The following is a 144,179-nucleotide window of genomic DNA, read 5'->3' as shown; positions in this document are numbered from 1 at the left end:
CTCACTTCATATACAAAAATGAATTCTGGATTAATCAAAGATTAAATTGAATCATAAAATTTCTAAAAGAAGATGTGGGTGAATATTTTATAAATGCAATGACAAGATTTAAACCTGATCTGAAAACCAGAATCAAAAGGGAAAAACAGTAAGTTTTACAACACAAAAATTAAAATCTTCTGAATGGCAGTATAAGCATGGTTGAAAGGCAAATCACAGGCTAAAAACAGATCTTTTTAACATACGTAATGGATAAAGAGTTAACATATGTAACATAAAAAGAGCTTTTAAAATTAAAATGAAAAAGACAAATGATCTAACAAATAAATCTGCAGAAGACATGATCGGACAATTTACACAGGAAGAAATATAAATAGCCAATAAATACATGAAAAGATATTCAACCTCACTAGTTATCAAAGAAATGCAAATTACACCATGGTAAATGTTTTTTCATTTATCAGATTGGCAAAGGTTAAAAGATTAACAAAACCTCAAATTGGCAAGATACACAAAGCAGGTGGCACTCTTGTGCACTTTTGGTAGGAGTACCCATTATTGAGACTTTTCTGGAGGGCAGTCTGGCAATATGTAATCAAAGTCTTAAATATGTGTACCTTGTTACCCCACAATTTCTTTCCTAAGAACTTTCCTAAAGAAGAAATTGGAAAAATTTGCAAAGATAGGTTAACAGAAGCGTTCACTGATGCACTGTAAACCACTTAAATGTTCACCTACTTAAATGTGGACTAGTTATGCAATTAGGATACATTGGTAACATACAGTGGAATACTAATGCAGCCTTTAAAAACTTTGCTGTGAAAACAATCTAAAGGTATAAAACTTAGGGAAATGCCTATATTCTACCATTGGTTTAAAAAGGAAAAAAGTTAGCAACTATTCCGAAAGATGTAATATAGTGATTTTTAAAAACTCCTAGAATTGTTTCCACCTTGGTATGGAGAGTGACACAAATGGCTATAGGGACCAACTAATCCCACCAATATCCAAATTCAAAGAGAGAGAGAGAGAGAGAGAGAGAGAGAGAGAGAGAGAGAGAAAGGAAAGAAGGAAGGAAGGAAGGAAGGAAATGAAGGTATACAATTGTGTTAAATTACATGCATATTTGAACAAAAATGACTGGAAGAGTATTTACTAAAATGGTAATGATGTTTATCTTTGAGTACTGGGACTTGGGAGAATCTTTACCTTTTTCTTTGTATTCTTTCAGTTTTTCAGCTTCTTACAATAAACACATTTTTATCATTAGGGGGAAAAAAGAAGCTATTTTCATTTTTAAAACTTCCACAGGAAGAGGAAGGATTTTTTTAATCTGATGGGCATGTGTTTCTGGAATAAAATCAACAGCAGAGAGTAGGAGGGAGAGATTTGGAGAACATAAATAAGGGGTTGCTCCTGAGAGCAGAGGCATCTGAGAAAAAAAGGACTTCACGCAGTGTTGAGGGTCTAGTGGAGGTTGATAATCTTTAGTTCATCTGCTCAGCTATGTGATTGCCTCCACCAATCCTGAACCCACAAGGCAAAGTATGGAGATGTCTGGATTCCTCTGGGTTGAGGGACAGTAGTACTCTGGAGTATTGCCTACAGAAGTGAGGGTATTTGCAAGAGGTAATGGTAAGAAATTCAGGAATTAAAGCGGGAAAGTGATCCAGCAAAGATTGGAGGAAAGTGACAGAAAGAGAGAAAATGTATGTGGGCAGGGGAAGAGTGAATTCACGAGGATTCACGAGGATTCACGAGGTCAAGAAATTGTGGCTGTGGGATTATTTGAGCAAGTGAGCTTGGGGAAGCTTGGGAAGTTGCAAAGAACTTGAATTAGTGATTTCAGACATGTACATTCTTACAAGCCTGGGGTGTGACCATGTGACTAAGTAGGTGAGGTGTAATTGATTGAACTAAGTCACAGAACCACTCTCTCCATCACCTATTATAACACTCTCAGCCACACACCTCTTGCCCATCAGTTGCAGGCTCTGGAATTAATGGCCTTCAGGACTCTGAGTGGAATCTATCTTTCCTGCCTTATTTTTGCACTTCACCCCTTCCAAGTCCTAGGCTCTAGGCAAACTTAATCATACACTTTCCCATTTTCTTGCCTTTGCACACAAGGCCCCCTCTTCCTGAAATGCTCCCCCCTTTCTGAAACTACACTTTACCTATCCTTTAGGCCCAGCTTAAAAGCCTTGACCTCCATGAAAAACTTCCCAGAAGTCCCTTGTAATTCTCATAGCACTTCATGCATACTTCTTAGAACACATTCTTTCCTACTTTATGTCTTTATATATATTTGAGCCAATTTTATCTGACTTCTTGAGATTAAGATTAGACCACACCGAAAGCAATTATCTACTCCATCTTCAAGCATAGCGCCCTATAGAGATTATTCATTGTGTTAAATGCCTAAATGTTTCTTTTTTTTTTTTAAGAAAGGGAAGGGAGGGAGAGAGAGAGAGAGAGAGAGAGAGAGAGAAACATCAATGTGCGGTTGCTGGGGTTTATGGCCTGCAACCCAGGCATGTACCCTGGCTGGGAATCGAACCTGGGACACTTTGGTTCCCAGGCCGCGCTCAATCCACTGAGCTATGCCAGCCAGGGCTTAAATGTTTCCAAAGTGTTGTGTATATATAATTATTTTGGGTGGTTCACAACCAAACATTTAACAATTGGATATTTCTTTTAATGTGTAGTAGGAAAATACTTTGTTTTCCATTTATTTTATTAGTAAAATGTTTTGTTTTTAAAATGAATTCATTTGCCGTAGCTGGTGTGGCTCAGTGGATTGAGTGCCAACCTGCAGACTGCAAACAAAGTGGCCAGTTCGATTCCCAGTCAGGGCACATGCCTGGGTTGTGAGCCAGGTTCCCAGTTGGGGGCGTGTGAGAGGCAACCAAGTGATGTATCTCTCACATATCAATGTTTCCCTCCTTCTCATTCTCTCTGCCTTCCCCCTCTCTAAAAAATAAATAAAATAATAAAATAAAATAAAATAATAAAATAAATTAAATAAATTAAAATAAAATAAAATAAAATTTAAAAATAAAATAAAAGTGCATTTAAGCCCTGGCTGGTGTAGCTCAGTGGTGGATTGAGCATGGGCTTGCGAACCAAAAGGTGGCCAGTTTGGTTCCCAGCCCTAGGGCACATGCCTGGGTTGCAGGCCAGGTCCCCTGTGGGGGGTGTGCCAGAGGCAACCACACTGATATTTGTCTCCCTCTCTTTCTCCTTCCCTTCCCCTGTAAATAAATAATTAAAAAAATAAATAAGTGCATTTAAGCTAAACAAAAAATAGTTTAAAAATAGTGCAGGAATTACCCACACAGAATTCATGAAGGTGGTATTAACCTGTGTGAGGCCTGGCAAGCACTGCACTAGATGAAAAAAAAAAAGACTAGAGAAGCAAATCTATATAGAACTACTCCCTCCTTCACAAATGGTTTATTTAAACAGTAGTACCAGGTTTTAGCTGCTCTCTCCTTTGATAATCTTTAAGCGTATAAATACAAGAATTGCCCAGCTTTAAAAACAAAAAACCCTCAACTTCCTCCAGCTGTTGCCCTGAAATGCTCGGTTAAAATCCACGTCCACGTCCTCACCGTCTACTCCACCCACTCGAATATGGCTCCCACCCCCACCATCTGACCAAAACTGCTCTTGAAATGATCCATTACCTACTGACAAAACCAATGAGCCCTTTACTGTCCTATCTTATGTAACGTGGCTCTCCAGGCAGCACTGGGCATTGACTGTATCTGCAAAGTTTTCCTCCTTGGACTTCCACGTCACTGTCTCTTCACCCATTCCTTCTCCATCTCCTGCCGAGTCCTCCTTCTCTATCCCTTCATATTCCCCAATTTTACTCTTGTGATGATTATAAAAGGAATGAAAATATAAGAAAGTTGAAAAGGTGCAGAAGAGAAAACGGAGGTTAAGTTTGTCTATTTTTCGCAGGAAAAAAAAGAGTGAACACATCCTCTTTTGTTCTTCCACACAAATGTTTTGTACCTTGGAGTTTTGATTACATTTTGTTGTTTCTAGTTAAGTGTGTCTTTCAGATCTCTCCATATTACCTCTTTGCACATATGAAGTCCTTTTAGTTTTTTTAAAAGCTGTATAAATATTCCAATGAATCAATGTATTGTAAGTTGTTTAACTACTTCCTTGATGATGTCCATTAGGTAGCTTCCAAGTTTTATGTGATTATAACATTGCAGTAGATACCGATATTGAGGGTTTTTTTTTTTAAGATTTTATTTTCAGAGGGGGGAAGGGAGAGAAACATCAATGTGATTGCCTCACACGCCCCCTACTGGGGACCTGGCCTGCAACCCAGGCTTGTACCCTGACTGGGAATCAAACCAGAGACCTTTTGCTTTGCAGTCTGGTGCTCAATCCACTGAATCACACCAGCCAGGGCCCGATGTTGAGGTTTTTTTTCAAGTCCTATACATGGAATTGACAGATCAAAAGTAATGTTTTTAATTCTTGGGTCATCAAATTACTCTCCACAAGTTGTCAGAATGTGTATCCCCATCATGCATAAGCCTGTCTGTTCACCCTCACTTTTGCCCATGCCTACTTTGAAATTTGTTTTACCAGTTTGTGAAGACCTGAGATCTCAGTCACTCTGATTTGCATTTCTTGAATGTGTGAAGTTGAGTATTTTTCTTACACTTGTTGGCGTTTCATATTCTTTTCCTGAAAACTATTTTACATCCTTTACCCCCTTTTGCTGGCAGATATTCATTTCTTTCTTCCTGATTTGTGAGTGCTTTGTATAAAAGAAATTATGTAATTTGTACTACAATTTATTTCGTTTTGCCCCAAGGCAGGCCCTCACACATCTTCTGTCACATACATTACATACATATACATCATCTGAGTTGATGACTCCAAAACCTAACTCTAACCCAGACTGGCTCCAAGTTCCAACGGGTGATTATATATCTTCACCAATATGAAGTTAAACTCATGTGTGTTTGTGAAGTCGGCGAATACGGAACTAAATTCATCTTCCCCCAAATTCGCTCTTCCTGCTCTTCCTGCCCTGGCTTGAATAACTCACTGGATTGAACGTAGGTCTGCAAACCAAAGCGTCACGGGTTTGATTTCCAATCAGGGCACATGCCTGGGTTGCAGGCCAGGTCCCCAGTAAGGGGCGCGCAAGAGGAAACCACACATTGATATTTCTTTTTCCTTTCCCTTTCTCCCTTTCCCTCCCTCTAAAAATAAAAAATCTTTTTAAAAAGTTACAAATATGCTCTTCCTCTTATGCTCTCTATCTTGGCTAATAATTTAATCACCCAGAAATCTTCTTAATCACCCATTTCTTACTGTGTACATGCAACTGATCCAAAACCCTGAAATACTTTGCCCAAATGACTGCAGCACTCTCCTAACTAAGGACTACTGGGCAATGTCACACTGGTTAAAGTGCACAAGCTGCAGCCAGATAGAACTGGGGTTTGTATCCTGGCCCTGACCATTCCATGTTATGTGATCTAAAACATATCTTACCCACAACCTGTTCCCTCGACTGTAAAAGATAATTATCATGACATCATGCTGTAGTGCCCAATTATCATGCTTCACAGGGTTATTACAAGAACTAAGTGAGATTATATGTATAATATCAGGCATATAATACTCAATAAACGGTAGCTATTATTTCACAGCTCTAGCTTCCTCCACTCTTCCAATCCATCCTCTCTGCAGCCAGACTAAGAAATCCAACCATCCCCTTGCTTGGGATCCTTCAGTGACTCCTCCCTTTACACACACACACACCACACACACCCCTTTTCAAAATAATTCCTTAGTAGGGTATACAAGGCCATTCACATGGTCTGTTACTGTTCACCACAACCCTATACGTGCCACTCTTCAACCACAGTAAGCTATATGCTATATCCTCAAGTACAATATGATTTTTAAAAATATCCTTACCCAAGGATATGTTCCAATTGATTTCAGAGAGAAACATTAATGTGACAGAGAAATATCGGATTGGTCACCTCCCATACTAGTCCTGAGCAGGGATTGAACCCACAACCTAGGTCTGTGCCCTGCCTGGGGATTGAACCAGCAACCTTTTGGTATATGGGAGGGACTATGCTCCAACCAACTCAGACACCCAACTAGGGTAAAACAATGTGCTTTTTCACACTTCCATGGTTTAGGGCACACTTTTCGCTGACAAAGAAGCCCTCCCCCCTCGGTCTACTTCATAAACGTGGATTCAAGATTCAGCTCAAGCATGTCCTTTGTGCTTTTGCAGCACTCAGCACTTATCTCTGCTCTGGTATAAATCATACTGTGTCCTGTTGACCTGCTTGTTTCTCACACTGAACTGTGAATTCCTTGAGGCCAGGGGTATTTTATTCACCCTTATATTCCCAGCACGGGCCCTAGTTATTCTGTAGGAGCGTGGCGTGTTTGTTGAATAGAACGAGTGTTTGGTCTGAGCAGAACTCTGACCTCTCCACTCCCTTACTACTTCTGTAGCAATCCGTGTCTATACACATTTGCAATCCTTTACCAACCCCTACCCATTGTCCACTTTTCCCAGCGGTGCCAAACCCCCAGCCAAAATTTCCGTTGCTCAAGCAGGCACAGGAGCCTGGGACTGGTCCAACTAGAAGGGATAAAACAAAAGATAGTCATCTCCCCGTGGGTCCTGACAAATGCTAGTGCTGAGATTAGAGTCCACCCCAAACCCCGGAGATAAGTGTTGGTCTGTTACTTATTCAGAACCTTACCTGTGGTATAGCAAGGGGAAAACACATGTCAAGGTCATTCCTTTAAAGTGTGACTAGACTGGAAGGCAGCTTACACCACTCTCCTCAAACCCTGATCCAACAAGAAACACACGCAGGCAAGGCACAACAGATACTTATGTGGTGACTGGAGCAAACAAAGTACACTCATCTGGAGCTTTCCACACTGAACAGGCTTCACATCATCTCTAGCAAGCAAAAAAAAAACAAGACATAGTTTCTTTTCCTAGATCCTTTTAATATTCTTGAAAAGCCAATAAGCAGCTACAGGTGCAATGAAAAAGTAGACAAGTTACAAAAAGGAGAAGAGAAACAGCAAAGACACATCCTTCACTCTAAGAAGCAGAGCTCTATTAATAGTGTTCCCCCACCAACACCCTATTGGAGGCCTAGCTCCTGAGTGGTCAGGAGTTCCCTCCATTATTATGTAGGGACACCAGACAGCATTCAGGTACCGCTGAGATCAAAGTCTACAGTTCGGGTCCTAGACTTGAGTGGGGGCTCGTCACTCTTAATCTGTTCCAGGCTGTGCTGGATTCCATAGCCGAAGTAGATAGCAAACCCTAGTGTGGAAAGGCAACTGTGAGGTAAAGAAATAGTGACCTGTGAAGGCTTAATAGGTACCCTGTATGAGACCAAGAGGAAAAGGAGTTGGGATGGGATACCCAAGAGGCCTATTTTTCCCAAGTGGATACCTACCAATCGCCATCCAGACTCCAAATCGAGCCCAGGTGCCAGCTGTCATCTTCATCATGAGATAAATGTTCACAAAGATGCTCATCAGTGGGAGAAAAGGCAAAGCAGGTACCTGGGAACAAAGCAAAATCTTTTTCTTTTTTTTTGTGCACACCACTAGGTGACCTAGAAAGAGATCCCTAATCTACTCAGGCCAGGAGTGGGAGAGTTCAACTCCTACCCAACTGTGTATTTCAGTGCCCACTCATTTAGGGCTATAAGAACACTCAGAATTTGCCCTGGCTGGTGTGGCTCAGTGGACTGAATGCCAGTCTGAGAACCAAAATGTTGCTGGTTTGATTCTCAGTCAGGACACATGTCTGGGTTGCGGGCCAGGTCCCCAGCAGGGGGGCGTGTGAGAGGCAACCGCATGATGATGTTTCTCTTCCTTTCTTCCTCCCCTTCCCCTCTCTCTAAAAATAAGTAAATAGAATCTTTAAAAAAAAGGAATATTCAGAATTTGAGAAAATGGAACTGGAAAGTAACTAAGGAGGAGGGTCAAAGAAGGAGTCTTTGCTCGAGCTATCCCCTGTAGCTTTCCTTTCTTGCCCAATTAAAGAATGCCTATGAACCTTATTAGGCTACAAGGTACCTAAAGTCTATTTTCTTTCAAGACGTGTTGGTAGGGGTAAAGAGAGAGGTCATTTACCTTAAAGTGAAGGGGAGTGGAGCTCTGTGGTTGTCTCCAGATGACCCCAGTGATCCCAATAATGAGCAGCAGCAGCAGCACGACCGCTGCGATCCACACCGGATCTCCAGAAAACAGCGGAACTGACCACTGGGCCAACACCAGGCAAAGGACACTCAGCAACATAGCTTCAAGAGTCAAGGTGGGAAACATCAAAACCAACTCTTGCGACCAACACATGAAGACATTAGGCACCCCATTCCAAGACGAGTCACCCTCTCTCTCTAGTTCTTCCTCAGCCAATGCCACACACTCTTCTCCCTACATCATGCTAACCCCAGCTGCCCTCCCCCCTTCCAGAGGAAAATCCCACTGCTCACCTAGCAGTGAGGAACAAACATAGACAACTTGGCCTGAGAGTGGAGTAGGGGTGGAGTGGTGCGGACAAAATAGTGCCTCTAAGGTCAGCCTTTGGGTTTCATGTGTCGTCTCCTCCTGCAACTCCATTTCATCTTCCTCAATCCTTGTCTCCTGTCCAGGCTGATACCTGAGGCAAGGGAAAGAAGAACAGATCTTGACCATTTTAAGACCTCTCAGGCAGCTTAACCTTCCCAAGTCACCATGAAGGGCAGCTCTTTTTGACAGGTGGGGTTAGGGTTCTCCATATTCCTCAAGGAGAGTCAGGGTAATGAAGGCAGAGGAAGGAGGAGGAGCAGATCCTGGTCACTGTCCCTCCGAGACTAAGAACCCAAATCGCAGTATGTGGAGGAAGGGAATCTCACCTGAGAATGAGAACACAGATAGACACCAGAGAGTAAGCAAGCAGGGTCCCAATCGACATCAGGTCCACGAGATCGGCGAGCTCAAAGAGGAATGCCATTAATGCTGAAATGGATGGGAAGAAACCAAAAACATGAGAAAAGGGAAGGGCAAAGTTAAGGGAGTTGGTGAAACAACTAGGGGAAAGGCAAAAAAACGATTTTTCACCTGCAATAATGCCAGAGACTGCAGTGGCTACAATGGGGGTGCGTGTGCCGCTGTGGATCCGGGCAAGGAAACGGAACAGGAGGCCATCTTCCGCCATCGCGTAGATCACCCGAGGCATGGGAAACATAGAGCCCAAGAGGCTGGAGAGAAGAAGGTCCAGAGTGGCATGAGTTGGCTGCCATTTCTCTCCCCAAGCCTGTGAGGTTAAGGAGTCTCCACCTTCTCCTCACGGCCCTTTTAAGGGGTATTCTGTAGTACTGAATGCTATAACCTGAAACTGACAGCAGGGGACGACACACATTTGACACTGACCTGGTAGAAAGGGCACAGAGGGATCCAATAGCCACAACATAGCGGGCAGGGGCCCATCCAACATGGAGAAATGCCTCAGGCAAGGGACTCTCAGGTTGAAGCTGATAGTAAGGCATCATTAGCGTGAGCGCCGAAGAAACACCAAAATATGCCAAAAAGCAGACGGACAGTGAGATCACAATGCCCAGGGGGATGGAACGCTCGGGATTCTTGGCCTCTTCCCCTGCAGGAAGGGGCACAATGTTCTAAGTCAGTAAAGCAGGCTCACTCCTCCACTTCCCCCAATCTGCAGGCAGCTTGAGCACACACTGTGCCCCAGCCCCAGCCCCAGACGGAAGGGAATGGCCCCGTTACCAGTGGTAGCAATGCAGTCGAAACCAACAAAGGCATAAAAACAGGTAGCCGCTCCACGGAGAATCCCCTCGATGCCAAAAGGCACAAATCCTCCAGTGCCCAGAGGACCTAAGCTAAAGTAGAAAGGATGGAAAATATAAGGGTGTCCAACCAACTCTGTACCTTTTCCCTGATGCCAAACTACTTAGGTCTGCAAGGTCTAGGCTCCCATTCCTCCCACTCCCAACCCAGAATCCCTTAGCATGGATGCCCCCTGCTCCCCCTATCATGTTCCCAGCTCTGCATCTCCGGAGGGTGAAATCTCCTAACCTGCGAGTATCATTGAGTCCACTTATGGTAAATTCGTAGTCCTCTTCTGTGAGCTTCCAGTTGTGCAGGTCCCCCTTAATGAAGCCAGAGATGATGACGAAACCAAGAACCAAAAGGTTCACCACTGTAAACACTTTGGTAACGAAGGCCGACTCACTAGCCCCCAGAGCCAGCAATCCTGGGGGAAAGAAGCATTCGGAATTCTCTAAGAAAGTCCTCAGTCCACATTTTGTTCCCTCTCCTCTAGGTGCAGACTGTTCCTTCCCAGCATTTTTTCAGACCATTCTCACCTGCGCCCAAGCCCTTCTCAGCTCTAGTCCCTCCTAGCCCCACCCCCATCATTGTCCCCTTCCTTGGCCCTCACCAGTGAGCAACAACACAAGGCCCAAAGCAAAAAAGTCTGGATAGTCTGCGAGGACATGGGGAAAATGCAGTGAGATGGTCCCCTGCAGCGTCTGAGAGATGCGGTTCCCGATCAGGTTGTCAAAAGCTAAGCTCCAGGCCCGGGCCACACTGGCAGTACCTGGTGGAGCAGAGAGAAACATGAGGTCAAGTTTCCTCCCCCCTCCCCGCCCTCCCCCATAGCAGTCCCATAAGAATCCTTGCTGTTCTCACCTACAGTTACTTTTTAAAAACCAAAACTAGTCAATCTAAGAAAACCAGGTGAAAGGTTAAGTAGAACGCACAATTTCTCCACACCTTGAACCCTCCCAGCCCACTAGCAACCACACACATTTAGGGTATTCCTGTGAGTGACTTCGCCATTCCACCCAGACTTCCTGACTCGAAAGCCCCTTCATTGGCTGTGCGGTTTCCTCCCTGCCCCAACATCTCACCGATGACATACGAGAGGATGAGGTTCCAGCCAGTGGTGAAGGCCCAGAGTTCACCCACAGTGACATAGCTGTAGAGATATGCAGAACCAGACCGGGGAACCCGGGCACCAAACTCTGCATAGCACAGCCCAGCCAACACAGAAGAAAGAGCGGCCACCAAAAAGCAGATCACAATGGATGGTCCTGCTTTATCTTTGGCCACCTCGCCAGCCAGGACATACACGCCTGCACCCAATGTGCTGCCCACACCCAGGGCCACTAAATCCAGAGTGCTCAGGCATCTGGAAAGGCGAGTCTCAGCCATGTCTGGCTCCAGTGTACGTCTGCGTGTCAGCTTATGACCAAATCTGCGAAGTTTCTGCAATGGCATTCTAGCTGAGATTGAAGAGGATGCTAGGATCTGGTGAAAAACAAGACAAAAGCTCTTAAGTAGGGCTCAATGTCCCCAGGCTTTAGGAATGAATTACAATAGCCACTCACCAAGCACCGGTGCTGGGGCGCGGCGGGGGGCGGGGGGGGCGGGGGGGGATGGGGCGAAGGCTATCGAAGAAACAAAGGCAAGTCACTTCTCTATTCCTCAGTTTCCTCCCACACAGGTGGAATAATAAGACCTCACAGGTCTTTGGAAGGGCTAATTTCAGAAAAGGCATATGAAAGCCCCTTATACTAAGTACAGTGGCCTGGCACCTTGTAGATGCTCCTCAACATTAGCCTCCTATTTCTCTGGTGGGGAAACTATGGGGTTTATCCTAGACCCCAACCCAGGAACCATGGAGCTCAATATGTCTGTCTCCTGCCCTGTAGATTCTTGGGAATTAAACAGACCTTGACTCAGGAGGGGCAGCAACTCGGGGAAGAAGCTCAATACCTATGATCCTTCTCCGTGCTCGCCCCCAGGGCTAGCCAATAGGTGTGGTTCCTACACAGCCCGGAGGGAGGAGGAAATGACCAGGACTGCATATCAAAAGTGAGCAGAGCCTCAATCCATCCCTCCTAACCAAGCCCACACCGCGGAACTGCGTGGCCATGGCTCAGGGGAGTAAGCAAATGTTCCCCCATTTCCTCCCGCCCGGCTAGGTTGACCAGCAAGCATCAACAGTGGGGCGGGGCTTCCACATCTAATGACTTGGAGATGCGCCTTGAGAGGGGTTCATGGGGAGCCCGAAATTGCTCACACCAGAGAGAAGGGGCTCCGTTCTAGGCCCCCCGACTCACCTCCCAAATTCTTATGCCCTCATCTAGAAATGGTCTGGGGCTGAGGTGGAGATGGGAGCTTTGGCTCCCGGGGCCGGGGTCTCGCCAGCAACAGGTCACAGCCGCGTTGATGCAACTGCAAGCCTCGGTTGCAGAGAATCCTAGGTATACCCGGACCCTCTCCGTCCCCCTCCGACGCACGTGTCTGCCCCCCGACAAGGCTTACCAGGGAGTGGTTAGTCTTGGGTTGGCTTCAGCGAGGCTGAGTTAAGCTGAGTTGGTTTGGAGATGCCGACTTCGCTTGCTCAGGCTTCAAAGCTGCTGCTTGGGGTCGTTGCGCGCCAAGCGCCCCTTATATACACCCAGAGGCGGGGCCGGTAACGTCATGGAATCCCGCCCCCAACCCTCCTCCCTACACACAACACACACACACGCACGCACACACACTCCTCCGCTATGCAAAAGGGATTGCGTGGGGCCTGAGACTGTTTCCCACTTGCAAACAGCAAGACTAGCAGGGCCAGGAGAGAGGAATGGGGGAGGGCAGCCTTTCCTCCTCGCTTACCTCCAAGCAGGACAATGAGAGGCTTCCAGGGCAGAGACCCCCTGGGGTTTTCTACCTTTGTGCCTTGATAGTCGGAGTCAGCGGTTGGCGGGGTGGGGGAGGGGATAGAGGTGGAGAGGAAACCACACCGCAGTCTCTCCCTCTCACCAACTCTCTCTCCCTCGGTCTTCCTTAGCTCTAGTTTCTACACGAGGTTTCTGCACCCCTAATTTTTTTTCCAAGGATCAGATTATGGACAGCCAGCTGACACCGACCCCTCAGCTCTCACCCTTAATGTATAGTTGGCATACAATATGTGGGTGTTTTTAACAGTCAGCAAGAGAATGGAAGATGATGTTTTCAACCACCACCTGTATGCATAGCTAATCCTATCTAGGTTTCTAGGTCCCAGTCTCGCCATAGTGTATCTCCAGCTACCTCTAAAATGTTAAACTCTTAAGTATGAAGTTCTAACAATATTAAAATATTGGAGGAAGGAGAGAACTCATTTAATTCCATTTTACTGGTGAGTAAGCTGAGGCTCAGAGGCATGACTTGCTTGACATCACACTCTAAGTATTTGATCATGACCACCCTGATGAAACCTGGCGGGCTAACGTCAATGCCTGCGTCAGAAAAGTGCCATACCTTCTTCAAATGCGGGAGAGCAGGAGGTGTGGCCACAGGCAAAGCCAAACAGGCAGAAGCAGTAGCATGGAGGCAGGCCCTTTTAGGCTAGGAGTTTCTGGAACACAGAAGAGGAGCTGAAGAATCAAAAAAATGATCACACCTGGTGTCACACTCATATCAGTTCTTAGTCAGAATGGAGCCACAAGGGTTGTGAAGGAGTGCTTCTCCCCCAGCAAAACATCTCAGGGGGGTAAGGATACACCCGAGTATCCTTGTTTCCTTTAAAGAATCCATTATGGAGGGGGAAGGGGATAATGAGGGGGGAAGCAGGGAGGGATTTTAGGAACAAGTACAAAGGACACATGGACAAAACCAAGGAGGGGTGAAAACAGGGGAGGGAGGTGAGGATGGCTGGGGTGGGGGGGGGGAGTGGTGAGGGGGGAAAGGCAGATAACTGTACTTGAACAATAATAAAATAAAAAATAAAAATAATCCATTATGAATGTCACCCATGAAATTGATCCAAAATCTAAATCATCTTCAAATTAATTGGTATTTTCAGCTACCTACAACTCCTTTTTGGCATTCCTCAAATATTTACTGAGCACTGACTCTGTGTCTAACAGCTGGTGTAACAGTGAAGAGACTCCAAAGGAAACATAAAATAAAATCCTTGCTCTCCTACTCTTCAAAATTTAGCTAGGGCAAGAAAACACACAGAGTATCATTGAAAACAGTATTACCAGCACATAGTGGTTAGGAGTGCAGTATTTGGAGGTCCACCTAGGTTAAAGTCCCGGCTCAGCCACTGTGGCCTGGAGCAAATTTTACAACATCTCTGAGCTTCAGTTTCTGGATATAATATTCACATTTCACAAGGTTGTTGTGATGCTTGATGAGATTGTGAAGTCAATTTTTCCTGCTTGGCACATGGGAAGTATTCAAGAAAAACTTTGCTCATATTCAGAATAATAGATTTGTATACGTGACGAGGATTTGGTTGCTTAAAGTAGGTGATTGACTCAATTATGACATAAATTGACAAACTGAATTCTTCATTTTTATTATCAAACAACTTAGCAGTAATGCAAGCTTGCAGAAAAGTAACCCATAATTCCTAACAAACCAACGGTCTTTGTCTATATATATGTATGTATATACAGGGGTTGGCAAAAGTAGGTCTACAGTTGGAAAACAAATAAATAATACAGTAATTGATAAATAACATGAGAATAAACTCTGTGTTTTGCATACTCACAACTGCAAATCTACTTTTGCCCATCCCTGTACAGCATATATTAAATTATCATGTAATTGTACAGTCTCCTTCTTTCACAATCAAATATTTTCTCAAATTACTGTTAGAATGTATTAAAGATAAAAAAAGGTTGTTCAGTTTAAAAATGTAAATGTTGCTCTGGTCTGTGTGGCTCAGTTAGCTGAAGCATCATCCTGTACACTGAAAGGTCTCAGCTTTGATTACCGGTCAGGGCACATACCTATGTTGCAGGTTCAATCCCTAGTCAGGGAACCTATAAGAGGCAACAAATAGATGTTTCTCTCTCACATGGATGTCTCACTCTCCCCTTCCTCTCTTACTAAAAGCAATGAAAAAAAAATTTCCTCACATGTGGAATAAATAAATACATAAGTAAATAAATGTTTAATTATTCTGCAAAAATAAAATCAGTAGAACAAATGTATATGAACAATCAAAAAATAAAAATAAAATCATTCATACGTTCATAGCGAAAATTTTAAAAGGCAAGGAAAGCTGTTCTCTATAAAAGAATACCAGCTAATAAATCTACAAGAAATGCTAGAATTAGGCCCTGGCTGGTGTAGCTCAGTGGATTGAGCGCGGGCTGGGAACCAAAGTGTCCCAGGTTCGATTCCCAGCCAGGGTACATTCCTGGGTTGCAGGCCATAACCCCCAGCAACCGCACATTGATGTTTCTCTCTCTCTCTCTCTCTCTCTCTCTCTCTCCCTCCCTCCCTTCCCTCTCTAAAAATAAATAAAAATCTTTAAAAAAAAAGAAATGCTAGAATTAGAAAATCACCATCTTGTACTCACCAAAGTAACTGATAACTGATTGAGACAAGGGTAATCAATAGATAAAGTGTTGGGAAACAGGACATTCACATGATCTCAAAGTACCCCCCAGTTACATATTAATTACAAAGGGAAAGGAACTTATATTAGTTTTCTATTTCTGCCATAACAAATTACTACAAACTTACCAGCTTAAAACACCACAAATTTATTATTACACAGTTTGTATGAGTCAGACGTGTGGCACCACATGGCTGAATTCTTTGCTCAGAGTTTCACGTGGATAAAATAAAAGTATCTGCATTCCTTTTCATTTATTTTTTGTAATTTTTTTAATTTATTGATTTCAGAGAGAAAGAAAGACATCGATTTGTTGCTCTACTTATTTATACATTCATTGGTTGATTCCTATATGTGTCCTGATGGGGAATCTAACCCACAACCTTGGCGTATCTGGGGCAATGCCCTAAGCAATTGAGCTACCCAACCAGGGATGCATTTCTTTTTAGATGTGCTGGGAAAGAATCTACTTCCAAACTAATTCAAGTTGTTGTCAGAATTTAGTTCCATGCAGTTGGAGGACTGAAGTCCCCATTTCCTTAACATGTGGTCTCCTTCTGCTTTGACTCTCTCTGACTCCCCCTCTAATACTTTTAAGGATTCATGTGACCACATTGGACTCACTGAGATAATCCAAGACAATCTTCCTGTTTTAAGAATTGGTAAATTTCATAATATCTGCCAAGTCCTTTTTGCCATGTAATGTAACACATTCGCGGGGAGAGAAGGGTGTAGGGATGAAAATTCTGCCTAAAACATCATGTTTACAGTAAAGAGATCTGGGGGGAACCACCTTAGCCAAATGACCAAATTTGGCGTCACAAATAATGGGACAAACTGACATTATGTGCTCTACTTGTGATATAATAAGAAGCACATATTCTCCGTGACATATTTTTGTCAAAAATGTTTAACCTAAATCTAGTGAGGAAGAAATGATCAGAAAAATCCAGATTGTGAGACACCCTACAAGACAAACAACAACTAGCCAGAAATCTGCAAATGTCTTGAAAGACAAAAGAAAAAAAATTAGGAGAACTATTTTAGATCAATGGAGACTAAAGAGGCATTGTAAAGTGCACAGTCTTCAATCGGAACTTTGAAATAAAAAATAACAGCTATAAAAGACATTATTGGGGGCTATTGAGGAAATTTGAATGTGTGTTAGATGATAATACAATATGGACCACCCACATTGCATCAGTATTAATTTCTTGTGTGTGCGATAATGGTATTGAGGCTACATAGGAGAATGTCCTTGTTCTTAGCAGATACATGCTGAGTATTTAGGGATGAAGAGTCAGGAACTCACAAATTGTTCAGCATAAATAATGTGTGTGCATGTACAGAGACAGAAAGCAAACGTGGCAAATGCTGGAAATCAGCGAATTTAAGTGAACATATATGGGTATTCATTATACTACTCAAATTATCCATAGGTTTGAATTTTTTAATTAAAAGTTTAATACTGATCAGCCTTTTGGAGATGTAAAGTAAAGCATAGGAAATATAGTCAATAATATTGTAATAACGATGGATGGTGCCAGGCGGGTACTTGAAATATTGGGGGGAACATTTTGTCAAGTACATGATTGTTTAACTGCTATCCTGTACATCTAAAACTAATACAAAATAATGTTGAATGCAAACTGTAATTGAAAAACAAATTTTTTAGCCCTGACTGGTGTGGCTCAGTAGATTGACCACTGGCCTGTGAACAAAAGAGTCACTGGTTCGATTCCCAGTCAGGGCACATGCCTGGGATGCAGGCCAGGCCCCCAGTTGGGGCACATGACAGGCAATCACACAGTGATGTTTCTCTCCCTCTCTTTCTTCCTCCCTTCCCTTCTCTCTAAAAGTAAATAAATAAAATCTTTTTAAAAAATAAAAATTTTTTTCTAAATCACAAAAAAGTCATCAGCATTTTGTATGATATTTCACTTTTTCTACATCACTAATCCATTTGGAATTCACTTTGGCATATGAAATATGATCTATATTACATATGTATATAGAAATGGGTATTATATGGCATTATATATATTATATCAATATATGACATATATAATATATAAGTAATTTGAACCCTTAGAATACAAATCAGTCAGCCCAATAGAATGTATTAGTCACTTTTTTCTTGACTGATGATGCCTACTCTATCATATAGTAAATTCTTAAATATACTAGCATATAGTTCTGGATTTTCTATTTTTCAATGAATTTATATCCACTTTCATGTCAGCACATTAAATTTAGTTTTACTTTAAAAATTATGGCCCTGGCTGGCGTAGCTCAGTGGATTGAGCACAGGCTGCGAACCAAAGTGTTGCAGGTTCGATTCCCAGTCAGGGCACATGCCTGGGTTGCAGGCCATGACCCCCAGCAACTGCACATTGATGTTTCTCTCTCTCTCTCTCTCTCTCTCCCCCTCCCTTCCCTCTCTAAAAACAAAAATAAATAAATAAATAAAATCTTTAAAAAAATTATGAAAGCAAACCATGTTCACAAAAAAGTCAAAGCCCACTTCTATCCAGTGTGATACCCCCACTGTTAAGTATCTTTTGCTTTCTTTCAGACTCTATGCCTATACAAGAAAAAATATGTATAATGTAAGCACATACATCTTTTTAAAAAGATTTTTATTTATTTATTTTTAAAGAGAAGGCAAGGGAGGGGGAAAGAGTGGGAGAGAAACATCGATCAGCTACCTGATGTATGTGCCCAGGGCACTGAATCCACAACCCAGGCAAGTGTCCAGACTGGGAGTCAGACCAAGGACCCCTCCCCTGCCTCGTGAGACAACTCCCAACCAACTAAGCCACACTGGTCAGGGCAACACATACATTTTTTAAAAAATACAAATATGTTTACACTGCGCTTTTTTTCTTCTTCTTACTCTTTTTTTTTTAAGATTTTATTTATTTATTTTTTAGAGAGGTAAGGGAGGGAGAAAGAGAGAGAGAGAAACATCAATGTGCGGTTGCTGGGGGTCATGGCCTGCAACCCAGGCACGTACCCTGACTGGGAATCGAACCTGCGACACTTTGGTTCGCAGCCCATGCTCAATCCACTGAGCTACGCCAGCCAGGTTTTTATTAAAATATATTTTGGACTGCTTGCCAGGTCAGGACCATGGACCCCCATTCATTCTTTTAAATGGCCTGTGGTGTTCCACAGAATGGATGGCCCACAATTTCACCAGTGTCCTATTTAAGCACCTTTATGCAGTTTCTAGTTTCTTTTCCCAGCACATTTAAAAGCATTGGAGCTTTACCATATTTTAACATTTGTTAAGGCAAGCCTTGCTCCTTTTAGAAAGTAGTACTCCAAGCAGTTTATTTTTCAAAGTGGAAGTCATTTTCCAGTCACTTCTGCTGTGATGTTTGTTTTGAAAATGAGAATTGGTTCCAAAGCAATGGATACATCAGGCAACAATTAGAGCAGAATGTAGATTTTACCTTTCCTTACGTACAATTTCATCTGTGGGAGACAGAAAACAGATGCAGAAAACCACCCATTTAAAGCAAGCCATACAGCAATACACCTTACAAACACGTGCATACACTGCAAACAGCTACCAGCTACATCAGCTCACGGGGTGTGTTATGAGTCACACTCATCCACATCTGCTGTTACAACTTTAGTAACATTCTCACCACCACTTTACAACAATTCACAAGCTAAAGCCATTCAATGCCCACTTCCACAAGCAAACTTTAGGTCTATTGCAAGATAAAATGTCCTATTTAATGTAGTGCTCGTATATTTCTTTTCGTTTAACACATGTAAAACTGTGATAACGTTTTTTATTAACAGCCCATCTTTTCTTGTCACGAAGAGATTTTTAGTGTTGTGTCTCTGCAATAGTTTGATTTATAGGAAATATGTAGTCATTCAAATAACGTAGGTGTGTGTGTGTGTGTGTGCGTGTATACTTGGTCTACCAGGATTCCTTGCTCACAGCTTCCAAAATCCTTGGAATTTCTCAAGTCTTGAGTGATAAAGGTATCTTTTGTTATGTTAACAATGTGACAGTTGGAAAGAGCCTAAGCTTGGGGGCTGGTTGCCAATGGAGCCCACTATGTGATTAAAGGATTGAAACTTCCAATACCACCCCCCACCTCCTCTGGTGAGAGGAGATGGGCGAGAGCTTGAATCAATCTGCCAATGGCCAATGTTTTAATCAATTGTGACTTTGTAATGAAGCTTCTGTAAAAAATAAATAAATAAATAAATAATTAATTAAAAACGACAGCCCTGACTAGTGTAGCTCAGTGGATTGAGCACGGGCTGCGAACCAAAGTGTCGCAGGTTCGATTCCCAGTCAGGGTACGTGCCTGGGTTGCAGGCCATGACCCCCAGCAACCACACATTGATGTTTCTCTCTCTCTTTCTCCCTCCCTTCCCCTCTCTCTCTAAATAAATAAACAAAATATTTTAAAATAATAATAATTAATAAAGATATTGATTTAAGCCCTGGCTGGCGTAGCTCAGTGGATTGAGCGCGGGCTGGGAACCAAAGTGTCACAGGTTTGATTCCCAGTCAGGGTACATGCCTGGGTTGCAGGCCATGACCTCCAGCAACCGCACATTGATGTCTCTCTATCTCCCTCCCTTCCCTCTCTAAAAATAAATAAATAAAATCTTTAAAAAAAAGATATTGATTTAAAAAATAAAGAAATAAATAAAATTTTTGAAAAAATGACAGGCTGCAGAGAGCTTTGGGGTTGGTGAACACGTGGGGATGTGGGGAGAGTGGTGGCTGGAGAGGGTGTGGAAGCTCTGTATCCCATCCCACATACCTTGCCCTATGCACCTCTTCTATCTGGCTGTCCCTGAGTTAGCCTTTTCTTTTTTTTTACAGCAAACTGGGGATCTAACCCTGTTTCTCAGAGTTCTATGAGCCCCTCTAGCAAATTAATCAAAAACAAGGAGGGAGTTTTGGGGAAGTGTTGTTTATAAGGAGTCGGTCCGAAGTGCAGGTGTCAACCCAGATTAGCAACTGGCATTCTGAGTTGCAGGGGGTCGTTGGAACCTCCAATCTATACCCCTTGGTGAGAAGCACAGTTAAGAAGAGCTTCGGCTGGACGCTGATGTCTGAAGCGTGTGGGGGTGGCATGGGGGGAAGGGCAGCCTTGTAAGTCTGAGCCCTTAACCTGTGGGATCTGATGCTATCTCCAAGTAAACAGGGTCAATGTCCAACTCTGTAGAGAATCTTATAGGAGCCACACAGAGGAGACACCTGGGAGCAAGATCTCAAGCGGCTGAGATAAATGCTTCCAAGAACAACAGTTTGCAGTTCCTTTCATACATTTGAGATTAAGGAGGGAAGGTAAGGAAGATTACAAGAAGATGAGAGAAAACAAGGCAGGGATCAGATTACAGGTTAGTTAGGATTTTGTGCTTTCTTGAGGCTGTTTGCTTTAGAGGAGGGGTGTGAAAGGGGGCATTTCAAAAGCACGTTAACCTAGATGCACAGAGACAATGGAAGGGGCTTGCTTAAGGCAAAGATAAGCCTTTTAGAAAAGAAGTTCTAGTCCTGCGGTATAACTACCCACCCTGACCTTCACAGGTAGGAATTTACATTCAGCTCACCCTGTGAGGTTAGTTTCCATAAAACCCCCTTTTTTTCTGTCCACAACAGTGTCACATTGAATTGAGTTCTTGGACACCCTGCTGGTGACCAAGAATGGCTTGTTGGTGTGGGAACTCTCAATCAAGTCGGAACTGAATCTCAAAACACAATTTTAGCCCCTAACCCCATCTTACACATAAGCCATGTGGCTTTTATTGCACAATTTTGCATAGCTGGGTGATTTTTAGAAATGCATATGTTGCTTATAGCAAAAATAACAGTATTGAATTGCAAGAAGAATTTTGTTGAGGTTCGGAAGAGAATCACAATTAATCAATTCATTTTAAAATGTGGACAAAAAAGGGGTTCTATGGAAAGTAACCTCACAGGGTGATCTGATAGTAAATTCCTACCTGGGCAGGTCAGGGTGGGTAGTCATGCCCAAGGCCTATAACTTCTTCATTGAAAGGTTTTAAACCAGCCCTGTCCAACATTCTTGTGCATCTAGGTTAACACACCTTTAAAACGCCAGAAGTAATACCCTTGGTAGGGGGTACTAATCCACAAGAAAGCACACAATCTTGTTAGCTATCCTGGAATCCAATCCTTGCCTTGCTTTCTCCCACATCCGTCTGTCTAGTCTTCCTTATGTACCCTCCTTAATCTCAAATGAATAGAGAAGCTGCAAAACTGTTATTCTCTGGAGCATTTGAGGTCTTGCTTCCTGGCATGTCGGTTTGTTGCAAATAAACACTTATAAAAATTTTCTGCAGCTTTGGACATTTCTTAGGTCAACAAAAACTAATATTGTTTTTTAAAAAGATTTTATTTCTTTATTTTTAGAGAGGGGGAAGGGAGGGAGAAACAGAGGGAGAGAAAAATTGGATCTGTTAACTCTCGCACGTGTGGGCCAGGGCCCACAACCCAGGCATGTGACCTGACTGGGTATCGAACTGGTGACCTTTTGGCTTGTGGGACAACTTCCAACCCACTGAGCCACACTGGTCAGGGCATAACCTAATATTCTTAATATTTCATTTTTCTATCCAGAAACAGAAGATGTCTCTTTATTAAAGGCATTTTATATTTCTCAATTAAGTTTTGGAATTTTTCTTAGGTCATATATATATCTCTCTCTCTCTCACTGAGTTTATTTAAAATATTTCTTATTATCATGCATAGGAAATCCTTTATTGTATTTTTAACTGGTTATTTATGATGTACAAGATTGCTACTGATTTTTGTATATTTCCCTTATCTGAGGAATGCTTAGGCATATGACCACCTCATCTGCAAGTAATATTTTTGTCTCTTTTCAAATATTTATTTATTTATTTATTATTTTTACAAAGGAAAGAGAAAGAGAGGGAGAGAAACATCCGTGTGTGGTTGCCTTGTGCATGCATGCCCCTTACTGGGAAACTGGTCTGCATCCCAGGCATGTGCCCTGACTGGGAATTGAACCAGAGACCCCTTTGGTTCACAGGCCAGTCCTCAACCCACTGAGTCACCCCAGCCAGGGCTCTTTTCAAATGTTAATTTTCTTATTTCTGTTTCAAATCTTATTTCACTAGCCAGAACACCCAAGACCATATTAAATAATAATGACAATAACAGGCATCCTTATTTTATTTTCAATTTAAAAGGGACTAAGTATGGAGACTGTGATTTGGGATCCTTTTTACCACATTAAGAAAATGTCCTATTTCTATTTTTAAAAACTCTTTTATTAGAAATGTATGTTACAATATTGTTTCACATAAGCTGTTTTCTTTTATTTTCCATTCTCTTTTTGTTTGTCTTGACATTAACCACAGCATTCCAAACCTCTAAGCTTTTGCCCATGCTGTGTCTCTTATCTGAAATGCCCATCCTTTCTCAGCTTCAAAATGCCAACGCATGTTTTAAGACTGTATTACACAGCTTTATTACAAGTGACAGAAATCTTATAAAACTAGTATAAGCAAAAAAAAAAAAAGGAATATTTTGGTTCATATAACTGGGAAGTGCAAGAAAAGATCTCACTTTAAGAGCCAGGCTCAAACTATGTCATCAGGGCTATGTCTCTGCACGCCCTGTTTCTCTCTGCTTATCTCCTGCCACAGGTTCTCTTCATATGGCAACTTGTGAGAATGTGTGTGCATAGGTTCTTGTGAGAACCTATGTGTGTGTGTGTATATATATAATATCTTTACAACTGTGATTTAAAGAAAGACCCTCAAGATCCCAGTGTCTTTGTCCATATATCAATTTCTTTTTTAAAATTTTTTAAAAAATATTTATTTATTTTTAGAGAGAGGGGAAGGAAGGGAGAAAGAGAGGGAGCCCCGGGACCCTTTGGTTCACAGGCCGGCACTCAATCCATTGAGCCACACCAGCCAGGGCCATATAGTAATTTCATATGATCACTCTGGTCCTACTTAAGACCTGTCCACCCCAGAGTTATGGGTGCCATGAATGGTCAAGCATGGATCATGTGCCCGCCGCTGCACTCAGGGGTAGAGTGCAACTCTTATGCACCATCCCTAGAGAACTGTGTATGTCAGAGGGGGCAGGTACCCACAGGTCAGAGCAGGCAGATGTCTGCTGTTAGAGAGTGAACCTCTTTTCTCTTTCTAAGTCTCCTCACTACTCTCTAGGAAGAAAATTGAGTAACTTGATTATGAGAGGAGGCACTAAGAATATACGGCTCGGGTCTTACTGGGTCCCCATTTACGAAGCCACCCTGCCTGCAGAGAGGGTGCAGTCTAATCTGCACTCTGTGAGGGTCATGTAGGTTGCTTAGCTAGGTTCAGTCCCTCTAATCCAGGGTAGAGGGCATTTAAAACGCCAACTTGGCCACAAAGCTAAAACTATGTCTACTCAACAGCCTCTTCAGGAAAAACGCTGATATTTTGATCTCCATTTCCTTACCTCCTATGCCTTATTTCTGAATTGGTTAGAAATTATGAAGAGGGAAAAGCCAACATTTTCTACCGACTCCTTAAAACCTTAACGTCCACCACAAAGTGTGGTCTCAAATATCACTTCAGAGAAGCCTTCCTCCTATTCCTCAAATAGAGTTCATCTCTTGTTCTTCTGTTTATACATGCAACACAGTACTTCTTACATAAAAGAACAATTGCGTTCCCATTTTTTTTGTTGTTTTCCCCTCTAGGCAGGCCTTCACAAATGTAGAGACTATTTTATTCCTCTTCTAACCCCAGCACTTAGTATTTTGCTAAGTTGCTGATCTTCATGAGGAAAAAAAAAAAGCTCACTCTTTGTTTCATTATTTCTATTTTTCTCACAGAATACCAGCTTTCTGGTAACCTCAAACACTATAATATGATTAAGTGATTTTGTTTTCTTTACATCGGTTACATTCCAGATGTGAGGATTAGTCCCGGTCCCCTCCATTGGCTCTGAGAATTACTCTGTGCTCTTCCTTACATTAGGAAAGATATTCAGGTTTCCTTGATAAAAACTTGAGGGATGGCCTTGTCTCATAATTAATATACAATACTTCATCTTGAATCTATTCCTAACTGTTGGCGGTTCACTGTCCCGAAGCAGGAAATAAGCACGGGTATAGATTTGAGAAACAGGAGCTGGCAACAATCCCCCACCCTGTGAACTGTATTTAGACTATCGCGCTTGTGACTCAGGTGCTCAGGCTCCATTGCTTTATGCTCTGAGAGAGTCTCCGTGATATTGTGATTTGTAAGAAGAAATATATATATTTGATCTTCGCTTTTTTTTCTGGCACAGAGCTTCAAAAATTCTTGGAATTTCTGAAGTGATAAGACCGATAAAGGTGTCTTTGTTATGTTAATGAGATGACTTTTGGATCTCACCTAAGCACGGGGATTGGTTGCCAGGAGAACCATGTGTTTAGAAGGTTGGAATTTTCCATCCTACCCTTTGACCGATGGGGAGAGGAAGGGGTTGAGGGTTAAAGGTAACTCAATCAGCAACTGCCGGTCATTTAATCAATCACACCTATCTAGTGAAGCCACCATAAAAACCCGAAACAACAGGTTTTAAATAGCTTTCAGATTAGTGAACATGTGGAGATTTGGGGGAGAGCAGCACACTTGGCCAGGGGCATGTGAGCACCATGCCCTTTCTTTGTCATGCCCTGTGCGTCTCTTCCATCTGGCTATCCCTGAGTTACAGCCCTTTATAATAAACCAGTGATCTAGTAAGTAAAATGTTTTTCTGAGTTCTGTAATCCACTCCAGCAAATTGATTGAACTCAAGGAGAGGGTTGCTGGAACCTCCATTGTAGGGCTGGTAGGTCAGAAGCACAGGTGACTGATTCCCTGGACTTGGAATTAGTGTCTGAAATGGCATAGCGGGGCAGTCTTGTATGACTGGGCCTGTGAGATCTGATGCCATCTCCAGATAGATAGTGTCACAATAGTGTTGAACAGCTGGTGGCCAAGAATTGCTTGGTGATGTGGGGACAATCCCACACACATTATAATTGGGTGCAGAATAATAGTATGGAATTATATGTACCTGTCAACCACAGGTAGGTCAGGGAAAGGGCCACTGTAAATTTCAATGGACATAGGAAGGTCTATGATCTATGCTCATAACCCTATTCCGAAGTGAGAAAATACGGCCAAAACTCACCTCAAAAGGGACTTGAATTTTTCATTGAGACCTCAATCATATTTTCCTTAGACATCTGCTTAAGTCTCCTGATGTATTTCCTGTTATTTGATCACCTTTTCTTCTTTTTAAAAGATTTTATTTATTTTTAGAGAGAGGGGAAAGGAAGGAGAAAGAGAGGGAGAGAAACATCAATGTGTGGTTGCCTCTTGCGCGCCCCTTACGGAGGACTGGTCTGCAGCCCAGGCATGTGCCCTAGACTGGGAATTGAACCAGTGGCCCTTTGGTTCGTAGCCCACATTCAATCCACTGAGCTACATCCGCCTGGGCAGAAGGTAAGATTTTTTAAAAAGATTTTATTATTTATTTATTTTTAGAGAGAAGGGAAGTGAGGGAGAGAGGGAAAGAGACATCAATGTGTGGTTGTCTCCCACGCGTCCCCTACTGGGGACCTGGCCCACAACCCAGGCATATGTCATAACTGGGAATCAGACCAGTAACTCTGGTTCACAGGCAGGAGCTCAATCCACTGAGCCACACCAGCCTGGGCAGAAGGTAAGATTTAATGGTAATATATATATTTAAAAAGTCATATATTCAGCCCTGACTGGTGTGGCTTACAGTAAGTTGGGTGTTGTCCTGAAAACCAAAAGGTCTCCAACACATGCCTGGCTTGTAAGCCAGAGCCAGGTCCCTTGGGGGCATGCAAGAGGCAACCGCTCAATGTTTCTCGTTCTCTTTCTCCCTCCCTTTTCCTTTCTCTAAAAATAAATAAATAAAATCTTTTTCAAAAAGTCTTTTTCAATTCAGTTTAAAAAGCTGATCTCAAAGGTATAATATGGACTGAACTAACTTAAAATGATATGAAGTACATCTGGAAGTATGCTATTCACTGATAACAAGCGCTAAAAGGGTCAACAATTGAAGTGTATTAGTTTTCTATGGCTGTGTAACGAATTACCACAAGCTTAGCAACTTAAAACAATTCCAGTTATTATCTCATAGTTTCTGTGGGTCAGAAGTCCCAGCACGTATTAGCTAGGTCCTCTGCTTGGAATCTCACCAGGCTAAACTCAAATAAAGGCCAAGGTTTGACCTTTCATTTAGAGTTCAGGACGCACTTCCAAGGTTGCATACTTGTTGGCAGAGTGCAGTTTCCTGGTTGTAGGACTGAGACTCAGCTCCTAAGAGGCCCTCAGCAGCTCTCTGCCACGTAGTCTTCTACACAGGCCGTTTATCGCATAGTAGTTTGCTTCTTCATGGCTAGCAGGAGAGTTTCTCTCACTACAGTCTGTTGAGATACAGTCTTACATCAACTAACGTAATCATGAGAGTAATACACCATTACCTTTGCTATAGAGTATGGGTTGCGAGTAAGTCACAGATTCTACTGTGCTCAAGGAGGGAATTGTACAGGATGTGATAAACTGGGGATCATTGTAGGGTATGTCTACCACAGCAAGACAGGTGCTAAATATGATCAGAGAAGTACAGTATCTGTATTGTTCATTCAAACAACATTACAGGTGGCCTACAATGGGCAAGGAACTATGTTAGGCATACAAAGGTGATACAGATATGAAGAAAACATCATCCCTATCCTTGAAGACAAACAGGTGACTATCTAGAAATACATAAGTTGGATTCATAGATAAGTTGGATCTTACACCAAAATAAATTCCATGTGGAAAAAATTTAAATATAAAAATGAAACCATAATTAATGGTATTAGGAAGAAGAATGGAATTTTTAATTATCTCAGAGTAGGGAGGTGTGATGTCCTTCTAAGTATGACTCAAACCTAGAAGTCATGTAAGAAAACAGGGATAAATTTGGTCACATAAAAATAAATTCTAGCCCTGGCTGGCGTGGCTCACTGGATTGAGCTCTGGCTGAACCAAAGGGTTACCAGTTCGATTCCCAGTCAGGGCTCATGTCTAGGTTGCAGGCCAGGTTCCCAAGTGGCAGCACATGAGAGGCAACCACACATTGATGTTTCTCTCCCTCACTTTCTCCCTGCACTCCCCTCTGTCTAAAAATAATAAATAAAATAAAATCTTAAAAAATAAGTTCTAAATGACAAAATCCAAAAAAAATTAAAATCACAGAACATACTGAAGGAAATAATTTTCAATTCATATGGCAAAGGTCTAATTTTAATAATAAAGAACACCGACAATTCAATAAGAAAAAGACCATCATCCCAATGTTAAGATGAATGAAAGATATAAATAGAGCACAGGAAAAGGATGCTCATAAGCATATGAATGGTTCTTAATTTCACTCATAGCATGAAAAGTATGAATTAAAACTGCATTTAAGGCCCTGGCTGGCGTAGCTCAGTGGATTGAGCTCGGGCTGTGAACCACGGCATCGCAGGTTCGATTCCCAGCCAGGGTACATGCCTGGGTTGCAGGCTATAACCCCCAGCAACCGCACATTGATGTTTCTCTCTATCTCCCTTCCTTCCCTCTCTAAAAATAAAAATAAATAAAATCTTTTTAAAAAACTACATTTAAGATCATTATAGAATTGTATACTTGAAACTTATACATTGGTACCTTGGTACTCACCATCAGTTCATTCTGGAACTCCTGATAAGTGCTGAAACTGACAAGTCCTGAGCAAGCACTGAGCATTGAAATTTTTGCTCATCAAAATGCAGTGAGTACAGGGTTTGACAAGTTCTGAAGTTGACAAGTACCAAGGTATGACTGTATATGGTATTAATCAATGTCACCCCAATACATTTAATAAAAAAGAAAAAGAATTCAAAGTTTAGCCTCGAGATTATGTACTGAAGTCAATATATCTTTATTTTAGTCATTTATTGATTTAGTGCAAAATGTTTCCATTGAAAATTCAAGAGCCCTGATCTTTTTAGCAGTGATCCATAGAAAATGCTAGGGACTTTTGCTGTTCTGTCTGTCTGAACTTATTGCTCTTTTTAAAAAAGAAATATTGTAAAAAATTTTATCTTTCAATTACAGTGGACGTTCACTATCAGTTTCAAGTGTATAATGTCATGGTTAGACATTTATATAACTTACAAAGAATCTCCCCAATAAGTCTCATATTATGTAATACCTCACATAGTTATTACAATATTCTTTTTTAAAAGATTTTACTTATTCATTCCTAGAGAGAAGGAAAGGGAGGGAGAAAGATAGGGAAAGAAACATTGATGTGTGACAGAAACATCAATTGGTTGCTTCTCTCATGTCCTCAGCTGGGGGCCTGGCCCACAATCCAGGTGTGTGCCCTGACTGGAAATCAAACCAGCATCCCTTTGGTTTGCATGCCAGTGCTCAACCCACTGAGTCACACTGGTGAGGGCTCATGTCAATCATTTTTGACCTATGAAGTTTCTGTTGAGAAATCAACTGACAGTCTTATGGAAGTTCCCTTATAAATAACTAACTGCTTTCGTCTTGCTGTCATTTAAGATTCTCTCTTTGTCATAACCTTTGACATTTTAATTATGACGTATCTTGGTGCGGGCCTCTGAGTTGGTCTGTGATTCCTAGATTTGTATGACTATTTCCCTTGCCAAGCATGGAAGTTTTCAGTCTTTACTTTTTAAAAAATAAGTTTTCAATTATTTTCTCTCTTCTCCTCCTGGTACTCCTATGATGTGAATGTTATTACGCTTGATGTTGTCCCAGAGGTCCCTCAATCTATCTTCATTTATTGACTTTTCTTTTTGCTGTTCTGATTGGGTGTTTTCTGCCTCCTTGTCTTCCACATCACTGATGTGATCCACTCCTTCATCTAATCTGCTATTGATTCCAACTAGTGTAGTCCTCCTTTTGGTTAACATACACTTCATTTCTGTCTGCTTCTTTTTATGGTCTCTATTTCCTTTTTTATGTTTCCTGTCTCTCTGTTGAAGTTCTCACTGAGTTCATCCATTCTTCCCTAAAGTTCATTGAGCCTCTTTGTAACTAGTGTATTCCTCATTTTGGTTAATATACACTTCATTTCTGTCTGCTTCTTTTTATGGTCTCTATTTCCTTTTTTATGTTTCCTGTCTCTCTGTTGAAGTTCTCACTGAGTTCATCCATTCTTCCCTAAAGTTCATTGTGCCTCTTTGTAACTAGTGTAGTCCTCATTTTGGTTAATATACACTTCATTTCTGTCTGCTTCTTTTTATGGTCTCTATTTCCTTTTTTATGTTTCCTGTCTCTCTGTTGAAGTTCTCACTGAGTTCATCCATTCTTCCCTAGAGCTCATTGAGCCTCTTTGTAACTAGTGTTTTGAACTCCCCATTTGGTAGATTGTTTGCCTCTATTTTGCTTAGTTCTTTTTCTGGGGTTTTGTCCTATTTTTACATTTAGACACGTTTATTTGTCTCCTCATTTTGGCTGCTTCTGTATATTTCTTTCTGTGTATTGGGTAGATTTTCTATGTCTCCCAGTCTTGGCTGGGTGGCCTTCTGTAGTAGGTGTTCTGTGGGGGCTAGTGGTGCAGTCTTCTGGGTCACCTGACTGGGTGTTCCAGAGATACCCTCATGTGGGTTATGTATGCCCTCCTGTTCTTGTTGAGCCTTGACTGCTGTAAGCATGTCAGTGAGTGGGATTGACCCTCAGGCTAACTGGCTCTGAAGGCCGACCATGACAGCATTGGATGAGTCATTGTACAGGGACTGACCTCACGAAGCAGGGTTCACTTTAGTGGGGCTCTATTACAGACTGCCAAGTCCACATTTTGGGTATGTTATTTGTGGTGCTAATTGAGTGGTGCTCTGGTGTGGACTGAAGCAAGCTCCTGGGTATGTTGGTTCAGGAACCTCTTGGGAGGGGCTCTGGTGCAGGCCCAGGACAGCTGCCCTCTTTGCCTGTCCCAGGGCCACCTGGTAGGAGTGATAGCTTCGTAGCTGCCTGTGCCAGGCTTGCAACCACTTAGCAAGAGGTAAGGTCAGTTGCTGCTTGTTTGGATTTTGTGGACGTTTGAGAGTTTTTAGAAAGGTCCACAGCATGGTCTGAGTCCAGCTGCGTGTAAGGAACAGCCACTGAGAGAGGTTTGTGCTAGTGTGCAAGTTGGGTTGGGGCAGGGTCTCAGTGAATTACCAGGGCAGGGTGAGTGCTCTTAGTCAAATTAACAGAGAGCTCAAGTTTGGTGCCTGCCAATACTTCTGTCCAGGTGAGAGCTGCCTCCCCAGCCTAGGCCCTGAGGCCAGACAATTCCGTTCCTTCCTGTGTGTCCTTGTCACTTTCCAGGTTGCTGTCCCTTTGCTGGATCCTAGGGCAAATGTTTGTGAGCAAGTGAGTCTGTGTTTGGGTCTTTAAGAGGTTGCCTGTCTGGGTCCACAGCAACCCTCCATCTCACCCTGGCAGGATCCCCACTGATTTTCACAGCCAGAGATTGTGGCAGACTCCTCTTCCCACCACTGGGAGCCTGGGCTGGCGGGCCCAGTGTGTGGGCAGGAACCCTCACTGCTCAGGGGGACCTCCACAGCCAAGACAGTCCTCCCAATACTTAACTGCCACATGTGGGTGTGGGACCAGCCTGTTCTGTGCCTCTGCCCCTCCTACCTGTCTCGACACGGCTTCGGCTTCTTTATATCCGTAGTTACAGAAGTTCTGTTCAGTGAGTCTTCATGTAGTTCCTAAGGGTGGTTGTTGTATCATTTAGTTCTAATTTTGATGTGACTGTGGGAGGAGGTGTGCACGGCCTTTACCTACGCCACCATTGTGACCGAAAGCTCACTATGTCTTTAAAGTGAAAAAACAAATCATGATACTTTTTTAAAATTATTTTTCATGTAATAAGGTTAACAAAGGACAAAATTGTTTATACTATCATGGCCAGAGTGCAAATAAATAGGTGCTTCCTTATATGACCGGTAGAAACCCTCAACAGAAAGCAACTTGGCAATATCAATGAAAGATATTTATATTCACATTACTCTACTAACAATGGATATTTATCTTACAGGTATACTAGCACATATAATGGGTTATTAATTACAGCACCATTTTTAATGGTAAAGTATTGAAAATAACCTAGCCCTGGCTGGCGTGGCGGAGTGGATTGAGTGCCAGCCTGCAAACCAAAGAGTCACCGGTTTGATTCCCAGTCAGGGCACATGCCTGGGATGCGGGCCAGGTCCCCAGTTGGGGGCGTGTGAGAGGCAACCACATGATGTTTCTCTCCCTCTCTTTCTCCCTCCCTTCCCCTCTGTCTAAAAATAAATTAAAAATTTTTAAAAATATAAATAAATAAATAAAATAACCTAAATGTCAATCAGTATGGAATTGGTTGAATAAAGTGTGGTCCTTTCACTGGAATACGAGGTAGTTATATAAAAGATGAAAGAGGTTTCATTTCCAAATAGCAATGTGGGGAGTTCTGCAGATACATTCCCAAATGAAACACCTATACCTGGTGAAATTCTCTTTTAAACACACAACCATTTAAACTCTCTGGAAATTCTCCTAAGGGCATAGAACAAAGCTTTAAAAAATATTCATTCAAGATCATCTACATCAGTAGGACCAGTACGAGCCCGTGACACTTGAGCAACAGCCCACAACCTCCCCCACCCCCGTTCGGCATGACTGAAGCTCCACTGCTGGCAGATGTGGCCAAGAACACAGGACATTCTCTTCTCTCAGGTGCCAAAGTTTATTGTGTTTCCCAGGGTGCGGCAGGCCTCCAGCATTTCTCCACACCGCTTGCTCTAGCAGCAGAAGCTGGATTCCTGGTGATTGAGGACAAGAGATTGAGGGCTCCCTTCTTCTACTCAGCCCACAGTCATAGAAAGGACGCTGTACTTGAGGTGTAGCAGAAAAAAAGATACTGCAGCCCTGAAGGCCCTTGCCCGGCTAATTTGTAGAACATAGCTTTCACACTGGCAAGCTAAGAAGACCAAAGGCTTCCAGACCTTTCTGGTGCTCTGCTCACAAAACAGGGCTGTTACTCAAAAGGCCACTGTCCTCGCCCCAATTTCCAGAGTAGAGGCTCAGAGTTAGCACAGGAGGAGAGGCAGTCTTCAAGAACTATAAAAAATCCAGTTAACATCATACTTCATGGTAAAAAACTGAATGCTTTCCATCTGTGGTCAGGAATAAGACAAGGATGTCCATCCTCGCCACTTCTTTTTTTTTTTTTTTAAGATGTTACTTATTTATTTTTAGAGATGGGAAGAAAGGGAGAAAGAGAAACATCAATGTGTGGCTGCCTCTCATGTGGCCCCCACTGGGGACCTGGCCCGAAACCCAGGCATGTGCCCTAACTGGGAATCGAACTTGCAACCCTTTGGTTTGCAGGCCGCGCTCAATCCACTGAGCTATGCCAGCCAGGGCCATCCTTGCCACTTCTATTCAGCATTAGAAATTTGAGCTAGAACGATTAGGCAAGAAAAGGAAATAAGTTGCATCCAGATTGGAAAGGAAGAACTAAATGATCTCTACTTGCACATAACATGATCTTGCATGTAGAAAATTCTAATAAATCCACTCACAACCTGAAGAACTAATAAGAAGTTCAGCCAGGTTACAGGATGCAAAATCAGTGCGCAAAAATCAATTGTATCTCTATACAGGAGCAATAAACAAACTGAAAGTAAACTTTTTTTATTGTTGTTCAAGTACAGTTGTCTCCATTTTCCCCCCACTCCAGCCACAACCACCTCCTTCCCCTGATCCCACACCCCCTTGGTTTTGTCCATGTGTTCTTTATCCCCCATTATCCCCTCTCACCTCCCCTCTGGGTACTGTCAGTTTGTTCTTAATTTCAATGTCTCTGGCTCTATTTTGCTTGCTTGTTTGTTTTGTTGATTATCTAATCACCACTTAAAGGTGAGAGTATATGCTATTTGTCTTTCACCACCTGGCTTATTTCACTTAGCATAATGGTTTCCAGTTCCATCTATGCTGTTGCAAAGGGTAGGAGTTCCTTCTTTCTTTCTGCTGCGTAGGTTCTTTTGGATTGGTGTTTCAGGATTCTTAGGATATAATCCCAGCAGTGGAATTGCTGGGTCAAAAGGCAGATCCATTTTTTGTTTTCTGAGGAAATTCCATACTGTTTTCCACAGTGGCTGCACCAGTCTGCATTCCCACCAACAGTGCACTAGGGTTCCCTTTTCTCCACATCTTCTCCAACACTTCTTGTTTCTTGATTTATTTATGATGGCCATTCTCACCAGTGTGAAGTGGTATCTCATTGTGGTTTTAATTTGCATCTCTCTGATAGCTAGCGATGCTGAGCATTTTCCATGTGTCTCTGGATCCTCTCTGTATGTCCTCCTTCGACAAGTGTCTCTTCATAAAAAAAAAAAAAAGAAACTTGATCACCAACTTACACCATACACAAAAATAAACACAAAATGGATAAAAGACTTAAATATAAATTGTGACAACATAAAAGTCCTAGAGGAGAACATAGGCAGAAAAATCTCAGATATTCCATGCAGCAATATTTTCACTGATATGTCCCCTAGAGCAAGGGACATAAAGGAAAGAATAAACAAATGGGATACCATCAAAATAAAAGTCTTCTGCATGGCTAAAGAAAACAGTATTAAAATTAAAAGAGAACCAACTGTATGGGAAAACATATTTGTCAATGATACCTCAGACAAGGGTTTGATCTCCAAAATATATAAAGAACTCACATGACTCCACTCCAGAAAGACAAACAACCCAATGAAAAAAATGGGCAAAGGACTTGAAAGTGGATTTTTTAAAAAAATGTATTTATAACAACACAGAAAATGAAATATTTAGGAGTAAATTCATCAAAAGAGGTGTAAAACTTACACTCTGAGAACTACAAAATACTTTTGAAAATAATTAAAAGAGGCCTAAAAATGGATAGATATTCCATGTTTATGAATTAGATGGAATAAAATTGAGAGTCCAGAAATACACATAAAGCTTTACATGTATGGTCAATTGATTTTTGGCAAGGGTGCCAAGATCATTCAATGAGACAGAATAATCCCTTCAACAAATTGTTGTGGAACACCTAGATATTCTAATGCAAAAGACTGTCTTTGGACTCCTACCTGACACTGTGTACAAATTTAACTTGAAAAATAGATCAAAGACCTACATGTAAGCACTAACAATATAAAACTCTCATAAGAAAACATAGGTGTAGGTGAGATGACTCCACTCTAAGTAGACAAGCAACCCAATTAAAAAATGGGCAAAGGACTTGAACAGATACTTCTCCAAGGAGGACATACAGAGGATCCAGAGACACATGAAAAGATGTTCAGTATCGCTAGCTATCAGAGAGATGCAAATTAAAACTACAATTAGATACCGCTTCACACCAGTCAGAATGGCCATCATAAACAAAGCAACAAACAAGTGTTGGAGAGGTTGTGGAGAAAAGGGAACCCTAGTGCACTGTTGGTAGGAATGCAGACTGGTGCAGCCACTGTGGAAAACAGTATGGAATTTCCTCAGAAAACAAAAAATAGATCTGCCTTTTGACCCAGCAATTCCACTGCTAGGAGTATATCCTAAGAACCCTGAAACACCAATCCAAAAGAACCTATGCACCCCAATGCTCATAGCAACCCAATTTACAATTTCCAGCCAAGTGCTGGAACCAGCCTAGGTGCCCATCAGTAAATGAATGGATCAAAACACTATGGTCCATTTACACAATGAAATTCTATGCAGCAGAAATGAAGAAGGAGCTCCTACCCTTTGCGACAGCATGGATGGAACTGGAAAGCATTATGCTGAGTGAAATAAGTCAGGTGGTGAAAGACAAATACCATATGATCTCACCTTTAACAGGAACCTAAACAACAAAACAAACAAACAAGCAAGCAAGCAAAATATAACCAAAGACACTGAAATAGAGAACAGACTGACAGTGTCCAGAGGGGAGAGGGGAGGGAATTTGAGGGGGGAAAGGGGAAGAGTTTACAGGAACAAGTATCAAGGACACATGGACAAGGGGGGTTGGAAACGGGAGGGAGATGGGGAGGGCTAGGGGGTGGGCTGGGATGGGAGTAAAAGGCAGAAAACTGTACTAGAACAACAATTAAAATTTAAAAAAAAAAAGAAAAGAAAAGAAAACATAGGTGTAGGTGAGATGGCAGACCGCATGTGTAGGCCTGGCTGAATGGGAAACTGGGACTCAGAGCTAACTGTGGACTATGGCAGGGGCTGCCATGGCAGGGGAAACTCCCAATCTCACACGAGAGTTCGTTGGAAAGTGAGGCTAGAGCCAAGCAAGCAAGCTGCATTATTCCTTGTCTGACCAAACCCTCCCCCCGACAGGGAGCGCCCCAGTGCAGCAAAGAGGGTTGCCCTGCCCTGGCAAACACCTCAGGCCCCGCTCTCTTACAACTGAACAGGTCAGCCCAGACAAAGAAATATGGCCCAAATGAAAGAACAGATCAAAACTCCAGGAAAAGAGCTAAGCAATGAGGAGATAGCCAACCTATAAGGTGCAGAGTTCAAAACACTGGTAATTAGGATGTTCACAGAACTGATTGAACTCAGTCACAAAATGAAGGAACAAATGCAGGATAACCAAAGTGAAACAAAGGAAAACATTCAGGGAACCAACAGTGATGGGAAGGAAACCAGGACTCAAATCAATTATTTGGAACAAAAGGAAGAAATAAACATCCAACTGGAACAAAATGAAGAAACAAGAATTCAAAAAAATGAGGAGAGGCTTAGGAACCTCTGGGACAACTTTAAACATTCCAATATCCAAATCACAGGGATGCCAGAAGGAGAAGAACTAGAGCAAGAAATTGAAAACTTATTTGAACAAATAATGAAGGAAAACTTCCCCAGTCTGGTGAAGGAAATAGACTTACAGGAAGTCCAGGAAATCCAGAGAATCCCAAAGAAATTGGATCCAGAGAGGAACATACCAAAGCACATTGTAATTACATTACCCAAGATGAAAGATAGAGAATCCTAAAAGCAGCATGAGGAAAGGGTAAAGTTAAGAGTTATCTCCAAAGGAATGCCCATAAGACTATCAGCTGATTTCTTAAAAGAAAATGTGCAGGGAAGAAGGGGCTGGAAAATATTTGAAGTCACAAAAGGCAAGGACTTACATACAAGATGACTCTATCCAGCAAACTTACCATTTAGAATGGAAGGGCAGATAAAGTGCTTCCCAGATAAGGTCAAGTTAAAGTTCATCATCACCAAGCCCTCATTATATGAAATGTTAAAGGGACCTATCTAAGAAATTGAAGAAGATCAAAAACTATGAACAATAAAATGACAACAAACTCACAGCTATCAACAACTGAACCTAAAAAAAAAAAACAACAAAAACAAATACTAAGCAAACAACTAGTACAGGAACAGAATCAGAGAAATGGAGACCACATGGAGGGTTATCAGTGGGGAGGGGGTGGGGGAGAATGGGGGAAAAGGTACAGGAAATAAGAAGTATAATTGGTAGGCATAAAATAGATGGGGAGAGGTTAAGAATAGTATAGAAACAGAGGACTCAAAGAAATTATATGTACAACCCATGGACATGAACTAAGGGGGGAATGCTAGAGGGTTAGGGGGTACAGGGCAGAGGAGGAATAAAGGGGTAAAATTGAGCCCTGGCTGGTGTGGCTGAATGGATTGAGCTCTGCCCTGTGAACCAAAGGGTTGCCAGTCCAATTCCCAGTCAGGGCACATGCCTGGGTTGCGGGCCAGATTCCCAGTAAGGGGCATGTGAGAGGCAACCACACGTTGATGTTTCTCTCCCTCTCTTTCTCCCTCTCTTCCCCCTCTCTAAAAATAAATAAACAAAACATTTTTAAAAGGGGGGATTGGAAAAACTGTAATGGCATAATCAATAAAATATACTTAAAAAAAGAAAACTTGAATCTTTCTGCTGTGCTGTAATATTTTCAAGAAACCATGGGTATCCTTTAAAATAAGAATAGATAAATCAGACTTCATCAAAATTAAAACAGAAGTGTAAATATTCATGACCTTGCATTTGGCCAGTGGATCCTTAGATGTCACACCAAATGCATGAGCAACAGATTTAGCAAGAATAGATGAATCAGCTGTTTCACTAGGGACTCACCAAGATGGGGTGATTTGCACCAGGACCATGAAGGAGGCCCGGGTCATCACCAAGAAGTACTACACGCGCCTGGGCGAAGACTTCCACACCAACAAGCGGGTGTGCGAGGAGATGGCCATTATCTCCAGCAAGAAGCGCTGTAGCAAGATAGCAGACTATGTTACACATCTGATGAAGTGGATTCAGAGAGGCCTCATCAAGCTGCAGGAAGAGGAGAGAGAGGGGAGATAATTATGTTCCTGAGGTCTCGGCCCTGATCAGGAGATCTCTGCAGTTGTTTCTGACACTTTGGTAGCCTGTCCAACCCGTGGGTCACTCAGCCTACAGCTGGGATGAATTTCAAAACACCACGTGGAGCCATTTCAATCTTTCTGCTGTGCTGTAATATTTTCAAGAAACCATGGGCAGCCTTTAAAATAAGAATAGATAAATCAGACTTCATCAAAATTAAAAACTTTTGTTCTTCAAATGATACCCTCAAAAATGAAAAGACAATCTATATATAGCAGTAAATATTTCCAAGTCATTTATCTGATAAGATGGATATATAAAGTACTCTTGCAATCCAATAATAAAAATAATAGTCTCTAGGATGACTATTATCAAAAAACAAGACTAGAAAATGACTTGTATTCGAAAGAATATGAAGAAATTGGAACACCTGCGCACTGGTGGTGGCAATGTAAAATGGTGAAGCCACCATGGAAAAACAATCTGGAGGCCCCGGCTGGTGTGGCTCACTGGACTGGGTGCTGGCCTGAGGACCAAAGGGTCGCTGGTTCGATACCTAGTCAGGGCACATTCCTGGGTTTCAGACTGGTTGGGGGCTTGTGAGAGAGATTCAGTCGATGTATCTCTCACACATGGATGTTTCTCTTCCTCTCTTTCTCCCTTCCTTCCCCTCTCTCTGAAAAGCAATAAAATCTTTTTTTTAATATTTTATTTATTTATTTTTTACAGAAGGAAGGGAGGGAGAGAGAGAGAGAGAGAGAGAGAAACATCAATGTGCGGTTGCTGGGGGTTATGGCCTGCAACCCAGGAATGTACCCTGGCTGGGAATCGAACCTGGGACACTTTGGTTCCCAGCCCGCGCTCAATCCACTGAGCTACGCCAGCCAGGAGCAATAAAATCTTTTTAAAAATTACATACTATATGACCCACTAAATCTATACCTAGATGTATACCCAAGAGAAATAAAGACATGTATCCATGAGAAAGCTGTACACAAATGTTCAAATATTGATAGCAGCATTAGTCATAACAGCCAAAATAGAAACAACCCAAATTTCCATCCATTGATAAATAAATAAAATGTGGCATGTCCATACAATCAAATATTATTTATCGATATAAAGAAATGAAGTAGTGATATATGTCATAACATGAACCTTGAAAACTCAAGGTTCTAAGGTACTAAGTATAAGAAACCGGTCACGAAAGTTGTGTGATTTCATTCATATGAAACATCCAGAGGAAGCAAATCTATAAATACAGAAAATAGGTTTGTGGATGCCAGGGTCTAAGAGGGTTGAGAGAAAATGGGGAATAACTGCTAATGGGTACAGTGTTTCTTTTTTTATTATTGATTTTAGAGACAAGAAGGGAGAGAGAGGGGGGAGAGAGGGAGACATTGATTTGTTATTCCACTTACTTATACATTCATTGGTTGCTTCTTTATTTTAAGATTTTAATTATTTATTTATAGACAGAGAGGAAAGGGGAGAGAGAAAGAAACATCAATATGTGGTTGCCTTACACGCCCCCTACTGGGCACCTGGCCTGCAACCCAGGCACGTGCCCTGACTGGGAATCAAATCAAAGACCCTTTGGTTCACAGGCCGGCACTCAGTCCACTGAGCCACAGCAGCCAGGGTCATTGGTTGCCTCTTATATGTAACCTGGCTGGGGTTCAAGCCCAGAACCTTGGCATATCAGGATGATGCTCTAAGCAATTGAGCTACCTGGCAAGGTCCACTGCTTCTTTTTGAGATAATAAAAAATGTTTTAAATTGATTGTTGTAAGGTTTTTACAACTCTGTTAATGTGGAAAAAACCATTTACTTGTATGCTTTAAATAGGCAAATTATAAGATATATGAATTATAATTCAATAAAGCTGTTATTTTATTTTTTAAAGATTTTATTTATTTATTTTTAGAGAGAGGGGAAGTGAGGGAGAAAGAGAGGGAGAGAAACATCAGTGTGTGGTTGCCTCTCGCACACCCTCCGCTGGGGACCTGGCCCACAACCCAGGCATGTGCCCCAGCTGGGAATCGAACTAGTGACCTTTGGTTCACAGGCTGGCACTCAATCAACTGAGCCACACCAGTCAAGACTAAAGCTGTTATTTTAAAGATGCAGGTGAAATTCCTTTTGTTTTTTTAGTGAGGGATCTCTTCAGGTTTGGAGAGATATATATATCTCCAATAGATAGGTGATATTTGGAAGGAAGGAAGGAAGGAAGGAAGGAAGGAAGGAAGGAAGGAAGGAAGGGAAGGAAAGAAAGAAGGAAGGAAAGGAGAGATATAGATATATAGATAGATCTCCAATCCATATTGTTAAGTGAATAAAAATACAAGGTGGCAGGTAAAAATCACAGTTTCTCTAAGAAAGAAGAAAATTTTATATATACACACTATTGCATGTATATATATACACATAATGCACATATATATATGCATAATATATCTCTACAGCTTTCCTCAACCAGAGTTTAGAAATTAATGTTCTATGGAAAATTCTTTATGAGATTATTTTCTCAATTCTCCCAAGAATTGCACATAATTATGCCACCCAGATGCATGGGTGATCAGTTTATTCATTACATCCAATGGATGCATTAGGGCACTAGGGCTGGGCTGTAAAAAGATACACAAGTAACTGAAAACCCTGGTTACCACTGGAATCGGAATGGGAGGGAAATTTTTCCTGGCGTGCCCTTTTATAACTTTTGAATTTTGAATTAAAAAGGAAATAGTAATAAAAAATTTAAATGATGTTTAGCTATGAAAAAAGAAAAAATATATTTAAGTAAAGATGGGTAAGATAATGAAGTACACTTTTTTCTCACAAAAAAGCACTGGTTACTAAAGTATGCTTACTAGCTGAGAGTGAGAATCTGTGATGGAGATAGAAAGGTTGAAGAAATAAAAAAGAGGGGAAATAATAGTGGCTTCGCTAGGACCCTGTAGCGATGGGAGGATATAGGAGGACTCTGAGTACTGGAGGAAAGACGAGCCTTTCACGTTTTGTTTTGTTTTTAAGATTTATTGCTTTATTTATTTATTTATTTTTAGAGAGGGAAGGGAGGGAGATAGATAGATAGATAGATAGATAGATAGATAGAGAGACAGAGACAGAGAGAGATCAATGTGCGGTTGCTGGGGGCCGTGGCCTGCAACCCAGGCATGTGCCCTGACTGGGAGTCGAACCTGCGACGCTTTGGTTCGCAGCCCGTGCTCAATCCACTGAGCTACTCCAGCCAGGGCAGAGCCTTTCACGTTTGGAGGGAAACAGGAAAGGCTGGACAGAAATTTCAGTTCAAGTAGAGAAGCTGATGTTTGGCTCAATTTTCTTCAAGAAGGGGAGGCAAGGACGTCTTCAGAATGGGAGGGAACAGGGACAAAGCCGGCAACCTGAGAAGAGAGGTGAGGGAAGGTTTGAAGCAGCGTGTCTGGGTAATGGGAACAAAAGCTGCCTAGTGGCAGAGAAGGGACTGCTAGGTCCTTGCGGTTCAACTGGATTTCATTGGGGGTGTCCTGCATTTCACTTGGAGCTCCACAGGGGAGGACAGTCACCGCCACCTACAGTGTAAGTTCAGGTCTAGATAACGAACGCGGGAAGTTTTCTGGAGACCTTGTCACATGGCAGCTGGCTGAAGAAACCAAAACTATTGAACTTAACATGAATATGAAAAGGGACACATGACAAAGGAGCCACAGATAATAGGTCAAATATGTGATCGTTTGCCATCTAAAAGGGCACAGATTTAGGAAACCTTCTACTAATAAGATTCTGAGATTTGCTCCTTATTATTGTGATTTTCCCAAATAGACTGTAAGTGTTTGCTCATTAGTGAACGAATCTGTAGGACCGAAAACGGACCACGACTGGAGTGCCGGCAGTAGAACGCTGTGGATAAGGAGTGAACGTGAGGGGAGGAAAGGGAGACAGTAGATCTGAAGGGCACAGTGCTAATATCTAATGCCACATTTGAGTGATTCAAACATGCACATTTCTTCGTGTTTTTAAGACTTCTGAACTCCGGACGCATCTTACTTACCAAGACTGCAACCTCACAACTGCTCTTGGCCGGCAGCGGTGGTGATGTAGCTGTCATTGCCTGCCACCTTGTGGTGAGATCAGGAAAGCGCACTTGCGGAACGGTTGTCGGCAACTTGGAAGAAAATCCTGGATTGTAAGAATACAACACTCCTCCCTCCCCAGAAATACTGCATCGCCCATGTGCTTCATGACAAAGACAGTAATAGTATGAGTCAAATCTGGAACGGGTTGACTGAGCCAAAAGGCAACTCGGAAGAGTCAGATTCTAAATGTAAAGATATTTTAGCAATACCTTAACCGACTTATTTCCATTTCAGTGTCCTTTGTAAAGTATGCATGAGTGATATATGACAAAAATCCATTTCTAAATAGGTCTTAAAGAACATTCTCAGCCCTGGCTGGTGTAGCTCAGTGGACTGAGTGCGGGCTGCGAACCAAAGGGTTGCTGGTAAAATTCCCAGTCAGGGCACATGCCTGGGTTATGGGCCAGGTTCCCCAGTGCGGGCCACGTGAGAGGCAACCACACACTGATGTTTCTCTCCCTTTTTCTCCCTCCCTTCCCCTCTCTCTAAAAATAAATAAATACAATCTAAAAAAGGAACATTCTCTATAGTAATATAGTATAAATTCTTTTTAAAAAAAACTTTTTTTAAGATTTTATTTATTTATTTTTAGAGAGGGAAGGGAGGGAGATAGAGAGAGAGAGAGAGAAACATCAATGTGCGGTTGCTGGGGGTTATGGCCTGCAACCCAGGCATGTACCCTGGCTGGGAATCGAACCAGTGATGCTTTGGTTCACAGCCCACGCTCAATCCACTGAGCTATGCCAGACAGGGCTTAAAGTATAAATTCTAAAAGCTAAAATAATGTTGTTTGATCATTGAATGGGCAATATATTACTCTTAGCAGTGCATAAAATCAAGATATGTCTTATAGTCAGTGATATAGCAGATTAGATGAAATACAGTAATTCTACATGTGAACAGTACCTACTAGAGTCCCATATATTAGGTACAAAACGTGTTCACCTACAGAGCATTAACTGATGTATTTATTCATTTATTCAACAAATATTTACTTAGAGTTCACGACATGCCAGGTACCGGATGCTGGGTGTACAATGGTAAATAGGACAGACATAGTCTTCTCTCTCATGGAGCTTCATTACTAGACAAGGCAGCAGTTCCCAGACTGGTCCCTCAAAATTAGTTCCTCAAGATACTCCAGACAAAAATTAGTTCTGTGGTCAGGTTAGTTTGAGAAACGTTGCATACTAAAATCATTTTGTCACAATTTACATGATCACATTAAAGCTTTTAAAAATCCTGTGGTAACGCAGCTTGCTTAATTTTGTATCACTCTGCATATTCCAAACTTATAAATTATGTAAAAAATACCCAGAGTCACAACTGTGATACTTAACACAAAAAGAACTCTTACAAACCGATTGGAAAAAACACAAAACAATATGGGCAAAGGACATCAACAGGAGATTCACAGAAGAAATCACATCTAACAAATGCTCCACCTCACTCACATTTAAGAAATACAAATTAAAACAGCAAGAAGGCAGACTTCTGTCTACATGACTGGCAAAGACAGAAAAGGATTAATGATAGTGTTATGAAGATTTGGGGAAGGAGATGCTCCCATTTACTGCTGGAGCGGGAAGTGAGTTAATGCTTTAAGAGTACAATATGGGCCCTGGCTGGCGTAGCTCAGTGGACTGAGCGTGGGCTGTGAACCAAAGCATCACAGGTTCGATTCCCAGCCAGGGTACATGCCTAGGTTGCAGGCCACAGCCCCCAGCAACCGCACATTGATGTTTCTCTCTCTCTCTCTCTCTCTCTCTCTCTCTCTCTCTCTCTCTCTCTCTCTCCCCCCCTTCCCTCTCTAAACATAAATAAATAAAATATTTTTAAAAAGAGTACAATATGGGCCCTGGATGGTGTAGCTCAGTGGATTGAGTGTGGACTGCAAACCAAAGGGTCACTGGTTCGATTCCCGGTCGGGGCACATGCCTGGGTTGCAGGCCAGGTCCCCAGTGGGAGCCATGTGAGAGGCAACCACACACTGATGTTTCTCTCTCTCTCTCTTTCTCCCTCCCTCCCCCTCTCTAAAAAAATAAATAAATAAACTCTTTTTTTTAAGAGTACAATATAGCAGCAACTACCCATTTTGCTTCTATTCAAATACTGGCACAGGTGCCCAGAGATGTATGTACAAAGGCTGTCCACTGCGGCATTGTTTAAATAGTGAAAAATGGAAGAACCCAAATGTCCATCCACTGGGCATTTAACAAACTATATCACATCCATACGAATGTCTACCGTGAAGTCATTATGAAGATAAGAGAGTTCTCACTGAGGATGCCCGACTTAAGATATGTGCTTATCTCCCTCCCTTTTGACATCCCACTAAAATGGTAATAAAGAAATAAGCCCTTAACAGTGAAGAAAATGGGTTTAACAAATTTCTGGGAGATTGGAAATACGTCAACTGATGAAACAGAATGGGACTAAGCAATGCACCTGGCAGGATCTCAGAAAGGCTCCCATTTTAGAGCTGGCAAGTATTCAAGGTCAAAGTAAGAAGGGAGTCTGAAAACTGGGGGTCAATTGGAAGCCTGCCTGTGAAACCAATGTCCCCATTAGTTCTGCATGATTCCCCCACCCATCATCTCCATACTCAGATTATTAACCCAGTCTTTACTGAGTTAAGAAAAGAAACAACCCTGGCTGGTATGGCTCAGTGGATCAAATGCCAGCCTGCAAACCAAAGGGTCTCCGGTTTGATTCCCAGTCAGAGCACATGCCTGGGTTGCACGCCAGGTCCCCAGTTGGGGACACGTGAGAGGCAACCACACATTGATGTTTCTCTCCCTCTCTTTCTCCCTCCCTCCCCCTCTCTAAAAATAAAGTTTAAACAATCTTTAAAAATGAAAAATAAACAAAGAAAAGAAACAGAAAAAAAAAAGAACAGGACTCAGTACAGAAATAGAATAAATGCCAGGAGAAAATTAAAGAGTAGTATAGGTATTGGTGCCCTGGAGCAAATGAAAACTAAACTCTTTTAAATCTGGCATTTGAAGTCCTGCAGCCCAAAGGCAGGTTCCAAAGGCAAGTCTAAAGAGAAGGCTGCTAGTCACAAGCCGGCCAGTTACATAGACAGTCAGTCCAATCCTGTATTCAGGGCAGAGGTCTAGTGAGAAAATGGATCTACATACTTAAAATAGAGGAACCTATATCAACTACCTGTTTTTTCATTTATAAATATGAAGAAACAACCCAATATCATCAGAAATATGAAGAAACCCTGGCTGGTGTGGCTCAGTGGATTGAGTGTTGGCCTGCAAACCAAAGGGTCGCCAGTTTGATTCCTAGTCAGGGCACATGCCTGGGTTGTGGGCCAGGTCCCCAGTAGGGGGTGCGCGAGAGGCACCCATACATTGATGTTTCTCTCCCTCTCTTTCTCCCTTCCTTCCCGTGTCTAAAAAAAAAAAAAATTAAATTTTAAAAAAAGAAATAAGAAAAACAGCATTATGAAAAAAAAATGGACAACATAAACAAATAGAATTAACCCCAGAGGAATAGATAATTCAGAGAAGAGAAGATGTTAAGGGTTTACTAAGACCAAAAGGGCAAGAAAGGGACCATACTTAGACACTATATCATTTTTATACTATCAGAAATAGAGAGGCCCTGTTCAGTGTGGCTCAGTTGGTTGGGCATTGACCCACAAAGCAAAAGGTTGCTGGTTCAATTCACCATCAGGGCACATGCCTGGGCTGCAGCCTGGTCCCCAGCTGGTCAGGGTGTGTGCAAGAGGCAACCGATCCCGGTCAATGTTTCCCTCCCTCCTTTCCCCCTCTCTGTGAATGAATACATAAATTCTTTTTGAAATAAATAAAGAAATAGAGAAAATTGTAAATGCTTGCACAAAGAAAGGTTACCCATAAAGAAACACAAATCAGATTTGTCATTAGCAATACTGGATGCTGGAATAACACTAATACTCTGAGAAAAAATGATTCTGAACCTAGAATTTAAAACCTAGCCAAATCACCAATCAACTATGAGTACAAGAAGATATTTTCAGAAATGTAAGAACTCAAAATAGTATTTCTTGCACAGTCTTTCTTAGTAAGTTACTGGGAGATATACTCCAACAAAATCAGGGTAAATTGCAGAAAGAAAAAGACGTGGCAAACAAGAAACAGTAGACTTAACTCATGAATCCAGCGACAAAAAAAAAAACACACACACACAAAAAACAAAACCAACCCTCCAGGATTAAAACTGTAAAGTAGGTCTGGAACGCAATTAGTCCAATTTAGAAAAAGAAACCAGGGTGCTACAGAAGAATGTCTTCAAGAAGAATGAAAGCGCTTCCAAATGATGGATAGATTAAGAATCTGAGCATATCAATGATCTGATTAAGTCATTATTATAAAATATCAAAGGCAATTGGAAACTGCAGCAAGAACAAACAAAAACTATACAAGAAAATAATGACAGAAATATAAAGCAAGATTTCCATTCCTGGTTGTATGGTGGACCAAAGATCTGAACCAGCTCTCCCACAGGAAAAAAAAAACAAACACTTAAAAGACTGGATAAAACATGCCTTGGCTGGTGTGACTCAGTGGATTGAGCACTTGGCCTGTGAACCAAAGGGTCACAGGTTCGATTCCCAGTCAGGGCACGTGCCTGCATTGCTGGCCAGGTTCTCAGTAGGGGGTGCATGAGAAGCAGCCACACATTGATGTTTCTCTCCCTCTCTTTCTCCTTCCCTTCCCCTCCCTAAAAATAAATAAATAAAATATTTTTTAAAGGTTGGATAAAACATAAAACACCTATTAAAAGCATCAAAGAACTGGTAAGATAGTAATAAATTATTATGAAAAAATAAAAGGGAACCCATAAAGACATGTGGTGTGCTGAAGCTGCCTTTGCCCTGGGAGTATTTGCAAAACCTGGTGACCTTCAGCTAAAATATTTGTAGACTCCTAGGTTCATCTAAGGTGGAAAGTACTGCGGGGGGGGGGGGGCAGGGGGAGAAGGCCCTCTTTCTGTACCCCTGGGTTTTAGCTGGGTCCTGAAAGGACTATAACCTCAAATAAGGGCAAATGAGACAGTAATCTCACCACACCCCACTTCCCCAGCTCCAGGGGACTGAAGGAAAAGTTGTTTTGGCTGCTCTGAGCAAAGTAGAGGGAGAACCATGCCCCTGAGAAACTGAACCATCAATCACTAGGTCCTTGCTCAAATTTACAGCTCAAATATACGCCATCTAGTGGTAAAAAAAAGTACTTGAACTTGACTTCAATGTCTAGCAGAAGGAAACAAATGCTTTCAGAAAGAATGTACTTTTACCCAAAGCCTCAAAAAAATCACACAAATAATTTTCTAAGGAAAATGAGCAGCTCACTACCAAAAATACTTCAACATACTTCTCTCTCACCAGAAAGATTATTTTAAAAAATATTTGAAAATACCAATTTTTGACAAGGATGTGGAACAATCTGAAATTCTGATAATTCCTAATGGCAATGTAAATTGGTACCACTGCTTTGGGAAACTATTTACCAGTATCTAATAAAGACAAACACACATTTACTCCATGATCAGCAATTCCAATCCTAGGTAAACATTCAACAGAAATTAGTGCATATATCCATCAGAAGCCATGTACAAGAATATCATAGCATCTTATTTATAATAGTCAAACATTAAAATATGGCCCCAATGTCCATCCTGAGGAGAATAAGTGAAAAGACAGGTGTGCATACTCAGCATTAAAAGGGAGCAAACTTTTTTAAATATAATATTTCTTTTTTTAAAAGATTTTATTTATTTATTTTTAGAGAGGGAAGGGAGGGAGAGAGAGAGAGAGAGAAACATGAATGCGCGGTTGCTGGGGGCTGTGGCCTGCAACCCAGGCATGTGCCCTGACTGGGAATCGAACCTACGACACTTTGGTTTGCAGCCCGAGCTCAATCCACTGAGCTACGCCAGCCAGGGCAAAAGGGAGCAAACTTTTAAAAAAATACTTTATTTATTTATTTTTAGAGAAAGGGGAAGGGAGGGAGAGAAGGAGAGAAATATCAATGTGTGGTTGCCTCTCACATGCCCCCCACCGGGGACCTGGCCCACAACCCAGGCATGTGCCCTGACTGGGAATCGAACCAGCGACCCTTTGGTTCACAGGCCAGCACTCAGTCCACTGAGCCTCACCAGCCAGAGCAAAAGGGAACAAACTTTTGATACTGGCAACAACATGAATGAATCTCAAAAACCATGCTAAGGAAAAGAATGCAGACAGAAGAAAAATTCATTCATTAATCAAAACTCTTCAAACTGTATATGTAAAATAGGTACATTTTTAAAAGATGATTAAGCCCTGGCTGGTGTGGCTCAGTTGGTCAGAGCATTGTCCCGTGCATCAAAAGGTTAGGGGTTCAATCTCTGGTTGGGGAATGTATAGGAGGCAACCAATTGATGTTTCTCTTTCGCATCTATGTTTTTTTCTCTCTCTCTCAAATCAATAAGCATATTTTGTAAATATGATTAAAACTGGTTTTAAAGCCTGTAAAACACACCTGAGAAACACAATAATTACAATAAAAATTTAATGGCCAAGATGATTCTTGGAAGGTGGTGAGGTGGCATAGCTTTTTAATACCCTCCCCCCACAAATTCCTCTATAAAATCCAAGAACATAGGATAGAAAAGCCAAAGGCCCATGGATAATATCTGCAACAAAACTAGGTATCAAGATACGCCCTGGCTGGTGTGGCAGCATGGATTGAACACCGGCCTGCAAAGCAAAGGGTCGCTGGTTCGATTCCCAGTCAGGGCACATGCCTGGGTTGTGGGCCAGGTCCCCAGTGGGTGGCGCAAGAGGCAACCACACATTGATGTTTTTCTCTCTCTCATTCTCCCTCCCTTCCCCCTGTCTAAAAATAAATAAATGAAATATTTTATTAAAAATATATCCTCATGAACCCTAAAATATGAAGAAGGGCGACAAATTACCAATGGCTAGAAGACATGACTGATACCAATAAGTGTGTAAAAGGAAGCAGAGGTGCTCGCCTAAGAGCTGACAGGTGTGGTGGAGGCACTGGCAACACTGGAGCGGCGTGGGCTCCATGGACACCATGAGACCCACGAGGTGGCAGCCTCTAGCTCCGGAGGTGCTGCAGCACATCTGTCACTGCCCTATGGAACATCCCCAGAGGCCACTGCCGCCGAGCAGCCAAAGAGCCTCACGCCATGGAGACCTTCGATCTGGTACCTGAAGGTGCTAAGTGGACTGGAACTGAAAGCCTGCCTGGATGTGACTTCAGAGGCCCCTTGACTGTGGGTGTGTTTGTATGTGTCTGTCATTACCGCTGGAACCTGGGGGTGATCAACAAACTTCCAGATCACAGGGGGCCTTTGGGTTTCTGCATGCTGTTAAGACTTGAGTTACCCATTTGAAAGTGTTAAGACTATCTGCACAGTTCCAGGATGAGGGGGTAGGGAGTGCCAGCCAGTTTCGCTGTGCAAGCTATGACACACTTGCACAAGAGTAAATCCAATGCAGAGGATGAAAAGCACAAGGAAGAAACTCAGCCCTCTGACCTTCGGTACCAGGAAGCAGAAGGTCCATGGAAAATGGCCCAGGAGGAACAGGCAGAGACCAGCTGACACACCCAGGACAGATCTGGGGGACACAGTGGCCTCGGTGGTAAGGGTTCACTCCCACACGGTGACTTTCCTGTACGGGGGGTTGCTGAGTGCTTCTCATCCAAATGAATGGGGTCTCCCTCCCACACCAGACCTGCCTCACATGTACTCTTGGGCACAGCTGTGTCAGGACACTTGGGTGTACAGGGGCGGGGGGCTGATATGACTGTCTCTGGCCGGCATTGCACTCATAGCAAGAAGTCAGCTCTCACTTTTCCTTCCCCTGGTGACTCTGTTTCAGGGCACTCGAGCCTACCTTTGAGAAAGGATTCTCAGGCTGAGAGAAGGTTGGTGTCAACATGGGTTTCAGGTCAGGCCAACTTTCACAGCACATTCAGCACAGTCACAGAGCCAAGCAAATGGCCAATTACTCCAATAGAGATTAATAACCCATTCACGCCTGTCATTTAACCTGAGACTCATTGTTTAGCTACTTCTGCCTTACTAAAACGAGGGTTGATGTGTTTGCTTAGTATCACTCTGAAAAAAAAAAGAAAAATAAACAAAACAGTAATTTTTGTAAAAACAATAGAAATAAAAAGATATGGATTTTTAGGGGACAGTTCAGGATAAGAATGTACACTGGATTATCTAAAGGCTGTGCATATGAATAGAGAGAAGAACTTTAAGTTGGAGACTATTTTGGTCTTGTTACATGATGAACACTGTTTTCAATCAAAGTATCTAATGTAAAATTATTTTCACTTTTTTTTAATATTTGGATGACCAAATCAGTGTATTCCTTAAGGTTATTTTTAGTTAACTATCTTACATGCAGTGTCTTCCTGTATACCATACATTATATAATTTTTTACTTTTTAAAAAGATTGTATTTATTTACTTTTAGACAGAGGGGCAGGGAGGGAGAAGGAGAGCAAGAGAAACATCAATGTGTGGTTGCCTCTCATACACCCCTGCTGGGGACCTGGCCTGCAACCCAGGCATGTGCCCTGACTGGGAATCGAACCGGCAACCCTTTGGTTTTCAGGCCGGTGCTCAATCCACTCAGCCACACCAGCCAGGGCTATAAGTTTCGACTTGAATTAAATATTTTGAGAGAGAAAAAAAAGCAAGCAGACAAAAGCAATGGGTCACCTGACACACCAGAGAATCCCCAAATAGCCAAAGTTATTCACTGAGAAATTCAAAGGACCAATTTGAGGTCAGCAGCTAAAAGTGGGAGAGGTTTTGCATATTCCAGTAGCAGAGCACTGGTAAGATGTAAAGGAGCTAGAACAATCAGCCTGGGGCAGCGTGAATCCCATGAATGCTCAAAACTAACCAGTTACTACTCCTTTACAGGACAAAGTCCCACAATGAACAGAAGCTACTGGGAGTAGAATCCAAACTGGGCTCCAGAATCCAGATTCTAGAATCCAGACTTTCTTGCGGTGCAGCAAGAGAAGGTCCAGGTCAAAGTAGGCGCGGGGAGCAGCACCACGATATCATGTTTTAATTTTATACAAATGCAACAGAAGAGGGAGCTCAAAAGCCATAAAACTGGAAGACCTACTCTAAATCCACCCTCCTAAAATTTAAAAGAAAACTTATGTAAACATTAGCAACAGAAAAGGATCAAGGTTACATTTATTATTATAATAAAGAGAACAAGGATAACAGTTCTTCACAACGAAAGCATGAACAAAATACAACACTACAAAAGATGAAAATTATAACCTACTATTTTAAAAACAAGCTAAAAGACATTAAGAAAGAAGACAAGAACCCTGGCTAGTGTGGCTCAGTGGATTGAGCACCAGCCTGCAAACCAAAGGGTTGCTGGTTCAGTTCCCAATCAGGGCACATGCCTGGGTTGTGGGCCAGATCCCCAGCTGGGGTATGTGAGAGGCAACCACACATTGATGTTTCTCTCTCTCTCACTTTCTCCCTCCCTTCCTCTCTCTCAAAATAAGTAAATAAAATATTTTTTTAAAAAGGAAAAAGACAAGATATGAAATAATACAAATCAGAATTACAAAAACTCAAAAGTTCTAGCCCTGGCTGGTGTGGCTCAGTAGATTGAGTACCAGCCTACTAACCAAAAGGGTAGCCAAGTCAAGCCAAGGACAGAGGCCTCAGAAAGAATCATACTGACTTTCTATAACAGAGGCTATGAACTATTATCAACACGTAATCATTCAGGAAGATTGCTCTCATGATCCCTTCCTGAGGAACGTACTAGAGAATACATTTTAGAAAACCCAAATAACTAGAAAGACATTGACATAAGGACTAGTAGTGAGCATTAAATAAATATAAACACACACATAAACTGGTAGAACTAAGAATCAGTGATGGTTCTGACTAAGGGAGTGTAGTGTACCTCTGCTACAAAGAGGGGGAAATGGAGAGAGGATATGCAATATACATTTTTTTTGTATTTGTAATCATACTGGTGGTGGCATTATTGCTGTTCTGAGACAGTTGTGCATGTGAGTGGGATATAGCAAATGACTCATTACATGGCATTCTAATCCTATTGGGTTGGCCAACAAGTCCGTTTAGTTTTTTTTTTCTGTAAAATAAAAGATACATGTTTCATTTTCAGCAATAACTTTATTGATTTAGAAATGTGGACTATGTCGGCGATCTCCCACATTCTGTACTGTTGATGTTCTCAGTTAATGTCTCACTTTGATCACTATCAACTTCAACTGGTGCGCCCAACTGTGGAGCATCATCTCGTGAGAACTCGATGACACAAAACTTCACAAACCACTTTTGACACATTTGATCATTCACAATACCTTCTCCATATACTACACAAGTCTTTTTTTTTGCATCTCAGCTGTGTTTTTAGATTTCCTGAAATAATAAAGCATGATATGCCAAAATGTTGCATATTTTCTTCCATCTTCAAAATTAAAATGGCTACAAAAATTCACCAATTTTGATAAACTTTTAGAAATGCACACTGATATGACAGCTGTCACAAAGCAATCTAACAAAATTGTTTTGAATGAAGGTAAAGACAACTAAGTGTTACTAGAGCAATCTTCTGGTGAAAAAAGTGAACTTTTTGGTCAACCCAATATTATCCCCTATATTTTTTGGAACCATGATTCTCAAGTATAAAAGAAAGGAGATTCAGATATAAGGTAGAAGTTTAGGAAAACTCTGTAGGCTGAATGGCTGTACCTGTAACTATGAGCATTGCTAGCATTCAAATTGTTGTCTTGAAATACCATTTCCCATTAAAAAGAATCCAGGGTTTTTGTTTTTGTTTTTTTTTAAAGTGGCTGATTCCAGGTCTGGGAAAGGAAATGTACAAGATGAGTGTGAAATATCAAATGCGTTCAAATCCATGAGTTTACAATCTTTCAATCTTTGTTAAAAAATAAATAAAACTAGCCCTGGCTGGCGTAGCTCAGTGGATTGAGCACGGGCTGGGAACCAAAGTGTCCCAGGTTCGATTCCCAGCCAGGGTACATTCCTGGGTTGCAGGCCATAACCCCCAGCAACCACACATTGATGTTTCTCTCTCTCTCTCTATCTCCCTCCTTTCCCTCTCTAAAAATAAATAAAAAAAATATTTTTAAAAAAGTAAATAAAACTATACATATTAGGACTATGCAAAGGGCATCTAAAATTATACAGCAAAGAGTTAACAGTTTATGTTTTGGGACTAGGATATGGAGCATTTTTCTTTCAAAGTCATAACTTTCTAGATTGTTTAGAATTAAATAAGTGTATGTAAATTTTATAATTAGCAAAAATGGTGATTAAAAATCAAAAAAAGAGTTGTGGCTGGTGTGGCTCAGTGGATTGAGTGTCGGCCTGCGAACCAAAGGGTCACCAGTACCATTCCCAGTCAGAGCACATGCCTGGGTTGCAGGCACAGGTCCCCGGTAGAGGACGTGCGAGCACCAACCACACACTGATGTTCCTCCCTCTCTTTCTCCTTCCCTTCACCTCTCTCTACAAATAAATACATAAAATCTTTTTTAAAAAATCAAAAAGAGAAAGAACTGTGATAATAGCATAGTTCTCAAGAACAAGTTATAAAATGAGGCGTTCTCAGGGACTGAATCAATGGAGCAACGACTAACCCTAGACTTTGCTACATGATCAGAATAAAGTTTCCTAAACTGACTTTGAGACTGGTTTTGAATTATTGCTCAAAATTCATAGTGTTGAGTACCTAGCAGGCTGTTGTTAGTAATAAAACTTCATGCATCTCCACACACGATTCAGTACGTCAGAAAAAGAAAAGTAGAAGTATGTTTTAAGGTTGAGCCATTTTCTTGCCTTCCCACTAGGATCAGAGGGGAAGGCTTCACAGAGGGATCACTCTGATGTTTCACCATTTAACCTTTAGGTCTCGAATCTCCAGTGTGGCTCCCAGAGGAGCGTGGCAAACCCTCAGGCCCCATCCAGACACACCGAATCGGCATCTCTGGGGGAAAGGGTCCAGCCATGTGTGTTTCAGGGAAGCCCTCTAGGCAAGGTTGCCAGATAAAACACGGGATGGTCCAGTTAGATTTGAATTTCAGACAAACAACAAATAATTGTTAGTATAAGTGTTTGCGATAATGGGACATACATTCAAATTCATGTTTCGTTGGGCATCTGGGGGTTTTTCTCTGTTTTTCACTGTTTGGGGTTTTTTTATTTATTCTGTTTTTCCTGAACCTGGCAACCTGCTGTCCAAGTGACCCTGATCTATGCTAAAGTTCGTAAACAACGGGTGTAAAGGTTGAGAGGATGGCGCCTGGATGGAAGAGACCTGACTGCACAGCATTTTAAAGCATAAATGGAATCCCGCAGATACAACTGGCATCTCCGTGTGACAAAGGAGACTGAAAGGGGTGAGCCAAAGAGCCTAAGGGTGTAGAATCAAGTTTGGTAGCAGAAAGGGCCTGAGTTTTACCAGGAACTTCAAGTTCACTGTGTGACTGCTACTCTAGTGCCCATGGGGTACTGTTCTGTGAGCGCCTGAAGCAGTGCTTCTCAACCAGGGGTAATTGCTACCCTGGCCATGTCTGGAGACATTGCGGTTGTCACAACATGGTGGGCTACAGGAAGGTGTACGACTGAGTAGAAGCCAGAGATACTGGTGAACATGGCACAGAGCACAAGGCAGTCCCCTTCACCCTCACAACAAAGGATTATCTGTCCGCAAACATCACGTTCCAAGACTTAGAAACCCTGCTGGAAAGCACATCTTTTCAGAGAAAGAGCTTCTCTCTTTGCCATAGCTTCACCCTTAACCCCAACCCTGTGACTCTGCTCTAGAAGGAGGCCTTTGTGCTGCATTGCAGAGATTTTATACCTAAACAATTCATAAGTCTGGACTTGGCCAAGCCACTAAATTCTCCAAGCTTTTGTATCCTAACCTGTACAATTTGGGTAAAATTATTTACCTCCTGTGGTTATTGCAGAGTTTTGTTTTGTTTTGTTTTGTTAAATTCTGGCTTTAAAAACATTATTTATGCCCTGGCTGGCATAGCTCAGTGGATTGAGCGCAGGCTGCGAACCAGGCATCGCAGGTTCGATGCCCAGTCAGGGCATGTGCCTGGGTTGCAGGCCATGGCTCCCAGCAACCACACATTGATGTTTCTCTCTCTTTCTCTCTCCCTTCCCTCTCTAAAAATAAATAAATAAAATCTAAAAAACCCAAAAACGTTATTTATTCATTTATTAGAAAGAGGGGAAGAAAGGGAGAGAAAGATAGACCTCTTGCCTCTTATACCTGGGACCAAACCCCAACCCAGGCATGTGCCCTGAGCGGCAATTGAACTGGTGACTGTTTGCTTTGTGGGACGATGCCCAACCAAGTTAGTCACACCGGCCAGGGCTACTGCAGGGGTTAAGTGAAGTAATTTCACAGTTTAGATTCAAACATTTATTGAGCACCTATACTCCTCTGTCTGCTGCTTAAATGCTTCATTTGCAGGAGTTCTGTTCAGCTCTTCTTTCACTTTACACTATTTTCAAGAATGATCCCATTTCTAGATTCCACATAGATGATGCTGGATATCATCTCTAAGCTGTTAACTCCCATTCCGCCATCCCCTGACTCTAACTGTCCTGGGAACTAAGGCTCATATCTTGAGCCGCCTACTAAACAGGTCATCTAGATGTTCCTAGATGTCCCAAACTCAACAAGTTCTGAATTCAGTTCTAAGTAAGGTGATCTACAGAAGAAATTCAAGTAGCCACAAACATATAAAAGCCCAAACTCACTTAGCCATCAGGAAAATGCAACATTTCTCATAAAGATTGGCAAGAATTAATGAGAAGGATAACATCCAGTATTAGTGAAGATTAGGGTAAATAGGCACTTTGATACAATGCTGATACAAGTATGACTTGTTAGCCCTGGCTGGTGTGGCTTAGTGGATTGAGTGACAACCTGTGAACCAAAGGGTCACTGGTTTGATTCCCAGGCAGGGCACATGCCTGGGTTGCAGGCCAGGTTCCCTGTAGGGGGCGCACAGGAGGCAACCACACAATGATGTTTCCCTCGCTCCCTCCATTTCCCTCTGTAAAAAAATAAATAAGTCTTAAAAAAAAGAAGTATGACTTGTTATAATCTTTTAGGAAAGTAATGTGGCAATATCTATTAATATATAAAACACTTATATGTCCCCTGTATGCTAAGGAATTTGCCACACAGGTCCATAGGGTGCATGTATGAGGGTGTTTATCACATTGCTGTTTGCATTAAAGTTGGAGGTAATCTGCTTACCCACCCCTGGAGAAATGGACGGGAACAATGTGGTAGTACTATGCAAAGATAGAAGGAATGTCTTAGATGTATATACATAGCAACAGGAATGGTTTTTCCAACAGGGTGCTGCTGAGTGAAAAACAAGCCATTAGAATGTCTAACACAATGCAACTTATGTAATTTAAATAATACATGAATAAAACAACAATTTGCATTTTATAAGAATACATTAGAACAGAAAGATATGCATTAAGGAGGGGTTGACTGTGAGCTAAGGAGGGCATGGGAGTGGGGAACGGGGCTAAAAGATAATATACAAACAAACTAGTGGGTAATCTTACGTGGGCCAATGGTGATAATGTGCTACACACTGAAGAATATGATTGACTCAACCCACAACTCTGAGGATCTTCCCCAAATTCATAATAACACATTGTGTGATCCTACAGTCTGTTCTCATCTTTTGCAACTAACAATAATGCTGCAATAAATATTCTCTATATGTATATTTTTTATATTGGTGATTATATTTTCATAGCATACATTTTTAATTGTGATAGCTCCACATATGGAATATCATACAATTATTAGAAAGGATGGGCTACAAAGAAATCTACGCCAAGACACATCATAATTAAATTTCTGAAAATGATAGACAGAAAAAATGTTGAAGTCAGCCAAAATAAAAAGATGCATTACTTATAGGGGGACATCAATTTGAATGTTAGCAGATTTCTTTTTTTTTAAATCCTCGCCTGAAGATATGTTTTTATTTATTTTAAAGAGAGAGAAACATAAATGTAAGAGAGAAACGTCAATTTGGCAGCCTCCCATAAGCACCCCGACTGGGTATTGAACATGCAACCTAGGTATGTACCCTGACCGAAAGTCAAACCTGCAACCTTCTGGTGTACAGGACAACACTCCAACCAGCTGAGCCTCCTGGCCAGAGTGATAGCAGATTTTTTATCTGAAACCATGCAGGCCAGGAAGAAGAGGCTCAGTGTTATTCAAGTACAGAAAGAAATCAACTGTCAGATTAGGGCAGGGATATACAAGATGAGCCTGTATCTTCTGGTAGTTTCAAAAGGTAAGGAAATGTTAAAAAAAGAAGGAAGGAAGGAAGGGAGGAAGGAAGGAAGGAAGGAAGGAAGGAAGGAAGGAAGGAAGGAAGGAAGGAAGGAAGGAAGGGAGGAAGGGAGGAAAGAAGGAAGGAAGGAAAGGAAACCACAATGATGAGGGAATGTCAAGGGGACACAGAAGTCAACTAAAAGATTTCCCAATGGCCAAAGCTAGAGCAGTTTGAGCAACACAATAAAGTGATACTGGGCTATAACCTGAAGTAGAAAATAAATATCCATGAGTCTATATTGATATAAATAAATAATTGATTGGGTAGGTATATACAGACATACAGACATTCATATAGATATACATGAGGAAAAGAGACAAATCTTCCCCAGTGCAAAATTCTGAATAATTTTATACGGATACTTTGCTCTCAAGGAGGTGGAGCATAACTCTATTCCTTAAGTTTGGGTGCACACAGGGATTTCCAAGAGTACAATATGGAAAGGGTATGGGATAAAGGAATAACTTTCCAATGGAGAAACCTGACAAACACACCTTAACCAGGTGTTCAAGGTGAATATCAAAAGTTGATACTGCAGCGTTTTTTACAATCCCCAACATATGGAAGCAGCCCAAATGTCCATCAGTACATGAGTGGATAAAACAACTACAGGTTATTTACTTATTGGAATACCACTCAGACACTCAATAAAAAAGAACAAAATTTTACCCTTTGCAACAGTATGGTTGGACCTGGAGAACATTATGCTAAGTGAAATAAGCCAGTCGGAGAAAGACAAATACCATATGATCTCACTCATATATGAATCTAATGAACAAAGTGGACTAACAAGGAAAATGGGTACAAATTCATAGATGGAGGGCTGGGTGGGTGGGGGGAGATTAGGGGGTGGAGGGATTGAACAAAAAGGAAAAAGGACTCATGGACATGGACAACAGTGTGGCAATTTCAGGGGGAAGGGAGGATAGGGAGGTTAAATAGTAATGGAAAAAATACAATAAAAATTTTTAAAGAGTTGCTGTCATTTTGATAGTATGTACCCTTGTTATGATGTGATGAAAATGGTACTTTATCACTGTGGTTTTCCTCCCTGAACCTCATAATCCCAGTTTAATCATATCAGATAAATCCAACGGAGGGACATTTTATGAAATAGCTGACCAGCAATCTCTCAAAACTATCAAGGTCATCAAAAGCAGTAAAAGTCTGAGAAACAGCCTAAGGAGACATGATGACTCAATATAATGTGATGTCTCGGATGATCCTGAAACTCACAAAAGACATTAGGTAAAAAGTAAGAAAACCTGAATAAAATATGAACTTTTTTTTAAAAGAAATGGTGTGTTTTTTAAAGATTTTTAAAATTTATTTATTTTTAGAGAGGGAAGGAAGGGAGATAGAGAGAGAGAGAGAAACATCAATGTGCGGTTGCTGGGGGTCATGGCCTGCAACCCAGGCATGTACCCTGACTGGGAATTGAACCTGCGACACTTTGGTTCGCAGCCCGCGCTCAATCCACTGAGCTACGCCAGCCAGGGCTATGAACTTTAATAATAAGATGTCAGTATTGCTTCATTAATTGTAACAAACAATAGGGGAAAGTGGGTGTGGGGTCTATGGGAACTCTGTACTTACCTTCTCAATTTTGCTGTCAATCTAAAACAGTTCTAAAAATAAAGATTATCTAAAAATAATTTTAAAGGGATTTTTAAAAAAGATTTTGTTTATTTATTTTTAGAGAGGGAAGGGAGGGAGGGAGGGAGAGAGAGAGAGAGAGAGAGAGAGAGAGAGAGAGAGAGAGAGAAACATCAATGTGTGGTTGCTGGGGGCCGTAGCCTGCAACCCAGGCATGTACCCTGACTGGGAATTGAACCTGTGATGCTTTGGTTCGCAGCCCACGCTCAATCCACTGAGCTATGCCAGTCAGGGCTAAATAAAGATTATTAAAAAAAAAAACTGAATAACATATTCTATTTGGCAAGCTAGCTTGCAGATAGAGGAAAATTGAGAGAATTAGTTGCTAGCTAACCTGCTGTTAAAGAATGGTTAAAGCAAGTTTGCTAACTAGAAAGGAAATGATATAAGAAGGCCTAGAACTTCAGAAAGGAAAGAACGTCAGAATGAACAAAAATAGGTGTGTACTATCCTTTTCATGAGTCTCTTAAATCATATTTGATGGTTAAAGCAAAAATTATGCCTTCATCTGCTCTGGCCAGGTGGCTTAGTTGGCTGGAGTGTCATCCCATTTTCCAAAAAGACTCGGTCCCTGGTCAGGGCACATACCTAGGTTGAGGGTTACATCCCCAGTTGGAACACATTCTAGAGGTAACAGATCAATATTTCTGTCTCAATCTCTCCCCTTTCTTGTCTCTTTAAAAATCAATACACATATTCTTGGGTGAGGATTAAAATAAATTATATGACCATCTGATGTGGTGGCTCAATATATGTAGAGTAAATACTTAAGACATATATTTTTAAAGTGGAGGAGGTAAAGGGATCTAAATGGAAGTAAGATCTCTACACTTCGCTTGAAGTGGGAGAACATCAATACCAGTAGATTGTAATAAGTAATATATCTATATTGTAATACCTCCCAGAGCAACTAAGAATGCTATATAAAGCAGTGTTCAAAACTACTATAAATAAATCAAGATATAATCCTAAAAATTGTTTAAATAACCACAGGAAGGCAAGAAAAGAGAAAGAGAACAAGAAACAGAGGAAACAAACAGAAAACAAATAATAAAATGGCAGACTCAAGCCTTAACATATCAGTAATTACTGTTGTAGGGTGAATGGTCACCCTTCTGAAAGATATATTGAAGTCCTAACCCCTGGTACCAGTAAATTGACCTTATTTGGAAATAGGGTTGTGTTAGTTCTGGCTGCTATTACAAAGTACTGTAAAGTGGGTGGCTTATAAACAACAGAAATTTATTTCTCACATTTCAGGAGGCTAGAAGTCCAAGATCATGGTGCCAGCACAGTGGAGTTCTGTTCAGAGCCCTCATCCAGGTTGCAGACTGCTGACTTCTTGTTGCGTCTTCACATGGTAGAAAGGGCAAGGAAGCTCTCCAGGGCCTGTTTTAAAAGGAAAAGGGACTCATGGGCATGGCAAGAGTGTAGTGATAGCGGGGGCGGGGTAGGGAGTATATGGGGGATAAATGGTAATGGAAAACAACACACTAAAAGGACAGATATAACCCATGTAGGCTGTATATCCAAAGGACATGGAAACAAAAAGAAAAAGCAAATGGCAATGATGTTGCTCATTATTGTTATGCCCATCAGTATTAGTATTCATCCAATTATTTAGTTTTATTATTACTCTGAAAAAAGGGGTACTAATCTCCCCCCACCCCAATTCAAGAGGACTCTACCTCGCAAAGGCCCTGCCTCCCAAAACCATCACATTAGAAATTAGGTCTCACCATATGAATTTGGGGGTAACACATTCAATCTATACCAACTGTCTTTGTAGTAATAAAGAATAGTCAAGGCAAGATGAGGCCATTAGGGTGGACTCAAATACAATGTGATGGTATCCTTATAATGAGAGTGAAACGTGGACAAAGAGAAAGGAGAACACCATGACACATAAACACAGACAGAGCGGGAAGAGGGCCATGTGAAGACAGAAGCAGAGACTGGAGTTATGCTACTACAAGCCAAGGGATGCGTGAGGCCACCAGGAGTTTGAAGAGGCAAAGAAGGATCCTCCTCTAGGGGCTTCGGAGGGAGCACGGCCCTGCCAACACCTTGATTTCAGACTTCCTAACAAATTTTTTTTGGCACATAAATGTTTATAGCAGCTTTGCTCGTAATTATTGAAAACTAGAAGCAACTAAGATGTCTTGCAATAAGTCAATGGCTAAATAATTCTGAAACCGCTATACATGTATACTGGATTTGAACAATTAAGGAGCTGGACAGTGGATTGTAGAGCCAAGTTTCTCACTGCTGGAGTGGGAGGGCACATGTCAGCAAGGGAAAGAGGCCAAAATAATCCATGCGGTAGGAATTAAGAATTGGAGACATCAGCATACACTAGTGTTTAGCTTAATACAGATATATTTATAAATATTTATACATATATTGTTAAATTGAGTAAACAAGGAGGCCATTAGACTTCTGTGGCTTTAATGTGATGGTGGCCTATGGAAGCAAGCCAAAATCTAAGGCCACAAATGCGTCAATGTTATGAAATCAGAATTCTAGGGGCAAACAAGTACAGTCAACTAGGCTTTAAGCTATACCAAATAATTTCTTTACCTTGCTTCTGCCTTTTGTCCACAAAAGCCTCTCCCCCAACTCCTATTGTTGGTGGAGCTCCCCTGACCACCTCTAGTCTGGCACTACCTGATTGGAGTAGGGTTTTGCTCAAAAACAACCACCCCGGAATTTAATATGCCTTAGTTCATCTTCCAACAGTCAGATGTGAGAAGAGGAAAGTGAGGGAGACCCCTACAGTTCCCAGGATCAAGGAATGGCCAGCCAAAGCCACCCACTGAGCCCCCTCACTGCTTCCAGAGGTGGAGGGGAAGCCCTCCAACACACCTCAGCTTCTCAGCCTTTGTATTACGAACTTTCAGTCTCCACCTGAACATTGATTTCTTCAGAGTAGGTCTGAAACCAGCCAGAGTCAGGCTGAGTCTGACCTAGAAACCAGACTGGCGTGAGGATTTTTTTGCGACAGCACTCTCATATCACCTCTATTGTACAGTGCTTCTACTTCATAATATGGTGACTGTTTGTTCATATTTTTGTGTTCCCCATCACATTGTGACCTCTTCCTGGACAGGGGAAAAATCTTTCCCGACTTCTTATCTCACAAAATGCCTGGCATAAGTAAGTACTCATAAAAAGTAAGTTCAGTGAAAAGATTGAAGTCTGGAATCTAGAGTCAAGGACTGCATTCCCCGAAGGCTAATCAGCTTTGCGTGTTCCTGCAGCTTTCTGTCTTCTTTCAGACCCCACCCTGGTTACCTGGAAAACAACACAAAGGTCAGAGTCATGGAGGTTTCAGGGACAGGAACAAAACAGAATAGAAAGGTTTAAGGTGAGGGCCAGGTTCCCCCAACTGGCACTAGGTTGACTATTCTGCCCCACCACTTCAGTCTCTGTGGACCAAGTCTTCCCATCTTCCCTGTCTATCTGGTTTCTGACTTTCTGGGGTGAGTAAACTGAAAAATTATGGCTTCAGCTTACTTCTGGGACCAGCAAAAAGTGTCCTAGATATAAGGTAACAGAATGGACACTACTCTGCTGAGGTTTCATTTCTCTGTTCGAGTTTGGAGCTCTCTAGGCTGGTATTTCACTTTTAGATAAGGCACAGTAAGTTGTGAAAGGTTGTTCACGGTGGTTGGGGAAAGAAATGTAGGTGAGGACAGAGAGGGAGAACTAGATTGACTATCATCATATGAATCTAACGTGGAAAATATTCAAACAATTTGGTTTAACGTCAGCCCTGATGATAGCCCCATTTTCTGTAGGAATGCTCACTGGGCAGGCTGAGAGAACTAGGAAAAGGCTGCCAGTCCCTTATCTGACAGACTCAGAGTTTTCCCTCCATATTCCCTTTGAACTATGGGAATATGCACTAGGTGCATAAAAGTTGAATGTTTCTAGCTTACTAGAGGTTCCGTGTCTTGGGAAACCCATGGCTACAGCTCCCACAATCCATGAATAGGAGATATGGCATTGATCTTCCATGAAAGTGTTAAATAAAATGGTTTGTATTGAAAATTAGTTTTGATTTTTAGTTATTGTTTGGGAAATGGGGAAATGGTGCCCATAAAGAAGCAGTAGATAAAAAGAGACCTGAAGTCCCTTTATTAAGCATTTCCTCCTTTAGCTACTTGATTCTGAAAGCCAGATAGGATTGGGCAGATGCAGGGGCATTGGGGGAAGGCAAGATGGCTGACACAGAAAAGGAATGTAGAGGCATATGGTATGTATAGGAAACAATGAACCTGAGTTTACTAAACATCAATATCTAACATTTTAAAAGATGTTTTCAATGTAAAAATGATACATGTTTATTATGAAAATATGGAAAATGAAGTCTTCTAGGTGACTGTCTATATTCAATCTCTAAAGCAGGCTCTCGCACAAATTCATGTGCATAATATCATGAGAAACCTTAACAAATGTAACATAGACACTGTTACAATGCAGGTACCTAGATTCTAACCCAAGAAATGAATTAAGTAGATCTGGGAATCTGTATTTTAAATAAATATACCAGGTAATGCAGAGAGTCCATACTTTGAGAACACGAGCCTCATTCTCAGTATATGGACCAATGATTCTTATTCCATCTTGCTGTCCTTGAGCAATCTTATCCTTTGATATACATAAACTCAGTCTCACTTATATGAACATTGCAACTACATCAGTGGATAAGGTTGCTAAAGGCTACTGAACATTTATTTCTACCCTCAACCTCTCTGAGTTTATAACTGCTTGCAAGGTGCCGTGTGCCTTGCCAGCACCTCAAACTCAACATGTTCAAAACTGAAGTCATTAGTCATTCACGGAATAATGACTTCTTACTATGTACTTGTAAGTATGCTAAAGACCTGGGATAGAAAGATGAATTAAAATGCAGTCTTTGTCAGAGGGGAGGAGGGTTGTGGGGCTGGGTAAAAAAGGTGAAGGGATTAAGAAAAAACAAAAACAACAAAAAATACAATATCTTAAAGACTTTACCAAAAAACTGTTAGAACTGATAAACAAATTCAGTAAAGGTACAAGATACAAAATCAACAGATTTTGCAAAGTAAAGGTGCAAGATACAGAAATCAGTTGTGTTTCTACACACTAACAATGAAACATCTGAAAAGAAATAAAGATAATCCAATTCAAACAGCACTAAAAACAATAAAGTACTTATAGATAAATTTAATCAAGGAGATGAAAGATCTCTACTCTGAAAACTATAAGATTTTCAAGAAATTGAAGACACAAACAAATAGAATGATATCACATATTTAAGGATCAGCAGAATTAATATTATTATAATATCTGTCCAAAGCCATCTATAAAATCAATGCAATCCCTATGAAAATTCCAATGACATTTATCACAGATATAGAAAAAATATTAAAATTAGTATGACACTGCAGAAGACCTTGACTAGCCACAGCAATCTTGAGAAAGAAGAACTAAGCTAGAAGTTTCATACTCTCTCATTTCAAACTATACTACAGGGCTATAGTAATCAAAATGATATAGTACTGGCATAAAAATAAACACATAGACCAATGAAACAGAGCCAAAAATCCAGAATAAAGCCTTACATAGAGTCAACCGGGGTTGACTATATGTCAAAGGGGCCAAGAAAACACAATGGGGAAAGGATAGTCTCTTCAATAAATGGTGCTAGAAAAACTGGGTACCCACATACAGAAAAATGAAATTGGACTCCTATCTTATACCAGTCACAAAAATCAACTAAAAGCCAATTAAGGTCTTAAACATAAGACCTGAAACCATAAAAATCCTAGAAGAAAACATAGAGAAAGTTCCTTGACATTGGGCTTGGCAATGATTTCTTGGATATGACACCAAAAGCACAAGCAACAAAAACAAAAATTATTAAGTGGGACTACATAAGTGAAAACAAAAGGCTCTGCAGAACAAAAGAAACAACCAACAAAATCAAAAGGCAACCCCAACCTATCGAATGGGGGAGAATTTTTGCAAATCATATATTTGATAAGGGGATAAAATCTGAAAAATATAAAAAACTCATACAACTCAATAGTGAAAAAAACAATTTTAAAAACAGTAAGAGTAACTGGATCTAATATACAGCATTTTGATAATAGTTTATAATACTCTGTTATACACTTGAAAGTTGCTAAGACAGTAAGATCTTAAATATTATCACCACAAAAGAAAAGAATGATAATTATGTGACATGTTAGCTATGGAAGTATTAGCTATCACTATAGTGGTGACCATTTTGCAAAATATGTGTGTACGAAATCAACACATTGTACACCTTAAACTTACACAAAGTTATATGGCAATAATATCTTAATAAAACTGGGGGGGTAGTTACCAAGAACCTTCTATAACAAAGTAACAGGGTTGAACAGACACAGAGAGAGACTGATTGTACTTTATGATAAGTATTCTCTAAAATATAAAAGGAAGTAATAAACAGGAGTCCAAGCTTTGTTCTCTTGTGTCTCTCTGCCTCTCACCTCCTCTCTGGTTTCGTGTCACACTCTGAGCACCCTAGGTCAAATTATATGTCATAATCACCAGAAAAATCTATAAGGAAGATTGTCTCTCTAGACTCTGGCTTTTTCAGTTATCCCCTTTCTCCTCTATTTTCAACATTTTCTTGTCTATCTACAGACTTACCTTCCCTCACTCTAAAACAAACTTAAAACACTTGTATCTACCCTATCTTCATTACAAACTTCTATCCTTTTTTTCCCTCCTTCCTTTCACAGCCAGGCTTCTGGAAGGATTAGTCCACATCCATTGTGTGTACTTTCTGCTTTCCTTTCATTCAACTCACTGCAGTCTGGCTTCTGCCATGATTCATGAAACTATAAAGGAAAGCTTCCTAGATACTGCATTCACTGGCCTATATTCACATAGTTTAACCCTATTAATTGCTCTTATTCTAAAAAGTTCCTCTTCTTGGCCTCTAGGATACTACTGTCTCTTCGTTTTTCTTTCTTTTTTTTTAAGATTTTTTATTTATTCATTTTTAGAGGGGAAAGGAGGGAGAGAGAGAGGGAAACATCAGTGTGTGGTTGTCTCTTGTGTGCCCCCTACTGGGGACCTGGCCCACACCCAGACATGTCCCCCAATGGGGAATTGAACCAGACCCTTTGGTCTCAGGCTAGCACTCAATGCACTGTCACACCAGCCAGGGCTATCTCCTCGTTCTTCTATCTTCCTTATCTTTCTCTGTCTGACACTCCTCTTCTGTCCAACCCTTATTTGTTGGGGTTCTCTAGGATTACGTGCTAGTCTCTCATATCTTCACACCACATGGGAAGTTTGCCTATTTACATATCTTCAACTATCACCTATAGTTGAGAAATCCCAAACTTTTGTTACTACTCCCAAACTCCTGCTTACCAGACTCCTCACCTTTCCACAAATGCACCAGGCCCTTTTATGTCTCCATGTCTTAACATAGTGTATTCCCTTTTAGAATGTCCTTATCTCTCTTTCTCACTTGATAATGTCCTAGATGTCTGAAAAGATGGCATTTGCTTTTTTTCCCCTATAGCATCCTCCATGTGTCTGACACATGGATTGAATAAGCCATGATTGAATAAGAGAGATTTCATCCCTTAACCTCCCCCTATTAGCCACACAATTTCAATCCCTATTATCTCCATTTCTTTGCACACACTGACCCTTCTAAATCGCAGGGGAAAACATGCTTATGTGACTTCTCAGGAAAAAGAAACTAGCTATTATGTATTGAGCAGTTTTGCTAAGCAATTTATGTTCATTAGCTTATTGTAATCCTCAATCAATTCTATGAGGTAAGTACTATTATCATCATTGTACAGATTTAAAAAACCTTGAGATTTACAGGGGTTAGATCACTTTTCCATCTTATAAATGGTGGGATTTAAATGCAGGTCTTCAAAGCCGGAACCTGTAACCACTGTGCCCAGATGATGTCTATTCCACACAAATGATGGTTGTGCCCTCCATGTTCCCAAAGCACTCTCTTCACTTCTCTGTAATGGCAGTTATCACAGGAGAATGCAATATTTATGTTTACACATTATCCCCACTAGACTGTGAAATCCATAGTGGTAACAACAAAGTCTCACGAATGTTTGTATCCCCCGTGGGTTTAGCACATTCTGCGTTCAGTAAACATTCATTGTACGTATGAAATCCAAAACCTCTCTCTCACACTAGCCTTTTGGTGGCTGCCTTGATTTTCTTCTTGCTGTATCCTTTCACTATTCATTCAACTACAAGCACTAAATGCTGACAATTTGGCAGTATTTAAAAAGGAAGGCTTTTCACATGCTAAGTAAATTTGGATGAAGTAATCAGTGAGGGAATAGATCAGGAGTGCTTCTTTATTTTGGGGGGAAACTTTATTCTGTAGCATTATTGTTCATTTAATATTGTATTAAACCATTTCTTGTATTAGATAAGCATAGAACTCCAGATATGATTATTTTAGGAATCAAGATTTATAGTATAAAAGAAAAGGAAGTATAATCACAGAATCAAGAATTTAGGAACATGATAAGCATTACTGTTGAGCTTGTTAATCATGTTGATATTAACTCTCTTATTGGTATCATGAAGAATATAGAAACTGTTAAAGATAGCATTTAGGAGACATTTTCTGACTCAAGGGGAATATTAGTAGAATGGACCTATAGGTTCTGAACTTGAGTCAGATGAAACCATGTGAAATGTCCAACATCCAACTGAACCTAGTTTTAAGGATCCTTAAGATCTATGAATATGAAAGAATTTACAATTCCATCAGGCCTTTTGTCTTCAAAGAAAATGCAAAGGACCTTACTATGGAACATCAAGTTTAAGAGTCGCTAGAGACCTCAACACTGATCAGAGCCTTCAGGCACCGGAGGTATTCACAAAAGCCCTCAGGGCTTCCCTTTCCCGACCAGTGTTAGGAGACGTGGGTTGTTAACAGTCTCTCCCTCACTGTAGCCTTTAGCACTTTGTTTCCTGTCATATGCTAGAACACTGAGCTCCACCTTTTTCTGAGAAAGTTGTAGCCTGAAGACAGTTTAATCATTTTAAATTGTATATCTTTTTGTTGGATAAACTATATTTTGTACTTAACCAGATGTATTTTCACCCCAAGTAGGGGTACTCTTTTGTAAAAAAAATAAAAATAAAAAAATCAAGGTTTTTCAGTGGCAAAAAAGTCTCTAGAGATGTTTATATATCTTTACTTATTAATGTAAAGAAATGTACATATCTTAAAATATTTATATATATATATCCTAAGATTTCTTTTTTTAATTTTATTTGTTTTCAAAGAGAGGGGAAGGGAAGGAGAAAGAGAGGGAGAAAAACATCAGTGTGTGGTTGCCTCTCATGCACCCTCTACTGGGGACCTGGCCCGCAACCCAAGCATGTGCCCTGAACTGGGAATAGAATGGGCGACACTTTGGTTCTCAGGCTGGCACTCAATCCACTGAGTCACACCAGCCAAGGCCATATCTTAAGATTTCAAAGCTCAATCAATTGATCAACTTGGATAGAAGCTGTAGACTTTTAGAGAGAAAAAATATATAACATGAAAATAGAATCCAAGGTGACAGCTGGGTGGGGGAAGGTTGGGGGTGGAGGGATTGAGCAAAAAGGAAAAAGGACTCATGGACACGGACAACACTGTGGTGATTGGATATAAGGGGACTAAATGGTAACTGAAAAATACAATGAAGATCAATTAAAAATAATGTGCTTTAGAAAAATGCAGGATCTTTATTACAGCACTTACAGAGTTAAATAAAAATTGTCCTGATGAGTGTAATCACTGTATAAACCATGTGTAGTTTTAAAAAGCTTCACTAACTTGTTTGGTTTATCAGTGTTTTTCCTTAATGTGACAGATTTAATGTCCCATAAAGCAGGATCCTGCTGACTTTACACTATCAAGAAGTATTCAGTTCATCCAATTATTTGTTCTTTCCAGTATTGGGGATCTAGGGAAATCAAAAGAAAATTTAATCCCTGGGGAACACAAACGTCTTCTTTAGCCAATAGTTTCAGTATCTTCCTCACAAAAGCATTTACAGATCTGCTGCAAGGCAGACAGATGTGAACTTCACCTTGTCTCATTTGTATCTTCTAGTCATGGGGCTAATGAACTATGCAGCAGGTTCAACTGAGCAGCAGCAGGGATAAGGAACAAAAAGAACTTGGTACTAAGCCATTTACATAATTGGGCCTTGAAAAAACAATCGAGCTTAAATGGTCATTTTTGACACTGTTAGTAGCCCTCAGCTTCCACAACAGGAAGACACAGTAAATTACATATTTATTTATTTATAGTCAAATGCCACCACATTTTAGGTAGAAATCTGCAAAATGGAACTAGACTGATGTCTTAATTAGAGTTACCGGTATAATGTCTAACTAAATCTGCCTACTTGGATCATCAGCAATGGCTGTTTTGGCCCTTAGGAAAAAGAAAGAAAAACATGGAATCCACCATGGCTGGTGTGGCTCAGTGAATTGAGTGCTGGCCTGTAAACCAAAGGGTCACCAGTTCAATTCCCAGTCAGGGCACATGTCTGGGTTGCAAGCTGGGTCCCCAGCTGGGGGCGTGTGAGAGGCAACCACACAGTGATGTTTTTCTCCCCCTTTCTCTCTCCCTTCCCCTCTCTAAAAATAAATAAATAAAACAAGGGAGGGAGGTGGGGACGCTGGCGTGGTAGGAAGAGGTGGGAGAAAAAATAGAAAACTGTACTTGAACAACAATGAAAAAATGTTTAAAATAAATAATTAAAAAAAAAAGAAAAAATAGAATCCAAGGGAGTACACTAGGTGATCACTCCCCTATTTATGTATTTAGGCATATATTTATATATTCCTTTTACTTTTTTGTCAGGAGTATTTTAAAGACAATCCCAGATATCATATCATTTCACCCAGTTATTCCTCCCTTGAAGTGAGGGAATCATTAACATAATCATATACAGAGTTCAGTACAGCCCATGGGGCTCTGAAACAAGATATCTGTCTCCCAGCACCAGCGTCTGCTAGTAAACAGCTGCAGTTAACTGGTATTGTAACTGCTTTTTGAGGTGAGTAAATGTCTTTTTTTTTTTTTAAACATCAATGTGTGGAGAGAGACATCTATTGGTTGCCTCTCACAGGCCCCCTACTGGGAACCTGGCCCATAACCCAGGCATGTGCCCTGACTGGGAATTGAACCAGCACCCCTTTGGTTTGCAGGCTCATGCTCAATCCACCGAGCCACACCAGCCAGGGCAGTAAATGTCTTTTAACATGGGAAACTTTACAATAAGCAGAGAAATATTTAAGAGACCCATCATATGAAAATTTTTTGTGTTAAAGGGTAACTGCGTATTTGATGTTTTATATATTTATTACTTGAGCTGTTCTGGTAAAATGACATCTTTGTAACCAATTTGAAATGTTTGAGCAATTTAAATTTTTATTTTAAGGTAAAAATCTTACTAAATTATTCTTTTTTAATTCAGCATAATTGAAGTATGATTGACAAACTGTATATATTTAAAATGTCCAACATGATGATTTATGTATATTTTTTGAAATGATTACCACAATCAGGTTAGTTAACACATCTAATACTTCATATAGTTGCATTTTTAAAAATATCCATTTATTTATTTTTAGAGAGAGGGGAAGGGAGGGAAAAAGAGAGAGAGAGAGAAACATCAATATGTGGTTGCCTGTCACGTGCCCCTACTGGGGACCAGGCTCACAACCCAGGCATGTGCCCTGACTGAGAATCGAACTAGCAACCTTTTGGTTCTCAGGCCAGCACTCCATCCACTGACCCACACCAGCCAGGGCTGCCTTTTTGTTTTTGGTGTGGTGAGAACATTTAATATCTACTCTCAGCAAATTTCCAGTACACAATACAGTATTAATAACTATAATTAAGCCCTGGCTGGTGTAGCTCTGGACTGAACTTGGGCTGCGAACCAGAGTATCACAGGTTCGATTCCCAGCCAGGGCACATGCCTGGGTTGCAGGCCATGGCCCCCAGCAACTGCACATTGATGTTTCTCTCTCTCTCCCTCCCTCCCTTCCCTCTCTGAAAATAAATAAATAAATATTTAAAAAATAACTGTAATTATCATGTTATATGTTAGATCCCCAGAACGTATTCATCTTATAACTGAATAACTGAAGACTTGTACCCTTTGACCAACATCTCCCATCTACCCCACCTCCCAGCCTCTGGTAACTACCATTCTGTTCTGTTTCTATGAGTTTGAGGGTGGTTTTATTTTTTAACATTCCACATATAAGTGAGATCCTACAGTATTTGTCTTTCTCCTGTCTGGATCATACTTAGCATAATGTCGCAAAAGGTAGGATTTCCTTTCTCATACCTGAATATTTCATTGTGTATGTGTATATCACATCTTTTTTATCCATTCATGTGTCAATGGATACTTGGTTGTTACCATATCTTGGCTACTGCGAATAAGGCTGCAATGAACATAGGTGTGCACATATTTCTATGGGATACTGATTTCTTTTCCTTCACATATATCTCCAGGAACCCAGGAGAGGGATTCCTGGATCATATGGTAGCTCTAATTTTAATTTTTTTTTTTTTGCAGAAGCTCCATATTGTTTTTCACAGTGGTTTACATTCCCATCAACAGTGTACAAGGGTTCCCTTTTCTTCACATCCTTGCCTATACTTATCTCTTGCTTTTTGAGAAAAGTCAGGAGCAGCTATTGAATTAACTTTCTCTTTTAGCAGCCTAATCCACTGACACATTCTCTTCAACTTATTAATGTTCTCAAGCTTTTGCCTGTCTTAGAAAATTAGTGCTCCAGTCAAGAAAATTGAAATCATATCAAGCATTTTTCTCAGATCACAATGGCTTGAAACTAGAAACCAACCTCAAGGAAAAAAACTAAAAAACAATCAAATCCATGGAGACTGAATAACATGTTATTAAACATGAATGGGTAAACAACAATGAAGATCAAGGAAGAACTCAAAGTTTCTGGAAACAAATGAAAATGAATACACAACAGCCCAGAACCTATGGGACTCAGTAAAGGCAATCCGGAGAGGGAAGTTCAAAGCAATACAAGCCTACCTAAAGAAGATAAAAACATTTCAAATAAACAACCTAATCTGACATCTATAAGAACTGGAGGAATAACAATAAACAAAGCCCAGAGCAGTAGAAGAAAGGAATAATCAAGATCAGAGGAGAATTAAATGATGCAGAGACTAAAAGAAGAATTAAAAAAATCAATAAATCTAGGAGCTGGTTCTTTGAAAAGATAAACAAAATTGACAACCTTTAACAAGATTCATCAAGAAAAAAAGGGAGAGGAGATCCAAATAAACACAATCAGAAATGAAAGAGGAAAAATGACAACTAATACCACAGAGATACAAAGGATTGTAAGAAATTACTATGAACAACTATATGCCAAGAGATTGGACAACCTGGACAAAATGAACATGTGGGGTGTGTGCATCAATGTTTCTCTGTCACATTGATGTGTGTCTCTCTCGTGCTCTCTCTCTCTCTCTCAAAACAATGGAAAAATGCCCCCAGGTGAGAAAAAAAAAATAAATAAAACATTACTGCTACATTTTAAGTATCATGCATACCTATCACTTCCCCATTCCTCTTCCTACTTCCCCAGAGGTAACCATTATTCAGACTTTGATATCTCTTATTTGTACACATGTTTTGATATTTATACTATATATATGTTTCCCTAAAAATACACAGTCATGGGAAATGTGGGCTCCACAGCCCCCAGTGAATCATGTCTCCTTGAATCCACACCCATGGGTAGTCTCCTTCCACACTGACTCTGGACTTGGCCATGTGATTTGCTTTGGGCATTGTGACATTTACAAAAGGGATGCAGGTAGATACTTGAAAAGCATTTGTATCTTGGCACCTGCCACCATCTGAACAGGTTCAAACCTTCTGGAGAGACCACATGGAAGAAAATCTAGGTTCCCTGGCTGATAGCTTGCCAACTGCCAGACACAAATAAGGTCATCTTAAATCACCCAGCCCGCACGACACTGCCAGCTAAAAGCCACAACATGAGGCAGCCTACGTAAGAGCAGCAGAAGAAATGCCCAACTAAGTCTAGTCCAAATTGTCTACAGACTTTTGAGTGAATTAATGTTTTAAGTGACTAAGTTTTGGGATGGTTTAGCTTTATGATGAAGGTATCACATTATATGTGGTATATCACAAGCACATAATCACAATTTGCTTTTTTGCTTTGTCATATTGAGATTTTTCCATGTTTATACATATAGTTATAGTTCATTCGGTTTTAACTAACTTGAATAAAGAATTCTTTTATATGAGTGTACCATAATTTAGTTATCTATTCACTTACTCATGGACATTATACTTCTAATTTTTTACTACTATATGCAATACTGCAATGAACATTCCTGTATGGTCCTTTCGCACTAAGGGTGGAGTTACGGGGTTGAAAGATGAGGACATTTTCAACTTTACTGTATGAGGGGGGGCCCAAAAGAAACAGAGTTATCTTCTGGAGGGCAGTGCCTTGTACTACAGGCTTCACCCATTAGGTGAGTGTTCTAGGAACCCATTTGTATCAGTGTACCAGCTGGTGTTATTGTGAGAGGCTGTGTTCGTCTTCAGTGAATTTGGTTTGAAGACTCTTTCAACACATTTACCCATTTGATGATGGGTGATTTACGAGTGCACCTGCCCACACCACTGAGTGTTCAGCAGTTTTTGACCCAAAACTGGCATAACCCCCATGCCCCACCCTCCCTATTCACCTGATCTTGATAGATTTTTTTTTTTTTGGTTTTCCTGGATTAAAAAAAAAAGTCCGCAAAGGGAAATGTTTTGCCAATATGGAAGAGGTGAAACAAAAAACAGCAGAAGCACTAAAAGGCATCAAAATTGATGAGTTCAAAAACTGTTTTGAGCAATGGAAAAAACATCTTGATAGGTGTATTACATCAAGTGGAGAGCACTTTGAAGGTGACTAAAGTTTAAACATGTAAGAATAAATACATAATTTTTTATAAATAAATCCCAGTTTTTGCCCTGGCTGGTGTGGCTCAGTGGGTTGAGTGCCAGCCTGCGAGCCAAAGGGTCACTGACTCGATTTCCAGTGAGGACACATGCCTGGGTTGCGGGCCAGGTCCCCAAGTGGCAGGGTGTGCAAGAGGCAACCACACATTGATGTTTCTCTTCCTCTCTTTCTCCCTCCCTTCTCCTCTCTCTAAAAGTAAATAAAAAAATCTTTTTAAACATTCCAGTTTTGGGGGGTCCCCCCTTGTATATTGCCAAATTGCTTTCCAAAGAGGTTGTACAGGTCTTTAACCCCTTATCTATAATTTTTTTGGGGGGAAAATTCTCTAAAAACAAAAGTATTTCTCATAAGTTGACCTTTTCACTTTGTTCAGGATGTTTTAGTATATTCTGTTGTTTACAAGTTTTTCATTTGAATGTAGTCAAGGTTATCAATCATTTCCTTTGTGGTTGTCCTGTACCTCACTACTCAGCCCAATATAGACTGGCTTCTAAACCATACCATTCCAATAACACTGCTCAATAAGGTCACCAACTACAGTGGAACCGTGGTTCTTAAGCTTAATTCATTTTGGAAGGCTGTTTGAGAAGCAACGTGCTCAAAAACTGAATCACGCCTGAGAGATGCATGACTGATCATGTAGGTATCAGCCTGAAAAGATTGTCAGGTGGGGAACCAAAGTTTTATTCCATAACTGGGACATTTTTTCCGTGAACAACTTAGTTGAGAACCAAATTGTTTGAAAGGGAAGACATTCAAGAACTAAGGTTTGACTATATTTCTTAGAAGTCAAATCTCATGGATATTTTCTAATACAGCTGAATAACTAGTTGACTTCTGCAACATTTGATACTCATCTTTCCTACCTTAGAAATTTCAGTTCCCTTAGCTTCTTTCATACCACTATCTTCTTATCTTTCTGAATCTCCCTCTCAACCAGCAGCCTATACACCATTACTGGGATACAGCAGTGTGTAGTGGGACTCAGAGTTTTAATAAAAATTACCAGGAACCTGAGTTCCCTTATGTGCATCTCTATAATTTGTGCTATGTATAGTAGGTATGATGTATCACTAAAAAGTTACTGTGCAATAACATTAATGGGTAACTTCCAAATGGATTCTATACAACAGTGATGTTACATGAATGCCAGTGAGCTTAGGAGATAAATTAGGTATCTGCTTCCTAAAATTACCTTTTTTTCCTCCAAGTTCCTAAATGTTCCTTAGACTAGCATAGAGTTATCTGCTGATTAAGGTGTACCTTCTCAAGAAGGTCAGCTTCATCATAGCAGTCACAGTATCAACATGAAATAAAAGTCAGGTACTGAAGAAAAGACTTGTGCAATGTTTTAGGCAAGAATCATCAATGTTAAAACTAGTGGGTGAAAGTATGATGAGAAACAAGATAGTCTCAAAATATTCCTCTATGAATTATTAGTTGCAAAAAGAAGAATAGTGACTTCACAGTAGAGAAACCTGGCCAACTTGACTTCAACCAACTGATCAAAGTTAACATCACCAGTAATGGCACAAATAGATAGTATGTCCCTTCTGATATGATGTATGAAGGAAACAAATTACTTCTGTGGTATTCTTATCCAAAATGCATAAATGGAATCTAATACTGTGGAAACACCAGAGAAATTCAAAATTTCTGGCTTCAAAAATTCAACATTTTTTTTAATTTTACAAGGAGTGAAAGTGATATGCATGATAATTTACATGAGGTATTCAATATTTTATTATGCAATAGGCTCTGTGTTAGATGATTTTGCCCAACTAAAGGCTAATATAAGTGTCCTGAGCACATTTAGGTAGGCTAGGCTAAGCTACGATGTTTGTTTTGGTAGGTTAGGTATATTTAATGGCATTCACTGACATTGCATAGATTCGAGCTCTGAAATATTTTTAAAGATTTTATTTGTTTATTTTTAGAGAGAGGGGAAGGGAGGGAGAAAGAGAGGGAGAGAAACATCTATGTGTGGTTGTCTCTCACCTGCCCCCATCCAGGGACCTGGCCCACAACCTGGTCATGTGCCCTGACTGGGAATTGAACTTGTAACCCTTTGGTTTGCAGCCAAAGCTCAATCCACTGAGCTACACCAGCCAGGGCCTGAAATATTTTTAACTGAATTATTCTAACTGGTCTTCATGCTTCCAGTTTTGTCTCTTCTACCAATCCAGCTTTCACATGGCCACCAGAGTAAATCATTTAAAATGAAAATTTGACCATGAGTGCTCTACTTAAGATCTAACTGATCTCCTTGCCTTGGCTTATTTCTTTCCAATTCATTTTCTACACATGCCTTGGTTGTGGGCCACATCCCCAGTTGAGGTGTGCAAGAGGCAACCAATTGATGTTTCTCTCACACACCAATGTTTCTCTCCCTCCCTTTCCATCTATGTAGAAAGGAATAAATAAAATCTTTTTTAAAAAGAAATCTAGTTGTGAAGGCTGAGGATCTTTTGTGAGTTACAAATTTTGAAATGAGATCTTCTGGGGTCTGCTAACATACACTGGTAGAAAGGGATCCCCTACTTATACAAAGCCATTCTCCCAATGTTCTATCACTGGTCATCTTCTGTTTTCCTTCTACTATTTCCCCCTTTGGTATGGCTTCAAATACTACCTGTTATAACTGATTATATCTATCTCTACTTTTAACATTTCTCCCTAGTTCAGATTGCTAGAGTTATTCCACAGCACATGGATAATCTTTTCATTTCTCCCCTAGAGGGTGTTGAAAGAGTCATCTTCCCCCACAATGGTCTTGTCACTTGGCATCTGGCTAGATGCAGTGTTCCAGGCAGAAGAGCTCCCAGCAGGCTTTGCCCATCTGGACATCAGCCTGGCCAATGTGGATGGAGATGCACTCATGCATGACTGCGACTTGTGGAGCTCTAAGAGCTGGAGGAGGTGAGGGGATGGTGACAAGGGTCTCCCACTAACAGACTAGCAAGGAGACCAGGGGAAAAGTCCAGTTTTATAGTATTTTTTTAAGATTTTATTTTTATTTCTTTATTTTAGAGAGAGGGGAAGGGAGGGAGAAAGAGAGGAAGAGAAACATCTATGTGTGGTCACCTCTCATGTGGTCCCTACTGGGGATCTGGCCCACAACCCAGGCATGTGCCCTGACTGGGAATTGAACTGGCGACTCTTTGGTTTGCAGTCCACGCTCAACCCACTGAGCTATACCAGCCAGGCAGTTTAGTAGTTTTTTAAGGCCAAGGGATAAATCCAGTCTTTGCTACTCCATCACAACCAGAAGCATAAGTTATTACCCTTTTGAAAAGATCACTATATCTACTCTCAAGAAAATGGATTGAAGAAGGGCAAAAGTGGAAGCAGGGAGACGGCTATCACAATAATCCAAGTAGAATTTATCAACTTGGATTAACATGGTAGCAGTGGAAATGGAAAAAAAAATAGACTCTGGGTGCATTTTTGTTTTTTGTTTGCCAGTAGCCAGTGGGTCTGTTACCACTAAACTTTTAGCACAGTAACTGGTCCATAGTAGATGTTTAATAAACAAAAGGCCATATGGCACACCCAGTGACTTGTTCAAACATAATAACACATGGTCACTGTCCACAAGAAACTAACAATCTAATGCTGAAAAAAGAAAGATCTGATTACATTACTCTGTTGGCTCAAATACATTTTGATGTCTCCTCGTTATTTACAAAATAAACTCAAATTTAGTACATCATGCAAGGTCCTCCTTGATGAATTTCTACTCATTCTTTCTAGCCCATGTGCAACTGAACCCCTACCCTGCCAAACTCTTACACTGCAATCTCACCAGACTACAAGTGTTGAGTGAACAAATAAATGACATCAGTTTACACACACACACACACACACACACACACAATTCCAGTATTTTCTAGTTCCTGATTATCTCTTATGAAGAGGACAAATTCAGGAAATTAGCATCTTACACTGAGCCACAGCTAATTTGAATTTTTAATAATTTAGAATACATTATTGGCCCTAAAACTGGTTCCTCTTCTCAAATATGCCATTCCTATTAGTGGTACCATAATTCTTCCAGTCTTCAGTAAAAGTCTTGCCCTCATCTTTGGACATAGGTTCAAAAACAGATCTTTCATTTATTTCAGTACAATGTATTTTGTTTACATACCCTTCTTCAATGCTATTGGGAGCACTACCATCCAGGATCTCACTGCTTCACACATGAATTACTATGACAGATTCCTAGCTGATCTCCTTTTACTTTTTCCCAGTATATCTCACACACAGCTGTTGGAAAAATCTTCCTAAAGCACAGTTTTCATCATGCCACTCTCTTGCTCAAGGAACCTCAACAGCGCTCTCACTGCACCAAGTCATACTCTTCAGCTTGGTTTTCAAAGGGTTCTATTTTCTGCTCTCTTTCTGCCAACACAATACTACCTTATTTCCTGTTACTCTCACACCTGCAACTGCCACTACAGTTACACCAATTTCTTCCTCACTCTTCATGGATCACACCAGGCATATTCCCATCTCTATACCTTTGTTCATTCTGTTTCCTTTTAGGATGCCCTCCCATCACCTCTCTCTGTATCTCAATCCTCCTCTTGTCTAATAAGTTTAATAACCAACCCCAGTCTCACTCTTCAGCGATGTTTTTTCGATTGCTGTAACATTAAGCACACAAGGTATCTCCCACTGTAGATAGTTCTCAATACACCTCACATAGCACTAGGGGTAAAAAACCCAGATGGGTACTTTCTTGAAGTGATGACTACACAACTTAACAAGAAAAAAATTCATGATATTTATTGAATGTAATCTCAGTCTCCTTCACTGGCTCCTCATTCTCTACCCACGTCTTAAATACTATTATTAAGATGGTGATTACAGTACTATCTACTTCATTTAAGTTTGTTGTGAGAATTAAATAAACAAATACACATAAAGCACTTAGTATAGTACCTGCCACATAGTGGGCTCTTGGTAAATGTTAGCAATTGTTACGTCACAGTCACCACTCTCCAAACTGGTTTTATTGCCAATAAGCTCATTGTTCGTTAATGCTCTTGCCATTGACCTGGGTTGCTAAACTAGGGCCCTTTAGTGCTTCTTAACTTCTGTTTTTCTTGCCATAGTTCCTAAGTCAGCAAAGGCCTAGCTATTTTTCAGGAATACCTCTCTGAATTTATCACTTCTTTTCATTTGTCCAGACTTCATTTCTCCCTTGAGACATTTCCACAGCCTTCTAAACTAGTCTCTCTTCCACTGGTCTTTTCCTCTACCAGCCTATTCTTCACACTGTAATTAGATGTTGAAATACAGTTCATTTTCCCCTTTAAAACTCTTCAGTGGCTACCAATCATACAACATGGTCTGGCATGCAAGGCCTGTTTGTGCTCTGACCCCTGCCTACCTATCCAACTTTATCCTCTAACAGTTCCTTATTCTATCCTTATAGTTCAGCTATACCAGTCTATTCTCAGTCAAGAATGGGTCATACTACTTGGCCACAGCATGCCCAGGTAATTTAATATTTTCCTGGAATGCCCTTCATAACCTTGATCACTTAGTAAATGCTTATTCATTCTCTGTCTCTATTTAATTACCTTCTCTGTGAAGATATTTCTAATCTCACTCTCCTTTCTTATACTTTAGTACATATTCATTTAAAAAATATTATATTTTCCCATTACCCTTTAGCTCCTTATACCTGCCTCCCAATCACTACCCTGTTGTCCATGTCCCCAAGTCCTTTATCCTTTTTGCTTGACCCCTCCAAGCCTCCCCTCCCCTCAACTAGTTGTCATCCTGCTCTCCATCTATGAGTCTGTCCCCATTTTGCTTGTTAGTTCAGTTTGTTCATTAGATTCCACATCTGAATAAAAATGTATGGTATTTGTCTTTCTCTGACTGACTTATTTCACTTAGCATAATGTTCTCCAGGTCCATCCATACTATGGCAAAGGGTAAAATTTTCTTCTTTTTTATGGCAGAGTAGTATTCAATTCTGTAAATATCCCATAGTTGTTCTATCCACTCATCTACTGATGGACATTTGGGCTGCTTCCACATCTTGGCAACTGTAAATAACGCTGCAATGAACATAGGGATACTTATGTCCTTTGAATTAGTGTTTTGGGCTCCTTTGGATATATTTCTAGAAGTGGGATTGCTGGGTCAAAAATCAGATCCATTTTTAGTTTTCTGAGGAAATTCCATACTGTTTTCTACAGTGGCTGCACCAGTCTGCAGTCCCACCAACAGTGCACTAGGGTTCCCCTTTCTCCACATCCTCACTGGCACTTGTTTGTTGATTTACTGATGATAGCCATTCTGATAAGTGTGAGGTGATAACTCATTGTGGATTTAATGTGCATCTCTTTGATGATTAGTGACATTGAGCATCTTTTCACATGTCTATTGGCCATCTGTATGTCCTCTTTGGAGAAGTGTCTATTCAGGTCCTTTGCCCATTTTTAAATTAGGTTGTTTGTTATTTTTGGTGTTGAGTTTTATAAGTCCTTTATAAGTTTTGTATATTAACCCCATATCAGATGTTTTGGTGAATACGTTCTCCCTTCTATGAATTGTCTTTTTATTTTGTTGATGGTTTTCTTTGGTGTGCAAAACTTTTTTGTTTGATGTAGTCTCATTTGTTTATTTTTTATTTTGTTTCCCTTGCCTGGGGAGATATGTCAGATAAAATTTTGCTATGAGTAAAGTCCAAGATTTTACTGCCTGTGTTTTCTTCTAGGACTTTTATAGTTTTAGATCTAACATATGAGTACTTAATCCATTTCAAATTTATTCTTGTCTGTGGTTGTAAGGAGGTGATCCAGTTTCATTTCCTGCATGTACCTGACCAATTTTCCCAACACCATTTATTGAATAAACTATCTTTAGCCCATTGTGTGTGCTTGCTTCCTCTGTCAAATAATAATTGACTATAAAAGTGTGGGGTTATTTCTGGACTCTCTATCACATTTTCCCTACTACTAGATTATTTTTATTCCTTAAGAGCAGAAGCCACATCTTGTTCATATTTTTATCCTCAATGTGTCACATAGTGTCTAGTACATGTAGTAAGAGGGCAATAGCTATTTAATGATGAAATAAACCTCTTCTCCAGCCATGCTTCCTACTATCCTGTCAGTCTGATCAATACACATTGTACTTCCTAACCTCCCTCCCTTGCTTCTGCCAATCTCTGTGCCTGTAGTGTTTACCACCTTATCTCAACCTACTGAAAACTTACCTATTTGCCAAGGGCCAGATCATTTTCATCTCTGTTGCTACCTTTCCTCATCATCATGGCTGGAAAGGATCCCTTTCTTGTCCTGTTCTCTAGTATAACATGAGATTTTAGGATCAGTAAGATTCAAAGATCAATGAGATCCAGTCTTGCCCTTAATCACTCTCTGTTGCCTGAGGGGGTCCTTAATCTAGGACAATGGTTCACAAAGTCTAGTTAATAAAAGTATCATCTGGAAGGATTTTTCAAAATATTTGGGATTCACCTCCAAAGACCCTGATTCAGTAACTGGGAGTGGGACCATAAAATTGGCCTTTGAAACAAGCATTCCTGGTGATTCTAATGCGTATGTGTGGGTCTATACCTGCCTCTTAGGAGGTTCATGGACCCCATGAAATTACATGAAAACTGTAAATATATGCATATATGCATTTGCCTAGAAAGAGTCCATGGTTTGTATTATATCATCTATGACCTCCAAAAACAAGTTTAAAACTTGCTGATCAAATGGGAAACAGATATATTAACTGACTAGTTGCAAAACAATTAAGCTAAATGCTGGAACAGAAATATAAATAAAGTGACGTGGGAACATAGACCAAGGAGCAACTAAGTGTGCCTGGAGTAGCTAGGGAAAGCTTTGCTTGAGGATAATATTTTAGCAGGAACTTCCAAAATGAAAACAAGTTTGCTAAGTGGCATAGAATAATATTGGTATTCTAGGCAGAGGGGAGAGCATATGTAAAGACACAGGGATACAAAAGGGAAGCTGTATATTCAATATGTTTAGAATATTTGTGAGAGGAAGTGTAATGTGTATTATGAGACTAGAGATCTTTTATGCCAAGCTAAAGAATTTGAACTTTATCTTGTAAGTAACAGAGAAACAATAGTTTTTTTTATTGAAGTAAAATTCACAAAAGATACAATTTACCATTGTAGCCATCTTCAGGTGTGCAATTCAGTGGCTTCCAGTACATTCACATTGTTGTGTAACCACACCCGCTATCTAATTCCAGAACACTTCATCACTCAAAAAGAAACCATGTGCCCATTAAACAGTCACTCACAAGCCCCAGGCAACCACTAATCTGCTTTCTACCTCTAAGGATTTGTCCACTCTGGACATTTCATATAAATGGAATCATACAGTGTGATGCTTTTTCTGTCTGGCATCTTCCACTTAGTATGCTCAGTTCACCCATGCTGTAGCATGCATCAGCACTTCATTCATCCTTCTTTTGCTGAATAGTATTCCACAGTATGGATATATCACATTTTGTTTAACCGGTCATCAGTTGATGGATATATGGGTTGTTTCCACTTTTGGGCTCTTATGAATAATGCTGCTATGAACATTCCTGTATGAGTTTCCACTTGAAAACCTGTTTTTAATTGTCTTGGATGCATACCTAGGAGTGCAAGTATTGAGTCATGTGGTCATTCTGTGTTTAACTTTTTCAGGAACCCCAGCAGAGACATTTAAACAAAGAAATGATCAGTAGGATATTGACTACAGCAAAGTGTAGGAGAAAACCAGAATAGGGAAGAGATAGAAGGCAGGAAGATCACAGAGGGGGCTATTGTAATACTTTAAGAGTATACCAGGCAGGGGTGGAAATGGGAAGGAGGTGGGGAGGGCTAGGGAGTGGGCTGGGATGGGAGTAAAAGACAGAAAACTGTACTTGAACAACAATTAAAATAAAATAAAATTTAAAAAACAACTTAGAGAAAACAACAAATCTAGTTAATTTAAAAAAAGTACATAAGGGTTTAAATCAAAAAGAGGCTAGAGAAGATGCAAAATAAGTGTGGGCAATGTTCAGGACCAGAAATAGGATGTCAAGCAACTGTACAGATATAAATGCCTATATTTAAAAAAGAAAGATCTGCCCTGGCTGGTATGGCTCAGTGGATTGAGCTCCAGTCTGTGAACCAAAGGGTCGCTGGTTCGATTCCCAGTCAGGGCACATGCCTGGGTTGCGGGCCAGGTCCCCAGTGTGGGGCATGTGAGAGGCAACCACAATTGATGCTTCTCTCCCTCTTTCTCTCTTCCTTCCCCTCTCTCTAAAAACAAATAAATAAAGTCTCAAAAAAAGAGAGAGAAAGATCTCACTCCAGCTAGTATGTCTCAGTGGGTTGGAGTGTCATCCTATAACCAAAAATTTGTGGGTTCAATTCCTGACCAGGGCACATGTCTCAGCTGCAGGATTGATTCCCAGTCAGGGCATATATAGGAGGCAATTGATTGATATCTCTCGCTCACATCAATGTTTCTCTCTCCCTTCTTCTCTCTCTAAAAGCAATGAAAAAAATGTCCTTCAGGATTCTTAGTGTATTTCTTCAAATTTGTGGTATATCAAAACCTGAGCCATGCTTATTAAAAGGCAATTCAGAGGACTTCCGGCAAGATGGAGGCATAGGTGGACGCACTGTACCTCCACGCACAACCAGGATTAGAACAACAACAGTTTAGAGGCAGAATAACACCCAGAACTGATAGAGAATTTATCTGAATGGAAGTTGGACAGCCAAGAAGTTGAAGTAGACCCGTTCATCCAGACCGGTAGGAGGGGCAGAGAGGAGCAGCTGGGCGCGGGTCGCAGTGCACGGAGAACAAGGTGAATTGGGCACATAAGGCAACCGGGAGTGCGTAAGGCATCTGGGGCACGCAAGATCGCAGCAAGTGGACCCTGAGTACGCAAGCAGCAGCTGGTGGACCCAGTGAGGCAGCAATTGTGGACCAGGGCAGAGCACGCAACCCAGGATCCCAGAGAAGGGACTGAGGTCCCACGGAGAACAGAGCTACCACCATTGTTCCCTCCCACCCCCACCCCCACCCCCACATACAACGTCACAATCTAGTGACTGGGGTGCCCAGCCCCGGTGAACACCTAAGGCTCCGCCCCTCACCATAACAGGAGCAACCAGACCTAAAAAAAAAAAAAGAGAGAGAGAGAGTGAGAGACATGTCTCAAACAGAAGAACAGATCAATGCCCCAGGACTAATCCTTTTGAGTGACCAAGAGATAGCCAATCTATCAGATGCACAGTTCAAAACACTGGTGATCAGGAAGCTCACAGAATTGGTTGATTTTGGGTGCCAATTAGATGAGAAAATGCAGGTTACCATAAAAGAGATGAAGGAAGATGCATGGAGAACCAATAGTGATGGGAAGGAAATTGGGACTCAAAACAATAGAGTGGACCAGAAGGAAGAAAAAAAAAAAAACAATCAGGAAAGAATGGAGAAATAAGAATTCAAAAAAATGAGGAGAAGCTTAGGGACCTCCAAGACATCTTTAAACATTCCAACATCCGAATTATAGGGGTACCAGAAGGGAAAGAGGAAAAGCAACAGATTGAACACATATTTGAACAAATAATAAAGGAGAACTTCCCCATTCTGGCAAAGGAAATAGACTTCCAGGAAATCCAGGAAGCTCAGAGAGCCCCAAAGAAGTTGGACCCAAGAAGAAATACACCAAGGCACATCATAATTACATTAGCCAAGGTAAAAAAGAAGGAGAGAATCCTAGAAGCAGCAAGAGATAAGGGGACAGTCACCTACAAAGGAGTTCCCATCAGACTGTCAGCTGATTTCTCAAAAGAGACCTTACAGGCAAGAAGGGGCTGGAAAGAAATACTCCAAGTCATGAAAGGCAAGGACCTATACCCCAGATTACTCTACCCAGCAAAGCTTTCATTTAGAATAGAAGGGCAGATAAAGTGCTTCTCAGATAAGGTCAAGTTAAAGGAGTTCATCATCACCAAGCTCTTATTTTATGAAATGTTAAAGGGACTTATCTAAGAAAAGAAGATAAAGAAAAAACATGTATAGTAAAAGGACAGCAAACTCACAATTCTTAACAACCACACCTAAAGCAAAACCAAAAGAAACTAAGCAAACAACTAGAACAGGAACAGAACCACAGAAATGGAGATCACATGAAGGGTTAGCAACAGGGAAGTGGGAGGAGGAGAGAGGAAGAAAAGGTACAGAGAATAAGTAGCATAGATTGTAGGTTGAAAATAGATAGGGGGAGGGTAAGAATAGTATGGGAAATGTAGAAGCTAAAGAACTTATAAGTATGACACATGGACATGACTAAAGGGGGGGGGGATATGGGTGGGAGAGGGTATACAGGGTGGAGGGGAGAGAAGGGGGGAAAATGGGACAACTGTAATAGCATAATCAATAAAATATATTAAAACAAAACAAAACCAAAAAAGGCAATTCAATGAGGAACTATCTTTAAAGCACAAAAGTTTACTTGGAAAAAAGAAAGAAAAAATAAGATAATAAGTTGAAGAAAAGAAAAAAATTTCCTTGGGGAGCAGAATTCAGAGGACGATTCATTTAGAAAATAATTTGTGGTTTATTTTCTGCATTCTAAACTAGTGGCCACATCATGTGTCCAGAATCTAGGCTCCCTAACCCAAGGACCTTAATGACTTTTATGTGACAGAACCTAAAGTAAAAAGTTACCAAACACTTGGAAGACAAAAAAAAACAAAACAAAACAAAAAACAGTTCCTGCTATCAGATCTTGTTTAAGAGATGGGGGCACATCAGCAAGTGTTGGTATTGACAGTCGTTCAGGGATACAGGGGGAAAATGACTCAAACTTGGAAGAGATGGTTGAGCTTCACCAGGACAGTGAGGAAAGAAGATACTAGACTTCCAGAGGGTATGAAAAAAAAAAAAGAAAATGAAAAAACAACTCATAGGATGGGAGACAATACTGTAATATATGTTAAGGGACTTGTATTTAAAATATATAAATTCTTACAACTTAACAATAAGACAAATGATCCCATTTAAAAACTGACAAAGGACACTTCTAGTTTCCTGTCCAGCATATAAGGATCTTAGAAGTTACCAATCCATCCTAACAAGTAAAAAGCCTAACAAATTGAAAAATCAACACTTCTTCCTAGGTTTGTCAGAGAAGTGAGGTCACAAGGCAAACCTCTGTTCCCAAAACTGGAGAGACAGCCAGGAAGATACAGATAATCACAATTTACTAGAGCAGAAAACCAGAAGCATACATCTCCACCAGAATCAGTACTGGGGCAGAAAAACCTGAACTGTAATTGACGAAATGCTAGAGGCTGGGGGTGGACAAGTCTGAGAGAGTAAAAATCCAGGGAGACCCAGTCATGGCGGACCTCCACACTTTTGTGAGTTTCACTTGCAGGTTATCACAGAGAAGACTGATTTTAAAAATCCTCCTCAGAATTCTAGTAGGAAGAAGGGAAAGTGATCATTTTGAAATGTGTCAGACCATTCTGTTCTACCCAACAAGCCATCCCCAAGAAAAAGTATTTTACCAGAGCCTAACCTATTGGGGTTTTATTGGAGCCTAACCATCCCCTGGGGGAAGGAAAATACCCAACTCCTTCACTTTCTAGCCACACTGAACCAGCTAAGGGGGAGGGGGGAAACTGAGAGATGCTTTTGCAGTTCATAGCCTAGGGTCATAGGATCACTACACTAATACCTAATCATATAACAGGCTTTCCCTTCTGCCACACTGTACCAGTATATTATTATAGGTAAATTTACCAAAGTTCCTTTTACCTAGTACATCATATCTGGTTTCCATGAAGATACTACAAGGCATATACCACCCTGGCAGGTGTAGCTCAGTTGGTTGGAGTGTCATCAGTTGCAAGTTTGGTTCCTGGCCAGGGCACATACTTAGGTTGCAGGTTCGATTCCTGGTCTGGGTGCATACAATCCCCAGTGTGGGCACGTACAGTGGGCAACCAATAGATGCTTCTCAATGCTTCTTTCTTGCAGTGATGTTTCTCTCTCTACCTTCCTCTCTAAAAGCAATGAAAAAAAAAATGTCCTTGGGTGAGAATTTAAAAAAACTACGAGGCATACCAAAAGACAAAAAATACAGTTAGAAGAGATAATGCACACATCAGAACCAAACCCAGATATGTCAGATTTTGGAATTATCAGACCATGAGTTTAAAACAACTATGATTGCCCTGGCTGGTATGGCTCAGTTGGTTGGAGCATCTTCCTGTACCCAAAAGTTTGTGGGTCCAATTCCCAGTCAAGGCACATACCTAGGTTGTGGGTTAAATCTCTGGTCTGGGAATGGGCACATGCAACTGCCCCCACCCTGTCCAGGTACAGATCCGCAATCTAGGCATGTATGGGAGGCAACCAATTGATGCTTTTCTTTCCCATGGATGTTTTTCTCTCTCTCCCTTCCTCTCGCTCTAAAAGCAATGAAAAAAAAATGTCCTCAAGTGAGGATAAAAAAATAAAACAACCATGATTAACATGTTAGGGGTTCTAATGTAAAAAAGCAGATAATATGCAAGAACAGATAAATAATTTAATCAGAGACATGAAGATTCTAAGAAACAATAAAAAAGAATTGCTAGAGATAAAAAACAGTAACAAATTAAGAATGCCTTTGACAGGCTTATTAGTACACTGGACACTGGTAAGGAAAGAATCTCTCACCTTAAGGAAATATCAATAGATACCTCAAAAAATGAAAAGCAAAGTGGAAAAGACTGAAAAAAACAAGCCATAACAGCCTATGTAATAACTGTGGGTCAAAAAAAAAAGGTATAATATATGCATAATGGGAATACCAGAAGAAGAAAAAGGAACAGAAGAAATGTTTATTTTTAATGTATTTAAAATTTTTTTATTATTGTTCAGTTACAGTGGTCCCCATTTTCCCTGTTGTCCTCCCCTGCCCTACCCACCCCCGCTGCCACCCTCAATCCTTCCCACCTGTTGCCTTTGTCCATGGATCCTTTATACACGTTCCTTGACTTGACCCTTCCTCTCCTTTCCCCTGTTATCCCCCTATAATATCACCTATAAGTGCAACCTAATCAACAAAACAAGTAAGCAAAATAGAACCAGAGACATGGAAATAAAGAAATTTTTCTTATTTTTAGTTGAGCTAACAGATAACAGTTTGTTCAAGATAATAACAGCGACAATGTATTCAATTATGTACGCTTATGTGTGTGTATGTATGGATGTGAAACGAATGATGGAAGGGAGGAGTTAGGACTATTTGGTTATTATAAGGCACTCACACTACCTGGGAAGCAGTATAGTTTTATCTGAAAAGTGGACTTGGATTAGCTGTAAATGTATATTGAAAACCACTAGAGAAACACCAAAAAAGGACTATAATCAATATGCTAAGAAAGAGACAAAATGGAATCACATAAAACTCAATTAAAACCACAAAAGACAGACATTCCAGGGAGACTGTTGGTCAATGAGCTTAGTTGTGTACTCAGGGCAGTAATACAGTGGAGCACACCTGTTCACAGCACCTGTCAGGGAATGGAAGTGAAGCCAGGTAGTGCGAGTCTGGGCGCAGCAGTGGATGCTGGGCATCTTCCAGGCAGGTAGGGATGAGGAGGACTCCTGGCCAGGAACCTCCCCACACCTGGCCTGGCATGTGGGAAAAAAATGAGGAGCATCCTGCCCTGACTGGTATGACTCAAGCACCAGCCTACAAACTGGAAGGTCTCAGGTAAGATTCCCAGTCAGGGCACATGCCTGTGTTGTGGGCCAGGTTCCCAGCTAGGGGCACGCAAGAGGCGACCCATCAATGTTTCACACGTTGATGTTTCTCTTCCTCTCTTTCTCCCTCCCTTCCCCTCTCTCTAAAGATAAATAAAATTATTAAAAAAAACAAATGAGCATCCTATGGAGGTGATAGGCACCAATGGGCATGAGGCTCCCCCTGAGGAAGGCAGATAAGTGACTATCCATGCAGGTGACCAGAAAGGCACCAAGGGCAACCAGATCAACACCAGGAACAATGTGGAAGGACGCAGGAAAAATGTTCTTTGTTGGCCTGAGCTGAGTTACCAGTACAAAGGACCTAAGGGATTATTTTGCCAAATTTGGGGAGGTCATTGGCTGTACAATGAATTCCAACTCTGGCCCGTTAAGAGGGTTTGGGTTTACCATGTTCAAAGATGCAGCCAGTGTGGAGAAGGTCCTAGACCAGAAGGAGCACAGGCTGGATGGCCATGTCATTGACCACAAAAAGGCCATGACCATGAAGAAAGACCTAGTAAAGACAATTTCTATCTGTGGTGTCTGAATCCCAAAGCCACTGAAAGGATCAGAGAATATTTGGTCCAGTTTGGGGAGATGAAGGCCATTGAGATTCCAATGGATCTAAAGTCAAACAAAAGACAAGACTTTGTTTTCTTTACCTTTAAAGAGGAACCTGTGAAGAAGGCCCTAGAGAGAAAGTTCCATGCCCTCAATGGAGATAAGTATGAAATGAAAGTGCTGCAGGACAAAGAGGTCTATCAACAGCAGCAGTATGTCTCTGGAGACTGCAGGAGCTGCAACTGGGGGAACAGAGGTAGCAGTGCTAGGCACCAAAGTGGAGGAGGTGAGAATCAGAGTTGGAATCAAGGTTCCCACTCCCCAGGAGGACAACAGTGGCTATGACTACTCACCCTGTGGCTATTATGGCTATGGCTTGGGCTACAAGTACAGTCAGGGTACGACAATTTTCTGGGAAGAGCCAGCAACATGGTGGCCATTACAATAACTACAAGCCATACCTAGGGAGTCCTGGACTGAGCACATACACTTTGTCTGGATATAGAGTGAACACATACAGACAATTATGTAGTGAATTTAACTTGGTATACTTTCTTTTTTTAAATAAAAATTTTATTTATTTATTTTTAGAGATGGGAAAGAAAGGAGAATGAGAGGGAAAGAAACATCAATGTGTGGTTGCCTCCCATGCATCCCCCGCTGGGAACCCAGCCCACAACCTGGGCATATGCCCTGATTGGGAATCGAACTGGCGACCCTTTGGTTAGCAGGCCAGCACTCAATCCGCTGAGCCACACCAGCTAGGGTTCACTTGGCATACTTTCTATGGCCTGTCCCAAATGCATTTATTTACCCCCACCCCAGAAATCACTCTTTTGTTTACTATTTCCAGAGCTCTAATTCTTTTAGGCAATATGTGATGTCTCAGCAGCCAGAGCAGCACTGTGGGATGATTTCATTATGGGGTTATCCAGAACCAGATGGGAAGGTCTGCTTTTTGCTGCCTCCTTGGAGATTGGACCTGTGGACCCTGGTCATCAAGAGATCTATCTTAGAAAATCAGTGTCAATTTTTTTCCACCTTTTACTTTTATATTATCTGTGTCATACATCTATAATGGAAGAAGTGTTAATTTTACTTTACTTTTTTGTACCTTTCAGAATGTAATGTATTGTAAGGTATCTGGGTTTTACCACAACATGGATATTGAACCAGTCCAAGCTTTTGAAATAAAAATGTAACACCCCCCATCCAAACAAACTCAAAACACTAATTTGAAAGAATATATGTACCCCATATGGTCACTGCAGCATAATTTACAATAGTTAAGATATAGAAGGAACTCAAGTGTCCATCAGTAGATGAGTGGACAAAAAGCTGTGGCACATTTACATAATGGTATATTACTCAACCATAAAAAGAATGAAATCTTACCATTTGTGACAGCATGGATAGACCTAGATGGTATTATGCTTAGTGAAATAAATCACATAATTTGATGCTTTGTTTTAGGCATGCACATGTTAAGTATTATTATGTCTTCTTGGAGAAGTGACCCTTTTATCATTATGGAATGCTCTTCTTTATCCTTGATAACTTTCCTTGCTTTGAAGTCTGCATAGAGAAATAGATGAATCCAGTATCTTAGCTGGAGACTTCAACATGAATGTATCTAAAATGGATATATCCAGCAGCCAGAAATTAGTAAGGAGCCCTGGATGGTATGGTTCAGTGGATTGAGTGCTGGCCTGCAAACCAAGGAGTCACCAGTTCAATTCCCAGTCAGGGCACATGCCTGGGTTGTGGGCCAGGTCCCTGGTAGGGAGCATGCAAGAAGCAACCATATACTGATTTATCTCCCTCTCTTTCTCCCTCCCTTCCCCTTCTCTAAAAATAAATAAAATCTTTTTTTTAAAAGAAAGAAAACCAGTAAGTTCATAGTTGAATTTAACACCAACTAGATGTAATTGGCATCTATAGTTAACTTCATCTAACCATAGCAAAAATACACATTCTTCTCAAGCTCACATGGAACATTAATCAGAAATGATCAAATTCTGGGCCCTAAAACATACCTTAATGGTACTATTTTGAACAACTGAAATGAACCCTGGCCAGTGTGGCACAGTTGGTTGGAGCATTGTCCCATAAACCAAAAGGTTGTGGGTTCAATTCCTGGTCAAGGCACATGCCTAGGTTGCAGGTTTGGCCCTCAGTTGGAGCACAAACAAGAGGCAACCAATTGATCAATATTCCTCTCTCACATCAAAGTTTCTCTCCTTTTCCCTCTCCCTCCCTTCCCTTCTCTCTAAAATCAATAAGCATGTCCTCGGATGAGCATTAAAAAAAAGAAAAAAGAAAAGCCCTGGCTGCTTCAATTTCTGGGTCAGGCCACATGCCTGGGTTGCAGGCCAGTACAAGAGTCATCCACACATTGATGTTTCTCTCCCTTTCTTTCTCCCTCCCTTCCCCTCCGTCTAAAAATAATTATATATAATGTTTTTTTAAAAAGATGTCAAAAAAAAAAAAAAAAAGCCCTGGCTGGCGTAGCTCAGTGGATTGAGCGCAAGCTGCAAACCAAAGTGTCACAGGTTCGATTCCCAGTCAGGGCACATGTCTGGGTTGCAGGCCACGGCCTCCAGCAACCGCACATTGATGTTTCTCTCTCTTTCTCCCTCCCTTCCCTCTCTGAAAATGAATAAATAAAATCTTTAAAAAAAGATGTAAAAAAAAAGAATAGAAATGATACAATTTCTGCCCTCAGACCACAATGAAATTAAACCAGAAATCAATAACAAGCAGATAACTGGAACAGCTCAAAATATATGAAGATGAAACAACACACTTATAAATAACACACACGTCAAAGAAGAAATCTCAAGAGAAATTTTAAAAATTAAACATTTTGACTAAACAAAAATGGTAATGCAACTTCTCAAAAATTTGTGGGATGCAGCAGAAGCACCATTTAGAGGGAAGTTTATAGCATTGAATGCTTATGTTAGAAAAGAAGACCTACCTGGGTGGCGTAGCTCAGTGGATTGAGCGCGGGCTGCGAACCAGAGTGTCACAGGTTCGATTCCCAGCCAGGGCACATGCCAGGTTTGCAGGCCACAGCCCCCAGCAACCGCACATTCATGTTTCTCTCTGTCTCTCTTTCTCCCTCCCTTCCCTCTCTAAAAATAAATAAATAAATCTTTAAAAAAAAAAACAAGAAAAAGAAAAAGAAAAGAAGACCTAAAACCAGTAATCTAAGTTTCCACCTTAGAAAACAAGAAATAAAGAGCAAATTAAATCCAAAGTAAGTAGAAGAAATATACGATCCTACTAACCAATATCCTCCCAATAAATTTAACTTAAAAATTTAATAAAAATAATAAGAATTAGAGCAGAAATCAGTGAAACTGAAAACAGGAAATTGGTAGAGAAAATCAATGAAACCAAAACCTGCTTCTTTGAAAAGATCAATATATTGAATTATATAATTGAATTGTACACTTTAAATGGGTGAATTGTGTGGTGTATGAATTAGACTTCAATAAATCTGTTTTTAAAAATAAGATCACAATGATATTAACAGTAAAAAGATCAGTGGTTGCTAGGAGCTAGGGATTAGAGGGAGATAAATAGGCAAAGCACAGATTTTTAGGGTGATGAAATTATTCTGTATGATACTATAACAGTAGATACTATAATGGTGAATGCCATTATACATTCATAAAAACCTATAGAATGTACACCACCAAGAGTGAACCCTAATGTAAACTCTGTATTTTGGGTGATTATGATCTATTGATAGAGGCTCATCGGTTATACCAAATATACAGGATGGTGCAGGATTTTGATCGTGGGGGAGGCCATGTATGTGTGGGGTCAATGCGTGTACCAGAACACTATGTACTTTCCATTCAATTTTGCTATGAACTCCTTTAAAAAATAAAGTATTTAAAAGGAAAAAACATGTCTTAAATCAGAGACTCTTCAAGCAGAATGTGAAATAATAACAACAAGAAATCCTGTACCTTTAACCTTTCTCTTCTATGGCTCCTTTTGAAGCCTAACAAAACTAGGTCCATATAAAAAGCTATCCCAACTGAGAAACTTATCTCCTCCTCCTTAACTTAAATAGGTGGGCCAGAGAGCCTCATTAGGACCTCTATTTTAGGATTCCTGTGACACTTCAACTGCAGGCATTCTGCTTCGCTCTACCCAGACCAGTGACCTAAATGAATTAGATCCAAAAGGTGATCTGCACTGACTATGGAGAAATCTTTACCTTTTATCCTCTTACCATCCTCTATTTTCACCTAGTATGGCCCGTCTACCTGACCTGTCCATCATTTTGCTATCTTCTCCAAAATTCAAGATCCAAGTTAAAGGAACGAAAATATTACAGACACTCATGGTAACTTGAACTAAAAATACTAATGTTAAAAGCATTAGTCTGGCCAGGCCACCGGTTGGGGTGAGCAAAAGGCAACCGATCAATTTCTTTCTCTCAAATTGAAGTTTCTCTCCCTTTCTTTCTCCCTCCCTTCTCTGCTCTCCAAAAATGAATAAATAAAATCTTTAAAAAGGCATTATTCTGGCAGGAAAGTGTATAGAAAGACCTAATTTGTTACAAACTCAGGGAACAATGGAAATTACCCTCCTTCAAAATGGCCTAATTAGCACTCATTGTAGCCCAATCTCCAAGAGGTTCTGATCCTGAAACTCCAAGCTGCAAGTTGCTCTGACAAGAAATAGCTAATTGCATAGCTACCTGTGAAGAATAATTTATCACATTATTGAACACCCATCTCATTAACTCTCTCTTCCACCACCTAATAATAGTGACTATATATTGAGCTCTAAGTATATGCCAGGCATCGTGCTATATACTTAAGATTTTTTTCATTTAATTCTTATAATAACCATATAAGTCTAATTAATTTATTTGATGGGTAAAGAAACTGAGGTTTGGGGCAGGTAAGTAATTTCCCCATTGATCACACAGCTAGTGAGTGAAAGCCAATGTTCATTCTCTTAACTATTAAATATTAAAGAAATATTTAAAATATGATCATCATCTAGATATAGGTAATATTTTGTTCATAAAAGATACTTCATTACACTTACATTTCTATCTATTTTAACTTCAAAGCATACTTCCTTCCTTTTAATCTTGCCTTTGCAGATATTTTTATTGCAGTTCAGTCTAAGTTTCTTCATTCTTGAAGTCAAGCCAGGTCACAAAACAGACTTCATTCTTCCAGTGTTTATATTTCATGGATACCACTCTACTGAGGTTGAATGTAACCCCTGAGGTTCTCTTCACCCCCGTTTTGCTGCTTAAGGCTTAGGCCTGAACGTCTCCTCTAGGGCCTAAGAATCATATCTACATTTTTCTGTTTTTCATATCTATATTTTTCTATATTCACCTTCTTTGCTTTTTTTCCTTTCTTGTTCTTTTGTAGAGAACAAGAAACTAATCCATAGGGACTACTTACCTGACTAGACCAGAATGATACAGATTGCCCCATGAACTGCAATTCTAACAGCCTGAGATCTCAATATCCCATGTTACAAAGGATTTAGAGGACTGTACAGGCAATAGCTTTTGTGTGATCTCTTTTCTGGTGGCTGCTAGAGTGCCAAAAAAAGAAATATTACATTTATAAGAGTAACCATTAAGCACATTCATATTATAACAGTAGAAATCAATAAATAAGTCCCCAGAGTGATCACAAATATTTTTCTGCTGTTATCAACCAATACCAAAAAGACAGTATTAATATAAAAACTGCTAGCTCTAAGGCTCCTTGCCAGCTAACCAGCTTCCTACCTCCATCCCATTGCCAGCACTTATATACCTCTGTATCCAATTATGTCAATGTTCTTTCAGTTTACAACAAATGATAGCTAGAACTGAAAATGTACCACATTACTGTCACAGCAGTTAATCTTCAGGTTTTTAAGACAAAGCTTCACATCTCTAATTCAGCCTCATTTTTGCTTTACCTTTTCTCTTCTCCTATTCTTCTAGCTATGTATCTTACTTATACATAGACAGAATCATGTCAAACAGAGTCAGGGCGATTGAGATCAAAACCCTCACACTGGAGCAGATCCTAGGCAGTCTTCTATATATTGTAGGTTGCAGGTGGTTTTGGAAAAGAATAGAAAAATACTATTCCCAAAAGTCAATAGATTTTTAAAGCTCCAATTTTCTAATTACGGAAAGACCAAAATTCATCCAGTCTACTGAATACATCCCCATCAAAATGATGATCTATATGTAACTTCAATCCTAATGGTGTCATTAATAACTTACACCATAATTATTATTATACACCAATCTCACATTTTCATAGTCAAAGTATTCCAAAACTGTCAAATTGTTTCCCAGCTACTAATACCAGTTCCAAAATTTCCCTAATGTCTAAACAAAATCAGTTCAGTTTCCTTAGCATATCATCTAACAAAATTTTTAAAATAATGGCTCTAGTTATATTCCAGTGTCAAACTAACCACATAGATTCCAATAATCCATTACACACCTCTAATTACACCCTATGCTTAAGTGAAAAAAAAAAACAAACAACTATCCACCATTTCCTAAAACTTTCCTGCTTTCAGTATTGCTCATCCATTCAGCTGCTATCACCTCTCCTCACCTCTTCTTAACACTGCATGTCCCAAACTCTACTGTTTCCTTTGCAGAGCTCTTAATTGGTGTTTGTTTATTTCCTTTACTCAGATCTCCCCATAAATCAAAATTAGGTTAGCATCTTCTTCATTGGATCCTCAAAGTATTATTTTACTATCTTCCCTCAACAGCCTGCCTTCCTTCAAAGTTCATGCTACTCAATTTCATCACCCTCTCAGTGTTACACATCAATTTCAGGTTTCTTCCCTACCTTCACTGAAGACTTTGGGAAGGACTGTTCGGCTTTCTCCTTTCATCCTGAAAGCCTTCATCATCCCCCTTGATGATCTACCACCCAAACCTCACAGCTTCTTGACAAATCTGATTTGAATTTCATCTCAACTCTATTTCAACTGTCCCTTTCTGTAGTGACAACTGTAGTGGTTCTACCTCCAAAACCAAACACAGAATCCACTCTCTGAACTACTAGTCTTTCTACATCTCCTACACCTTACGTTCCTTGAATTTTCCCTTCAACTTCCTCAAGAAAGTTGGCCTTGAATTCAGAGGCCTGAATTTATCAAGCCTCTCACCTATGTGCCAAGAACACCATGTCCCTGTCGCCTTCACCTCTTCCTCTACCCAGGAAAAGTTCTATGGACAGTGAGACTTCAATGACAGTAGCCAGCGCCCTTCATTCTCCTATCCCCTTGATTTTCTGCCATCCTTCTACTGCCAATTTCCACCCACAAATCAACCCAACTCTTTCTATTTTTCCACTCCTATTTATAAATTACAAAGCACTACTGAGTAAAATCCTACACTACTGACTACCAGTTTCCCCTCCACCCAACTGATCTTCCACTGCTACCAGAATGATCTTTTAAAACATAAATTAAGCAGGGCTTTAGGAAGGGCAGAGTGAGGGTCTCAGTAAGTCCTCTCCCCCAAAATGAAATGATATAACTGTATAACACTGTCAAAAACAACCATTTCAGGACTATGGAAATAAACCAAAATTAAACAATGCATTAAGAAGTGTTTAAGGAAACCTACTGAACCTTGGACAAGAACAGTGGGAATCTATGGTGTTTTAGCTTGGGGCTGTTCATGTCCCTTCTGAATTCACGTCCACTGGAGCTGATTTTACAAGGGCAGGGCAGGGCAAAGTCCTAAAAACCAGCAACTTAGCTGCTGGACTGGAATTACTTGTTTAGGAATGAGGACAAAAAGTCCCATGCCCAGGGGTGTTGAAAATAATAGCCAACTCCTTAGATCAGGGAAAACCAACATCAGTTACCTGAGGTCACAATATTGCTGAGGGCAAGCAACAGAACAAGAAGCCTTCTAAAATTCAGCAGAGAGATCAAGAAAACAAGAAAGGCCTAGGGGGACTTGATCAGCTCCATCCTTATCCTTGGTGGTCTAGAAGACTATGTGTACATGCAAGGCTGCAGTCAATCACAGAGTACTTGAGAGTGCCCTAGCCACCTCCATTTCCCTGACTGAATGTAAAGACCTACACAGATATAGAGGAGACATGAAAAGGCCTAGCAGAAAGTAAAAATCAGGAGGAACTTGTAAACTCCCTGAACTTTTTGAGTATGGTTCCCAACTCACATGCAGTTCCATCGACAAAGGATGGAAGACAACAGTGGCCCAAGGTGTCCCTTAAAGGACAACCTCTACCAAATGACTGACTGTTCACTGAGCTATCCTGACCCAGGTGTGACACCTAGGAAGCAAGGCTTCCCAGAAATAAAAAGAATTTCTAAAAAGCAGAGCAGAAACGTCAATGGGCTACACACTGAAGAAGAGACAGAATCTACAGAATTAATCCACGCAAGTCACTAAACAAATTTAGAAAAGCAAGAAAAGTACAAGAATCTCTGGGGGTGGGAGGGTGGGGATCAGAACCTGAGCTTAAACTTTTTCCTTCTACAAATTTAGATGCCATCCTTGCACAGGGACCACACTAATCTTCTCTGTATTGTCTCAATTTTAGTACATGTGCTGCCAAAGCAAGCACCTGAGCTTAACCTTTTGAGGAACTACTAACTGTTTTCTGAAGTGGTATACCCACTAGGATGGCTATGATTAAAAAAGATGATAGACAGTAAACAAGTGTTGACAAAGATGTGGAGAAAACTAGAACACTCATCCACTCCTGGGGGGAATGTAAAATGGTGTGGCTGCTTTGGAAAACACCACGACAGTTTCTCAAAAAGTTAAACACAGACTTAACTACTATAGCACTATGAACCAAAAAGGGGGTTCTATAATAAATCTAACCAAAAGTAACCTCACAGAATGATCTAATCATAAATTCCTAGCCAGATAAGTCATGGTGAGTAGTCAAGCCCCAGGCACATAAAAGGTTTATCTTCAACATAAGCAAGCCCTATCCATTGTTTTTGTGCAGTAGGTTAACACACATTTTAAATTCCTCTTTTCAAACCCCTTGGAAGGGTAACCACCCTCAAGAGAGCACATACTGTTGTTACTTATCCTGCAATCCGACCATAGAGCTTTTCCTGCCTAGCTTTCTCCCATGTTCATCTTTCTTAAGGTCCATCCTTAATTACAAAGGTATAAAAGGCACTGCAAAAGTGTCATTCTTCAGAACATTCAAGAGTTTTCTTCCTGTAATATCATCAATTTAACTCAAGTAAACTCATAAAAATTCTCTACAGGTTTGAATTTTTCTTATATTGACATTACCCCAAAAGTTGAAACAATCCAAAATGTCCATCAGCTGATGAATGGATAAGCAAAATATGGTATATTCATATAATGGAATACTACTCAGACATAAAAAGGAATGAACTAAGCACTGACATGTGCTATAGCATGGATGAACCTTGAAAACAATATGCTAACTGAAGAAGAATTTAGACCAAAAGCTCATATGCTGTATGATTCCATTTATATGAAATGTCCAGGGTGGACAGATCCTTAGAGGTAGAAAGCAGATTAGAGGTTGCCTGGGTCTCAGGTGGTGGTGGGGGAGATGGGAAGTGACTGCTAACCAGTATAGTTTCTTTCTGGTATGATGAAAATATTTGGGAATCAGATAGTGGTGATGATTAAACAACTTTGTGAATATACTAAACACCACTGTTACATACTTTGAATTGGTGAATTTTGTGGTATGTGAACTATATCTCAATTAAAGTAAAAAAAAAAATGCTAAGAGAAAGCAGCCAGATGCAAAGGCTATAGAGTGTATGCTTCCGTTTACATGAAATCTCTAGAAAAGGCAAATCTACAGAAGTTGAAGGCAGATGCATGTTAGTGTTACCTGGGGCTAGGGGAGGGAAAGGAGATTGACTGACAAAGGGTACAAGAGATCTTGTAGTCTTATGGAAAGGTTCTAAAATCAGATGGTGGCTATGGTTGCACAACTATATAAATCTACTAAAAATCATCAAATTGCATACTTTAACAAGTTTTTTTTAAGATTTATTTATTCACCTTTAGAGAGGGAAGGGAGGGAGAAAGAGAGAGAGAGAGAAACATCAATGTGTGGTTGCTGGGGGCCGTGGCCTGCAACCCAGGCATGTACCCTGACTGGGAATCGAACCTGTGATGCTTTGGTTCGCAGCCCGTGCTCAATCCACTGAGCTACGCCAGCCAGGGCTAAATTGCATACTTTAAGTAGGTGAATTTTATATTGTGTAAATTATACTTCAATAAAGCTATTGTTAAAAAGAAAATGGGCTCACTTTCCATCCCAGAAACACACCTAAGCCTTTCTCTTCTCCCTCTTCTTCCCCCCAGATTCATGACCTTTGCCTTTCTCTCTCCTAAGCTCCACGGGCCCTACTTCTGCCTCTGTAACTTTTGAAATAAACTTTCTCACCCTGGCCAGTATGGCTCAGTTGGTTAGAGCATTGTCCTGTAACCAAAAGGTCACTGTTTCAGTTCTCAGTCAGGACATATGCCTGGGTGGTGGATTTGATTTCCCAGTTGTGGTGCATACAGGAGGAAACTGATCGATGTTTCTCTGTCTCTCCCTTCCCGTCTCTCTTGAATGAGAATAAATTAAGCCTTTAAAAACTTTCATATATATATATATACACACACACACACACAAACTAGGGCACCTTAGAGAAACGGTGGGTGTGGGGAGGGAAATATAAGCTTTATGCCAGAAATCAAGCAAGCTATGGAACCCCAATGAGTAGTGTCAGAGGGATATGGGAGGCAACACTTTGGCAAAAGATGGGACAATTTGAGCATTGACAAGAATGATGAATGCAATTAACTGAAACCCATTGAATACATTTTTTAAAAAATATGATTTCGTGATAGAGAGAGAACGAACACATCCAATTCATTGACTATCACTAGAAGTAACTAGGGCACCAACTCTTTATTGTGAAAATTGGTAATCAAGTCCAAGATCAAGAATTAAGCATCTCAGCCCTGGCTGGCGTAGCTCAGTGGATTGAGCACAGGCTGTGAACCAAAGTGTCACAGGTTTGATTCCCAGCCAGGGTGCATGCCTGGGTTGCAGGCCATAACCCCCAGCAACCACACATTGATGTTTCTCTCTCTATCTATCTATCTCCCTCTCTAAAAATAAATAAATAAAATCTTAAAAAAAAGTGAATAGCTAAGCACGAAAAAAAAAAAAAAGAATTAAGCATCTCTCCTGCCTTCCTTGTACAGGTAACCCAATAGTCCTAGTTGATGAGGGAATGTTTACTTTCAGAAGAATTTCAGCTAATTAATGTAGAAAATAAAATTAGGAAATCACCATTTTGAAACTCCTAGTGAAATAATTCTGCCAATGATCATCAAAGAATCATACCATTAGGTGAAAAGTTGAATAAATCCACTACCAGTTCATTTAAGGTGGACTAGACATGAGCCTCCAAATGTGACGCAAAGTGAATTACATGGCAACCACTGTGAAGTATACTGGACCAAAAATAAAAGTTGAACCTGAATATCATCCAGCCTCTAAAGCTAACTTCCATTATAGAAAAATATGGGGTTGGGGTATAGAGGAATAAGGCAAATGACAACACAAGACAGAAGACAGACAAATCCAAAATGCGGGATTTTCCATAGGACAACTGGCCCACTTTCTACAATAAGTCAATGGCTTGAAAGAGAAAAAGTGAGGCACACACTGCTCTGGATTGAGAGAGATTCAGAGATAATAACCATTTTGTGTAACTGAAGCTTTGTATCCCTTGACCAACACTTCCCCCTCCTTCCCCCCTTGATTGTGGTAAATACTTCACAAAGTATACCTATATCAAATCATCAAGTCATATCCAATTTTTAATTGTCATTTATACCTCATCTTAGTTTGTCTGGGCTGCTTTAAAAAATACTGCACACTACGTGGCTTGTAAACAACAGAAATTTATTTCTCACAGCTCTAGAGGCAGGAAAGTGCAAGATCAAGGCACTGGCAGATGAAGTGTCTGTTGAGAGCCTGCTTGCTAGTACATGGCCTGCCCTCTTTTCACTGTGTCCTCACATTATGGAATGGGAAAGGGATCTGTCTGGGGTCCCTTTCATAAGGGCACTAATCCAATTCATGAAGGTTCTGCCTTCATAAACTAATCCCCTCCCAAAGGGCTCACCTCCAAATACCATCACATTGGGGGTTAGGTTTCAACATATTAATTTTTTTTGGGGGGGGCACAAACATTTACTCTACAGCAACCTCAATAAAGTTGGAAAAGAAGAGATAATCAAATGTAATGTAGAGTCCTTGTTTGGATCCTTATATGAACAAACCAACTGTTGGACAATCTTTTGAGATAATCTGAGAAATTTTATAATGGGCTGGATATCAGATGCTATTAAGGAATTATTAATGTTGTGGATAACACAATGACAGCATGGTTATAGAAGAAAGTATCTGTAATTTTTAGACATGCCTACTGAAGATATATAGGAGTGAAATAGCATGATATCTGGGATTGGCTTTAAAATATTTCACTAAACTTTTTAAAAGAATGGAAAGAGCAAGAAAAAAGATATAACTGAAATAAAACTGGTGAAATCTCGATAATTGAAGGTGGTTTATGGGTATATGAGGGTTCATTATGCTATTTACTTATGAGTACATTTCAAAATATTTACTAATTTTTTTAGAGAGAGGGAAAAGGAGGGAGAAAGAGAAGGAGGGAAACATCAATGTGAGAGAGAAACATTGACCGGTTGCCTTTCATACGCTCCGCAACCAGGAACCAAACCTGTAATCTAGATATGTGCTCTGACTGGGAATCAAACTGGTGACCTTTTGCTTTGTGTGAAGATGTCCAGCCAATTGAGCCACACCAGTCATATTTAATAATTTCTAAATTCACAAATCTAACCAGGTAACTTCCAACCATAAAATACCTTCAATGGTTCCCCAATGTTTACAGAAATAAAGTTGAAATCTACAGCATGGTGTATGCAGCCCTCCATAACATGTTTCCCAACCTCATCTCTGACCACGCCCTAAATTCCAGCCATTAAAGTGATCACACCTCCATGCCTCTGCATCTGCTGTTTCCTCTGTCTTTGTTATCACACTTCACCCCACACTTCTCTGGCCTGAGAAGAGTTTTATAATTCCATTAAAGGTCTCCTCTTTGAAGCCTTTTTTGGCTTCCCATATTCAGTCCACTTTGGTTTTGAGCCTTAGTTTCCTATCACATAATATCTGGGTTTTTATCTGCAGCCTTAGAGTCTTTGCTTAGGTTTGAACTCCTGTACCCAGGACCTCTGATACTAGGATTCCTAGAGCCTTAGTATCTAGTCCTTTCATGGCTCTCACTGCTCTGTTTCTGGCTGACAGACTTCAGAGTTACTGCCCCAGGACACAGCATTTAAAGAGGTACTCATTTTCTGGGTCAAGAAAGACTATTCAGCACTATAGGCACCTCATTTGTCTCACCCTAGTCCTGTCCCCCATCCCTCCTCAGACATGAAAGTCCTAACATTAAAGTCCTTCCTATTATCTTTTACTATTCTCAATTCAGTTTTAGTCACCCACTTCAAACTGTATAATTCATCTCTAATGCTTGTTGTATTGAAAGATGTGCCTCTCACCATTTGTGAACTGAAAGTTTGCCCTGAGAGTGGGCCCTGGTTGCTGAGTATAAGAGCAGTGTTGGTAATACACCAGTCACAGAAATGGAAATTGCTTAAATCCTTAGTGAAATTAAACATCAGATCCACTGCCAATAAATTCTAAAAAGCTCTTGAAAGTACTCAGGAGATCCCTTCAAATCACCATAAGTATCCATCTACCTTTTCTTCCTCTAAATAAGACTGCCTTTCTCTCAAGTACTAGCACTCAAGTTAAACTTTAAAAATTCATTTGATTTTTTTGTTTAATAACTAATATTACAAAAATATTTTTATTTTTCATTGCTTATGTGTAATGTTTCATTTATACTTAAGTAGGCTTTTATTTGCTAGTCTGGAAACATAGCCACTACTTATAAATGGCTTCTCTGATAAAATTGTCCAAAATTCTAAATTGCTTATTTAAATAAACTTTTAAAAACTACAATCACAAAAGAATTAAACATTTACCTTGCCAATCATGTACAAACTGTATTTTAGGATACCAAATAGACCTAGTGGGTAAGAGGAAATTCTTCACAAAAGAAATCCAGCTAATACATGTAGAAGGAATGACAGAACTGGGAAAAAACACCAGCTTGAAACCTTATAAAGTAACTGATTCACATAATGATCATCAATGGATTCTAAAAGCAACAGGAGAAAGACAAACAAGGAACTTTACAATGCAAGGACCAAGCTGTCACCAATCTGCACTTGCTGTTCAATCACAGCATCGCTAAAAGTGGAACTACCAGACACTGGAGGAACACATGTGAGGATTTGGGTTCTACAGGAAGAGAGCATAACATTCTCCAAGAATGGAAAATGGGGCTTAGAATGATGGATATAGAGTTTGGGATGGGGAGTTTTGATAAATGAAGCTGATGCAGGAGCAAGATATAGGGCTTTGTAAGGTACTCAAAGAATTTTGGACTTTCTCTTAAGGGGACTAGGAAGTCACTGAAGGGTTGTATTTTAGGAAGTGTTCTCTGGCTGTAAAGTGGAGAATAATTTGGAAGTAAGAAAGAATGGGGGCAGGTGAATAATTAGGAGACAGTTGCAATAGTTCAGGTGAGAGGTGATCGTGGCCTGCACCAGGCTAGTGGCAGTAGGAATAGAGAGAAGAATATGGATACAATGGACATTTAACAAATAGACCTGAAGGGATTTGGTGGTAGAATAACTAGAGAGAGTATGGCATGAAGGTTCTGGGCTTGGGCCCCTGGTTTGATGGTAGTGTCATTCACTGAGATAAGGGACACAAGAGGAGGAACAGGTTTAGACAGAGCACAAGAAATAGTGACTTGGAATGCCTATCCATGTGTGCAGATGGATACATGGGGTCTGAAGCTCAGGAACAAGGTCTGGGTTAGACATACATTTGTGTGAAGTGAGTGTGTAGTAAGAAGCTGAAGCCAAGAGAATGGATAAGATGACCCAAACAAACAAACAAACAAACAAAGAACAGCAAAGGATAACACGGGTCCCCAAAGCACCATACCTTCCACTTCTCATAATTCCATGCCAATGGCAGAAGAGAAGTCAGATCGGTAAATTGAAAAGTAGGAGGTGAGGAAATAAAAGGTAAATGAAGGAGAAGAAGGAGAGATAAGAGGAATTGAAGAATGTGACTTTGTATACCACTCATTTATGCTATCTAATTAACCCTTTACTTATTTTTATATACATATATTGTCCTATGTTATAATATATACATAGCATTGTCTTCTTCAAGAAATGCCTCACATGCATGCCTAGTCTACAGGTAAAACTACAAGCTCCTAATGAAGCGGTTTTCCCTTTGTATCTCCCACTGTACACACAGAAATCAAAGCACTGTTTAACATCAGGAGGCTTAGTTGCTAACTATAGAAGAACGACCTCTAGGTAGGCATATCTTTGTGACATCACAGTAGTCAAGGGTATGGTGCTTAGCAAGCCAAACTAGCCAATCCCACAATTAGCTGGATTATATGCTAATGTATTGATTAACAAAGGGAAACAGATTTATCTCAAGAACCAGGACCTGGTACAAGGCAGTCCCTCTAGGGGGTAAGCATTTCAGCAAGCCAGACTATATATTAAAAGGTGGATTTGCGAGCACATTTTTAAAACAAAAGAAATTTATATCAGAAGGAATATATACCCATTAAATTATATGACCTGGTTATCTTTCTCTACTCAAGATGTTTCTGTAAAAAGCCTATTTAATCTTCCAAAAAAGTAGAACATTTATTTGTAAAGATATATGTACTTCTATGTTTACTGCAGCATTAGTCATGGCTAAGACATGGAAACAACTGAAGTGACCATCAATAGATGACTGGATAGAGAAGATGTGGTACATATACACTATGGAATACTATTCAGTCATAAGAAAAGATGAAATACTGAGTTCCAGCCAAGATGGAGGCACAGATAGAAACACTTCATATCCTTACACAACCAAAAGAAGTATACAACCAATTTAAAAACAATAAATAACCAGAACTGCCAGACAAATCAAACTGCATGGAACTCTAACAATCAAGGAGTTAAAGAAACATTCATCCAGACCAGTAGGAGTGGTGTCCAGTGGCAGGGGTCAGGGAGGTAGGACCTGCAGCAAGGTGGCGGACCACAAGGCTGAAGCAAGGGCTGGCTGGTAGGGAAACTAAGGACTCAAAACCTCTAGCTATGGAATTCTGTGAGGGCTACAAAGACAGGAGAAGCTCCCAGTCTCACAGGAGAGTTCATTGGAAAGTGGGGCTAGAGCAGAGTGAGTGAGCAGCATTGTTCCCTCTCTGACCCCTCCCCCACAGACAGTGCCACAATGGCAGCAACATGGAACCCTGCAAATACCTAAGACTCTGCCCCCTTACAACATAACAGGTGCCCCGAGATAAAGAAATGTGGCCTAAATGAAAGAACACATCAAAACTCCAGAAAAAGAGCTAAGCAACAAGGAGATAGACAAACTATCTGATGCAGAGTTCAAAACACAGGTAATCAGGATGCTCACAAAATTGATTGAGCTCAGTTGCAAAATGAAGGAAGAAATGAAGGCTATACAAAGTGAAATAAAGGAAAATATATAGGGAACCAACAGTGAAGGGAAGGAAACTGGGACTCAAATCAATGATTTGGAACAAAAGGAAGAAATAAACATCCAACTGGAACAGAATGAAGAAACAAGAATTCAAAAAAAAATGAGGAGAGGCTTACAAACCTCTGGGACCACTTTAAGCACTCCAACATCTGAACCATAGGGGTGCCAGAAGGATAAGAGGAAGAACAAGAAATTGAAAACTTATTTGAACAAATAATGAAGAAGAACCCCAATATGGTGAAGGAAATAGACTTCCAGGAAATTCAAGAAGCCCAGAGAGTCCCAAAGAAATTGGACCTAAGGAAGAACACAGCAAGGCACATCATAACTAAGATTAACTAAGATTACCTAAGATTAAAGAGAAGAAAAGAATCTTAAAAGCAGCAAGAACAAAGGAGAGTTACCTACAAAGGAATGCCCATAAGACTATCAGCAGATTTCTCAAAAGAAACCTTGAAGGCAAGAAGGGGCTAGAAAGAAGTATTTGAAGTCATAAAAGGCAAGGACACATACCTAAGATTACACTATCCGGCAAAGCTATAATTTAGAATGAAAGGGCAGATAAAGTGTTTTCCAGGTAAGGTTGAGTTAAAGGAGTTCATTTTTACCAAGCCCTTATTATGTGAAATGTTAAAGGGACTTACCTAAGAAGAACAAGATCAAAAACTATGAACAGTTAAATAACAACAAACTCACAACTATCAACAACTGAACTTAAAAACAAGAAACAAAAAATCTAAGCAAACAACCAGAACAGGAACAGAATCACAGAAATGGAGATCATATGGAGGGTTATCAGTGGGGAGGGGAAGAATGAGGGAGAGGTACGAGGAAAAAGAAACATAATTGGTGGGCATAAAAGAGACAGGAGGATGTTAAGAACAGTATAGAAAATGGAGAAGCCAAAGAACTTACATGTACAACCCACAGTCATGAACTAAGTGGGGGCAATGCTGGAGGATGGAGGGGTACGAGGCAGAGGGAGCATAAAGGGGAGAAAAAATGGGGACAACTGCAATAGCATAATCAATAAAATATATTTAAAAAAGAAAAGATGAAATATTGCCATTTGCAACAACATGGATGGATCTTGAATATATCATGCTAAGCAAAATAACTCACACAGAAAAAGTTAAGAACCATATGATTTCACTCATATGTGGGACATTAAACTGAAAGTAACAAACTAACAAGAAAAACAAACAAAAACTCATAGATATGAGCAATGATATGGTGGTTACCAGGGAGAAAGAGGTTGGGGGAAGTAGTAGTAAAAGGTAAAGAGGGTCAAATATACTGTGACAGAAAGAGATCTGACTTTGGATGGTGAAACCACAATGTAATATACAGATGATATATTACAAAATTGTACATGTGAAACTTATATAATTTTATTAACCAATGTCACTCTAATAAATTTAATTAAAAAATGTTAAGCCTATTTAACCAGAATTGGGGGCAGGACAACTGATGAAAAGAAACTTATTATTACCTGTGATGTTTTAATATTTTTATAGGAAATATTCACATATTACCTCAGTAATGAAAAATAAATAAAAATAACCCCCAGAAAAGGCTAAAGAACCAAAATACCATTCTTCCACTTTCCAGGCTCCTTGCAGATAACTGCTCTTCATCCTTTCATTCACAGAACACTATCTTACATGGCCAAATTATAATGCAGCTAAGTAAGTGAGGATTTCTTTGCATTATTATATTTTATTCTCTTCTTCCTGAGACTACACTCTGGTCTTTCATGGAAACTTGAAAAATAGCCTAGTCTCATTACAAGAAAACTTAGATGCTCTTGCTTAAGGTAGGTTAATTCTGCTGATGTATGCTTTCAGATAGCTACTTTTATCTATTATATTTAATTTTACTTCCTTTTAAGACAAAGACCTTCCCCATCCTTATTTGAAATTCTGAGAACACCCTTCATTAAGGCTACTTTCCTTTTTTTTAAAATAAGGTGTATAAGTACTTATTGACTGGTACAGCAGATTTAAAAAGAAAAGCACATTAACAGGAGGTTTAGTCAAATTTCAGAAGCTTGAGCTAGATGACCCCTCAAATTTCTTAGATAATCTGATTTAGGTGGGAATGCCCTGGCTCCCTGAAACATTTCTCTTTGCCCTCTGGTACCAGTGAAGACAAAGACTAAGCCAGACCAGGCCAATTTCCACTCAAGAATAAGTTTGGACTATGAGAAAGGTACCTACTATACAATAAACAAGCCTTCTTATCACCTTGAAGCACTGACCCTATGAAAAAAAGTAGACACAAGCACCCCTATGTTCATTGCAGTGTTATTTACAATCACGAAAGTATGGAATCAGCCCAAATGCCCATCAGTAGATGAGTGGATAAAACAACTATGGGACATTTATACAATGGAATACTACACAGCAGAAAGAAAGAAGGGAATCTTACCCTTTGCAACAGCAATGGATGGACCTGGAGAACATTATATTAAGTGAAATAGGCCAGTCAGAGAAAGACAAATACCATATGATCTCACTCATATGTGAATCTAATGAACAAAGTGGACTAACAAGGAAAACGGGGACAGACTCATAGATGGAGAGCAGGATGACAACTAGCCAGAGCAGGGGAGGTTAAGGGGTAGAATGACTAAGGAAAAAGGAAAAAGGACTCATAGACATGGACAACAGTGTGATGATTGCTGGGAGGAGAGGGGTATAAGGTATAAAGGAGACCAAAATGTAATGGAAAAAAATACAACAAAGATTAATTGTTTTAAAAATCCACCTTGAAATAAATAAATATTTAAAAATTAAAAAAAAATAGAAATTGGACCTGTTTTGTGTATTGCAACAGATCTGTTGTCTTAGATCCTATATACAACAGCAGCTAAAGGTAGATAAACAGCAACAGCCTTTATTTGATGGACTGATTTTCATGTAAGAGAAAGTCTCTAGTTAGGCTGAAAAGATGTGAGTTCTACCCTGCCCTTCTTGATATTTTTAAATAGTTACTTGTCTGACAAAACTAATGGCATACTAATTAAGTTTGCAGATGAAAGCTGTAAGACATAGGTAGTACAATTGGATGGCATTCAAAGCTCAAAATAAGCTTGACAAGCAGGAATAATAGGCCAAATTTAACAAGCTAAAAAGAAAGAAATCAACTTAAAGACTTATACTATGTCCTAAAATACAACTGTGCAAGTACAAAATAGATGAACACAGCAGAAGAGTTCAAGTATTAGGGATTTCAACTACCTATATAGGCTCAACATAAGTTAACAGAGTGATTGCTGCGGCTGTCAGGAAGGAAGGAACGAAGGAACGAAAGAAGAGGAAAGAAGGGAGGGAGGGAGGGAGGAAGGAAGAAAGGAAGCTAAATTAATCTTGATCTACATGAATAGTAGTAGCATGGGGTCTAGAATAGTCATTGAGCCACTCTTCTGTATCTGGAATAATACACTTCATTCTAGATGCCAATCTTTAAAAAGAGATATTAATGAACTGAAATATAAACAGAACAGAATAATCAGAATGATGATAATGCAATAAAGGAACTGCAGGTGTTTAGCACAGAGAAGACCGAACTTAGCAGAGGAAACCAGTAACCACTGTTCTCATATATATCAAGTATCAGAGCTGCTCAATAATGGAAAAGGCTGTCTTTGGAGAAATGTTCTCAAATAATGAAGTATTCAAGCACAGACCTAGATAATCACTTGGTGGGGATATTTAGAGAAATTCAAAAGCCTGGGATAACTCCTAGGTCTCTCTGCTTAAAAAGTCCAAAAGGTATGATACTCCAGTAGCAATAAGTATATGCAGCACCCGGATCTTGGTTTCTAAATATCATTCTTCACTTAAGGGAGCCAGTGCTCCTTGGAGAAATAGTTGGTTCCAGGGCTGGGGTGGTGGTGGTGGAAATACAAGATAACTCTGAAATAATCTTATTGTCCCAGAAAATAAAGAAGTGCTAAGGAGTGGTAGGGACATGTCAATGGACACAGAAATCAACTTAAAAGGGCTTCCACTGTCCAAATCTGGGCCATTTTAAACATTAAACTGAATAATAACAGTAAAACATTGCAACCCAGGCAGTAAATAAGAATCCATGTATCCATACTGAAAATCAGTCAATGAATACGTGGGGTAAAGGGAAAGCTCTTCATTACAGTAGAATGCAACTAATTAGTGTAGAACTAGAAATGTACTTAGAAAAGTCACTATTTCTCAAATATCATAGCAATAACTGATTCAGGCAAGAATCATCAATGAACATTAATGACTATTGGGTGAATACACAAAAGTTAACTCAAAATGGATCAAAGCCCCAAATATAACATTTGAAACATAAATTACATGAAAGAAAACATTGGTACTAAACTTACAGACATTTGAAACATAAATTACATAAAAGAAAACATTGGTACTAAACTTATAGACATTGGTTTTAGAAGATTTTATGAATTTGACCACAAAGGCAAGGGATGTAAAAGCAAAAATAAATGAATGGATCTATAACAAACTAAATAGCTTCTGCACAGCAAAAGAAACCATCAACAAAACATGTTCTTTCCCTGATTCCTTCCCCTCATTTCTGAACTGCAGGAGACTGAGCCCCCTTGGGCATTGGTGACCTCCATTACTGGGGACTGTTTATTTGATGGTTGATTTTGCTGTGCTGGGTACTTCCACTTGCTATGTATCATTTTGTAATACACATGCTGACTTTTTCCTTTCTCCTCTTTTTCCTGGGAAAATAAAATGAATGAATAAAGAGTTCTTCATAAAAAATAAAAGGGCAACCAACAAAATGAGAAAAGGTATTTGCAAACAACACCTCCACTAAGGGGTTAATATCCAAAATATATAAAGGATTCATAAACTCAACAACAACAAAAATCAATCTAATTAAAAAATTGGCAGAGGCCTTGGCTGGTGTGGCTTAGTGAATTGGGCTCTGGACTGACTGGGAATCAAACCAGTGACTCTTTGGTTCTCAGGCCAGCACTGAATCCACTGAGCCACGCCAGCCAGGGCTAATTAAAAATGTTTTTAAACTATTGGGTGAAAGTTTGATAAGGGACAAGAGATTTATGCAGTGTGAAAGTATCCCCTCACAAATTGTATATTAATTATAAGAGGAAAAAATGTAAACTTACAATGGAGAAACCCAATGGACTCCACTTTAATTAAATAGTCAAATTTAACATCACTGATTGTGGGACAACTAGCATCATGTACCTCCTATTCTGTTGCACTGAGAATATATAAATTCTGTGGTATTCCTACAAAAATGCAAAACCTGAAGCTAATAATAAGGAAACATCAGAAAAACCAAAACTAAGGAAGTTCTACAAAATAACTGACCTGTACTCTTCAAAAATGCCAACATCACGAAAGAAAAAAAGAAAGATTGAGAAACTATACCAGATCAAAGAACACTAAAGTGACAAGACAAATGAATTCAACATATATATAACCCTGGAAGGTATTCTGGACTGGGGAATCTAAAGAACAAAATAAACCAACAAACAGAACAGAAACAGACTCATAGACATAGACTGACAGTTGACAGAAAGGAGAGGGATTGGGAGACTGAGTGGAAAAGGTGAAGGGATTGAGAAGTACAAATTGGTAGTTAGAAAACGGTCATGGGGATATAAAGTACAGCAAAGGGAGTACAGTCAATAATATTGTAACAACTCTGTATGGTGCCACATAGGTACTGGAAATATCAGGGAGATCACTTTGTAAAGTATGACTGTCTAACCATGATGCTGTACATCTGAAACTAATACAGAATAAAATTTAATGTCAATTGTAGTTGAAAAATAAAAAAAAAGAATGAGTCATTTACAGAAAATATACAGTATGGTAAGTAAAGAAGGAAGAGGTGCTGTGAGAATACAGAGGTACACCAGAAAGCACAGATGCTGTGAACATACAGACAGGGGTACCTAATCCCAGCCTGGAAAAAACAAGGAAGGCTTCCCAGAGGAAGTGGAAAGGAAAGCCTGAAATGAGTTTTGAAAGGTGAGTAGAAATTAGCCAAGGAAAATGTGAGTGGGAACAAAAAGATGAAGAGCATATTGTAGGCAAAGGGAATTGTATGTGTGAAAGCATAGGCTTATGAAAGAACATCGCTTTCTCTGGGAACCAGAACTCATTCACCAGGGTTGAAGCACAGAATTAATAAAGATGAAACAACAGGGGATGTTTAAAGCTTAGAGGAATCACCTGTAAGTTTTAGAGAGACTACTTGAGCCGCTGTGCAGAAAATTGATTGGACAGTAGTTGTGGGCATAAAAGGCCACTTTGAAAGCTACTTTAGTACTCCACAAGAGAAATGATGAAAAGGGGGCAGGCAAGAAACAACAGAGGGGTTTTCTTAAAATGTTTTAATTTTTCAATTACAGTTGACACTGAAAATTACATTCGTTTCAGGTGTACACCATAGTGGTTAGACATTATATAACTTACGAAGTGTTTCTCCTGATAAGTCTAGTACCCACGTGACACCATAGGTAATTACAATAGTATTGAGTACATTCCCCATGCTGTACTTCACATCCTTGTGACTATTCTTTAACATCCAATTTGTACTTCTTAATCCCTTCACCTTTTTCACCCAGCCCTGCAACCCGCCTCCCATCTGGCAACCATTGGACATTTTAAGTTTGAGAAGGATTTCCAAGTGGATGTGTTCAATAGAGAATTGGCTTACACAGGTCTGCAACTTGGGAGAAAGCTCTGATTAGAGCCACAGATTTAGGAATCAGGTCACTGAACCCGTGGAAATTCAAAGTTTCTTCTGCATCATAAACCTCACCCTGTCAACTGGCTCCTTTCCATCATCATTTAAGTAGACTCAAGTATTTCTCAATTTTAAGAGGGGAAAATCTTTTCTCAACTCCATCCTGCCATTCTCTACTCCTTCATAGAAAATTTTTGAAAATTCTTGAATGAGCTGTGTACTCAGTGCTCTTCCCACTTCCCATCAATCCACAAAAATAGCTATTACAAAGGTAACCAAATTTAACAGATACCTGTCAGTCCTCAGCTGACTTTGGTCCCTCAGCAGCATTTAATACAGTATTAAATGTACTCCTTCCTTCCTTCTGTTAATACTCTGTTCCCTTGGCTTTCATGATGCCTCACCCACCCGATTGTCCTCCTACATCTTTTCCTATTCCTCAGCTTCCTTTATGAGCTTCTCCTCTTCTACTTCCAACTGCCTGTATATCCAACCAAAGTCAGATAGAATGTTAGGAACATTATAATGGAAGGGTTACAAATTCTATCACAGACAATCCTACAAGCCTAAAACAAAGGTATTTCTCTCCCTACTATAAATCAATATCAAACAAATAAGCATAGTCTTCTGCTGAAGTAACTCAGTGTGGTAGGCTAAATAGCAAAAAGTATCCATGTCCTAATCCCCAGAACCTATGAACATTTTACCTTATATGCCAAAAGGGACTTTGCAGAGGAAAAAAAAAAGATTTTGAAGATGTGATTAAGTGAAAGACTTTGAAATAGGGAGATTTTCCTAGATTATTCTGGTGGCCTTAACATAATCACAAGGGTCCTTATACGTGAAAGAGAGAGGCAGGTGAGTCAGAGAAGGAGATGTGAAAACAGAAGTATAAGTTGGAGTGGAGATTTTTGGCTTTGAAAGATGGAAGGGGACCATGAGCAAAGGAATGCAGAGAACCTCTAGAAGCTGGAAAAGGCAAGGCATAGATTCACCCCTAGAGCCTCCAGAAGGAAAACAGCCCTAGAAATGCATTGATTTTAGTCCCATAAGACCTATTTCAGCTCTGGCTGGTGTGGCTCAGTGGACTGAGCGCCAGGCTGCAAACCAAGGGGTAGCCCATTTAATTCCCAGTCAGGGCACATGCCTGGGTTGTGGGCCAGGTCTCCAGCAAGGGGCCATGTGAAAGGCAACCACACATTGATTTTTCTCATCCTCTCTTTCTCCCTCCCTTCCTCTCTCTCTAAAAAACAAATAAATAAAATCTTTTTTTTTAAAGACCTATTTTTGACCAGCTTGTGCCTGGTGAGACCTTAAGAGGTTATATCAGCATCAGCCATACAAAGTGTACAGACAGCTTTCATGGCTCACTCATATCTGAGTCATAGCAATATTGCAGAGCTTGTTTTTCCTCAAAAGTAGTTGATTCAATCAATGAATGAGCCAAAGATCATAAATTTAAATTTGAATATTAAGTTAAAAGCCATGTGAAAAGCACAAGCAATATATTATAATAAAAAAAAAAGACTTACTTTAGACTTCTGACCTCAGAGCTATCGATAATAAATCTGTGCTGTTTTAAGCCACTAAGTTTGTGGTAGTTTGTTTCAGCAGCAACAGGAAATTAATATACCCACTTTAAAAGGAAAAAATTAGGGAACAAACTGGATCCTAAGGAAAAAGTGGTTGGCCCCAACAAAACTCTTAGGACTTCACATTATGACAAGAAAAGGCTGAAAGAATCTCTTCTCCAGAGTAAGTCTAGAGAAATCACCTAGTAATTTTTATTCTATACTGCTTTAAGGGCTGTTTGTCTGGGACAGGTGACTCTTCCACCTCCCACCCTCCAGAAGATACCTGGAACTAGGACTTCCCTTCCCCTTGGTCAACCTAGATGAGGAAAAAAACAAACAAACAAATCCAGATGAGAATTTCTCTAGTAAGATATTAAGTTCACGTACAGGGTCTGGCAGAAGTAACACCTGCTTGAGTGTGGTTGGTAGGGTAGTAATATGGATGTAACAATATATAGTTTAAACTTGAACATTTCACCTAAAATGTCACATGATGTGCCTGAGTGTGATATTGTTATGTTACAGAATTCCATGCTTATGATTTTGTAATAAAAGATTTTGTAATAAAAAGGGGCAGTATTTGTGCTGGACCCTGTATATGCCACCTCTTCCCAGCATTAGGAGGTAGGTCAGGAAAGAGCCAGTGCCACGTAGGAAGTTCTCGCTGATGAGTGGATTAGAGCTGGGTGTGGTGATGCTTGGCTCTGAATGAGATCCTTCTTTATGGAAATGCCACTCCCCATCAGATGTGTCCTACAGAATGCAACCATCCACTGAGGTTGGAGCACATCATGGACAAGACTTCAAATGAGGAGTCCTGGAGATTCAAAGTTCTAGGGTCCCTCTATTCTTGGCCATGTTCCAAGACATTCTTTGGAAACAAAGAATGAAAACATATAGGTTTCTCACGCCATCCACAAAAATAAATCCTAGGTGGATTCAAGATGCAAGCAAGCACACAGAAATCATTATGTGAGTATTAGAAAACACAGAAGAATGTTTATGACCTTGGCATATGGGAGACCTTATTAAGCAAAACACAAAAATCAAAAGCCAGAAAAGATTGATAAATCTGACCTCAAAATTTAGTACTTCTAGTCAATAACAGATTCCATAAACAAAGTTAAAATGCAAGCAACCAACTGGGAGAAAATATTACATATATAATATATGTAATATATATTACATATTGATATATATTATATATCACATATATAATATATGTAATATAGGTGTTATATATGTATGTAACACATATGTAATAATATGTAACATTATATATAACTATATATAACTATACACACACACACACACACACATCAAAGCACTGTTTTTCTTTACCCTGGATAAGGAGAAGACAGAGAACAGAGAAAAACAGGTAAAGGATATGAGCAGGTGTATCACAGAAAAAAGGCAACTAAAAATTAAACAATGAGATTCTATTTTCTACCTATCATACTGGCAAAATTTAAAGTTTTATAATATTCAGTGTTGAAAAGAATAAGGAGAAATGAGACCTCTTACACTCTGCTAGGGAGAGCATCAACTAGCAGAGCCATGTTGGGAGGCATTTGGCAGTAACTACTAAGATGACAAATGTACATCATTCACCATACCACTCCTAGGTACATGCCCTAGAGAAGACATTCAGATGTTCTCAAAATGTAGTCCATAGATCCCGGGCGGATCCCAAGACCCTTTCAGGGACTCTATGAGATGCAAAACTATCTTCATAATAATAGTAAGACATCGTTTGCCCTTTCTACTGTGTTGGCATTTGCACTCTTGGTGAAAAGCAAGGGTGGAAGGAAAAGAAAAAATGAAGATGGGTAAAACTGCTGGTTCCTTAGTGCTCATCAAGGCAGTGGCAGCAGCAGCAAACTGAACTGCAGTCACTGTGTCTTTTCACCACTGCACACTTCAGAATGCCCTTGATGAAGCAGTAAATATTATTAAATCTCTATCCTTGAGTACGTGGCTTTCCAATATTCTCCGTAATGAAACAGGAAGTACAGATAACGCGTTTCTGTTGCATACTGAAATACAATGATTGTCACAAAGAAAAGCATGTGCAAGATGGAGTTATGAGCTGCACTAGTTGCTTTTTTTCATGGAACAGGATTTTTCTTGAAATAATGACTGACATAAACTATGACTATTCAGATTTGGGTATTTGGCTGGCATTTTCTTGAAAATGGACAAAGTGAGACTGTCGCTTCAGGAAACCAACTGACAGTATCTGGCTCCAATCATAAAATTTGAGCTTTCCCTATCATTAGGCTTGACACATAGAAGATGCTAAATATGCTATCTTTGGTAGTGCTTAATGACTTATGGACAATATTTATAACTTCATTAAATTTATAGATCATTTAAAAAATGTTGAGCTTTCAAGCAAAAATTAAAATTATGGAAAAACTTGTACCTCTACCATAGTCTTGGGAGCTTTCAGACACTTTTTAAGACCCCTGATGAGAGCAGTGGTGACATTAACGACTGCAATTTTTTGACATCATATAATGAACTGTGTCAACATCTGAAAGACCCTAATAACTCAGTAAACCAGTATTTTCCAAATTGTCAATGCATGATGTTATAAAATTATGTGCAGGCAAAAGATCTATTAAAATACAAGGTAGACCAATGGATTTTAATGTAACAGAATATGAAAAGTTGATTCATATGGTTGATGTGGTTTCAAAATCCACATTGAATAATCTTTAAGAGGCTCCAGCTGCATAGCTCAGTTGCTTGCAGTGTCTTCTTAATGTGCCAAGGTTGTGGGTTTGATTCCCAGCAGTGCATGTAGAAGTGAACCAGTGAGTACATAAATAGGTGGAACAGCAGCCCTGACTGGTGCATCACAGTTGGTTGGGTGTCAACCTACTGAGCAAAGGGTTGCCAGTTTTGATTACTAGTCAAGGGTACATGTCTGGGTTGCAGGATGCATACAACAGGCAACCAATCGATGTTTCTCTCGCACATCAATGTTTCTCTCCCTCTCTCTAAAAACAAATAAGTAAAATCTTTTTAAAAAATAGGTGGAAAAACAAATCGATGCTTTTTCTCTCTCTTCCTCCCTCTCTCTCTAAAAACAACAACAACAACAACAACAACAACAAAAACATAATAGCCCTAGCTGGTGTGGCTCAGTGGACTGAGTGCAGACCTATGAACCGAAAGGTCACCAGTTCAATTCCCAGTCAGGGCACATGCCTGGGCTGCAGACCAGGTCCCTAGTTGGGGGTGCAAGAGGCAATCACACATTGATGTTTCTCTCCCTCTCTTTCTCCCTCCCTTCTGCTCTTTCTCTAAAAATAAATAAGTAAAATCTTAAAAGAAAAAAAAAAGCAAATCTTCATAGGAAAGAAAAAGTTAGATTTTATCACCACCAAGCCAGTATTAAAAGAAATGTTACAGAAAATTCTTTAACAGGAAGGAAAAATGTTTAAAAATATGAATAATGAACTTCTAGTCAAGATGGCTGTGTAGGCAGACATGGCTCACCTCTTCACACAATCACATCAAAATTACAACTAAAATAGAGAACAATCATCACTCAGAACCAGCAGAAAGTGAGTTGAATGGAACTCTGGCAACTATGGAATTAAAGAAACAACATCCATCCACACTGGTAGGAGGGGCACAGACACAAAATGGGCTGGTCCCACACCCACTTGTGGTAGACGAAAATTCAGGAGGAGTATCTCAGGAGCAAGGAGTCCCAGCCCCACACCAAGTCCCCAGCCCAGGGTTCCAGTGCCAGGAATATAAGTCCCCACAACTTCTAGCTGCAAAAACCAGTAGGGACTGAGTCAATGGAAGAAACTGCTGGAGCCCCAAACAATTCCTCTTAAAGAACCCACACATGGCCTCACCTACTCAGACTCACTTCCTCTGAGCTCCAGTGCCAGGGTAGCAGCTTGAAAGGCACCAGTGGCATATAGGGAGGGACTGAAGTGTCTGGCATCAGGACCAGCAGAAGCCATTGCCCCTTTTCTAACCCTCCCCCCACAGCTGCAGAGCTGGCAAGCTGGTGCCATATCTGAGATTCTATCAACCTGGCTAACACTCTGACCCACCTTGGAGATCCCCAGAGACCCTGTCCCATCCAACTTATGAGCCCACCCAAGCTGCTTTTCCATATGAATAGCTGGTCTTGGCTCATTCTGCACAACTTCCTAAATCCTCTCAAACAAGCAACAGCTGGCCTCAGTAAGCCCCAGGCCTGGCACTTAGCACCAGCCAGCGTAGATTCACAGCTTGGCTTCGCCTGGGAACCTCCAAGCCCAGCAAAAGTAGCAGCCATCTCAGAGTGCTTTATAGCTCAAGCAAGGTGGTCCTTGGGAAAAACACAGGTGGGGAATGACCTTGGCCTTCACTATCCAAAAAACCCCAGGGTCAGTGAACCCAGTGGACAGCTACAGACCACAACAGAGCACCACCGCCCTGCCACGGTACAGCTGATTCCCCATGGAGGGTGGACATTGGTGATAAGTGGTCACAGCCAATCTTTGACACTGACTGGCCTGGGTAAACCCCTCCCATTGATCTGCCAACAGCAACCAAGACTCAACTACAAGAGGAGGGTGTACTCAGCCCACAAGAAGGGTACACCCTGAGTACGTAGCTTGGTGATAGGTGAGGCTGTACCCTATAGGACACCTACTACAATAGGGCACACTACCAAAACACAGAGTCAAAGCAGCTCTACCTAATACATAGAAGCAAACAGGGAGGCTGCCAAAATGAAGAGACAAAGAAACTTGGCCCAAAGGAAAGAACAGATCAAAACTCCAGAAAAAGAACTATAAATGGAGATAAGCAATCTATCAGATGAAGAGTTCAAACCACTAGTTATAAGGATGCTCAAGGACCTTAGTGAGGACCTCCACAGCACAAAAAAGATCCAGTCAGAAACGAAAGATAGACTGATTGAAATAAAGAACAATTTACAGGGAAACAACAGTAGAGTTGATGAAACTGAGAGTCAAATCAATGATTTGGAACATAAGGAACAAAAAACAACCAATCAGAACAAAAAGAGAAAAAAGAGAATACCAAAAAATGAGGATAGTATAAGCAGCCTCTGGGGCAACTTCAAGAGGTCCAACATTCACATCCTAGGGGAGCCAGAAGAAAAAGAGAAAGAGCAACATATTGGAAATCTATTTGAAAAAATAATGAAAGAAAACTTCCCTAATTTGGTGAAGGAAATAGACATGCAAGTCCAGGAAGCACAGAGAGTCCCAAACAAGATGGATATAAAGAGGCTCATTCCAAGATACATCATAATTAGAATGCCAGAGGTTAAAGATAAAGAGAGAATCTTAAAAGCAGCAAGAGACAAGAAGTTAGGGGAGTTCCCATAAGACTGTCATCTGATTTCTCAAAACAAACTTTGCAAGCTATAAGGAATTGGCAAGAAATATTCAAAGTCATATATAGCAGAGACCTACAGACAAGATTGCTCTACCAAGCAAGGCTATCATTTAGAATGGAAGGGCAGATAAAGAGCTTCCCAGACAAGAAAAAACTAAAGGAGTTCATTATCACCAAACCATAATTTTTAAAAGATTTTATTTATTTACTTTTAGAGACAGGGGAAGGGAGGGAGAAAGAGAGGGAGAGAAACATCATTGTGTGGTTGCCTCTCACAAGGCCCCCAGCCAGGGACCTGGCCTGCAATCCAGGCATGTGCCCTAACTGGGAATTGAACCAGCAACCTTTCAGTTCATAGGCTTGTGCTCAATCCACCGAGCCACACCAGCCAGGGCAACCAAACCATTATTACATGAAATGTTAAAGGGGCTTATTTAAGAAAAAGAAGATAAAAAATATGAACAACAAAATGGCAAAAATACATGTCTATCAATAGTTGATTCTGAAAAACAAACTAAGCAAACAAGAACACAGAAGCCCTGGCTGGTGTAGCTCAGTGGATTGAGCACAGGCTGCAAACCAAAGTGTCACAGGTTCGATTCCCAGTCAGAGCACATGCCTGGGTTGCAGGCCACGGCCCCCAGCAACCACACATTGATGTTTTTTTTTCTCTCTCTCTTTCTCCCTCCCTTCCCTCTCTAAAAATAAATAAATATATATTTTTAAAAGAACACAGACAGAATCATGGATATGGAGAGTGTTTTGATGGTTGCCAGATGGGAAGGGGGGATGGGGGGATGAGGAAAGAGGTGAGGGGATTAAAAAGCAGAAATAGGTAATTACAGAGTAGCCATGGGGCTGTAAAGTACAGTATAGGAAATGGAGTAGCCAAAGAACTTACACACATGACCCATGGACATGAACAATGGTGGGAGGATTGTCTGAGGGAAGGGGGGTGCTGGGTGGAGCGAGGCAAAGTGGAAAAAATCAGGACAACTGTAATAACATAATCAATAAAATATATTTAAAATAAAATAAAAATATGAACAATAAAATGGCAATAACTATACAAGTATCTCTATAAATAATTACTTAAAATGTAAATGGATTAAATGACCCAATCAAAAGACATAGGGTGGCTGAATGGATAAGTAAACAAGATCCTTACATAAGCTACCTCCAACAGACCCACCTCACAATGAAAGACATACACAGAGTGAAAGGAATGGAAAAAGATATTTCATGAAAATAGAAATTGGGGTGGGTGGGGAGCTGGGTAGCAGTACTTATACCAGACAAAATAGACTTTAAAACACAGGCTGTGGCAAGAGACAAAGAAGGACCCAGAAGACTAAGCAATTCCACTTCTGGGTATTTATCTGAAGAAACCCAAAACACTAATTTGAAAAGACATATGCATCCCTATGTTCATTGCAGCATTATTTACAATGGTCAAAATATGGAAGCAACCAAAGTGTCCATCTATGGATGAATTATAAAGAAGGGGTGGTGTAGCCCTGACCAGTGTAGCTCAGTTGGTTGAGCATCATCCCGTAAAGCAACAGGTCACTGGTTTGATTCCCAATCAGGGCACATGCCGGGGTTTCAGGATGGTCCCCAGTTGGGGCCTGTGCAAGAAGCAGCCAATTGAAGTTTCTCTCACATGTCCATGTTTCTCTCCCTAGCTTTCTCCCTCCATTCCTCTCTTTCTAAAAATAAATGAAATCTTTTAGAAAAGAGGTGGTATATATACAAGGAAGTATTACTCAGCCATAAAAAGAATGAAATCTTGTCATCTACAACAATATGGATGGACCTAGAGAGTACTATGTGAAGTGAAATGAGTCAGACAGAAAGACAAATACCATATGATTTCACTTACATGTGGAATCTAAAAGACAAAACAAAGAAACAAAACAGGAACAAACTCATAGATACAGAGAACACTTTGATAGTTGCCACATGGGAGGTGGTTGGGGGGGATGGATGAAAAAGAAGAAGGGATTAAGATATGCAAACTGCCAGTTATAAAAACAGTCACAGGGATGTAAAGTACAGCATGGAGAATATAGTCAATAATATTGTAATGACTATGCATGGTGTCAGGTGGGTACTAGCCTTATCAAGGTGCTAACTTTGTAAGATACAGGAATGTCTAATCACTATGTTGTACACCTAAAACTAATATAATATTGTATATCAACTGTAACTGAAGAATAATTTTAAAGGAAAACCTGGAAGCTTACCTACCAAACTGTTAACAGTATCTACCTTTTTGGAAAGGGGAAAAACAGGACTAGGATTGTGGGTATTGGCCAAAGTGTACCTTAACCCCACCTGTGTGTATTATTTTGAGTTTTTGTCTTACAAGGAGAATGCTCTAGTGTAACTAAAAATAATTAGAAGGAATAAAGCAAGGAGGTCAAGTCCACTGATATGAGAAAGAAAGGGGACTCACTCTGAGTCCAGGCTGAGAGGGCCAGTGTATTTGCTGCAGTGGTTTCAGAGCTGATGAGTCTAGGAAGGAGCCACTAGAGGTAAAACCAGGCTATAGAGGGATGGCTAACTGAAATGGTGGCCACTTGATGGCAGAACTTTCCGGGTCACTTTCTGCTCTCTTCCTGAGACTTAATAGAAAGGCCTTCAGTACCGCAGAGCTCAGACTCTCCTACTTCCACCCTCTTGAACTTCACCCTGATGCCTGCAAACTCTTTCCGCATTCCTGGTCCCCGATCCCCACTCTCTGGGCCGACCCAGGACCTCAGCTGCCAAGTCAAAGGCAGAACTCTGGGCTGGCAGTGGTAGGAGGAGACCTACAGGCTAAGGCAGGGACCCCCTAACGCACCAGACTGGCAGACTACAGTCTGAGTCACTATGACACGTGTGAAGACAATCTGAGACGGGATGGGGGGCGGGGTAGAGGGTAACTAGGTTGTGGAGATCAGGGTCACAGTTACCAACTAAGCCACGGGAGCTCGAAGGCAACCCAGAGTTTTCCAGGGGCTGCCAGGCAGGCTTCGTTTTTTTTTTTTGTTTTTTTTTGTTTTTTTTTTTTGAAAGCAGCGCCATAGCGTTCCCATTGGTCTCCCATTCCAGCCAACCAGGTCTCCCAGTGGCCCACCCCTCGACTAAGAAGCCAATCAGAAGAGGATATGTGCTTCCCACTGAGTAGGACCAATTAAAAGCTTCCTTATTTCTGACTGACGTGTGGACAGCCAATTGGAAGAGCCGAGGCCTTCTGTTTCAGTCACCAGCAAGATCTAGGTCCCTACACTTTTCCCAACAGTGCCAATCTAAGGTTTGGCTCTGGCAGAAATAACCGAAAAAGAGTCCCAAGCTGGAGGGCAAAGTACTATTCCCCTAAGTTTCCAAGGAGGTTGGCCCTGAGGTCAGATGAGTCTGTGGTTCAGCTTTTAATGCTGCTCTGGGCTTGGTCTCAGTGCCAACCTGAGAAAAGTATTAGTCCTGAGAGCGCCTTGGATAATGTTGCTTTGCCTCCAGATTAATTGCTTCATTTCCCCTCCCCACAGAGTCTGGTGGGAAGAAGCGTAGGACAGGGGTATCAAACTCATTTTCACCGGGGCCCACATCAGCCTCGTGGTTGCCTTCAAAGGGCCGAATGTAGAGCTCCTTTCCCCTAGTTTAAGGAGTAGTTACATCATCTATACAGTCCTAACATTCCATTCGGCCCTTTGAAGGCAACCACCCTTTGAAGGCAACCACCAGGCTGATAGAAGCTGATGTGGGCCCCGCTGAAAGTGAGTTTGACACCCCCCGGCTAGGAACATTCAGAGCCTTTAATTAAGAGTGTTGGTTTATCTACAGTGAGGAATGGTCGGAATGTTCAACTAGCAGCAATAAATACTGCTTCTAGAACAACGAAAATGTAATATGTGGGAACATTTTTTTAAAAACCCGATAGTGGCATTATTACAACTAAATGTACCAGAAAATGCAAATTAAAAGTTAAAAAATACCATTTTCACCAAATACTTTGGATAATTATCAAGTGTTTAATATTTTGCCACTTTTGGCAAAGAAACTTTTTGTGAGGAAGTAGGAATTGCACTTTTGGTGAGGAAGCAAATTCCCATTTGCTGTAAGCAGGAACCTAAACTGCATTCTGTAAGGAGGCAACTTAGTAGTACCTATGGAGATGTAAAATGTAGGCAGCCTTTTACCCAGCAATTCTTTCTTTAAAAAATCTATCCTATATAAGCACTAAACCCATAATCAAGGTTATATGTAGTACTTGTAATACTGAATGGAAACAAATTTCCAACAATAAGTGGATTATTAGCCCTGGCTGGCGTAGCTCAGTGGATTGAGCGCGGGCTGGGAACCAAAGTGTCCCAGGTTCGATTCCCAGCCAGGGTACATTCCTGGGTTGCAGGCCATAACCCCCAGCAACCGCACATTGATGTTTCTCTCCCTCTCTCTCTCTCTCTCTCTCTCTCTCTCTCTCTCTCTCTCTCTATCTCCCTCCCTTCCCTCCCTAAAAAAAAAAAAAAAAAATCTTAAAAAAAAATAAGTGGATTATTAAATTGTGATACTACAACTAGGAAACTTTATACTGCCATTTTTAAAAAATGAGGTAAATTTCCATACACTAATGTGAGAGGAAGTCCACAATACATTGCAAAGTGAAAAAAATTAACTTGCAAAATAGTACATATATTAGCCCACTTCGTTTCTTATAAAAAAGCTATATACAAGTGTGTGGGTATCCATACATGTATATTGTGTGAACATGTGTATACTCACATACATATGCATATGTGCATATGTATATATGAATATACATATTTTGTGCATAGAAAGAGGTCTGGGAAGACAAATACCAAATTAAGTTACTCTTGGAAAATGGGAATAGGGAGAGGGAATAAGGAGAAATCTTTCACTTATTACACATTTATGTTCTGTTTGAATTTTGTCAACTAGCATTAATTACTTTTGAATTTTCATCACAATAAAATATTTTAACAAAGTGGGCACTTGTGTAATCAGAATAATCAATGAAGTTATTATACTTTATATATTGTAAATAAGAATAATTCCCTATAGGTATGAGGTGACTATTTCCTTAACACATTTCAACTAGAAGAACCTAGAATAAAATTAGGGCAACTAAATCAAATCAACACTGAGTTTCAGCAGGGCACTCACGACTTGGTACAACAGGATGTGGGCAAACAAAATCTAATCAGCCTAAGTGAAGAGTCATTCATTTCTTGGAGAGAAAACTATGTTACGGCAAACTCCATCACATGGGGAAAACCGTGCTTTTACCTTTTTGGTGGTATTACATCCAGGGTTTACCCCTTGGCAAGGATTAGAAGAGATTTAAGATACTCTTCCAATCATATCTGCAAATATCGTATAGTCAAACCCCCTCATTTTATAATTAAGAAAACAGGCCCAGAGTGGTGAAGCCATTTGCCTAAGGTGCTAGAGCCAGTTAACAGCATAGCCAGCTCCAGAACCCAGGTTGATATTTCAGGCCTATTACTCTTTCTACTTCTTTTCAGAGTTTTCCTGAGTCTTCATTCTGATGACATGTTAGGAAATAAGTCTTAGGAGTACCAGACACCTGTATGTTTAAAATTTAGAAAAATGCATAATAAGAGAAAAAGGTATTATCCCCCCATGAGCACAGATGATCAAAAGTTGACTACATGTGGACAAAAAATGTTATTGGTATAATCATACACCATTTTCTTGAAAAGTATTACACAAGTTTCTGTGAATTTAACTGTATTTTATTTTTCATTTAAGAACTACTATTGCCCTGGATCGTGCGGCTCAGTGGATTGAGCACCTGCCTGTGAACTGAAAAGTCACCCATTCGATTCCTAGTCAGGGCACATGCCTGGGTTTCAGGCTGGTCTCTGGTTGGGGCTGTGTTTGAATCAACCCATCAATGCATCTCTCACACATATTTCCCTCTCTTTCTCCCTCTCTTACCCTCTCTCTAAAAAAATAAATAAAATCTTTATTTAAAAATGAATTACTGTTTTATCCAATTTCTGATTGATTTTCAATTGGCAGGATCTCTCTTAATACTTTACCTTCAGTTTCTCTGTATCAAGTGGTTGATGATCTATATACAAACACTTAAAACCCCCATAGGAAGTACCCACGTAAAGAAAGCCTGCTCTGACTTAAAGAATCGTTTTGTATTGTTAATAATTATCCCACTTTTGTCTGTTTTGTAAGGAATGAGTTTTCTGTTCTCAAAAGCATAGAGAGCCCTGGCTGGTGTGGCTCAGTGGATTGACCACAGGCTTGTGCATTGAAAGGTCACCTGTTTTATTCCCAGTCAGGGCACATGCTGGGTTGCGGGCCAGGTCCCTGGTTGGGCATGTATGAGAGGCAGCCAAATGATGTTTCTCTCCCTCTCTTTCTCCTGCCCTTCCCCTCTGTTTCTAAAAATAAATAAAGTATGTTTCTCGGTTTTGAAGGGCAAGGAGACTTGGATGTGGGATTCTTTCAGGATCCCATTACTGGGCTATAATGGCCAATTTGACTCCAAAGAAAGGGAATTTATCTGACCTGATAGTTAAAAAGAAGACTGGAGCTTCAGCCGCCGTGCCAGCTGGCTCTCCAATTCCTCGTACTAGGCAGGGTGTGGGAGCTCTGTTCCACGGTCATTAGTCATGTCAGATTTTGGAAGTTATGGTCAGTCTGGGGGTGAGCAGCAAAGTTATTCTTCCTATGGAAATCAAGGCAATCAAGGTTATGCACAAGAACCACAAAGCTACTCTGGTTATAGGCAAACTACTGATTCCTCATGTGGACAGAACTATAGAGGCTATTCATTATGGACGAAGCCAATCAGGTCATTCACAGTCCTGCAATGGTTATAAATCAAAATCAGAGCTCATATGGCCAGCAACCTTATAATAACCATGGACAAAAAAACACAGAATCATCAACAGGCCAAAGTGGAAGAGTACCTTCATATGACCAGTCAAACTATGGTGAACAGGATTCGCAGGACCAGAAGTCAGGCTATGATCAACGTCAGGGTCCATGTGATGAGCAGTCAAATTATGATCAGCAGCATGGGTCCTATAATCAAAACCAGCAGTTTGCCCTGCCTGAGTGGCTTAGTTGGTTGGAGATGTTTCCTGTGCACCAGAAGGTTGTAGGTTCAATCCCCAGTCCAGGCACATACCTAGATTGTGGGTTTAATCCTGCCTCAGAGTGTATAGGAGAGGCAATCAACTGATGTTTCTCACATCGATTTCTCTTTCTCCCTTCCTGTCTCTGTAAAATCAATAAAGATATTCTTGGGTGAGTTGCTGTTTTTTTTTTTTAAGCCAGCAGTTCTGGCTCTGGCTGGGTAGCTCAGTTGGTTAGAGCATCCTCCCAATACACCAAGGCTGTGGGTTCAATCTCCAGTCAGGGCACATACAAGAAGCAACCAAAAATGCATAAGTAAGTGGAACAACAAATCAATGTTTCTCTCTCTCTCTCTCTAAAATTAATAAATGAAATTTTTTAAAAAATCAGTTCTACCATTCACAGTAAGAAAATTACAGCCACCACAAAGATGGCTGTCATGACGTGAGGAGGTTTGGAGAAGATAATAAAGGATATGGTGGGTCACAGGGAGGAGGTAGAGGGCGTGGAGGATATGACAAGGCTAAAAGAGGTCCTATGACAGGAGCAATTGGTGGTGACTGTGGTGGCTTCAAAAATTTTGGTGGTCAGGATTATAAACCCAGACCAGATATAACAACTCAATTTTTGTGCAAGGACTTGGGGGGGGGGGTGTCTGTTGACAGACCAAGTTGGGGAGGTCCTTAAACAGACAGGAATTATCAAGACAAACAAGGTGGGAAAACCAATGGTAAATCTGTACACGGGGAAGCTGAATGGGGAGGCAACAGTGTCCAATGTGATGACCCTCCTTCAGGCAAAGCAGCCATTGAGTGGTTTGATGAGGAAGAACTTCATGGCAACATCATTAAAGTGTCCTTTGTCACCAGAACACCTGAATTTATGAAGTGGAAGTGGAGGTAGGTGGTAAGGCTATGGAAGATATAGAGGCCACGGAGGCTTTCGGGGGGAGGTGGAGACTCCCAAAATGGGGACTGGGTTTGCCCTAATGCATCATGTGGAAATAGGAACTTTGCTCACAGGAATTCCTGCCATCAGTGCAATGAGCCCAGATCAGAGGACTCTTGTCCCTCAGGAGATTTCTGGGGAACAGGCTACAATGGAGAGAGGGGTTATGGAGGCAGAGGTGGAGACTGAGGTGGCTATGGTGGGACAGAAGAGGCTATGGTGGGGACTGAAGGGGGGGGTGATACAAAGGAGACAGTGCTGGTGGTGGTGGCTATGATAAAGTCTGAAGTGGAGGCTACAGAGGAGACAGGAGTGGTGGCAACTATGGAGGAGACCAAGGTGGCTGTGGAGGCAAAATGGGAGGAAGAAACAACTACAGAAATGATCTGTGCAACCGACAATGCTGATGACTGTCTTGAACATCCCTGTGTCTCTGACATAATCCATAGTGAAACCGCCCGAGTTTCCCCTACTGCCTTCCTCATGGCCTCTTGTTGGGTCATGAAATGAAGTGGTATATGGACTTTTATTCAGGTGGGAGAGCTGGGACAACAGTTTCTTAGTAACACTCGTAGAACTTTTCCCCTTCAGTCTCCAACTTTCTCCTTCCCAACTCTTGAAGCTAAGCGTGTTGTGAAATATTGCCAAGATGGAAAGTGTTTTTGTAACACTGCAATGAAGGCTGCTTGTTTTGTGGGACTAAAAAAAAAAAAAAAAGAAGACTGGACAACGAGATGTGCCTAGACCTCTTATGTTGTCTCTAGCATTTTCTGGCCTTGTGTAGACATCTCCTGAACTAAAGCATAAGAAGTAATAAGGTCTATGAAAAAAGAGAATGGAATCATGTTTTACTTATGCCGTGACCACCCTACCCCATCCCCAGCCCAGCTTTTAGCATAAAGCTTGACACAGAGGCTATTAATTAGTACTTGTAAAATCAATGTCACCTGTCCACCATTTTGTTAATATTTTCTTTTACAGCTGCTTTTTCTAATTATTCTCTCATTCTCTAACACTGCTGACTATAAAGGTAGCATTTCTCTCATTACTCTTCTTTCTCTTATCTCACAGAAACATCTAGTCCTATTCCCTCAGATATCTCACAGTGATTTAATTCCAGAAATACCAAAACCTCTTCCTCAATTCTGCCCTCTTCTACTTCATCTCGACACCGCTATCACCTTTATTCATAACATGTTGACCGCATCACTTTCTATACCTTCTTTCCATTCTCAACTAGCTGTGACTTCCCAAATGACAAGACTGCTACCTCCTAGCATTCCAGACCTTTTCCCAAAACCCACTTTGTGGAGGAAGCCATGTCAGAACACATTGGTCAGATGAAAATATTCACCCATCAACAGTTCTCAGAGTTCACTCACCTTTCTGCCTGCATCAAATCTATTTGAAAGAAAAAATGCAATCGAGTCCTGGCTGGTGTGGCTCAGTGCACTGAGTGCCAGCCTGTGAACCAAAGGATCGCTGGTTCGATTCCCAGTCAGGGCACGTGCCTGGGTTGTGGGCCGGGTCCCTGGTAGGGGACACATGAGAGGCAACCACACATTGATGTTTCTCTCCCTCTCTTTCTCCCTACCTTCCCCTTTCTAAAAATAAATAAATAAAATATTTTTTAAAAATCCAATTGAGGTTAAAAGGCTATAAAAGAAATAGTGTTTGTGGGTGGTGTGTGGGGGTGTCTTAGAGGATAAAACAAATGCCCATGTGTTTATGTAACCTATAGCACATGAACATACATATACAGATATACATACACATACTAAATATATTCTGCCCAAATTAGCACAAACCCACAAGCTTAAAAACCAAATCTGCTAAATGGGGTACAAACCACAGGTACTGAGCCCTATGGCTACTTCCTACAAACAGATGAATTCATTACCTCTGTGACAAAGTCAAGTCCAAGTTGCAAGGATGAATAATTATCACTATAGGCGGCTAGAATTCCACTTTTTAAAAATGTAAATGTGCCCTGGCTGGTGTGGTTCAGTGGATTGAGCGCCAGCCTGCAACCCCAAAGGTCTCCGGTTCGATTCCCAGTCAAGGCACATGCCTGGGTTGTGGGCCAGGTCCCTACTTGGCAGGGGGGCGGGGGCATGAGAAAGGCAACTAATTGAGGTTATCTTTTGCATATTGAGGTTTCTTTCCCTCTTTCTCCTTCCCTTTCCCTCTCTCTATAAAATATTTTTCAAAATCAAAATGTATGCAAAACTTATCACCTCAGGAAACTGACCACGTTGCATGATTTCTGCACAATATCCAGAACATCCTAGAGAATTAAAAAAAAAAAACTGGACAACAGAGGTTTGCTTCACAGTGGTTTAATATGAACAGAGTTGAATATGACATTGTCTGACAGAAGAATGAACAGTTGCTGAATAAAAGCCCCGAATCAGGATATATACACAGCAGAAATGGGGCCTCAGGCTCTCAGCACTTGTGCACAATGGAAGAAGTAATCTTTAAAAAAAAAACCAGTAACGGAGGGTACGAATCAAAAAGGCAGCAACAACACCAACACTGGAGAGGTGGGGAAGGGAGCAGAGCCTCTCTCTCGGGGCTGCACGGCCCCTGGCATAGGCTCAGCAGCTGGAGAGCCGTTCTGTCACAGGGAACTTCAACATTTCAATGGGCTCAAAATCCCAGGTCAAAAGCCCCTCCTCATCTATCTGCTCTGAATCTTGTCCGAATCAGTAATGCTTTTCCCCAAGACCCTGTACAGAGAACCCCAATGCCTCCATGGTAGAGTGTCTACGCAGAACGCCTCCACTTTTGCCCTGACGCCAGAGGTAACCTGCTCCCATCCTACCCCTTGGGATCGATATCGGGCCCCAGCAAACCACGACCTCCCAGACAGAAGCCCAGGAAACTTGCTGGTCTGAAGAAGTTGCTTCAGACTCTAACTTTTGGGAAACCCATACCCGGCTGTTATCCCTAGCTCAACTTCAGGGGAGAACATTGGCGTTCCACGGGAAACAAGTTCAGGCAGTTCAACAACCCTGTGACCAAGCGGAGGGCAGAGACAGCTCTTGCCCGTGAGCCCTATCCAATAGCTCAAAATGCTTGAGAGAAGTCAGAAAGTATGTGGTTTGTTCATGTGCTTCTGCCCTGGGGCAGCACTACATGGGATGGGGGAAGGGAGGACGGAAGACAGTGGTGATGCTCTTCCCTGCCACCCAGCTATACCTAGGAAATGATCCACTCCCACCTTCAGGGAGTTTCGTGGCAGCAGTGAGTTGCCCTCAGCCCTCAAGCCACCCAGCAAGCCTGCAAAGCTGATCCCTAAAGTAGCCGGGAAGGGAGGACTGTTGGCCCATACTGACCCACCTGCTGGTGAGCAAGAACAGGCAGCCAGAGTGGGGAGCCACAAAGGAAAGGGGCTCAACAACAGGAGCTCCCCCGCTGCCCTATGGCTTTCTGTTGACTCTGAAGCAGCCACGATGACGGGCCCAGAAAACCCGCACACCTTGCTCCCCACAACAAACTGTTTCAATTCTAGGAGGATTGCTGCCGTGGAAAGCAACAAGGGAGAGAGAAAGTAACACAAGAAACTGTTTTGGAAAAAAACTGGGAGCAGGCCTAGAGAAAACGAGGACAGCTTTTGGGTCTCTACCACCTTCCCAAAAAGGAAAAAATTCATGCAGGTAGGAGAGGCAGGGTTTTTCCCCGCTCAGCGTTCCTGGTTAAACCTAAGAGTAAGAAAAATCCCCTGGACTTGCAGCATCAGTATGTAGCCGAGTGCCTCAGCAGCACAAGACCCCCGCCCCCTACGTTAGCCTTCTGGCATGGGTAAATGCCCGAGAAATTGCCTTCCAGTCCGATCCCCCCACCCACCCCCAACCCCAAGCAAAGGGCATCTGCCTGTGGTTTCCCACCTCTCCTCAGAGAAGAGGTTCCCGGCAGAGTGCCCACGGTGTAGTCAGGTACCAAGGAACACAATGCCAGACAGTCTATCAGGCCAGGGGATGGGCAGCCAACTTCAGATCAAAGAAAGAAAGAGAGGCTTAGTGTAAAAACCAATGTCATTTCAGCAGGAAAGTAGAGGGCAAGTGGTGAGAGGGGCTCCTACTGGCGCACCTTCCCGGGGACGTAGTTCCTGTCAATTGCCTCCTCCTGCAGGAACATATGTAGGCAGCGTTCATTCTGGGCCAGTGGGTGCCCCGCAATTCTGCAAAGAGATCAAGATGGTTATCAGTAGTATTTGAGATGGGAGAGAACTCACAGACAGACGGGGGTATGGATAGGGGAGAAAGGACAAGGTCAGCCCTGGTGGGGGTATGGACAGGGCGTATGGACAGGTTAGCCCTGAGGTTTGAGCAAGTGGCATACAGCAGCAGGACACCACGTGAACCCTAATATTGTAGAGGGAAAGAGGGATAGAGGGTAAGGGAGGGGAAAACCCCTAGACACATGCAACATGCAGTGCTTTCTCAGGCCCTGAGGTATAGGATCAGCATGCTGCCGAAAGGAACAGAGCCTCGCTAGCCAGTCAGCCCACCACACAATAGGCAGCACATCGTATTACCCCTTACAAAAGCGGAGACGGGAGGAACACACAGAAAGACCAAGATGGAAAAGCAGCCAGAGGAGCCCCCCGGGGAACTTGGCTTACTTGTTAATAAACTGTTCTAGGCCCTGCCTCCTTTCTTCAATGAAGGACTCCTCAAAGATCCCTTCATCTCCTCGAAAAGGGAGCTGCCGCTTCAAGGCTTTCCCGGGCAGCGGTGGGACTACAATCTGCAGGCAGACGCAAAATATCAGCCACACGGGAGAATTCAGAGAGGGAGTGGGATGGGAAAGCACCGTGTTATTCCTCGTTTCCTAAGGCATAGGGTCCATCCTACCCCACAGCCAACAACTTTGCAGGAGCTGACCATAAGAACAGCCAGGACGGCTCAGGTCAAAAATGAATCCAACTATTTCGGTGGGAGGGCAGGTTTACCATCTCCGGAGAAAGGAAATAAACTTCAAATATTCCTCGCTTTAATAATCCACTACCATCCAAGAATCTAGCAAGGCCTTTCCTGACACTGTCCTTTCCATTTTTAGCATGTATAGGAGTTAAGTTATATGACTTGACTAGCCACTAAGGGAAGTAATGCTTTCTCTTTAAGATCTCTCCTAAACTTACCACTTTCAAGTTTCAAAGGTTACTGCCCAGATCCAATATATTGGGATTTGGTAGATGGGGTGTGTTCACCCTCCCCCCTGCCTTCCAAATTTCAGTCTCTGGTCTTACGCCCTCTCAGCCTATGCAGATCTCGTCCTGCAACGGTGCCACACAGGGAGCGGGGCCCGTACCTTACTATCTCGCTCCAGCTCATTCTTTAGCCACTCAAAGTCACTGTAGCGCCGCCGTACACAGGACTCCTTCAGCTTGAAGATAGGTAGGTTTGTCTACAGGGCAGAATGAGAGAAGAGAGATGGTAAGTAATGTTCAGCCTGTGGTGGCCGCCTGTCAGAACCACAAGGTCCCAGTGAAGAAAGAGCTCCTATGGATCATGGTCCTATAACCCTTTCAGAACATCACCACACGAATGCCAAACCTTACCACATCTGGCCTTGTCATGGTCAGTGATTAGAAGTCCCTTGCTGTTTAGAATGTTTCCTAGAAGTAGACTTGAAGTTATATGTAAATATGTATGTACAAGGGTTTTCACTGCATTTTACTATTTGTAATAATAATAAGCGTCCATCAATAGGTAATTGGGTAAATAAACATAGTACGCCTATACAGTAGAATACTGTACAAAAACAAAAAGAATATAAAAGACTATGTGCCAGTATGAAAAGATATTAAGCATTATAATCAAGATACAGAACAGTATATATTTAGCTTGCCTCTACTTGTATTTTTAAGGGATCTGTATAAAAAGTTAATCAAACTGGATCAAAGACCTAAATGTAAGATCTGAAACAATAAATTACATAGAAGTAAACACAGGTACTAAACTCACGGACCTTGGTCTTAGAGAAGATTTTATGAATCTGACCGCAAAGGCAAGGGAAGTAAAGGCAAAAATAAATGAATGGGACAATATTAAACTAAAAAGCTTCTGCACGGCAAAAGGAAACGTCAACAAACAAAAAGACAACCAACCTAATGGGAGATGAGATTTACAAACAGCAGCTCTGGCAAGAGGTTAATTTTCAAAATATATGAAGAACTCATACAATTCAACACCAAACACACAGACACACAATCCAATTAAAAAATGGGCAGAGGACCCGAACAGACATTACTCTCAAGATGACATATAAATGGCCAACAGATATATGAAAAGACACTCAGTTCACTAGTTATTAGGAAATGCAAATCAAAACTGCAATGAGCTAGCCCTGGCTGGCGTAGCTCAGTGGATTGAGCTCGGGCTGCGAACCAAAGTGTCGCAGGTTCGATTCCCAGTCAGGGTACATACCTGGGTTGCAGGCAATGACCCCCAGCAACCACACATGGATGTTTCTCTCTCTCTCTCCCTCCCTCCCCCCCCCTTCCCTCTCTAAAAATAAATAAGTGATTTAAAAAAAACTGCAATGAGCTACCACCTCATACCTGTTAGAATGGCTGCTATCAACAAGACAGGTGATAACAAGCATTGGGAGAGGTTGTGGAGAAAAAGAATCTCTCATTCACTACTGGTGGGAAAGTAAACTGGTACAGCCACTATGGAAAGAGTATGGCAGGCCCTCAAAAAACTAAGCATATAGTTACCACACAACCCAGTTATCCTTCTTCTGAATATTTACCTGAAAAACTCGAAAACATTTATTCACAAAGATATATGCATCCCCATGTTCATTGCAGCATTGTTCACGATGGCCAAGACATGGAAAAAACCAAAGTGTCCTTCAATAGATGATTGAATCAAGATGTGGTACGGATCTAAAATGGAACACTACTCAGCCATAAGAAAAGATGAAATGCTGAGCTTCATCCAGGCACTTCAAGGGAATCTGAAATGTGTTCATTCATTTTTCACAGCGTGGATGAGCTCACCGCTGACTGAAGGAAACACTGTAAACAAGGGAAATATCCCAGGAGCAGCTGCTATTTTATGCATTCAGATGAAGACATGCAGTCTCAGCTCTCCTAGGGATCTTTAGGCCTTGATGAGATCCTATTTGCATTAATGGAAGCTATGAAAGTCAAGTGTTTTAGGCCAGTACTGGAGTGTTGGAAGGGTAATGAGATGAATTAAGAAAAGAAACATTTAGTGTGATCAGGTAAATCTTTTAATGAGCTTTCCTAGACAGTGATTAGCAGAGAAAACTGAGTCTGGAGTCGACAAAGAGGAGCCCACAGAGACGGGGGGGATAAGGACCTTGTACTAAACTCAAGGCTATATGATTCATCACGACTCCTGTGTTAACTTTCTTTGCTTTTCAAATCATTACCATTTACTATTGTGTATAAGTCAGTCCTCTCTACACACAGGTGAGCTGTTTAGTTTATTAAAAACAAGCATTTTGTGAGTGCCTGCTCTGTGTTAGGCACTTTTTCATGTAACTTAACTATCATAACCATGAATTCTGATATCAAAATTAGGCTTGCTTGTGACTAACACTTCGTTTGAGTTTCTCATTTAACTGTCTGTCCTTTCACAGCTACTGTCTAATTCCCCTGAGGCACAAACAGGGTGTTTTATTTTCACCACTGTGTCCTCGGGACTGTGTTCTCGGAACTCGGCGAACGTTGACTACGTGAGGCTCTCAGGCTCTGCAACATGGTTAATGAATGGATGACCCACTGCCTTCAATGTCCAGTCTCCTTTGTTCGGGCCATTCTTTATCTCCATAACCTTTATCACTGTTTTGTAATGCTTCACAAGGTCTCTATTTTCTACCCTGTTGTATTTTAGTATATCATTTGGCTCGATAACACTTATTAAATGTATGGTTGAATACCAAAAAAAGATGAAATACTGCTATTTGCAACAGCATTCAGGGGCCTTGAGAATATCATGCTAAGTGAAGTCAGCCAGTCAGAAAACACTAAGAACCATATGATTTTACTCATATGTGGGATATAAAACTGAAACTGAGACACAGATAGACAACAGTATGGCAGTTACCAGATGGAAAGGGGTGAGGGTAGTAAAGGGTAAAGGGGCCTAATATATGGTGACAGAGGACAAATTGAGCTTGGTGGTGGGTACACAATGCAATATACAGATCTAGTATCACAAAACGTATGCCTGAAACCTATATGATCTTATTAACCAATGTCACACCAATAAATTTAATGAGAAATAAAAGGGATTTGTATATGTATATATATTTATATTTATGAATAAAATATTTATGAAAAGATAGTGAGTGACTTTGGAGAATAAAATTAGACAACTGGAATGGGTGGGTCACATTTTTCATTGTATAATTTCAATTTGTCATGTGCACGTATTGCATTTTCAATGGAAAAGTGAATTTAAGTTCCCTGCAAAGACAGTGAGATAAGCACTTCCGAGATATGCCTTCCTTTGCTTTTCCTGTCCAAATCCTCTCCATTCCACAACTCTCAGCTCAAGTCCCACTTCATCGGGGAAGTCTTTCCTGATAATACCAGTTGAATTTATTGGCCTGCCTCTCCTCTGAACTCTTCTGACTATACTTCAGCACTGCCTGATATACTTTGTTTGATGCATCATGTTCATCTTGCTACCTAACTGTAATTTCATTAAAATCAGGAGCCAGGACTACTTCTGCATCCCTTTAAATGCAGACTATGCAAGTTACTCGATAAATATTCAATTGATTCATAGAGGTCCTATATATCTGTTTACCCTTTCCTAATCTAGAAAGTGCAGCAGAAAGAGCAATTACATTTGGCTGGCTTAACATAGCTTGCTCCTTGAGATAAATCAGCTTATTCCCACATCTTAATCATTGAGAATTTTCCTAAGACTCTATGGCAACACGAATCCCCAACAAACAAAAAGCCCTGATCCTCACTCTTGCCTACACGTTCTAAACAGAAATGGCCAAACACATGTATTAATAGTGACTATGTTTCCCAGCAGCCAATTCAGATCAGCAGATAGAAATAAAAGGAACTAGTTTCTCTCCTTTCTCCACAATGGCCTCGGGTCAGGAACAAAGCATCCCGGAGCTATGCTAGAACTTCACGCAGTCCTCACTCCATCATGCTTTGTAGTTCTCAAGTCTGGAAATTATTTTATCAGGATCCAGGTTTAGGTATTATAGGTCATCAAAAGCCAAATAACTAGCCGACTTATATTAGTTACACGTCTATCCAGGATCAAGGTCCAAGGAAGGTCAATGACTTGAAGTGGAATGAGATATATGTAAAGTAATATTTTATTATCTAAACCATCCTTTAGAAGACTAAATAAGAACCTGGAAACCATGCTTTCTTCGGAAAGAGGAGCCTCAGGAGAGCAGAGAGAGGGAGACAATTTTTACAGGATATCTTTCTTATACCTTTTGAATCTTGTACCATGTGCATGTATTAGCTCTTCAAGACAACCCATTATAGAAAACATTCTCAGAAGCCTGCAAGAGATATATACGTGTATCAAATCATCACATTATAAACCTTAAATTTATACAATGTCATATGTCAATTATATCTCAATAAACCTGGGGGTGGGGGTATATCCTACAAGAAAAACAGCCCTTCAGTATCATGTGATTCTAGGTTTCTACCACAGTTCATTACAAATGAACTCCTCCTGTGCTCCTTAAAAGTGGAACCTTAACTAGTGAGCTTTTATAAAAGCCAACAGAAGGACCAAAGAAAAGAAAAAAAAAATGCTGAGTAGATTCTTCCAAGACACAATGAAACCACCCAATGCCATTTTGTAAACTTCCTCCTTTGACTTACAAAAATGCTATTCTTTCCCTACTTCCACAGGATGATGACAATAATGGCCTTTCATCTCCACACCTAGCCATCTAAGGGGCTACTGTGTCCTAGGCTAGCCTCCCAGCTCTAACCTACAAACCACATGAGAAAGACAGGCTTGTGTAGTGCAGGATATAGAGTCCTTCGGATATGATCACCACAAAGTCAACGGAAAGGAGAGAAGCAAAGTTCAAGTCCATAGGACCACTGACATTTGAACATTTCCATACACATCATGTCAAGTCACCAGGACACCTTTCCAGACTTCTCATATCTTGGGGAGATGGGAGGGAGGGAAAGAATTCTTTCATGAGCAAAATGCTAGAGAGCAGCTTCAGAAATATTTAGCAAGTATGCAAAGGGGAAAAGTCAGTGCCATCTGCTTCTACCATTCACAATGCCTAACTCCCAAAGCCCGCTCTCTGACTCACACACTACCTATAATGCCTACTATGATCAATCACTTAAAATAGCAATTTAAAACCAAATGATTTTTGCCAATTTCTCCCCAACACAGAGTTCATAAAAACTGTTAAAAGCCTATGTAGCTTACACATTGACATAAACGATACAAATTAACCCCACAGAACTAGGAACTGCCACCAACCCTATCATCACTACACAACTGCACAAAGGACTGATGAAGAACTTAATGGGCAGAAATACTTTGCACACTAAGGTAAGCATTGCCAAAGAGACTACCATGTAAAGGAGACAGTATGATGGGCTTTGGAGTCAGATAGACGTGGGTTCAAATCCCTGCCCTTCTACTTATTAGCTTTGTGTACTTGGGCAAGTTACTTAAAACTGCATTCCTCCTTGGTTTCTCGTCTGTAAAATGGAATTTTTGTAAAGATTTGAAAAATAAAACCTAATTCAGTGCCTGGCACATAATAGGCACTAGACAAACAGTCCCTGTTGTTAATGGAATGCCTGAAGCGGAGAGTTATTTCATTCATGCTTCCTAAGGTTCTTGGTAAGGAATGCATCAAGGCAATGTCTCCAAACTCCACAGCGGAGTCCTTACACTGAACAAGTTATGCCCAGGCTTCCTAGCTTTTCTCCCATATTGAGGAATCTAACTTCCATTCTTCCCCCAAAAGATGATTTCAAATCTCTCTTATATAGATGAGTGTTCTCATTTTTTGCTATTGGCTTCTCTTTCTTCAGTCTGGACTTTGCCAAACTTGGAATTTGGAGACTATCATTTCTCAATTAGATTCCAATGCCCAGTACGAGAGCACATGCGTTCATTCAATTCATTCATTCAAAAGTGGAAGCACACACACTCTTTTAGGTCTTCAAATGCTGTTTGAGCAGCATGCTGTCCATAGAGAATGGTCTGGCCCTCTAGTCTGAGAAAAAACATAAGGAGAATTAGACAATCATTCTCAAACTTTTTTTTGCCTGTAACCACTTCAACTGGCAAAGAACCTGCAAACCACGTACTCTACCTGCACATTCCATCCTTGCATTGTGGATTAAAAACTAGAGAGTCAAGTCCTCTATAGTGTACAGTGGGTGGAAGAAGACATTCTACTCCTGGGGCAGTCCTGAAATGTGGGACATTAAAGTAACTAAAGACCAGGGTCTGATTCCAAAGGTTAATCTAGGAGAGAAAGGGCAAATGGACACTCATATACAGAAAATGCAAATGAGAGCCAATAGACACTGAAATAAACATTCTGGATACTTCAAATCTATTGGATAAATATAGCATGAGAGCAGTAACTGACAATCCACCAATCCCAGTGCAAGGCCTGGTTTCACTGAGACACAGCATGTCTCTGAGAAAACTTAAGCAGAAAACACTTCTCTCCTTCAGATGCTAATTCTACATAAGTGTAGAAAGCACTCAGTCTCAAGGAGACTCCCTTTATTATTTCTTCTCCACCAACCTACTGTCTCCTTATCCTGGAATCGCATCTTCCTTTTATTCCAGGCTTTGCTTTAACTCCATCATCCCAGGGAGACCTCATTAGTAGGAAGCGGGGCCTTCCCGACCTCCCTCTTCAGGCTGACTTCCCACAACCTAGTTTAGTTAGGGGTCCCAGCGATATCTCCCTTTGGCTTTCCATCCCCCCAGCCCTCTTCCATGCTTCCTTCCTCTGCTGCTGCAGTCACGATTCCTATTTCCTTGCACTGCTCACTTTAAGCTTCTCCATCCTCCCCACCCTATCCAACCATGCTTCACTTCTTGTTCATGGGTACTTGTTTTCCCTCAAGCCGGTCTGATGTCCCCCTCAGGAGTTTTCTGAATTCTCGGACCACAACCGAGTCTGCAGACCTCTCTCCAAACCTATTCATCCCCGGACCCCCAATTGTGGCTTTCAAGCGCCCTCTCCACCGTTAGGCGCCCCCGCGGCAGCCTCCCCCCGCCCTCCTCGCCCTCCCCGCCCAGCTGCCCGGTCCTCCCCTCAGCTGTCTCCCTCACCCCGTGACTCACCCGCATGCGAACCTCATAGGTGGTGAAGCGCGCGCGGCCCACGCCCACCGTCTGTGGATTAAAGATGTCGATTTCCAGGAAGTTACTTGGCGGCCCGTAAGCGTCGGTCAGGTCCTGCGGCTTCGAGTTAAGGCGCCGAGTATCAGCTACGGCAGTGTCCGACATCTTTCCGAAGGAGCGACCGGGACCAGGGAAGGGGGGGTGGGGGACACAGGCCGGAGGCAGGAGCGCGCACGGCCCCTCCCGCTTGCAAAATCACCAGCCAACCCACAGACTGCGGCGCCGCGCACGCGCGCTCACGCACGACGCACGCACGCACGTGCGCGCAAGTCCCTCGGCCCTGGGCCCAGCACTCTGAATAGCGGCCTAGCTGGCAGCTGGGAGTATTGTACCCAAGAGGCCTTATTCAGGCTTCCGGGCGGTATTTGTGGCCGCCCGGGAGCCTGCATCCCCGGAACGCGCCACCCAGTATCCTGGGAAGCACTACCGGCCGGATCGGCCAATCGGGGCCCCTCAACCCAAGAGATTGTCTTAGACCATGCTTGTATCAATCAGCAGTTGGCACTGCCCCACACGCTAGGGTTCTACAGTGATAGGCCGAAACCCCGTGACCTGAATAAGTCAGGGTTTTGCGCGAAAATAGAAGCGTGGCTTCCAGAGGGTGCGGTCCCAACAATAGTATTGACAACCTAGAATGCAGCCCCGCCACTCGTGCCACGGATAGTTTCAATACCTGCCACGCGCAGTTGAGCGCGCAGTGAGAACTATCTATGGTGCCAGGGAAGCAGCGAGAAGGGAGTAAACAAAGATGATTTCTCATACTCACTTTTCAGGAATATATGGGCATATCTTCATCCTCCACTTGTGGCCACATAAAAGCGAAGCCAAGCTGTGCTCAGATAGGTTTCTTGGCAAATTGAGGGCATTTATTTCGTACCCTCCATTCTCTGCTCTGCAGAACTCCATCCTTGGCACTACTCTGAGGTTGCTTGCAGCCCGTAATACCGATAGAGTACATGTCTACATGAGAATGTCTATAGACACATAAATATTTATGACTAATTTACACATGGCGCACATGAAGGACTACTGCCCCAGATTAAGGGGGGTGACTTTAGGTCTTTCTTTTTCCCTCCTTGCACCTGCCTTCTGCTAAGAAAAAAAGCTCCCATATCACTAATGGCTGAAATTCTTTCAACAAAGTACAAGGCCCTATAATTTCACAATTAAGTTATTTAATTCAGTTTAGCCAATATCTACAGAGCAACTACCTATGTGCCGGGCACCCTGCTAAATGCTAAAGACCTAGAATTGGGTAAGAGTCTCACTGCCCTAAAAGAGTTAATATTCTAGAAAGTGAGACAAGTAAATAAAACTAAGATAGTGTGAGAGATACAAAATAAGCAAATGTTTAAAGTAGTGCATAGGACATGAATAATTGGAGGAATTAGGGAATGTTTCTGGAGGAGGAAATATCTGAGTTTCACAGAAATGAAAACACATGAAGGAAAAATAGGAGTGGACATGGAGAAGGGTAATTTTCTACAGAGGGAGTAACATGCAGAGTCATCCCAAGAAGCTACAACATGATATTTTTAAGCGATCATTGTCAATTCAGAGGGTGTGATGGAAGTTCTTAGAGAGGTAGCCTGGCTGGCGATGGGTAGATGAGGGTGATCCTTCTATATTAAGGAAAGTAACTTACGCTTTATGATGTAGGCGATAGGGAGCCACTGAAGTTTCTCCACAGGGAAAAGACATGATCAGATTTGTGTCTTACAAGCATTATTTTGCAGACAACATGGAAGATCTATTTGGAATGGAATGCGACTAATTATGAGAGTATCGCCAAGAACATTTGGAATATGTGGTGATGGTGTCAGTAACTATTAGCTATTATTACTATTTGAGGGGAGAGGGAGAAAGATGAAAAAGGCCTCCTAGATTCTGATTTACACAACTAAGTGGATGCTGGTACCACCAACAAACACTGAACATTGGAATTACAGAAAGAAAAGTAAGTTTGGGAGGGAAGACAATGAGCTCAGTTCAGATAAATCTGGGGTGTCTGTAGGACATCCAGATGGAGATTGTCCAGCAGGCAGCTGGAAATACTGGCCTGGAGCTCAAGGCTGTGATTACTTAGATAGAGATTTGGGAGTCAGCATACAGTGTGGAAGGAAAAAATGTGAAGAGGCAAGGAGAGAAGATTTAAAAGTTGGTGAAGACATGCAGGGTCAATGAGAGTATAAATCTGCACAACTTTCTGGGGGGCAAATTGGTATTTGTGTTTTTAAAACCATTTGACCTCAAGAAACCTGTAATACTGGTTGTCTCTGGACAGCAAAACTGGAGAACAGGAGTCAGAGACAGCAGGGAGAATTCTTTTTCTTTTTCTTCTCATTTATGTTTAAGCATTTTTGTACTTACAAATATTTTTTTAAAGATTTTACTTATTTTTCGACAGAGGGAGGCAAGAAGAAAGAGAGGGAGAGAAACATCAATGTGCTAGAGAGACATTGATTGGTTGCTTTTTGCACGCCCCACCAGGAATGGGGCCCCCAACCCAGGCATATGCCCTGACAGGGAATCAAACCAGCTACCTTTTGGTTCTCAGGACGATGCCCAACCCACTGAGCCACATTGGTCAGGGCTGTATGTTGAAAATAGTTTTAATGTTATTTATCAAAACTTTGACTCAAAATTTCATTTTCAATAATTTATCCTGAGAAAATAATCAGATAATCACATAAGAATACCAGAATACGGACCTTGTCTACAAATAAATAATTGTTCATTTGATACAATGTAATATTTTTGTAGCCATTTTTTCTAATTTGTGAATTTGTTCATATGACAAGCCTTACAAAGTAGTAGTGGGTTCTACATTTTACAGACTCTATCTCAGTCACTTCCATCATAAAACTAAGTCTCTCCCATAAATGGCCAATTTGAGGTTTTCCTATATACCCATTTCAAATAATGTTCTATGCTCTTTGATATGAAATGATGCACATGAAAAAGTGAAAAAAGCTGGTAAAAATATTGTAACATGATACCATTTATATTATTGAATATGATATATATTATAATTTTTAAAGACTTGAAGGATATAAATCAGTGTTAGCAGTAGTTACCTCTGTGTGGTGGGATTTCAGTTGGATTTTATGTTATTATTTATAGTTTTAACACAATGAATGTATTATTTTTATTTTTTAAATATTTTATTTATTTATTTTTAGAGAGAGGGGAAAGGGGAGAGAAATAGAGGGAGAGAAACATCAGTGTGTGGTTGTCTTTTGCACACCCCCAGTTGGGGGCCTGGCCTGCAACACAGGCACATGCCCGGATTGGGAATCGAACCAGTGACCCACATTTGGTTTGCAACCCACGTTCAATCCACTGAGTTACACCAGCCAGGGCCATATTATTTTTTTATCATAAAAAAATTAGCCCTGGCCAGGTAGTTCCATTGGTTAAAGCATCATCCAGATGTGCCAACGTTGCTGGTTCCATTCTGTCAGCATACATACAAGAAGCAGCCCTGGCTGGTTTTTTAGACCAGAGGGTCACCAGTTTGATTCCCAGTCAGGGTGCATCCCTGGGTTGTGGGCCAGGTCCCGCATTATGGGTGTGCAAGTGCAACCACACACTGATGTTTCCCTCTCTTTCTCCCCTGCTTCCCCTCTGTCTAAAACTAAATAAATAAAATATTTTAAAAAAAATAATCAAACAATGAATGTCTAAATAAGT

General features: G+C 40.8%; 2 protein-coding genes, 1 non-coding gene and 1 pseudogene across 3 annotated transcripts; 1 reads left to right on the top strand and 3 right to left on the bottom strand.

The window, feature by feature from the left end:
* Nucleotides 1–7,137: 7,137 nt before the first annotated feature.
* Nucleotides 7,138–12,506, bottom strand: SLC7A3 (solute carrier family 7 member 3). The gene is made up of 12 exons (XM_045847466.1): nt 12,376–12,506; nt 10,956–11,355; nt 10,484–10,642; nt 10,120–10,297; nt 9,811–9,923; nt 9,457–9,679; nt 9,145–9,284; nt 8,940–9,042; nt 8,538–8,704; nt 8,179–8,345; nt 7,494–7,602; nt 7,138–7,357 (listed from the first exon to the last, which is right to left on the bottom strand). The coding sequence occupies exons 2-12, from the start codon at nt 11,323–11,325 to the stop codon at nt 7,242–7,244; spliced, it is 1,845 nt and encodes a 614-aa protein (XP_045703422.1). The 5' UTR covers nt 11,326–11,355; nt 12,376–12,506; the 3' UTR covers nt 7,138–7,241.
* Nucleotides 12,507–49,477: 36,971 nt separating this feature from the next.
* LOC123824246 lies at nt 49,478–131,185 on the top strand (annotated as a pseudogene).
* Nucleotides 98,080–98,185, bottom strand: LOC123824411. The gene has a single exon (XR_006786690.1). It is a non-coding gene; the product is annotated as a U6 spliceosomal RNA (small nuclear RNA).
* SNX12 (sorting nexin 12) lies at nt 130,424–140,705 on the bottom strand. Its single transcript, XM_045847407.1, has 4 exons — nt 140,427–140,705; nt 133,420–133,515; nt 132,731–132,855; nt 130,424–132,286 (listed from the first exon to the last, which is right to left on the bottom strand). Exons 1-4 carry the CDS (start codon nt 140,589–140,591, stop codon nt 132,184–132,186), a joined length of 489 nt encoding a protein of 162 aa, XP_045703363.1. The 5' UTR covers nt 140,592–140,705; the 3' UTR covers nt 130,424–132,183.
* Between the last annotated feature and the right edge of the window lie 3,474 nt (nt 140,706–144,179).

Source organism: Phyllostomus hastatus, unplaced genomic scaffold (genome assembly GCF_019186645.2).
Source record: "Phyllostomus hastatus isolate PE091 unplaced genomic scaffold, TTU_PhHast_1.1 phas_contig_551, whole genome shotgun sequence".
Classification (NCBI taxonomy): Eukaryota; Metazoa; Chordata; class Mammalia; order Chiroptera; family Phyllostomidae; genus Phyllostomus; species Phyllostomus hastatus.
Note: the sequence above shows the minus strand (reverse complement) of the source record. Positions and strands in the feature narration are given on the sequence as shown.

Coding starts and splice junctions, on each gene's coding strand:
- SLC7A3 (XM_045847466.1), bottom strand. CDS start 11,325: ATGCCATTGCAGAAACTTCGCAGATTTGGTCATAAGCTGACACGCAGA. Junction 7,603..8,178: donor CCACTCCCCTTCACTTTAAG/GTAAATGACCTC, acceptor CTTTGTTCCCAG/GTACCTGCTTTGCCTTTTCT. Junction 7,358..7,493: donor TGGAGTCTGGATGGCGATTG/GTAGGTATCCAC, acceptor TTTCCACACTAG/GGTTTGCTATCTACTTCGGC.
- SNX12 (XM_045847407.1), bottom strand. CDS start 140,591: ATGTCGGACACTGCCGTAGCTGATACTCGGCGCCTTAACTCGAAGCCG. Junction 133,516..140,426: donor CCTATGAGGTTCGCATGCGG/GTGAGTCACGGG, acceptor TCTGCCCTGTAG/ACAAACCTACCTATCTTCAA. Junction 132,287..132,730: donor CTAGAACAGTTTATTAACAA/GTAAGCCAAGTT, acceptor ATCTCTTTGCAG/AATTGCGGGGCACCCACTGG.